Below are 128946 nucleotides of genomic sequence, written 5' to 3'. Positions count from 1 at the left end.
TTCCCTCCGACTGTGACATGCAACAGCCCCACCTGCCTGAGAGCCCTAAGGTGACAATAAAACATTTATGCTCAAGGGGAAGCCACAGCCTGCTGATATGGCGTGAAGACCCTAATAGTGGGAAGAGTGTAGGGATCCCGCGTGCTAGAGAGACGAGGAAGAAAGCTTTCAGCTGTGCACCCTATGCATGGTCAGTTCCCTAACTGACCAGAAGGGAGCGCTGCTGTCTCCCCATCAAGCATCCCAAACAACACTTCGAGACCTCTTTAGCCTGCGCAGGAGGTCCCTCCTCATTCAAACTAATTGTCTTGGCAGCCAGCTTCTGGTCTAAAATGCCACCACCTGTGCATACTTCTTGTGGGGCTAGGTGCTATAATACCACGCGGTGCCCCTGCCTCTTGAAAGAGTGAGTTTACCCAAGTCCTTCCTTGGTCCATCTGCCAAAGGAGTAGGCATTACCCCAACCCCAGAGAACAAAAGTCCACCTGGCCTCCGGTATCCACTGGAAATTTTATTTCTTTAGGGTTCTATCCCAACCAGTCGCTTAAAAACCAAGTAACACAAACCTGAGGGGTGGGAGCCGGGGACTGCACCTCCCTCCTACTCATATGGACAGCAGTGGGGATGAGGGAGGGGCAGGAGAGGTGGCTGAAGCGAGGCGGCAGCAGCAGTAATGGGGCCATGACATCACAGCCAGCTCCATCCTCTCCCAGACCCTGGCTGGAGCCCCTATGGCTTGGGTTGGGGAGTGGGAAACCCACCCCAGGCCCTCCCTCTCCCTTCCTCAGACAGCCTCCTTTCGGGCTCAACCCATTTCTTCAGGCAGGAGACTGAGGCACACGGAGAGGAGGAAGTGGGAGAGGAGGACGCAGGAGAGGCAGGGTGGTGGCACGAATGAAGGCAGAGGTGAGAGGTGTAGGCAAGGCCACTCCACCCCCACACCCACCCCGGATAGGGGCGAGGAAGCCACACCATCACGCAGCATGTCGGAGGGGGGACAAGGCGGGGTTTAAGGCTGAGGGGCCCGGGGCTGGTGGGGCCTCAGGCCTCAGTCAAAGCCGTGCCAGTCGCTGTGCTCCGAGTCATATTCCAGCTCGGCGCCCACGCACTTGACACCATCCAGCAGCATGGGCGTGCCGTGGTGTCGGTCTGCAAGGCGGGGGTGTAAGTTAGTGCCATGCTGGCCCGGGGCCCCACCCACGCGGCCCACTAAGGGGACCCCTCCCCTTCCCTCCGGGATCAGCTGGGGGATGTTGAGAACCCCCCGGGCAGGGATCCCTTTTTCAGCCCTGGTTCCCTGAGAACAGAAACCCTTGCAGCCCAGCTTTTGGGTCCCTCCTCCAACCAGGAGCCTCAAGCTCACCCATGACACGGGCCTGCACCATCACGCGCACACAGGTGCCAGTGCCACCTTCGCAGGCTAGCAGTATCTCCTCTTTGAGGACGCCCTCTTTATGTGCCGAGTACTCGCATTTGACACTATAACCTGCCCAGGGACAGGGGCAAGTGGTCAGCACCTCTCCAGCCTCCTGATCCTGCCCCTGGCACTCACTGGCCCCTACCCACCACTAAGACATGCTGAGCTGCCCCAAGAAAGGGGCAGGGATGGCCCTTCTGGAGCCCAGAGACCCACCCCCCTAGGAGGGGTACACAAGTCTCAAAAACTTCCCATTCTTCAGTGAGCTGGAAATGCCTCCAGCCTGTGGGCCACCCCAATGTGGCTCCAAGAGGGAATGAAGTAGGGTCCAATTCAGGCGTCCAAAAGAAGGGCTGGCTGATTTCTCCCAAAAGGCAGAGAGGGGGGTGATGAGGAGAGGGGGTGATGAGGAATGATGGGGGCAGGGCAGGGTAGGATTTGAGCAGATCAGACGGCAAGAGGTAAAGGCCGGAGGGGTCTCAATCCATTGAAGGGCAAGGTCATGAGGAGGCTGGTGACGGGGACATGAAACCGAAGCTGGAGCTCCACGAAACTGACACCCTAGCCTCTGCCAGACTGGGAGTAGGGGGTGGGGGTGGGGCAGGGCCTGAAGTGAGCCTCATAGGAGCAGCAGCCTGAAACCCAAGGTCCGGGACTGGTGGGTGCTAGGAGTTAGCCACAAGATGTATATAACTCCAGCAGGTTTTTCTCGAGGGTTAGGGAGGCAGGAACGAGGGATGGAGACTTTAAACCAATTCCTCAGCGGCTCCCTTCTTGGTCACTGCCCCACAGAGGTACCCATCACGCCATGGGCAGGCACAGGCGAGTACAAGCTCATGGACTTCTGTTTAGGGACAGTGAGCAAGGCCTGGAGCGTGGGACCTGCCATACTGCCACATTGCAAGCTCACAAAGAGGTGCCATGTCCTCGACTTCCTGAGCTGTCTGTCCACCCTAGCTGGGGGTAAGGGAGCACCCCACGTTCTCACTCCCACTCCCATCCAGGCCCTGCTGGAGGAGGGGAATGCACCTTCCGGGACGGGCACGATGCTGAGGAGCTTGAGGTGCAGGCTGGGGATAGGTGCCTCGTGAATGTCCTTGCTCAGCCTGTGCACGGGGGGCAGAGTGAAGGTAATCTCATACCTGTGCAGGATCTTCAGGAAGCCAACCTATAGCAGGAGAGGCAAAGGAGGGAAGCAACTTCACTTCCTGCTTCCCCCAGCCCCACCCAGTTGTGCCACCTACGATCCCATGGGCCCCGGCACCTGCTTCCCCAGAGAGCCCAGGAAGCCCAACTCCCTCCATCACTCCAGCTGATTGACAACTCAGCCCAGTGGCCCCAGCCCTTTCACAGACCCCTTCCCTTGATGGTCCCATCTCTACAGCTTGGCCAGCAAGATCCTCAGCCATCTGTCTCACGGGCCCCAAAGTCCTCAGTGGCCCATTTCATACATGAGAAAATGGAAGCCACAGAACGGCCAAAGGCCACATAGTGTGGCTAGGGTCAAGTCCTCCCTAGACTTCTTGGCCACTCCTGCCACACATGGCACACTGCCCACAAGGAGAGGTTCAAAGTCCCACAGATCATCCACCTGTCCCCATCACTGCCAGTAGCCCAGGGTCAGGGATGCTGGTCCTCCAGTCACTCATAGGATGACACCAGGCAACAGACAGCGTGGGATGAGGGATGGGATCAAATTAAAGACACAACAGTAGACCAGCTGTGTCAGCCCAGAGCTGGCCCACAGGCCTGGCACCAGCCATTGAACTGAGGCTCCTGGCTGCCCTGCTGGCACTGGCCTGTGGATGCCCACCTGCCCACTCATAGGCTGACTGTGCCCAATGGCCCATACTCACAACCCAAACAATTTCTGTTCATTCACAGTGCTTGGTGACAGCCACCCTCTGGGACAAATGCCATTATTGGAAACACCAGTAGTATGAAGGGTCAAAAGCCAGGGTGGTTGCTGAGCAGGGTGGCTAGCAGGGGTGCCAGGCCAGCAGGCACAGGGTACATGCTGTACCCTCAGCTCATATGGGCACACAGACTCCTGCTCACAGTTACTGGGGCTGGGCAGCCCCATCCCTGGGGGCCAACTGGAACTGGCTGCAGAGTTTTAGCCATTCAATGGGAACAGGTTGATATTGCTGCATGACAAACCTCAATCCATGGGCCCCTCATCATGCTCTGCTGGTGGAGGGCACACCCCTCAAGAAGGCTTTCTGGCTGTACCTGCCAACTGTGACCCTGTGACCCAGGGGTACTACTTGTAGAATTTTCCAGGGGAGGCCAGGCGCGGTGGCTCATGCCTGTAAATCCCAGCACTTTGGGAGGCCGAGGCGGCCGGATCACCTGAGGTCGGGAGTTCAAGACCAGCCTGACCAACATGGAGAAACCCTGTCTCTACTAAAAATACAAAATTAGCTGGGTATGGTGTTGCATGCCTGTAATCCCAGCTACTTGGGAGGCTGAGGCAGGAAAATCACTTGAACCCAGGAGGCGGAGGTTGCAGTGAGCTGAGATCGCGCAATTGCACACTCCAGCCTGGGCAACAAGAGTAAAACTCCGTCTCAAAAAAAAAAAAAAAGAGAATTTTCCAGGGGAAACAGAGATGTGGGGAAAAAAAAAAAAAAAAAAAACTCTTCGCTGCCCTATTTATAACAATGAAAACAAAAACAGCCGTAACACCCAGGAGCAGGGAGCCAGCTAAGTCAATGATGACACATATCATGGAGTAGTAGGCAGTTGTAAAATCTTGTGGAAAATTATTTACTAACAGGTAGGAGACAGTTCACAACAGAAGCAAGCAAAAACCATGTGGACACTGTGATGCTAGCTTTTGTTTTTGGAAACAAAGCCTTTTAAAATAAGCTGGATCCGTCACCATAGTGTTTTCAGAAAAAAATAAGTAAATAAATAAAATTTTTAAAAGCTGGAATAGGCCAGGCATGGTGGCTCACGCCTGTAATCCCAGTACTTTGGAAGGCCAAGGCAAGCAGATCACGAGGTCAGGAGATTGAGACCATGCTGGCCCACATGGTGAAACCCCATCTCTACTAAAAATATAAAAAATTAGCTGGGCATGGTGGCATATGCCTGTAATCCCAGCTACTTGGGAGGCTGAGGCAGGAGAATCACTGGAACCCAGGAGTCAGAGGTTGCAGTGAGCTGAGATCGTGCCACAGTATTCCAGCCTGGCAACAGAGCAAAACTCTGTCTCCAAAAAAAAAAAAAAAAAAAAAAGCTGGAATAACACACATCAGAATATTAACCATGGTTATTTTGGGATAAAATGAGTGTGGGTACTTTTAAATTTCTTCTTATTTTCTCTGTCTTCCAAATTTTCTCATGTCTATTAAGACATGAGTGGATTTTGCAATGAGGAGACAGAGCTATTTTTAAAAGTGTTGATTCTGTTTATTCTCTTGGGGAAGCTGTCAGCTGTAGGACTAAGAGTGGGAACTTCAGAGTTGGACACTAATGGAAATAAACCTGGGCCCCCCCAAACCATTTTTCTTTTTGGAATGGAGTCTCTCTCTCTGTTGCCCAGGCTGGAGTACAATGGCACAATCTCAGCTCACTGCAGCCTCAGACTCCTGGGTTCAAGCGAGTCTCCTGCCTCATCCTCCCAAGTAGCTAGGACCACAGGTGTGTGCCACCACGCCCAGCTAATTTTTGTATTTTTAGTAGCGATGGTGTTTCTACATGTTGGCCAGGCTAAACCTGGGCTCCTTTTGAGCAGCACAGCAGACCCTTCCTCTGGGCCATCTCCATGGGCCAGACCTCCCCCCACCCAAAGGCATTCCTGTTCCACTCTGGACCCTGATTTATTGACTGACCTAAAGGCCTCAGTCCCCATTTTCACCAATCCAGCTCCACCAAGCAGAAAACGGGGTGATAATACTACTTCAAAGAGCCTAACTCAGCCAGATATTTGGCAAAGAAGGATTAAAAAACAGTTGCCCAGTCACTACCATGGTATGCCCTGGGGTCTCTGCAGGCTTCTTTCTTGCCTAGAAGTGCTTACCCAGAGCAATTGCTAATTCCTAATCGCCAAGTGTGACTTGTGCCAACAACAGTAGCCCTTTTAATATCTTTTTTTAAAAAAAAGTTGCCCTTATTATTGCCATCATGAGCTTCACACCTGTATCACATACATATATTCTTCCATTCTCACACCAACTCTAGGGGATGTGATTTGTCTCCACTTGAGAGAAGAGAAATGCAGGTGACCTTCCCCAAGGTCACAGAGCCAGAATGGCTGGCCTAGATCTGAACTTGGGCCAGCGGCACCACAGCCGCGACACTGCCTTCCATTGCTATCGTCTGGGTGAGGCTGCTGACAGCAATGGCTCTGCTCATCTTGATCTGGATGATATTCTAAATGCTCTCATCTCATTGGAATCTCACTGCCTCCCATTTGACAGATGGGGAAACCAAGGCACAGGGAAAGGCACAGACATGCCTATAAGCCCAGCTGAGAGGAACGGGGACAGGCAGGCCCAGAAGCCAGGCAGGGCCGGGGAAGGGAGAAGCTGATGGGGAAGGTGTGTATGTACCTTGACCAGAAAGCTGCTGTCGCTCTCCTGGGTGACCATGACCACTGAGTCATGCAGCTTCTCATCAAAGTGAACGTGGCTGTGGGAGCCTTCTGCATCATGGCCTGCCGCAAAGCGGATACTCCGGACTCTGGGCTTGTTGCCTAGGAAGAGTGGGAGAAGGCCCTGAGGGCTGCCACTTTCCCTGTCCCCAGGAAACTCCTCCAATTCATCCCCTCCTCGCCCCCAAGACTGCCCTTGACATCATCCAGCTCCCACTGGCTGGGCTCTTTTCAGGGCTAGGTGGACACTGGGATCATGAGGCTTGAGGCCCCCACCCTGCTCCGACCTGCCCAGTCCTCCCACAAAAATGCATCCCCCAAGAGTGGGTGTTGGGGGTACTCAGGAACTGACTAAAGAACCCCTGCTTGGAGGGGATGGGGCTGGTGCCAGAGACAGGAAGGGACAGTCTTCCAGACTCCCACTAAGCCAGGGCAGAGTGGGGCTCAGCCCAGTCCTCTGGACACCCTGCCTAGTACTCTCCTTCATAGTGCCAAGTCCCCCATCCCTGGGGCCTACCCCCGAGCTGTGTCAGTGCATGAGGCCCCTGCCTGCCCCTCCTGATGACCCCAACCTGAAGGGGCAGGGACAGGAATAGGCTCTAGGGGACCTGCCTAGGGATGGCAGAAACAAAGGGGATCAAAAACACTCAGCCCACCTAGGCGAGGCTGCGGCTGCCACTAACCCTCACTGGTCACTGGCAAGCAAGAAGAGAGAACCCAGGGAAGCTTCCAGACCCACCCCAACACCCTCTTCCTTCCTCTGCCAAGCCCACCATCAAGGCCCTCAGCTGTCTCTGAGCTGGGTTAGGTTCTCCAAGGGCAGAGGGATGGGACAGGCAGGGTAGCTGGGAGCTGGGCTGAAGGCCTGGACCGGATGAATGCACAGGCTGGGGAAGCCAAGAGCATGGCTCTAGTCCTCTGACCTCTGACCCCTGGCCCCTAGGCCCTCCCCCAAGAGCCCTGCCCAGGGTCTTCTTAGTGGGAAGACCTGGTCCAGCTTTGAGCCGGGCTCTTGGATACTCAGAGGCCCAGGGGGCCAGCCTGGCACATCCACAATCCCTGCTGAGCCCCCCAGAACCCTCAAATCTCACTAGATCCCCCGGCCTAAAACCCTCCCTTCTCCCTTCTGGACTCTGAATGAAACCCAAGTTCCCTTCCACAGCCTGCGGTGGCCCTCCCATATCACCAGTCTCGGTGCTCACCACAAGCCCCTCGGCCCCCCAACCCCCACAGTAGAATGGCAGGGACATGAGCACACACCTCCACAGACCAGCCTAAGGAGTCAGCAGGGCTCCTCGGGGGTCCCTGCTAGGGCTTGCATGAGCCCCAGGACCTGGCACAAACACTGGCATGTTCCCAGTCACATTCACACACCCGCACACACACACTCACACATGCACACACACACAGAGGTGGCGCAGGCCCTACCTGCAGCAATGGCTCGTGCAAGCCCCACCAGGCCAAGAAGTCACTTACCCTTGTTGGCTGCAGCCATGGACGCCCTCCCTGCCACGTAGCTCCTGCCAGACACCACCACTCACACTCAGCAGCCTCCCATGCTCCAGGGACACCAGTAGGAGCCTGAAGGGATAGGGAGTGGGGAGGGCAGGAGTCAGGACCACCCATGGACCCATAACTCAGGGAGAGCAAAGGAGCTCCCTTTAGGAAGGACTCAAATCCCTGCTGCTGTCATGGGGCCTACACTCTCTAGCATGGGGGCTTCTGCCCACCCTCCACCACTGCCCACATTCACCAAGAGCCCTCATCCCTCCCTGATACCCCATTGACTCAGGGTCCTGCCAGCATGTGCTGAGCTGCAGTTTCTAGGTGCCAAAGCAACAGCACAGGGCTCCTATCCCCAGCACCCCCGGAGGCTGGCAGGAGGGGCAGCCTGGAAAGGAGCACTTTATTGGTACTTTCCAGGGGCCACTTCTGGTGCTGCTGACCCCAAAGGCTGGGCCTGGAGCCACATTATTCAGGTCACATAAGCAATGCAGCTGGGTGCAGGTCAGAGGCAACAGTGTGCTTGGTGGTGGGCAAGAACAGGGGACCACATAAAATAAACGTGTCCTTAGTGCTTTCCCTCCTGGTGATCGGTCAGGGCCATATGCAAAACAAGATGTCTGTGGAGGGAGTGTGCCCGCATCTGAACCCGCCTTTAGACCCTGCCCTGAGCTTCAGGCCTGCCTCCCGCTCAGCTCCCCAAGGACAGCCTCAGCACAGGGGCAGTGAGAGGCGCCCCAGGAAGCCTCCGATGGGCCGAGCTGGGACCATCTGAGCATCAGAAAGAATAATGAGTGCAACTGATGGAAACAGATGGAACACATAAAAGCAGTGCATTCACAGAGATTATTGAAAAAGAAGAGAGAAAGCAAAACAAACAAACCCAAGCCCTCAAAAGCCCTCATTTGTCACCACTGACGGTAGCAGTGCCCTCTTTACTCTGAAAGCTAGAGATTAAAGAGAAAGAATTCAGCCTGTCCCTTGGCCTTTCTTGTAACCAAATGGTCCTGGTGGTTGACGGAAAGCTCTTCTTTCGGGAAGAATTCTTGCTAATAAATAACAAAGAAATGACCAAATGCTAAGTCATTCTGCAACCCTTAAAGGAACAAATACTGGAGGCAACAAGAGTCAGTGGCGCTAAACCAGAGGGGAAGGTTGACAGGAAGCAGATATGGGTACCCAATGTCACTGACAGAGGACCTGGTTTTGTGTGTGTGTGTGTGTGTGTGTGTGTGTGTGTGTTGAGACAGAGTTTCACTCTTGTCACCCAGGCTGGAGTGCAATGGCACGATCTCAGCTCACTGTAACATTCACCTCCTGGGTTCAAGTGATTCTCCTGCCTCAGCCTCCCAAGTAGCTGGGACTACAGGCTCATGCCACCACACCTGGCTAATTTTTGTATTTTTAGTAGAGACAGAGTTTTACCGTTGGCCAGGTTGGTGTTGAACTCCTGACCTCAAGTGATGCTCCGACCTCAGCCTCCCAAAGTGCTGGGATAACAGGTGTGAGCCATCGTGCCGGGCCAAGGACCTGCCATTTAAGGGGAATAGCACAAGTGTGCAATGGAGGAATGTGACTTCTCCCAGTCACACACTGGTCTATCTCTCTACTCTCTGCCAGACAGCCTGTCACACTGATGCTCACTTAAGCATCACTGACAAGGGATTCCTGCCAAAAAGGTTTAACCTGGATCTAAACCAGCCTTTAGCTTCAACTTCTCATTTGCTAAAAACACAGAGGACAGTAGAACAAATTTAATGACTCCATGAGAAAGCAATGAGACAAGCCCAGAAGGCAGGACGTTCTACAGGATGACTGACCTGTTTCTTTTTTTCAAACGGCAAGAAGAAAAATAAAGCAAGGGAGATTGTTCTAGATAGGGAAGTGGCAAACTACAGCTGATTACGCAGCTGATGGTACGGTTGCTGCCTGTTTTTTTTTTCTTTTTTTTTAGAGAGAAGATCTCACTCTGTCACCCAGGCTGGAGTGCAGTATATGATCACAGCTCACTGCAGCCTTGATCTCCCGGACTCAAGCAATCCTCCCACCCCAGTCTCCCAAGTAGCTGAGACCACAGGCATGCACCACCATGCCCGGCTAACTTTTGTAGAGACAGGGTTGCCCAGGCTGGTCTCAAAACTCCGGAGCTTAAGCGATCTGCCCACCTCAGCCTCCCAAAGTGCTGGGATTACAAGCATGAGCCTCTGGGCCTGGCAAATGAAGTTTTTTGCAAATAAAGGTTTACTAATAAAACACTACACTTCATTCACTTACATGTTGTCTGTTTTTGCACTAAAACAAAGCTACTTCCGAGTAGTTATGATAAAGACCATATGGCCTGCAAAGTCTAAACCATTTATTATCTGGCCCTTCAAAGCAAGTTTGCCAACCCCTGTTCTAGATCAACACACACTTAACAGACCAAAAAAGGATAATCTTCAGGTCAACTGACCTGTTTTATTCACCACATCAGCTGTGAGAGAGAAATAAAGGAGAGAGTGTTTCAAACTACCTATCAAAGACATTTGTGGGGGCTGAGCACAGTGGCTCACACCTGTAATCCCAGCACTTCGGGAGGCTGAGGTGGGTGGATCACCTGGGGTCACCTGGAGTTCAGGACCAGCCTGCCAATCCGGTGGAACCCTGTCTCTACTAAAAATATAATTAGCCGCCGGGCGCGGTGGCTTATGCCTGTAATCCCAGCACTTTGGGAGGCCGAGGCGGGTGCATCACGAGGTCAAGAGATCGAGACCATCCTGGTCAACATGGTGAAACCCCGTCTCTACTAAAAATACAAAAAATTAGCTGGGCATGGTGGCGCATGCCTGTAATCCCAGCTACTCAGGAGGCTGAGGCAGGAGAATTGCCTGAACCCAGGAAGCAGAGGTTGCGGTGAGCCGAGATCGCGCCATTGCACTCTAGCCTGGGTAACAAGAGCGAAACTCCATCTCAAAAAAAAAAAATACAATTAGCCAGGCATGGTGGCATATGCCTATAATCCCAGCTACTCAGGAGGCTGAGACAGAAGAATCACTTGAACCCAGGAGGCAGAGGTTGCAGTGAGCCAAGATCCCACCATTGCGCCCCAGCCTGGGTGACAGAGTGAGATTCTGTCTCAAAAAAAAAAGACATTTGGGGGATCTGGAAAATGTGAATGGCCTGGATATGAGGTGACACTAAGAAATGCGTTGATTTTGTTAGGTGAGATCATGGAACTGTACTAGTTAAGAAGTATGTCCTTATTTTTTCAGGGAAACACACTTGAAGAATTTAGAGTGACCCAGGAGTGACACTGGCTCGTCAGTCCAGGGAAGGAAGAGAAACTACAGGGCGGCCTCGTAGTCTGGGGCTGGGCCTGTGGAGGGCATAACCTTAAGGTCCCTCTGGTGCCAACCTGCCCTGGGAGCACATGTGGCCTCACCTCACTCCCCACTTCTCAATGTGGGCAAAGTCCACTAAGCCTTGCCTCCTGGTACTACCAGGAGCCCCCTTTGGCCAGTGGACCAGGCCAGCAACCCCCTCTTGGAGGTGAGCTTCCAGGTCCCAGCCCAGGGTGCAGAAAGGGGAGCTACACCCATTCACCTCTGGCCAGGGCTGCTGTGGGGTCGGTTGCCTCAGCCCTGGAATGCTCGGCTTTGTCCCCAGGGAACTTGGTCTTGGAGAGCAGCCTGCCCTAACCCCCCCAACTGCTCCCAAAGCTGTGAACTCAGAGCATATGACAAATGGCCAAGTGCAAGGGCATCAGGCCCTCCTCCTACCTTGCAGAGGCTGTTCCAGCCACACCTCTGCAGCCAGGAGGCAGTGACAGCCCAATGTCCACGAGGTCCTCCATCTCCCAGGATACTTCCTGGAGGCTCAGGTGAAACTGCACCAGTGGCTGGTAAGGAAAGGCTGCAGGCCCTTTTCACAAAGCACTCTGACCTGGTCCGTACCGGACACCCTCCGTCTTGCCCCCAACCTACAGCCTGACTCCCGCCTGCCTTTGCCGAGGCCATCCCTTCAGCCAGGAACAATCCCATCCTTCCCATCCACACCCTGGACAAGGTCTCAGCCCCAACATTTCTTTGGTTTTTTGAGACGGAGTCTCACTCTGTCACCAGGCTGGAGTGCAGTGGCATGCTCTCTGCTCACTGCAACCTCTGCCTTCCAGGTTTAAGCGATTCTCCAGCCTCAGCCTCCCAAGTACTGGGATTACAGGCATGCGCCACCACGCCCAGTTAATTTTACATTTTTAGTAGAGATGGGGTTTCACCATGTTGTTCGGGCTGGTCTCCAACTCCTGACCTCAGGTGATCCACCTGCCTCGGCCTCCCAGAGTGCTGGGATTACAGGCGTGAGCCACCATGCCCGGCCCCCAACATTTCTTTTTTAAGGATGCACACCCTGCAAATCCCAGAACAGGACTACAGCTCTTTACGAATTCCCTTTCTCATGTCTGGGATCATTTGATATCCCTCTTCCCAGCCTTACAAGGGTAGTGACTGTGTTTTTGTCAAACCCTGTGTCCCCGGCACTCAACGCAGCACCAGACAGGTAGCAGCTGTGTTCAGTTGATGTTTGTCGAATCAATGACCACATCTCATTTGCTTGGAGGGCCTGGCCAAGGCCCGTACTTGGGCACTAAGTGATATGGTCACAGCCAGTGACTCTGCCCTGGGGACACTCAGGAAGCATAACTCCCTACCCCACTCTCTTAGCCTACCCCTGCCCTGGGGGGCACGTCCCTCTCCCCTGTCCCCACCGTGTGGCCGCCCACTGGCATTCCTTGGGCCTTGCTGCAGTCAGGGTTACCTGTCCATGCCTGCTTTAGAGGGACATGGCCCATGCCCACTGAGGGCAGGACCCACATCTCATGCAGTGCCCAGTACTCAGTAAAGGGCAAACACTCAAGGCCTGTAACCCGGAAGCAAGTGACCTCAGGAGCCCAAAGGAAACGGAAAACCAAACCTCCTTTCTCAACCGAGAGCCTGCTGGTCGCTGTCCCCTGGAAGCTAGACTCTTGTCCACATACAATTCCTCATCAGAAACAGGCAAAGGGCAGTGGGACTCCCCTGCTGTAGTGTGCCCACAGAGAACAGCTAGGTTACCATGCAACCCCAGGCCCGGCCCTGCCTCCAGCCTCCTCCTGTGCCAATGAAGGCCTCACCGTAGCTCAAACCACACGGCCCCTAGAGGCAGCAGTCCTGGTTCAAATTCAGGATCTGCCCTTGCTGGCTGCATGGGTGAGTTCTTTCACTTCTCTGTCCCTGTTTCCTAATGTGTAACACAGGAATAAGCAGTGGCCTCTTCCTCCCAGGGTTTTGTGCAACTGTGTCTGAAGCTCTGTGACAGTGCACCCCCCACCTCTGCAAAAAGCAAACCCCCAAAGGCCTGGTTTCTAAAGCAACAGCAATTTCAGCAGCACTGTCAGAGAGGCACGTCAGGCCAATCCTGGAGGAGGCAGAATGACCCTTAGAGTGGGCCCCAGGGACGTCAGCCTTCTTGGAAAACAGCTCAAGGGTTGAGGGGGCCTCCCTCCTCCTGCCTCCCCCTTCTCCCACTCCCACAGCAGCCAGGTCCCTAGGGAGGGTCAGAGAACAGATGCTGGGAGTGCCCAGTCCCCCTAATCAGAGGGGGGACAAGGAAGATGTGCAGAATGTACATCCTGGGAAACTGGGAAATGACCAGGGAGGAACATGGTGCCCCTAGCCTCAGCAACAACAAAAAATTATATCCTCAAAAATTATACCCTTCCCCCTGAGATGGGCTGTCAGCAAGTCAGGGGTGGGACCCTGGACAGTCACAAGATGCGAAGGGCTGGAAAGCTGGGACAAGGGCCTTGGGGGCTTCTTTGGCTCACAGTTACTAGGGAAACTGGGGGAATATTCCCTCTGGGGACAGAGAGCTGCCATCTCAGGCCCCTTGTTAGTTTTAGAGAGAAAGTCTGCTTCAAGGCCACCCTACCCAGAGACACGGCAAGTGGACAGACAGATGGATGATTATACAGGAGCCCAGAGTTCTCAGAACCCTCAGCCCCTGCCCCACAGGGCACTCCTACTGCTCCAGGCTGCCCCATGCTGAGACCCAAGGCTCCAGGCTGGACGGAGGGCCAAAGACGGTGCGTCCATGGCAAAGTGAAGCTCCCAAACCCACCACCCTCTTGCCCCCCAACCCGCCACCCTCTTGCCCCCCAACCCAAAGATCCCTCTCCCCAGAGGTGTCCCCACACCCTAAGGTGTCACAGGGCCAGCCCCAGCTTGTCCTCTGCCCTGTGGCTGGGAGCATGCTCCCAACCTCTAAGGCCTCATTTCTCATTCCTTCTTCAATCCCCATTCTCAATGTGGTTCGAGGTCTTTCTCTCTGAGCCAGGAACTCCACAACATTCCACCCTCCCTACCTCTTCCTCTCCTACCCCAGTCTGGGGCTCAGTCCTGGCTCAAGCACTCAGACCAGCAGAAGCACTGTGTAGCTTCCCATTAAAGCTCACGCCTGTGAAAAGAACACCCATTAAGGCCTTGAGATGGGGCCACACTAACCTGATGACTCTCAGGACTGGACACAGCAGGGACCACACATACTCAGAACAAAGCCTGGAAAGGTAAGGCTGGAGGTCAGTGGTTGTGGCAGCTTCACATCAACTCAGGCTTCAAGTGACTTCATTTCCTTCTCCCTCCACCAAGCCAAAGGTGCAAGGATAAGTATGGGTGTTCTCTCTCCCACTAACAGTGAGGTGCTGGCGGTGGGGGTGGAGGAATATGGAGAAGGGACCCCCACCACTCACACCTTCCTGCCTCCCCAACAAGTGCTGCCCTCAGCATTCTCCCCACCATGCCCTCAGCTAGTGGGTGCTTAGCCTCCAGATCTCATGCCCCACCTAGGCCCTGCCCTGGGACTGTGATCCAAAGGTCCCAAGAAGCAGAGGCCAGGCTGGATCCAGGGGGTCAGCCCAGGGGACGATGGGAGAACACAGGATTATCTCCCAGGGACAGGGCTGCTGTCTCTTAGCTCAGGATGGATAGGATGCGGGGACATCCATCTACATTTACTCTCCACAGAAGACCAGAATGGGAGGGGGATGGGGTGCTGTCCCGACTTCCTTCAGCTCCCTGGGGCAGAAAAATGCCCTACCCCCATTTACCAATGCCAAGATTCAAGAGGAAAGGCAAGTGGAGACTTCCCTTTCTCAGTCCCTGCTTACTAATGGGAACACCGGTCCAGAACCTACATCCAGTCCCTCCTCCTTCGTGCTACCAGGAGGGAGGTGCAGGGCAAGATCCCGAGACCCCAGGGGCCCAGGTGTAGGACCCTTTATCCTATCCGGCAGCCATCCCCGTGGGTGTGGCACCCCCGCCCCACCCCATTCTTGTCATCTCAGGGGAAGGAGGTAAATGCAATCGGACATCCCCCAGCCAATCCATCCTGAGCTGCGAGGCGGCGGCTCTGTCCCTCGGAGATAATCCTGTACGTTCCCCACCCTCAGTCACCTCGGCTGACGCAGGAGTCTCCAGAGCCCGCACTCCCAAACATCACTGCCCTCCTTCCTGAGGGTGCCGAGGCTCGGAGGCTCAGAGACGCTACTCGTCCAAGGTCATGCAGCGAAGCAGCTGCAATGATCAGGGTCGTGGGGAGGAGGGGTCGCTGACCCCATTACGCCCCCGCCCTCACTACGGCACTGGTGCCCCCGGACAATCGCTTCGCGGAAAACACCCCAGCTGCAGCAGCTAACGGTCACTGCGCCCCGGGAATCTGACATCACTCTAGCTCAGGTGCTGAGGAGTCCCAGGCTCGGCCCCGACAGCGGAGCCCCCACCCCAGCCCTGCCACAACGGCCGCTGGGGTCCCAGGCACTGACTGCTCAGGACAGGGCCGGGACCGGGAGGGGACCTCGGCGAGCGGGGAGGAACCGGGAGACAGGGAGCAGAGGGGTGGTCTCACCTGGCGGAGTGTACCCCGGGGCCGCAGGGACGACCGCTGCGGCGGCGTCTGCAGGGGCTCAACGCCGAGCACGAGGAAGGGAGCCCCGCGCCGCCGCCGACCGCCCGTCGGCACGCCCTCGCCTCCGCCTCCGCCCATTGGTTGATCCGGGGGTGGGGCGAGGGACGCTTCGGGCCAATGAGCGGGCTCCAAAGAACTGCCAATTAGCGAGGGCCGCCTACGTCACGTGCCGAGGGCGCTGAGGCTGAGCCCGGCGAGTCCAGGCCTACCCAGGGCTGGACGAGTTCTCGCGAGGAAGGCAGGCAGACGGCCCAACTGGGCCAGGGACCAGAACCCGGCACAGGGAGAGTAAAGGAAGGAGGGCCTCGGATAGGCCCCGCCCAGCCCCGCCTTCCGCCTAGGGGATTGCGCCTCCAGCCTCCACCCTCGCTTGGGACGCACCTCCCCTGGGCCCTGCGCTTTCGGGAAGGCTGTCGGGCGCGTCTCGGGGCTGGGTGGAGCTCCTGAAGGTGGCCTTTCTTCCGGGGCTTCCACTCCGGCTTCGGTCATCGATAGGGGCCGTGCTAGTCCCGTGCAGGAGCTGAGGAACCCTCCATCCTCCTGTCTCGACCCAAGGGTTTGGACCTCTTCTCCTTCCATCCCATCCCCTGTCTCCGAGGAAGCGCCCCAGTGCAGGCCCGAAACGCTTCCCCGGAGCCCGGCCCGGCCTGGATAAGCATCAGAACAAAGAAGGCACGCGGGCTGGGGGCTGGGAGAGCCTGTGCCGCGCCCCCGGGGAAGGCAGCCTCTGCTCCCGGTCTCCATGGAGGCGGTCACCATGGCAGCGAGATGCGCCTCGCTCTGCTCTGCGGGGTGGGATGTGGGCGCCTGCGTTGAGCGGGGGAGCAAAAGGCGTGGCCCTCCGGTCTGCAGGGGTTCTTGCCAGTGCTCTCCGCCCGCCCGTTCGCGAACACCCCACCTTTGCTTCGCCGGCGGGGACAGATTCCCCAAAGTTCCCGCAGTACGCAGTCCGGAGTACACAGCTCCTTCCTTCCACTGTAACTAGAGGAGAGACGGCCTTGGCTGCTGAAGACCAGCTTCCCTTCAGCAGGGCCGGGGTCGCTGCCTTAAAGGAGCCCTCAAGTCTGCCAACCTGTGGCCCCTTACCTGTATGCTGATCTCCAATCTGTACATTGTTGGCAAATTAATCTTTCTGAGCTATTGTTTTCATCGAGTCCCCCTCCCTCTCCAAAGCCCTCTGGGACTGTCTCCAATAGCGCTTCACAAACTTTAGCAGCATATTGAGTGATTCGTGTGCTCTCGCGTTTGAGAGACAGCACTTAATATTGAGAGCTTTTCACATTCTGATCTCAGCCCACCCATTCCTGCCCACTCTACCTACTCCCACCCCGTTACCTTTAGACCTTGTCTTAAAGGTCTAAAGCTGGCAGACGGTGGGACCCAAGTGGCCTCTAGATGTATTTTATTTAGCCCTCATGGGGCTTTTTAAAAGATGTCCTCCCCTCTCCCGCCGCCTCCTCCTCCTCTTTCTGGAATCAGGAATCTGGTTTCCTGGCTTCTTTTGAAATATCAGAAGATCTGCCAGGCACAGTGGCTCATGCTTGTAATCCCAGCACTTTGGGAAGCCGAGGCGGGTGGATCACCTGAGGTTGGGAGTTCGAGACCAGCCTGACCAACATGGAGAAACTCTTCTCTACAAATTTTGGAAAAATACAAAATTAGCCGGCCGTGGTAGTGCATGCCTGTAATCCCACTTATTTGGGAGGCTGAGGCAGGAGAATTGCTTGAACCCGAAAGGGGGAGGTTGCAGTGAGCCAAGATCGTACCATTGCACACTCCAGCCTGGTCAACAAGAGCGAAACTCCGTCTCAAAAAAGGAAAGAAAGAAATATCAGAAGATCTAACAACATATGCTCACATTCCAGCCTGGCATTACAAGCCCCCACCCCTTCCCTTTTTTTTTTTTTTTTTTTGAGATGGAGTTATGCTCTTGTTGCCCAGGCTGGAGTGCAATAGTATGATCTCAGCTCACCACAACCTTCACCTCCCAGGTTCAAGCGATTCTTCTGCCTCAGCCTCCCCAGTAGCTGAGATTACAGGCATGCTGTACCACACCTGGCTAATTTTTTGTATTTTTAGTACAGACAGGGTTTCTCCCTGTTGGTCAGGCTGGTCTTGAACTCCTGAACTCAGATGATCCGCCTGCCTTGGCCTCCCAAAGTGCTGGGATTACAGGCGTGAGCCACCGCGCCGGGTGGCTCCTTAAGAGCGTACCAATTTACCATAGTCCCCACCAATCCCTATTTCTCACGGTTTATTACCTTCTGGGTCTATGCAGACATTTGTGATCCCCTCCCTGTCCTTATCCCACCTTCCAACCTGGAAGGTCCTTCCTACTCTCTTCTCATAGCCAAAATTCACACCCTCTTCAACCAGGATAAGGTTTGCCTTTTTATTTATTTATTTATTTATTTATTTTTGAGACAGAGTCTCACTCTGTCACCCAGGCTGCAGTGCAGTGGCACCATTTCCGCTCACTACAGACTCTGCCTCCCGGGTTCAACAGATTCTCCTGCCTCAGCCTCCTGAGTAGCTGGGATTACAGGAGCATGCCACCACATCCAGGGCTAATTTTTGTATTTTTAGTAGAGACAGGGTTTCACCATATTGGCCAGGTCCCAACTCCTGGCCTCAAGTGATCCTCCTAGGTTCCAACTCCTGGTCCCAAATTCCTGGCCTCAAGTGATCCGCCCTCCTCAGCTTCCCAAAGTGCTGGGATTACAGTCATGAGCCACTGCGCCTGGCCCAGGCCTGCCTTTTTCAAGTCTTTCTAGCCAACTTCTCAAAACCATCTCTGGCGTGGGCTCACTTAAACACAAACTAGCTGCTAACTGCATGGCCCGGGGTTATTTCCGAATTGTCAACTCCTTTCAGCAAACATTTACTGAATGTATCTGATGAGTAAGTTATTGTGCGAGGCTCTGTGGAGTGGAAGACACTCACAGTTTAGTGTAGGAGGGACACCACACACAAAGAGCTGTGGTCTCCTGTCCTTGCCAAATGTTCCTCACACTCCCAGGCGCTGGGCATTCTGGCCCACTGGGTGGAGCTGAAATACAGAGCTGGCCATGCCTGGGGATACTACATGCTCTCAGGGAAGGCCAAAGATGGTTCTAGAAAGCCTCCAGGAGAAAATGAGACTCTTCATGTCAGGAGACAGTCAGGAGAGAAGTTACATGGCTGCCCCATCACTACCCAAATGTGTCTGTGTCATCACACAAGTGGTGCCCAGGCTCTGGGGCTTCCTGTGCAGAGGGCCTTACCAAAGCTAGATAGCTCTTCAAGGGAAACAGGCCCCTACCAGGCTCCCTGGAGATGGGGCAGAACGAGAAGGAATTAGGAGCAACTCCAGATTAGGAGAACAGATGGAGCACAGAGGAAACATCCGCTCACCATGAGAACTTGGTGAGATTCAAAAAAAAAAAAAAAACACAACACTTGCTACAGCTCCAAACACATGGTATTTGTACTCTCTTAGTTTTTTTATTTTTATTTTTTAGAGACACGGTCTCATGTTGCCCAGGCTGGTCTCAAACTCTTGGCCTCAAGTGATCACCCCACCTCAGCCTCCTAATGTGCTGGGACCAGACCAGAGACAGAAGCCACTGTGCCTAGCCAGCTATTCTTTTTAATTAAAAATTAAACAACTGTAACTTCATTGGAAAACTGCTTGGCAGTACCTAATAAAAATGATAAATGAAATGTGTAATTCCACTTTTTTTTTTTTTTTTGAGAGAGTCTCACTCTGTCACCCAGGTTGGAGTGCAGTGGTGCCATCTCAGCTCACTACAACCTCTGCATTCTGGACTCAAGCAATCCTCCCACCTCAGTCTCCCCAGGAGCTAGGACTACAGGTGCACACCACCACACTCAGCTAATTTTTGTATTTTTTTTTTTTTTTTTGAGTTTTTTCTTTTTTTGACACATTGTCCAGCTGGTCTCGAACTCCTGTGCTCAAGCAATCCAACTGCCTCAGCCTTCCAAAGTGCTAGAACTATAGGCATGAGCCACGATGCCCAGCCAATACCACTTTTAATTATACACCCAAAGACATGTATACAGATATTCATGGCAGCACCATTTGTAATAGCCTCAAAGCAGAAATAGCCCATAAGGCACAGTGGCTCACACCTGTAATGCCAGCACTTTGGGAAGCCAAGGCAGGTGGATCACCTGAGGTTAGGAGTTTAAAACTATCTTGGCCAACCTGGTGAAACTCTGTTTCTACTAAAAATACAAAAAATTTGTCAGGCATGGTGGTGTGTGCCTGTAATCCCAGTTACTTGGGAGGCTGAGGCAGGAGAATCGCTTGAACCCAGGAGTCAGAGATTGCAGTGAGCCAAAATCACGCCATTGCACTGCAGCCTGGGCAACAAGAGTGAAACTCAGTCTCAAAAAAAAAAAAAAAAAAGAAACAGTCCATAAGTCTATCAACAATAGAATGGAATGAATAAATAAGGCTGGGCATGGTGGCTCACGCTTGTAATCCCAGCACTTTAGGAGGCCTAGGCTGGTGGATCACCTGAGGTCAGGAGTTAAGACCAGCCTGGCCAACATGGTGAAACCCCATCTCTACTAAAAATACAGAAATTGGCTCGGTGTGGTGGCAGGTACTTGTAATCCCAGCTACTCAGGAGACTGAAGCACGAGAATCGCTTGAACCCAGGAGGTAGAGGTTGCAGTGAGCCAAGATCTTGCCACTGCACTCCAGCCTGGGCAGCAGAGCAAGACTGTGTCTCAAAAAAAAAAAAGGGGGGGAGGAAAGAATGAATAAATAAATTGCACTATAGTCAAACAATGCCATATTATATATCAATGACAAAGAATAGCCTACTCAATAAATGAAACAATATGGATGATTCTCACAGCCAATATTGAAGCTCGCACAAAATTAATATATACTCTAGTTCACATCTTTTTTTTTTTTTAACTGAGTTCAAGTAATTCTCCTTCCTCAGCCTCCCAAGTAGCTGGGACTACAGGGGCCCACCACCATGCCCGGCTAATTTTTTCTATTTTTAATAGAGATAGGGTTTCACCATGTTGGCCAGGCTGGTCTTGAACTCCTGACCTCAGGTGATCCACCCACCTTGGCCTCCCAAAGTGCTGGGATTACAGGCAAGAGCCCTGCACATGGCCAGTACACGTCTTTTGATGAACATATGTATGTGTTTCTCCTAAGTATATATCTAAGAATGGAACTGCTGGGGCATAGCTATAATGGCTTTATTATGCGTCATTTTAGCTAGAGTGAACTACATTTCCCAAATTCCTCTTCATGTATGTTTCCAATTAGGGTGAGCCACAATAAAGAGACATTTTTTTGTGAGATTTGAAGAGTGGAAGAAAGGCAGCCACAATATTGAATGCTACATTTGCAAGATAAGGGCAAAAGCTTTGTAGCCCATATACATTGTTGCTAACATGTTGGCTCACCTCATTGATATGGGGGTAGCAGCAAGGGCTACAACTGCCCCACCTTTCCCTGGACCCTCCTTCATTTCTCTGACTCCTGGGCCAGATGGCAAAGGGTGCCAGAAGCTTCTGGAGCTCACCCATGTCATCAAGTTGGGAGGCAGCGAGAACTGACATGAGTCCCACTTTGTCCTCAAGGGTTCCAGCTTATGCTCATAGATTCTAGCTTCTCCCTTCTCTCTCCTACTTATTTGTTTATTTATTTATTCATTCATTCATTCATTTACATTATTTATTTATTGAGAGAGGGGTCTTGCTATGTCACCCAGACTGGAATGCAGTGGTGCAATCACAGCTCACTGCAGCCTCAACCACCTGAATAGCTGGGTCTCAGGCACACACCACCACACAGCTAATTTAAAAAAAAAAAATTTTTTTTCTAAAGACAGGAGTCTCACTATGTTGCCCAGGCTGGTTTTGAATTTCTGGGTTCAAGCAATCCTCCCTCCTCAGCCTCCCAAAGTACTGGGATTACAGTCATGAATCACCACAGCCAGCCTTCTCCTCCACTTTATATCCATCTTCCCTTCCCAACTGCCTGACCTATGGACGTTAAGCTCCAGCAACAGACATAAAAACAGCATCCCTATCAGAGACTGCTTAACCAGCGCCCACAATTACCCAAAGCCAGATGCCTGTAGCAAATCCCTTCTGCTTCTCTGATTAAACCCTAACTGATACAAGAGCATAGGGATGTGTTGTTTTGTGTTGTGTTGTTTTGTTTTGTTTGAGACAGAGTCTCCCTCTGTCACTGGGCTGGAGTGCAGTGGTGCAATCTCAGCTCACTGCAAACTCCACCTCCCAGGTTGAAGCGGTTCTCTTGCTTCAGCCTCCAGAGTAGCTGGGATTACAGGTGCCCACCATCATGCCCGGCTAATTTTTGTATTTTTTTTTTTAGTAGAGACAGTGTTTTACCATGTTGGCCAGGTTGGTCTCAAACTCCTAACCTCAGGTGATCCACCCGCCTTGGCCTCCCAAAGTGTTGGGATTACAGGCGTAAGCCACTGTGCCCAGCCATGGCATGTGTTTAATTTTAAAAGAAACTGGCAAATTGTTTTCCAGAATGGTTGCACTTATTTACACTCCCATTAGCAGAGTATGAGAGTTCCTGTTGCTTCACATCATCATCAACATAATAATTTGCAATTTTGTAAAAAACACTACCCCATGCAAACCAAACAAAGCAGGGCAATGGACTACCAGTCTTCCGCCTCTCCTCTGAGCCGTGCCCTTTAGAGGACGATTTCACAACAGCTATCAAGATTACAAATCCACACACAAAAAAAAGAGTAAAAAAAAACAACAAACAAAGATTACAGATGGAGGAAAAAAAAGATTACAGATGCAAATATTCTTTGATCTAGCAACCCCAGTTCTAGGATGTATTATTCAGATATACTTCCACATTATACTAAATTATGAATGCATGAGGTTATTTATTGTTGCATTCTTGTAATAACAAAAGATTGGAAATAACTCAAATGTCCATAAATAAATTTCGTAGAGACAATATAATCTTATATGGTTCTAAAAAAAAAAAAAAAAACAGAAGAAGATTTCAATGTCCTCCCAAGTAGCAAGGATTATAGGCATGAGCCACCATACCAGGATAATTTTTTTGTATTTTCAGTACATATGGGGTTTTGCCATGTTATCCAGGCTGGTCTCAGAACTCCTGGCCTCAAGCAATCCACCCACCTCAGCCTCCCAAAATGCTAGGATTTCAGGCGTTAGCCACCGTGCCCAGCCTGCTAAGGAAAGATTTTGTATTAGCTAGGATTCTCCAGAGAAACGGAACTAGGAAAGAGGGAGGATAGGAAAGACTAACATATTATAAGGAAGTGACTCACACAATCATGGAGTCTCGCCAGTCCTAAGAGCTACAGGGTGAGCTGGCAAGCTGGAGACCCAGGAGAGCCAATGGTTTAGTTCCAGTCTGAGTCCAAAGGCCTGAGAACCAGGAAGGTCAATGGTGTAGTTCCAGCCCAAAGGCCAGAAGATTTGAGACCCAGGAAGAATTGATGTTCTAGTTTGAGCCCAAAGGCAAGAAAAATGATGTTCCAGTTCAAAGGCCACCAGGCAATAAAAATTCTCTTTTATTTGGGGAGGGCCAGCCTCTATTTAGGTCTTCAACTGACTGGATGTGGCCCACTCACATTAGGGAAAGAAATCTGTTTCCCTCATATGTTGATTTATTTCTTTTTTCCTTTGGTTTTTTGAGATGGAAAAAAAACTGTTGCCCAGGCTGGAGTGCAGTGCTGCAATCTCCACTCACTGCAACCTCCACCTCCTGGGTTCAAGCAATTCTGCCTCAACCTCCTGAGTAGCTGGATTACAGGCATGGGCCACCACACCCACTAATTTTTTTTTTTTTTGAGACAGTGTCTTGCTCTGTTGCCCAGGCTGGAGTGCAGTGGCATGATCTTGGCTCACTGAAACCTCCGCCTCCTGGGTTCAGGCGATTCTCCTGTCTCAGCCTCCCGAGTAGATAGGATTACAGGCATGCTACCATGCCCAGCTAATTTTTATATTTTTAGTAGAGATAGGGTTTCACCATGTTGGCCAGGCTGGACTTGAACTCCTGACTTCAGGCTAACACCTTAGCCTCCCAAAGTGTTAGGATTACAGGTGTGAGCCACCGTACCCTGTTGTTATTTATTTTTGAGACAGAGACTCACTGTCACCCAGGCTGGAGTGCAGTTGCATCTAGGCTCACTGCAACCTCTGCCTCCCAGGTTCAAACGATCTCCTGCCTCAGCCTCCCAAGTAGCTGGGACTACGGGCTCTTGCCACCACACCCAGCTAATTTTTGTATTTTTAGCAGAGAGGGGGTTTTGCCATGTTGGCCAGGCTGGTGTCAAACTCCTGCCTCAAGTGATCCACCTGCCTCGGCCTCCCAAAATGTTGGGAATACAGGCCTGAGCCACCATGCCAGGCCTCATCTGCTGATTTAAATGTTAACCTTAGCCAGGCACGGTGACTTATGCCTGTATTCCCAGCAATTTGGGAGGCTGAGGCGGGCAGATCACTTGAGCTCAGGTGTTCAAGAACTCCCTGAACAACATAGCGAAACCCATCTCTACTAAATATATAAAAATTAGCTGAGGGTGGTGGTGCACGACTGTAGTCCCAGCTACTAAGGAGGCCGAGGCAGGAGAATCGCTTGAACCCGGGAGGCAGAGATTGCAGTAAGGCTAGACAGCACTCCAGCCTGAGCGACAGTGAGACTCCATCTCAAAAATAAAAGTAAGACAAATATGCATGTTTGCTTATAGTCACATAAAGTCATTCTGGAAAGATACATAAAAACTAAAGATAGAAGTTCCCTATTAGAGATGTCCTGGGAACAGGACGACTTTTCACTTTTTATGTTTATGGTTTCTTAAAATCAGATATATGTTTTATCCATCCACAACATTAAGTAACAAAGTTTAAATCCCCTTGCATGCCTTCCTCGCCTGTAGGGTTGTGAACACTGGAGAAAATAAATCATGTTTTATACTTACTTTTGTATTCCTGGTATTTAGTATATATTCAATAAATATTAGAGGAATGAATGAATGAAAGAACCAGAAAATATCAGATTTAGTGTCAGTTAGAGAGAGGAGAGGAGCCAGGCACAATAGCTCACACCTGTAATCCCAGCACTTTGGGAGGCCGAGGCAGGAGATTCATTTGAACCTAGGAGTTGGAGACCAGCCTGGGTAACAAAGTGAGACCTTGTCACTACAAAAAAATATATTAGCTGGACATGGTGATATGCACCTGTCATCCCACCTATTCAGGAGGCTGAGGTGGGAAGATTGCTTGAACCTGGGAGGTCGAGGTTGCAGTGAGCAATGATTGTGCCACTTCACTCCAGCCTGGGCGACAGAGTAAGAACCTGTCTCTAAAAAATTAAAAAATAAAAATAAATAAAAAGAAGCAAGTCACTAAGTCCAGCCTACATTCAAGGAAAGGGGTACACATGGGGTGATGACCAGGAGGCAGGGATCACTGGGAGCCATGTTAGGAGCTGTCTGCCACAAGGAGGAAAAAGCAATGAAAGGATGAAGTCAGGATGGTGGTTACCTCTGAGTGAAAGTGAGGGGGAGAAATGCAGGAAGCATATGGCAGGTGTACGTTATTTGTAATAATTTCATTCTTGGTGTAGGTGGTGCGTTTATAGGTGTTCATAAGTGAGTTGATTATGGACAAATGGGGAGAGAGGGTCATGAACCAAGGATTATATTTAGTCCAATTCAATAATATTTAAAATATTCAATAATAAATGAAATAAAAATTGCTAACTACTCCTGACCTTGCTCTGAGCCCCATCCATGCACTCCTCCTGGTCGTAGGTTAACACTGGCTCCACCTGACCCTCCCCTTGCCCCAAACTAACCATTAGCCCTTCACACACACTGACCCTTACTCTAGCACCACCATCTCTCCATAATCTGCAACAGGCCCAGCTACTCAGGAGGCTGAGGCAGGAGAATCGCTTGAACCCAGGAGGCAGAAGTTGCAGTGAGCTGAGATCATGCTACTGCACTCCAGCCTGGACAACAGAGCAAGACTCTCTCAAACAAAACAAAACAAAACAAAACAAAAAGAGTGTTGCTATGAATGTTGCTGTAAAATGTCTCCCAGAACACAGAACACAAGAGCCTAGGTTTCCCTTGGGTATGTGTTGGGTATATGCCTAGGAATGGAATTGTTGGATCTCAGGATGTTTTGTTTTTGTTTTGAGGCAGAATCTTGCTCTGTTGCCCAGGCTGGAGTGCAGTAGCACGATCTTGGCTCACTGCAACCTCTGCCTCCCCACTTCAAGCAATTCTCCTGCCTCAGCTTCCCGAGTAGCTGGGACTACAGGCGCCCACCACCACGGCTGGCTAATTTTTTTTTTTTTTTTGAGATGGAGTCTCATTCTGTCACCCAGGTTGGAGTGCAGTGGCATGATCTCGGCTCACTGCAATCTCTGCCTGCTCGGTTCAAGTGATTCTTCTGCCTCAGCCTCCCAAGCAGATGGGATTACAGACGCCTGCCACCATGCCTGGCTAATTTTTGTATTTTTAGTAGAGACAGGGTTTCACCATCTTGGCCAGGCTGGTCATGAACTCCTGACCTTGTGATCCACCCGCGTCAGCCTCCCAAAGTGCTGGGATTACAGGCATGAGCCACCGTGCCCAGATAATTTTTTGTATTTTTAACAGAGATGGGTTTTCACTATGCTGGCCAGGCTGGTCTTGAACTCCTGACGTCACGCGACCTACCCGTCTTGACCTCCTAAAGTGCTGGGGTTACAAGCCTGACCCACCATGCCTGGCTGGATTTCAGGATTTACAAATGTTCCACATTACTGGTAGTCAGAATACCATTAAAGCTGGGGTCACGCCATGGCTGTAATGTGTTGGCCAGGGTTGGGGGTAAAGCTTGGCCTCAGTCCATTCAAGTTGGGATCAGTCCGTGGGCAGGGTTGGAGTTCTACAGAGGACTGGGTTAGGGGTCAGTCCATGGGCAGGGTTGAGGGTGAGTGCATGACCACCTTTGGGAAGAATCTAAAGCCTGGGTTTGGGGTTGGGTTTGGATAAGACTGGAGAACACTGTGAGGGTGGGTTTTGGGGTCAATCTAAGGCCAGGGTTAGAAGTTAGACTGTCATAGTGCATAAAACCGGACCCCTGGTGATGTCATCAACCTAACAAGCTGTGACCATACAAGACTCAGTCACTCACAAGATGAAACCCACTATGGGTCCAGAAAGCTCTGTCACTCGAGGCAGGAGTGGGGAGATAGAGGAAAAGGGAAGCAGGGACTCCCTCCCCTCAGAGATCTGCGCAGAAAGCGAAGGCAGGCACAGGAAATAGAACGAAACAGTAACTTTAATGGAGCAGCCCTGAGCCGTATCCTTCAAACATTCCCTTCAGTAGCCTGTGCGCGAGGAGGGTGGGGCGACTGCTACAGGCAAGTCGATGTCCTCACTACTCCTGGCTATCCCACTTCTCACCCCTTCCTCTCCAGCTGCTGCGGTCTCCGTCGCCAAGCGGGTCCAGGTAAGCTCCCAGGAAGAGCAGGGGAGCCCCTCAGTGGCCCATGGCAGATTCCCCCTTGGCTGAGGGGAACTATCCTGGATGGAGACACCGCAGTCCTCGGAGCTGGGCAGGGACTTGATTCTGGGGGGTGTGGACCGAGCCAGGGACTGCCCCCTAAGGCCCAGCGCCAGGAGCTGCAAGGCCGGCCCGAGGTATTGGACACTGCTTTCGGGGGCCGGCCAGGTCTTTGCACGTGGCTTTTAGGCTCTAGAAAGCAGTCCATTTTCCTGACCCAGATGGAGTGGGAGGAGGCGTTTCAGTCCCGGGCCTCGGCTGTTCCACATTCTCCCACGCTCACCCATCCCAAGGAAGGAGGGCACTCGGGCCCCAAGAGGCTCGTGCGAGCAGCAGGCTCCACCCTCCCAAACGTCCCTCCGTTGGTGGGTGGGTCAGGTGCGGCATCGGGGCTCTGGAGGGTATCGGGGCGTCCCCGCACGGCCCGGGCCACTGCTCATCGCTGCTTACGCTCCGCCTGCTGGAGCCGCCGGGAGAGGTCTGCGATGCGCACGTTCTTGAGCTGGAGCAGGTGCTCCAGGCGCCTCACCTTCATCTGCAGGACCTAAACCGCGCCGCGCAGGGGTCAATTCCGGCGGTCTGCTCCCTCCTGCTCGGCCTCTGCTGGCCATGAGACCCCACCCGCAGCCTTCCTAGATCCCTCACCTGCACGGTCTCCTGCGAGGCCAATAGCTCCTGCTCTTTTTCAGCGATCTGGAGGACGAAGTTTGGATCGCCCTGCAACGCCTGGTTATACGCTGGAGGCCGACTCTCGGGCGGAGGGTACCCTCTGGGGTGGGAAGCAGCTTAGCCAAGGCCTGGACCTCGGGCCCTACACTCACCCTTCCAGTGCCCTCGACCAGGCCTTCCCTTCTCCCCTCTAGCTCGTTTTCTGCCTCCCATTGTCTCAGGCTCAGCCTGCCCCTGCCCTCCAACCCCAGCCTGTGTGCAGCTTGGTGAAGTCGGGAACTCCAGCTTCTTTACCTGAGCTGACCCCCTCCCTGGAGGTCCAGGGCACCTTCACCTCGGGCTTTCTGTGATAAACCTGAGACAATGCAAATGCAGCAGTGACTGTGCTGGAGTCTGATTCTCCTGCTTCCCCCTCCCCAGTTCCACTCTCACAAGCAACAGGAAGAAGGACAGAAGGAAAGCTCCACCGGGGAAGGAGAAATGGGAAAGGCCACCTTACCCACATCCATGTAGCCACTGCCATCCTGGGGAGCCAGCTCCTGAAAGAACCCCGCGGGTCCACCGTGAGCCTGGCCTCAGTCATCCCCAAGGAGCCCTCTGTCCTTTCCACAGGCCCCCAGGCCAGGCTCTATTAGCCAAGCACCCCTCCCCCACACTTATCGCCCAGGCGCCCAGGCCGGGCTTTCTGATGTCTGGGGAGCGCTCCCCACCCAGCCCCCGGAGCAGTGGGAGAAGCTCGAGTGGGGTGGCACCTGTAAGGAGCCCACGCCCTGCTTCCTGTGCCTCTGCCGCTCCTCCAAGCGCTGCCTCAGCGGGATGAGCACCAGCTCCACCACTCCAGGGACGCACTGAGCGATCTTGCGCATCACGTCATCCGGTACTGAAAAGTTCAGCTTGTTCAGTACCTTCCTGAGGAGTAGACACAGGGATAGCGGATTGGGTCCCAGGGAAATGAAGTGAGGGGTGGGGGAGAGGGAAGGGGGCATGGTGGTGGCAGTCCTGAGTGCACAGCCCTGGGGGAGTGGAAGGGCATCGCATCTGAGCTTCCTTGTGTGGGTGTCCCGAGGTTCCTTCTTTGCCTCCTTCCGAATAGAAATCTCTTTTTTTTTTTTTTTTTTTTTTTTGAGACAGAGTTTCACTCTTGTTGCCACCCAGGCTGGAGTGCAATGGCACAACCTCAGCTCACCACAACCTCCACCTCCCAGGTTCAAGCAATTCTTCTGTCTCAGCCTCCCAAGTAGCTGGGATTATAGGCATGTGCCACCATGCCTAGCTTATTTTGCATCTTTAGTAGAGATGGGATTTCTCCATGTTGGTCAGGCTGATCTCAAACTCCTGACCTCAGGTGATCCACCTGCCTCAGCCTCCCAAAGTGCTGGGATTACAGATGTGAGCCAATGCGCCTGGCCAGAAGAGTCTCTTGATTGTGTAATCAGATGGATTCTGTCTGTGTTAACCTTCCCCACCCTGCCACCAATACAATCTCAACTTGGGCAACCAAGACCATAGGAGATGGGGGCTGGGGTAGCCCTTCCTGGGAACCTAGGGTGGGGGCTAGATATTCCCAATCCTGCACCCAGGTATTCTGCTACCTGTTCAGATGACCCCAGTTGCTGAGCTTCTGCTGGATAGAGTTGGCGGGGACATAATTGTGCATCTCCACCATCTTGGGGAAGTAAAACTTGATGACCTCTGCAACTAGGACTGAGGGAGTGGGGAGCAGACATGGAAGGTGGGGGCATGGGTAAGGAAGGAGAAGGGGAGAGAAGGTGGGGGTGGGAGAATCAGGCATGGCAGAGTGGTGGAACCCAGTGTAGAGGTGGAGATGCAGAAAGGGGAAGGATGATAGGGAGGGAGACAAGACATTGAGATTAGTGATAGGTAGAGGAGACTAAGTCTCCAGCATACCTCAGAGAAGCTGCATCCCTCCCCCATTAATTTAGGAATGGGAATACTGAGTCTCTGGTCCTCTCGCTGAGAAAGAATCAGCCAGGTGCAGTGGCTCAAGCCTGTAATCCCAATACTTTGGGAGGCCGAGGCAGGTGAATCACCTGAGGCCAGGAGTTTGAGACCAGCCTGGCCAATATGGTGAAACCCTGTCTCTACTAAAAATACAAAAATTAACCAGGCATGGTGGTGCATGTAATACCAGCTACTCAGGTGGCTGAGGCAGGAGAATTGCTTTAACCCTTTAACCTGGGAGGAGGAGGCTGCAGTGAGCTGAGATTGCACCACTGCACTCCAGCCTGGGTGATAAGAGCGAGACTCTGCCTCAAAAAAAAAAAGAAAAGAGAGAGAGAGAGAATAAGTCTCCAAGAGAGGCTTTCAAGAGCCCAGGGAATTCACATGGATGCATGCTCGTGTGCATGCACATACACACACACACCCCAACACCAAAGTTCCAGGAGAGTCAAAGACTCACACAAGCAGAGACATGTGATAAGATCCCCTACACATAGACGCGTAGGGCAGAATGTGTAGATACATGGAACAAACACATGCTAGACATACATAGGCATACATGTAGAACACACATAAACAGAAGCACAAAAAGCCACATATGCACATAGCCTCCCCAAATATACACATACAGAGATGCATAGAAGTACTTGACATGAGAAGAAAACAGAGGAGTATTTCGTCATTGAGACCCAAGGAGACATTCCTAGAAACACAAACACCTATACAATCACAAAGAAACACATGCACACAAGACCCCCAATACAGAACTAAACATGTCAACACATATGAACACACACATGCTCGGACTCCCACAAGATGAACATAGAACACATAGCAATGAGTGAGGACATACAGAAATGCACAAATATATATGCAGACATATATCTTAGTCATTAACGTCCCTGGAGGGAGCTGCAGGCACAACTCTGCGCATGCACACAGGATAGAACATGTAGACATACATATGGACACACATTGTTCACACACAGATGCAAACAGAAAACACATAAACACACACGTCTACAATTTGAAGTCTCAGGAGATAGATTCCTCCCCACCCTCACACGCACACAAACACAAAGAGTTTGCACAGAGATCCATTACACACGAACATATAGAACAGAAGCATGCACACACACAGGGGCACACACCTCCATCACTAAAGTCCCTGGAGAGGTTTCTCTTGGGCCGGGACAGAGGGATGTTGTCTACCCACAGGTACAGCTGGTGCAGCGCCTCCTCATCCACGCTGCTCTCCATTGGCGTCCTCAAGGGCTGGCCGTCCAGCGGTGCCGCGTCCAGCCACAGCCTCACGACCCTTCAAGCGCTTTCTCTCTCGCCACTGTAGGAACCCATAACTGCCTCTGCCTGCCTAATCCAGAGACTCACGTCCCAACTGGGAGCGGCCATATTGTTTTCTGAAACCATGGAAACCGTCCCCATCTCGCCTGGGAGCACAGACTTCTGGGATTTGTAGTTTTATCCTCTCCCGGCTACCTCCTCCCAGGCCTGAGCTTTGAAAAGGCAGTTAGCCTTCTCCTTCTCCCCAAGAAAGCATCACTTCTGTGCCCACGCCACCTGCTGACCAGCCACTGACGCGCTCTGGGACCAGCTAAAGCCAACCAGACCCCCAAAATTCCTGCATTGGCAACCCCTGCGGGGTTATTCCCCTTCTGGGCTGTCTCTAGTTGTCAGTCCAAAATAAAGGGAGCTCCCCAATGTTTGTCAGCTTTATCTGGAGATCCATTGTTGATAATATGCCACCCAAATGGATTGTGTGGTACAACTATTTCCTGCTTCGTCCCTCTCCAATGATCATGGGGCCACTGCCACTCATCCTTCCCAGCAGTGTCCTGGTGGAGTATTTAATAGGTAACCCAGACTCCCATGGAGAACACCAGAGTTCAAGGCCAATACTTTGGGCAGGTCATTTAACTTCTTAATTCTATTTCCTCCTTTGTGAAGTGACAATGGTTCTCACTTATTTGTCCCAACTGGGTAATGGGAAAGAGCTTCACAAATGGGAACAATGTTAATATTTAGAGAAAACCTGTTTGTATGGGATATGGGGAAATGGGAGTTGATTTTAGGTATAGAAGCAGCACGAGCTCCTACAGACAGTTCCACACCCCTCATCTCCCTCCAAAGAGCTATTCTTCCATGGATTAGAAATTCAGTCTGGGCGTGGTGGCTCACGCCTGTAATCCCAGCACTTTGGGAGGCCATGGCGGGTGGATCACCTGAAGGCAGGAGTTTGAGACCAGCCTGGCCAACATGGTGGAAACCCCTCTCTACTAAAAATACATAAAATTAGTTGGGCGTACTGGCAGTCACCTGTAATCCCAACTACTTAGGAGGCTGAGGCAAGAGAATTGCTTGAACCCAGGAGACAGAGGTTGCAGTGAGCTGAGATCACGCCATTGCACTCAAGTCTGGGTGACAGAGAGGGACTCCATCTCAAAAAAAAAAAAATTCATTTCAGTACCCAGTTCCATTTCAAAACAGCACTACCCTTAGGAGGGTTAAGAATAGGAATATGGGTCCCTCCTTAGTGAAGAGGTACTTCTAGAGTCAGGATGGGAAGAAAGCTTGACTAACCTTAATGTGGTCTTGGGTACCCAACAGACCTCTCTGCCTGGTTTCCCACAGCTTTACCTACCTCATAGGGGCTTGGTGAGCATTTAAAGCATTTAGCACAGAGCAGGGACCCTATTAATATCAGCTAGTACTATCATTAATGAGACAGTCTCAATTCCAGCAAGAGGTGTTCTTTTTGGCAGGAGACAAATGGAAGTACTTCGTCTTGTTGGTACCTGCGCTGAGGGAGCTGGGTTAACTGGGACCTCCTGGGGAAGCAGGCATCGCTCCCTCCTGCTCACTCCAGAGGTCGGGCTTCCCTGTGGCTCTCTGGTATCCAACTCCAGGGCTCAGATTTGGGGCGGGAAGGTGATGGCAAGGGGGATCCCAACTATTTTTGTTGTCACTTCAAAGCTCTCAAGGCCCGGAGGGGATTCCTGAATGCCAGAAATGCAGGCCAAGAATGGAAGTCACCCCATTTTTTGTTTTAAAGTCATATATAGTGGCCTTGATTTTCCATAAGGGGCCATATCCAGGGCTGGCCAGGGACAAGAGATGAACTGGATACTCCCTCGTTAACATTCCAGTGTTGGAGAGAAACTCGGTGGTGAGGGTGAGCCAGGGTTGGGAAGGATACACAGAAGTGATGTGCCAGCCTCAGGTGAGGTGGGAAAACCGGTTTGGAGCCCAGAGCTGCCAGCCCTGCTCAAGCCCAGGCCCTCCCCTGTGAGGGAGGGGTAGAGAGGGAGAGGTTGGCTCTGAAAGGAAAAAATGCATAGGACCAGCAAAAGGACTTGTCCTCACCTTTGTACTGGGGGGCCCCTGGAAAACACTGCACAGGGAGTTACCAACTCATCCTCTGCTTTTTTTTTTTTTTTTTGAGACAGAGTTTCGCTCCTGTTATCAGGCTGGAGTGCAGTGGCACAATCTTGGCTCACCGCAACCTCCGCCTCCTGGGTTCAAGCAATTCTCCTGCCTCAGCCTCCCGAGTAGCTGGGACTACAGGCGCGTGCCACCGTGCCCAGCTAATTTTTGTATTTTTAGTAGAGACAGGGTTTCACCTTGTTGACCAGGATGGTCTCAATCTCTTGACCTCGTGATCCACCCGCCTCGGCCTCCCAAAGTGCTGGGATTATAGGCATGAGCCACCGCGCCCGGCCCATCCTCTGCCTCTTGGGGGTGCAATCTGTTCCTAGCAACTTCACCTTCCTCCTGCCACTGTGCCCAGGGTGGCCACCAGGCTTGGAGATGCTGATCACTGAAAGGCCTAAAAGGGCTTCCCAAATAAGGCACCAAAGGGTGCCCCATATGCCCCTCCAAATGTCAATCTAGACTCCAGAAGCTGCCCCAACACTCCTTTCTTTCTGTCCTGGCCCCAATCCTGCAAAGGCCTTCAAACTGGCCTTGGTAGCCCTAGTCCCCATGTGCATATTGATTTGCCTCCAGACTGCTGGCTGCCTCCCTCCTGCCAAAGCCAAGTGACCCCAAGCTTCTAACACCAAAGCAATCCACGGTTAAGCTGCCTTGAACTCACCCCAAGTAAGGCACACGGAAGTTACTTTCCTGCCCAAGCCTAGATCACATTTTAATGAATGTGGAAGGCTCCTCCTGCCCCTCTTCCTGGTCAGGGCCACCCTCTCAACACTTGCTTCCATGTCCCACCAGAGCAAGGACCAAAGGGAGCCAGGACGAATATGTCCCCCAAGACAGACGCAAGCCCAGACCATGAAGGATGCACCTTTGGCTGTTAAAATGTTCACCCCCATAAAAGGGGAGTGGACAGATTTATTGAAATCAAACTGGGAAAGGAGCAGCTGGATGGCTGGACTCTGGGCCCAGCCCCAGGCCCCTCTGCCCAGGATGGGGCCCTGCCAGAGAGGGAGGAGAGGAATGGGGCCTGCAGCTGCCCACAAGGGAAGCGCCCATTGTCACTCCCATGGGTAGGGGGCCTCTTGGAAACATCCAATCTGGAAAGAAAACCAAGGGCCAAAAGTCACATGGACAGGGCCAGAGAAAGGGGCTGGGGAGGTGGAAAGCAGGCAGAGGCAGGCTTAGGGGCCTGCAGTGAGTTAAACTGTGCTTCTCGAGGCGGCCCAGGGGTGGGGGTGGGGGCTGCCAGCCTTGCAGGGGGCCTAAGCTGGACCTTCCTCTGGAGCCCTTCCCAGAATGGCTTTGGGGTCCCCTCCCCCATCTAAGACCTGTCATGGATGGCAGAGGGGAGAGGCACTCTCCGGCAGGGAACCTCCAGGGCCCATCCCTGGCTGCTGCTGTGGTTAGTCCACTGAGGGCACGGTGTGGTAGCACCGGACAGCTCCCCACCCACCCCATCTGGTCCCGAGCCCAGGGCCAAATGGAGAGGAAAGAGGATTCTGAGAAAGAGGCAATAAGCAGGCAGTGAGGCTGACCTCAGCCCCAGGACCGGCCAAGACTGGGCCTGTCACAGGGCCAGGGGAAGCATTACTAAAGGATCTGGGGCTCCGCACTCTGGCTCCATGCACAGTGGGTGCCCAGAGAGTCCTCTGCCCTGGGGTGCTACCAATCTAGGTTGGGGGCACGGCTAGGTCCAGTGACTCAGCTTTGATGTCCAAGACCCCGAACTCCTGCCTGCCTGGCATGGTTCTTCCTGGTCACATGGACCAGATCATGTTCCAAGTGGAGGATGTGGCTCTGCACGCGGTCATCAATGGGGAAGGAGGTCAGGTACCTCTTGACCATGGCGAAGTAAGCCATGGCCTCCCCAAAACTGGGTACAGGCACCTCATCACCATCCTCCTCATCATCATCATCGTCTTCATCTTCATCATCCTCTTCCTCATCGTCCTCTTCTTCCTCACTGTCCGACTCAGAGTCCTCCCCACCTTCCAGGAAATGCAGAGTAGGGCACTGGGCCTCCTCCTGGGCACCATAACCCCCGAAGCTGCCACCGGCCTCCACTACTCCCTGGGCCCAGTCCTCAGCTTCCAAGCCCTCGGAGGAGCTCTCTTCCTCTTCCTCCTCCTCTTCATCACTGTCCTCAACATCACCCTCCTCCTCCACCTCCTCTTCCTCCCCCAATTCTTCTCCTTCCCCCCCTTCCTCCTCCTCCTCCTCCTCTCCTTCCTCCTCTTCCTCCTCTCCTTCACCCTCCTCTTCTTCTTCTTCTTCCTCCTCCTCTTCCTCTTCCTCCCCCTCACTCTTGAGGGAAGTGGTGATGGTGGCATTAGGGCCACCCCCAAAGCCAGCATCGCGAAAGCAGGCGGCTATGTCCGAAGGCTCCACTGCCTGCCAGGCAGCAGCTACAAAGTGCAAGGCCTCCGTGAGACCCAGCTGCAGGCCTGAGCGATCCTGGCCCTCTAGCGCGGCCATGGCCTTGAGCAGCATGGCCTGGCGGTAGTGGCCCTTCACCTGCTGGACCACTCCCCTCTCCAGCGGATGCACGGTGCCCGGAGGGAAGAAGGCCAGCTGCACATGCCGCAGGCCCGAGGTGTCCAAGGACTGGGCAGCCAAGCGGCCAGCCAGCAGTAGAACCCGGCGAGACTCTGCAGCCATTCGGGTGTCCAGGGCCTTCAAGTACTTGGCCAGGGCCTGGGTGGTGACACCACCCTTGGAGTTGGCGGTGTAGTCGCAGGGCAGGCCGGCTTGGCCTGCGCGGGGCTTGGCCGACTTGCCCGCTACCAGCGGGGGCAGCTTTTCGCTGCCGTCGGCGTTGGCGCACAGCAGCACGCTCAGGCGCTGGGTGGCTTGACGCGGCCGTCCGTCTCCTCCGAACAGCCCCGAGGCCTGGTCGGGCAGGAAGTCGTACCACAGACTAGTCTCTGTGGCGCTGAACACGTCCTGCGAGGCGTAGCCCTCGGCCACCGACGGCGGCTGCTCCTCACGAGCGCGCCAGCCAGTCGTGCTCCCGCCGCTGCCCTCCGAGGGCACCGCGGCCGGGCTGGCAGGCGCCGCCGGGGTGCGGGGGGCAGCGTTTCGCGCGCGGGCGCGGGCCACGCCACTGCAGGACACCACGCCGTGGCGCCGGCGGAAGCGGTCCAGCCAGCCATTGGAGGCGGTGAAGTCGTCCATGCCCAGCTCCTCGGCTATGCGCAGCGCCTTCTCCTTGAGGATGATGCCCTTGACCGGCAGGCCGGCGGCGCGGATCTGCTGGAACCAGGCGATGAGCAAGCCCTCGAGCTTGTCGTAGGGGGACAGCTTGTTGGTCTTGCGGCAGGTGGAGGCCACCCCGTACTTGCGCTCCGACGCCAGGATGGCGCGCTTGTTCTTCAGGATCGTGCTTAACGTGGACGGCGGAATGTTGAAGCGCCGCGCGATCTCGCCCTTGCGCAGGTCCGGATTCTCCTCCACCTCCTGGATGATCCGCGACTTCTCCCGGAACGTCAGCTGTCGCCGCTTGGGGCCCATCCTGGCGCGCCCCCCGCCCCGGGGCCCGCCGCCGCCCCGGGGCGGGGGGCCCGGGCCCGTGGCGGGGGGCACCTGGCGGCCTCTCCCGCGCGCCCCGCCCGAAACAAAGCGGCTCGCGGGCGCGGCGGCGGGGCGACGACCCGGCCGGGCCGGGGGCACCTCCGGGGGCGCCGGCGGGCGCGGCGCCGGGCGGCGGGCGGCAAGCGGCGGGCGCAGGCGACGGCGGGCGGCGCGGGAGCGGAAGGCAGGAAGTGCCGCGGCGCGGAGAGCTGGGAGCGAGGCGAGCGGGCGGAGCTGGCAGACCGGGATCTCGCGGGAAGCGCGGGGACGCCCGGCACCGCCTCCCCGCTCTCCGCGCCCACGCGCTTCCCGCCGCCCGGACCTGCCGTTGGGGGGCGCTGCGGCCTGCGGGACCGGCCAGTGCTGCGGCCTCCGGCGACCCGTCAGCGACGCGGGCGGGGACGTGGTGCATCGCCACTGCGCCCGGCGGACAGCGACTTGCGGCTGAAAAAGAATAACCACCAGGGTTTTTTTGTTTTTGTTCTTGTTTTTTAATTAAGATAAAAATAACCCACCTTTTTTTTTTTTTTTTTTTTTTTTTTGCGGAAACTGAAAAATTCAGGAAGTTAAAAAAACGCTTTTCACATCACCTGGAGAGATGCACAGGTAACATTTTGCTGCATTTCCTTCCAGTCTTTTCTCTAGGCGCATGTAGTTTTCTTTTTTAAAATGTATTATATAAAACTGGCATCAGACTGTATAGACTGTATATCTGGCATCTCCTGCCGTTTTACCTGGCATCAAGTAGTGAGAATTTTGCCATATCGGTAAGTATCATTGCCAGCATGCTTTTTAATGATTGTGTAGCATTCCAGCTGTGAATGAACACTAGTGTATGTAACCTATTGTTACACCCTTAGGTTATTTTTATAATCAACATTACAGTTGTAAATCTATTTGTTGGTGCTAATGACATTTTTTTTTTTGAATCTTTTATAGCTTTTATTTCAGTGATCAAAAGAATGCAGTAAATGGAATCTACACTGATTAACATTAGGCATGCACCTCTACCTGAAGCTGCTGTCAGATTCTGATTGGCCTAAATCTTTATAACTTATTTAGGCACATCATTGAATTTTTTTGTACCCTGATATACAGGGCAAGTTAACTTCTTCCTTGTGGCAGTCTAGTAATAAGAATTATGTTCACTGGCTAGATTCCTTTATAACTAAAGGCCTCTAGACTCTCACACTGCCTACCCTACCTTAAGACTATACTTAATATGGATATTTAAGTAAATCACCATAGAGGAAAGGGAGATCATCAAGAAGAGTGTACAGTATAGACACTCTTACAGATCTTTTTCTCCAGCATGGATAATCAAGCACAAGATAAGGACGCCAAATTATTCTTCCCCCACTACTGCCCTTTCTGATAAACAAGGATCTCCCCTGAAATCAGAAATGATTCCACACAAATGAGAAATTTTTACATATGTGATCCCACTATCAAAATTTTAGGAAGCACTTAATGGGGCTTGGAGAAAAGCATAGTCCCATATACAGTAATATGTGTCTAATAGAGTTTTCCATTCATTTGTCAATTATTTTCACAAGATTAGCATTAAAAATACAAGCAAACATAGGACCCTCGAGCTCTACAGACAAAAAAATTTGTCATTGTTCATTCTCAGATGACAGGATGTCCCAAGAGTAACAAAAGATGGGAGCCAATCTTCAATCAGCTGTTTCTTCAATCATCCCATCAATAGCTCTTCATTTCTTGAACTGCTTTCCTTTTCCAAAGAGGTAATGCTGAGATCAGTCAGAAAGGCTTTCTGAGAAGACTGGCCTGGATTTCTGGATCTGTTCCAGTCGATTCAAGATGAACTGGCTTGTATCAATGAAGCACTCAACACAGTTCACAAAACAGGCCTCAGCCCGACTGTCCAACTTTGGCCCAGGCTTGTCCATGTATTTCTCCCAACAAAGTTCAGTCATCTGGTGCACCAACTGCTGGAAGCGCTGCTTTTGAGTCTCTACCTCGATGAAATGCTGCAACTGCGGGTCCACTGCACCCAAACCTGCCGCAGAGGAAGAGAAGAAGGAATCCATCCCAGGGTGACCACGCTTGCAGAGACGAACTCTGTACCAACTAATTGACCTTCACTGCTAATGACTTTTTTTTTGAGACGGAGTTTCGCTCTTGTTACCCAGGCTGGAGTGCAATGGCGCGATCTCGGCTCACTGCAACCTCCGCCTCCTGGGTTCAGGCAATTCTCCTGCCTCAGCCTCCTGAGTAGCTGGGATTACAGGCATGAGCCACCATGCCCAGCTAATTTTTTGTATTAGTAGAGACGGGGTTTCACCATGTTGACCAGGATGGTCTCCATCTCTTGACCTCGTGATCCACCCGCCTCGGCCTCCCAAAGTGCTAGGATTACAGGCTTGAGCCACCGCGCCCGGCCCTATTTTTATTTTTTTTGAGACAGAGTCTCACTCTGTTACCCAGACTGGAGTGCAATGGCACAATTTCAGCTCACTGCAGCCTTTGCCTCCCAGGTTCAAGTGATTCTTCTGCCTCAGCCTCCTGAGTAGCTGGGACTACAGACACACATCACCATGCCCAGCTAATTTTTGTATATTTAGTAGAGGTGGGGTTTTACCATGTTGGCCAGGTTGGTCTGGAACTTCTGACCTCAAGTGATCCGCCTACTTGGCCTCCCAAAGTGCTGGAATTACAGGCATGAGCCACTGCAACCGGCCATTATTTCTTTATTTTTTGTAGACACAAGATCGTGCTATTGCCCAGGCTGAACATGAACTCCTGACCTCAAGCAATCCTCCCAACTTGGCCTCCCAAAGTTCTGGGATTACAGGTGTGAGCCATGCACCCTGCTGTTGTCATGCTCAGTTGTCAGGAAACTGTCTAAATTTTGGAGCTTTCGTCCATGTGCACATGGGTTCCTCCTGCCTCCTCACCCATCTTGGTTTATAATCAGCAGGCATCTGAGTGAATGGACTGTGGATGGAATTTTTTTCTTCTTTGCTAAATTTTCCAGGTTTTCTTTAATAAGTAAGTACTATAGGTCCTTTAAAATGAAGAATGGCTAGGTACAGTGGCTCATACCTGTTGTCCAGCACGTTGGGAGACTGAGACAGGAGAGTCACTTGAGCCTGAGAGTTCCAGACTAGCCTGGGCAACATAGCAAGACCCTGTCTCTACAAAAAATTTAAACATTAGGCTGGGCACAGTGGCTCCTACCTGTAATTCCAGCACTTTGGGAGGCTCAGGAGGGCAGATCACGAGGTCAGGAAATCGAGACCATTCTGGCCAACATGGTGAAACCCCATCTCTACTAAAATATAAACATTAGCCAGGCATGGTGGCGTGTGCCTGTAGTCTCAGCTACTCAGGGGGCTGAGGTAGGGAAATCGCTTGAACCCAGGAGCCAGAGATTGCCGTGAGCCAAGATCATACCATTGCACTCCTGCCTGCTCACAGAGTGAGACTCTGTCTCAAAAAAACAAAAAGTTCTAAAAAGCCAGGCATGGTGGCTCATGCCTATACTGTAGTCCTAGCTACTGAAGAGACTGAGGCTGCAATGAGCTATGATCACGCAACTGCTGGGTGACAGAGCGAGACCCTGTCTCAAATAATCAAACAAAGGAGAATGGCAAGCTTGCTGAGGGGCCTGAAGGACAGGTTTGGGCAGCCTGGAGCAAAAGAAAAGAAGGTGAGTTATGGATTTCCCAAACAGTCCTAAGAGCAGAAAGCTGGGACTTACAGAAGGAGGTGGGGGATCCCAGGGCTTCAGATGGATTGCTAGGGGAAATGGTCACTGGAGAGGGGATGGAAATGGGCCCCATGCACTGCTAACAGGCAAAAGGTAGAGCAGGTATCTGGAAATGGCTATGCTATCAGCATATGATGTGTGTGGCTTCTTTTCTGTCCTGGAAGTGGTTGTGCCAACACCCTTGGTATGGCACCAAGGAGGGGCCTAAAAGTAGAAGATACTGTGGGTATATTGACTGTGTGTATTAGGAGGGTGTGGGAGACATGCATTTAGCAGGAATCTAGACATTTGGAGATATCCCTAGAGTTCCCAGAGCAGCCCAGAGCCAGGAGTCCCAAGAGGAATACCTCATCTCTCTCCCACAGTCCTCCATAGAATGATTTTTTTAAAAAAGCCGGGTGCAGTGACTCATGCCCGAAATCCTAGCACTTTGGGAGGCCAAGGCGGGCAGATCACAAGGTCAGGAGTTTGAGACCAGTCTGGCCAATGTAGTGAAACCTCATTTCTACTAAAAATACAAAAAAAATTAGCTGGGTATAGTGGTGTGCACCTGTAATCCCAGCAACTCGGGAGGCTAAGGCAGGAGAATAGCATGAACCTGGGAGGTGGAGGTTGCAGTGAGCTGAGATCGCACCATTGCACTCCAGCCTGGGTGACAGTGTGAGACTCCCTCTCAAAAAAAAAAAAAAAAAGGGCTGGCGATCACACCTGTAATCCCAGCACTTTGGGAAGCCAAGGCAGGTGGATCACCTGAGGTTAGGAGTTTGAGACCAGCCTGGCCAACATGGTGAAACCCCATCTCTACTAAAAATACAAAATTAGTCAGGTGTGGTGGCACATGCCTATAATCCCAGGTACTCGGGAGGCTGAGGCAAGAGAATCACTTGAACCTGGGAGGCAGAGATTGCAGTGAGCCAAGATTATACCACTGCACTTCAACCTCAGTGACAGAGTGAGACTGTGTCTCAAAAATAAAAAGCTGGGAGGCCGAGGCGGGTGGATCACGAGATCAAGAGATCGAGACCATCCTGGTCAACATGGTGAAACCCCGTCTCTACTAATACAAAATATTAGCTGGGCATGGTGGCGCGTGCCTGTAATCCCAGCTACTCAGGAGGCTGAGGCAGGAGAATTGCCTGAACCCAGGAGGCGGAGGTTGCGGTAAGCCGAGATCGCGCCATTGCACTCCAGCCTGGGTAACGAGCGAAACTCCGTCTCAAAAAAAATAAAAAATAAAATAAAAAGCTTTATTAAGATACATTTCACAAACCATACAATTTACCCATTTAAAGTGTACAATTCACAAATATGCACAACCATCACTACAGCCCATTTTGGAATATCTTTTAATTTTTTTTTTTTTTTTTTTTTTTTTTTTTTTTTTTTTTTTTGAGACAGAGTCTTGCTCCGTCGCCAGGCTGGAGTGCAATGGTGCAATCTCGGCTCACTGCAGCCTCCGCCTCCTGGGTTCAAACAATTCTCCTGCCTCAGCCTCCCGAGTAGCTGGGACTACAGGCGTGCGCCACCATGCCCAGCTAATTTTTGTATTTTTAGTAGAGACGGGGTTTCACCATGTTGCCCAGGATAGTCTCGATCTCTTGACCTCGTGATCCACCCGCCTCGGCCTCCCAAAGTGCTGGGATTACAGGCGTGAGCCACCGCGCCCGGCCTTAATTTTTTTTTTGAGACCAAATCTCACGCTGTTGCCCAGGCTGGAGTACAGTGGCGTGATCGCGGCTCACTTCAACCTCCGCCTCCTGGGTTCAAGCGATTCTGATGTCTCAGCCTCCCGAGTAGCTGGGATTACAGGCGCGTGCCACCAGGCCAGCTAATTTTTGTGTTTTTAGTAGAGACAGGGTTTTGCACATTGCCCTGGTTGGTCTCGAACTCCTGGTCTCAAGTAATCTGCCCACCTGGACCTCCCAAAGTGTTGGGATTACAGGCGTGAGCCACTGTATCTGGCCAACATATTTATCACCTTGGAAAGGAACCCCATACACTTTAGCTATCATCTCCCTATCCCTCCACCCCGCCCTCAGTGCCCACTAACCTACTTTCTGCCTATAGGTTTGTTTCCCTGTTCTAAACATATTATATGGATGGAATCATATGTGTCTTTTATGGCTGGCTTGTTTTACTTGTTGTCATGTTTTCAAGGTTTACCTGTGATGCAGCATGATCAGTACTTGATGCTTTTTTATGGCCTATTAGTATTCCATCATATGGCTGTATGACATTTTGTTTATCCATTCCTCAGTTGACGGTCATTGGGGTTGTTTCCACCTTTTGGCTATTATGACTAATGCTGCTATAAACATACATTTACTTGCATCTTTTTGTGTGGCTACATGTTTTCATTTCTCTTGGGTATATACCTAGGAGTGGAATTGCTGGATCATATGGTACCTCTATGTTTAATCATTTGAGAAACTGTCAGACTGAGAACATGCACTTAAAAAATTTTTTTTAGGACCGGGCGCTTTGGCTCACACCTATATATAATCCCAGCATTTTGGGAGGCCGAGGTGGGTGGATCACCTGAAGTCAGGAGTTCAAGACCAGCCTGGCCAACATGGTGAAACCCCATCTCTGACAAAAATACAAAAATTAGTCGGGCATCATGGGGGGTGCCTATAACCCCAGCTACTTGGGAGGCTAAGGCAAGAGAATCACTGGAACCTGGGGGGCAGAGGTTGCAGTGAGCCGAGATTATGCCATTGCACTCCAGCCTGGGCAACAGAGCAAGACTCCATCTCCAAAAAAAAAAAAAAATTAATTTTTTTCTTCTTTTAACAGGTGTTGAAACATGCACTTTTAATTAATCAAAAAAGGCTGGGCCAGGCATAGTGGCTCACGCCTGTAATTCCAGCACTTTGGGAGGCCAAGGCAGGTGGATCACGAAGTCAGGAGTTCAAGACCAGCCTGGCCAAGATGGTGAAACCCTGTCTCTACTAAAAATACAAAAATTAGCCAGGCATAGTGTCACTCGCCTGTAATCCCAGCTACTCGGGAGGCTGAGGAAGAGAATTGCTTAAACCCAGGAGGCAGAGGTTACAGTGAGCCAAGATGGTGCCACTGCACTCCAGCCTGGGCAACAGAGTGAGACTCTGTCTCAAAAAAAAAAAAAAAAATACAACCAGGTGTGGTGGCTCACGCCTGTAATCTCAGCACTTTGGGAGGCCAAGGCGGGCAGATCACGAGGTCAGATCAAGACCAGCCTGGCCAATATGGTGAAACCCACTCTCTACTAAAAAAAATACAAAAATTGGCCAGGTATGGCAGTGTGAGCCTGTAGTCCAGCTACTCTGGATGCTGAGGAAGAAGAATCACTTGAACCCAAGAGGCGGACGTTGCAATGAGCGGAGATCACCCCACTGCACTCCAGCCTGGGTGACAGAGTGAGACTCTGTCTCAAAAAAAAAAAAGAAAAAATAAAGGCTGGACAGCTGGGTGTAGTGGCTCACACCTGTAATCCCAGCACTTTGAATAGCTGAGGCAGATGGATGACTTGAGGTCAGGAGTTCGAGACCAGCCTGGCCAACATGGCAAAACTCTGTCTCTACTAAAAATACAAAAATTAGAGAGGTGTGATGGCGCATGCCTGTAGTCTCAGCTACTCAGGAGGCTGAGGCAGAAAAATCACTTGAACTTGGGAGGTGGAGGTTACAGAGTGAACTGAGATCATGCCACTGCACTCCAGCCTGGGTGACAGAGCAAGACTCTATCTCAAAAAAATGATAATAATATGGCTGGCTCAGACCAGTAATCCCAGCACTTTGGGAGGCCAAGGTGGGCTGATCACCTGAGATCAGGGGTTCGAGAGCAGTCTGAAGAACATGGCAAAACCTCATGTCTACTAAAAATATCAAAATTAGGCAGGTATGGTGGCACATGCCTGTAATCCCAACTACTCAGGAGGCTGAGACAGGAGAATTACTTGAACCCAGGAGACGGAGGTTGCAGTGAGCCACGATCACTCCACTGCACTCCAGCCTGGGTGACAGAGCAAGACTCCATCTCAAAATAATAATTTAAAAATTATATCTGTTCTTTGAAAAATATCTTAAAATACAGAAACATTTGAATATAACAATGTTTAATCTACTTCGTTTCTACCACTCAAAGAATATCCTTGCAGAATATTTTCCCATGCATATTGTGTTTAATGGGACTACACTTGGCATAATAGCTACATCAATAAATAGCTACATAGCTACATCAATGAGTTTCACACTTTTTTTTTTTGAGATAGGGTCTCGCTCTATCACCCAACCTGGAGTGCAGTGGCTCAATCACTGCTCACTGCTTCACTGCTGCCTCAGCCTCCCAGGCTCAAGTGACTTTCCCACTTCAGCCTCCAGGGTAGCTGGGACTACAGGCTCCCATCAACACAGCTGGTTAATTGTTTGTTTGTTTGAGATGGAGTTTCACTCTTGTAACCCAGGCTGGAATGCAATGGCACAATCTCAGCTCACTGAAGCCTCTGCCTCGTGGGTTCAAGCAATTCTCCTGCCTCAGCCTCCCAAATAGCTAGGATTACAGGCACCCACCACTATGTCCAGGTAATTTTTGTATTTTTGGTAGAGATGGGGTTTCACCATATTGGCCAGGCTGGTTTCAAACACCTGACCTCAGGTGATCCGCCCACCTGGGCCTCCCAAAGTGCTGGGATTACAGGCGTGAGTCACCACACCCGGCCTAATTTTTGTATTTTTTGTAGAGACGGAGTTTCATCATGTTGCCCAGGCTGGTCTCAAACTCCTGAGCTGAAATGATTCTCCTTCCTTGGCCTCTCAAAGTGCCGGGATTATAGGCATGAGCCACCACCCACACTTCTTTTACTCTAGGAACCCTTTCTTCAAAAGTCCATTTTCTAGGATCCCAATATGTAGTCATTCAATAATGAACAATTATTGAGCCCTACAAAGCAGGCATCCCCATGCCACTGCCCATTCTCCTTGAAGGCTGCAAGTATTGCACAGTACAGAAGAACCACCTCCCCTATTGAAGACAATAACTCAATGAACATACATGTGTGTCTACTTTGATCATCTCCTTAAGAGAAATGCTGAGAAGTGTGATATTAGGGTCAGAGGCCAACTTTGGGCTTGAACCTATGCAAGGTTCTGGGCGCCTGGAAGAGACGTAAATGATTATGGTCCTTGTCCTTCAGTAGCCCAGTCAGCTTGAGGAGATGAGACTCAAAAAAGGGAAAAGGGGATTTCCGTACCTAATGCTACTGGGCGTGTTGGCTCATGCCTGCAATCTCAGCACTTTGGGAGACCGAGGCAGGCAGATTGCTTAAGCCCAGGAGTTCAAGACCAGCCTGGGCAACAAGATGAAACCCAGTCTCTCTAAAAAATACAAAAATTTGCCAGGCATGGTGGCATGTGCCTACAGTCAAAGCTACTTGGGAGGCTGAGGTGGGAGGATCACTTGAGCCCAGGAGACAAAGGTTGCACTGAGTCGAGATTGTAACACTGCACTCCAGCCTGGGTGACAGAGAGAGACTTAGACTCAAAACAAAAACAGAAAACAAACTTAATGCTGTACCTCCCATCAGTTCCTCCCTAGGAATTCATCTTGTAGGTAGCATACAGACACATAGGACATACTTACTGCATCATTGTAAAAGCTAATATCCTAAATGTTCAGCATTAGGGGCTTGAGTAAATATATACCATCATGGTACTAATATGGATCCATCTCCAAGTAAGATGAAGAAAGGTATAGAGCAGTAGTTTTATGGCTTTTTTTTTTTTTTTAAGACAGAACTTGCTTTGTCACCCAGGCTGGAGTGCAGTAGCATGATCTAGGCTCTCTGCAACCTCTGCCTCCCGGGTTCAAGCAATTCTCCTATCTCATACTCCTGAGTAGCTGGGATTACAGGTGCACGCCACCATGTCCTGCTAATTTTTGTAATTTTAGTAGAGAAGGGGTTTTGCCATGTTGGCCAGGCTGATCTCGAACTCCGGACCTCAGATGATCTACCCACCTCGGCCTCCCAAAGCGCTGGGATTATGGTGTGAACCACCTCGCTAGAACAATGTTCACACGCTGTTTGTATATTCTTTAAAATACAGATGTATTTACTCTTGTAAAGATACAGACCTGCAGCCACTAGCCACAAGTGGCCATTGAACTACTTATTTATTATTTTTATGTTTAATCTTTTTTTTTTTTTTTGAGACAGAGTGTCACAGCTGGCACTACAGGCATGCTCCACCATGCACAGCTAATTTTGTATTTTTAGTAGAGATGGGGTTTCACCATGTTGGCTAGGCTTGTCTCAAACTCCTGACCTCAGGTAATCTGCCCGTCTGAGCCTCCCAAAGAGCTGGGATTACTGGCATCAGCTACCACCTCTGGCCTTATTTTTATGTTTAGAGTCAAGGTGTCACTGTTGCCCAGGCTTGAGTGCGGTGGTGCAATTATGGCTCACTGCAGACTCAAACTTCTGGGCTCAAGCTATCCTCCTATCTCAGCCTCCAGAGTCACTTGGATTACAGGCAAGAGCCACCACACCCGGCTACGTTTTTAAAAAATGCTTTGTAGAGACAGGATTTCACCATGTTGCCCATGCTTGTCTTGAATTACTAGCCTCAGGCAATTCTCCTGCATCAGACTCTGAAGTTGCTGGGATTACAGGTGTGAGCCACAGTGCCCAGCACCGTAGAGCCCTTTAAATGTTGCAAGTAAAAACTGAGATGTGCTGGGGGTGTAAAAGGCACATTAGAGTTTGAAGACTTGGTATCCAAGAAAGTATGTAAAATCTCATTAATAATTTTATATGAATAACATGTTGAATAATATTTTGGATACATTACATTGAATAAAATAGTAATTTCATTTTTCTTTTTTGTTTTATTTATTTATTTATTTATTTATTTATTTATTTATTTGAGACAGAGTCTCACTTTGTTGCCAGGCTGGAGTGCAGTGGCAGGATCTCGGCTCACTGCAACCTCCACCTCCTGGGTTCAAGCAATTCCCCTGCCTCAGCCTCCCAAGTAGCTGGGACTACAGGTACACACGCCCAGCTAATTTTTTGTATTTTAGTAGAGACAGGGTTTCACCATGTTGGCCAGGATGGTCTCAATCTCCTGACCTCGTGATCTGCCCGCCCCCGCCTCCCAAAGTGCTGAGATTACAGGTGTGAGCCATCTTTTTTGCTGTTTTAAATGTGGCTACTAGAATGTTTTAAATTATGTATGTGGGACAGGCGCGGTGGCTCACACCTGTGATCCAACACTTTGTGAGGCTGAGGTGGGTGGATCACCTGAGGTCAGGAGTTTGAGACCAGCCTTGCCAACATGATGAAACCCCGTCTCTACTAAAAATACAAAAATTATCTGGGCATGGTGGCAGCTGCCTGTAATCCCAGCTACTCAGGAGGCTGAGGCAAGAGAATCACTTGAACCTGGGAGGTAGAGGTTACAGTAAGCCGAGATCCTGCAACTGCACTCCAGCCTGGGCAACAGAGCGAGACTCTTTCTCAAAAAAAAAAAAAAAAAAAAAGGCAACAACAACAACAAAACATAAAAATCCCAGAACCCCTCTGTGGTCTTGCCACCTCCCTCTGGCCCAGAGGTGACCTGACTGTGGGATTTCAAGGGATTCAACATATAATGCCTGCCCTGACACACACACCCTGTGCAGATGTATGTTGGCTGGGTGGGGATGGGGGCATACCTGATTTTGAAAATGCAAACCTCGGGGCTGTTTTATTTCTGGTTTTGGGGGTGGGTGGCCTCACAAAGGCACTTCCCCCTTCCATCCTAGCACTGAGGGCAGTCACATCCTCACTGGGAGTAGTGGCTGGAGGTCCAGGGCATGACCCCTGACCCAGGGAGGAAGAACCAGAAATTCAGACCTGCAGAGCCCTCTGCACAGCACAGGAGCTGAGCAAAATGTGGAGAAAAGGAAAGGTCAGGTTTCCCACCTTGGCCACCCTTCTCAGGTGGGGCTAGGATCTTCCCTTCCCCTTCACATGTATTGGCCCACCCAGCCCCCGCATCTTACAATTAGCCTTGGGTCCGGGTGGCTGGGACTGCACGAGAAAGGGCGCTCCTGCCTTCCTGAGCTGCAGCCCTTCCATCCTCCCGCACCGCCGCCCACCCAGCCAGAGGCCACGTCTAACCTGGGGAGACAAAATGCGAAAGCTGCTTACTACCCACTGGCTTTCGGGTGCAGCCTTCAGACCGCCGGTTCCAGGAGGCCTGGAAAACGGGCGGGGCTGGAAGGCATTTAGATAATTGGAAGATGCTCGGCTTAAACGAATGATAAATTCAGCCTCTCTGGTCTGGTCATCAAATAAACACCAATTAAATAATATGGTGCCATTGGCAGCAAGTTAGCCAAGCCATCAAGGGGCGTGATACTTAACTCGCTTCTCTGGCCGCTGACACCCTCCTCGACCCCCAGCCGCGGAAACCCATGTCTAGTCCCACCATTTAGTGGGACTACTGGGGCTGTCGCGAAAATTGAACCGGTTGGGGTAACATCTAACCTGGAGTACCCCGAAAGCGCCGGTCGGTTCCGCTTGGGGGCCCCACTCCCCTCCCACCTCCTACGCTAGGCGCTCCGCCTGCGAATGACGTATTGTTGCTGCTCAGCGCAGCCAGGCGCGGGGCGGGGAGGCTGCGGGGTCGAAATCCTGGCCCACGATTGGGCGAATCCTGGCCCACGGCCTGCCAACCGCGTGACCTCGAACGAGTTAATGAACTTCACACCTCAACGTCCAGGTCTGTAAAATGGGATACCTAACGCAGACAGCACAGCGCAGCTGGGTTTAGCAAACTTCCGGGGGCCGGTTTGGCAAACTCCCGGTCCCTATCGGTGATCGCAGGTGACGACAAGCTGCGGGGGGTCCTGCGGAGGCCACCCTAGGGCTTTGCTGCCGCCTTTGGAGTGTGGAACTCCAAATCATGTCCCGAGAGGCGGATTTCGGGAGGCCAGGATCCTCGCCCCAGGGTGATGTGCGGGGGTGTGGGATAAACCCTAATTCCTCCGGCCCACCCAAAGCCTGGAAATCCAGCCTCCGCGCCTCCAGCCCGTGGGCCCCGCCCTCGATCCCGCCCTCCTCTAACCCGCTACCCCATTGGTGGCGTCCAGCGGCGCGGCCGCTGTTATTTTTCGAATATATAAGGAGGTGGAAGTGGCAGCTGCAACTAGAGGCTTTCCAGGCTGGTGCCTGAACCCTGCGTCCCTCTCACCCCACCCTCCCCGCATCCCTCTTCTCCCTCGCGCCCGGCCCTGTGGCTCTTCCTCCCTCCCTTCCTCCCTCCCTCCCTCCCTCCCTTTCCCCCGCCACCCCGCGCCCGCTGCTTCCCTCGGCCCAGCCAGCTGTCCCGGCGTCTGTTGGAGGCCCTGTGCCTGGCCCTCCAACCAGCCTTCTGCCGGCCCCGCGGCGATGGAGGTGCCCCAGCCCGAGCCCGCGCCAGGCTCGGCTCTCAGTCCAGCCGGCGTGCGCGGTGGCGCCCAGCGTCCCGGCCACCTCCCGGGCCTCCTGCTGGGACCTCACGGGCTCATAGGGTCCCCAGTGCGCGCGGCCGTTTCCTCGCCGGTCACCACCCTCACCCAGACCATGCACGACCTCGCCGGGCTCGGCAGGTAGGACACCCCAAGAAGGCTGGATATGGGAGTGAGAGGCCCGGACTGGAGTCCTGGGCCCCCTGGAGAACTGAGCGTGGTATCCGAATCCAGGAGGTGGAGTCCGGGGGAGGCGTCCTGGGCAGTGGAGAGGTATGCCCTTGTCCCTTTATGGGGCCCAGGACATGGGAGGTGAAACCTGGGCTGTGCCTCCCACACCCTCCAGGTGACCTGCTCTTGGTCCACACGAGCCTGTCCGAGTCTTCTTTCCCCTCACTCCCTCCTCCCTCAGTGTGCCTCCACCACGCTGCCTCCCTAATCTCTACCCAAATAGCCACCATTTTTGCCTCAGGATGGGAATCCCAAGCCTGGAGGGGGAACTTGAGGGTGGCAGAGCCATGGAGCACTCACACATCCATGCCCCTGCTCCCTCCACCCCAGTTCTGCGCCCAGAGTTGAGGCAATTAAGAATACACTGATCCTGCTCCCTAAGTCTGCAAGGGGAGAGCTGGGTTGTCCCAGTAGGAGAACCTGGTCTTATTCCATCCTTCAGGAAGGGTCCTGGAAAGGTGGGGGTCTGACAGTTTAGGGGAAGGCCCTCCGGGGCAGCTCTGCTAGACCACCAAGCCCTAAGATGGCCTCCAGCCAGGCTGCCTTGCTCACAGCCTGGTCTCACCTTCCCTTGCTCCTGGGAGGACCTTTCCTAAACCAGTCAACAAAGAGAAGCTACTTTGGGGCCTCTGTAGAATGAGGCTGCCTTGACCTGAGAAGAGGGCCGGCCCTTGGGGCCATCACTTTCCCGGTGTAGTGTTTCGCTCAGTTCTTTTCTCAGTGAGGGAGTGGGAATGTGGGCCAGCAAAGCCTTGAGCCCCACATTTACCTTTCTCCTTTCCTGGGTCCCTGTTCCCTTCCCAGTGAAACCCCAGAGAGTCAGGTAGGGACCCTACTCTTCTGTAGCCGCAGCCGGCTGACATGCCTATCCCTGTCGCGACGGGCATCTGAATCCTCCCTGTCGTCTGAATCCTCTGAATCTTCTGATGCAGGTGAGGCCCAGGGGGGCCAGGGGAGGTCTGCCAGTGCCAGGAGAGTTTTCGGGGGCTGCCTGGGCCTCCCGATTTCCCTGCTGGTCAAACTAACATCCTCCCCACAACCTGGTGGGCCCAGGAGCCGCTCCCCCACCCTCCACAGAGATGGGAGGAAGGCACACCTCTTGTGGGGCTCACCACACCCAATGCAGACTGGCTGAGTGGGTGGGAGGGTGGGGCCCTCTACGGGAGATGAGATCTCACCTATGGAAAACAACGCACCAAAGTTCCTAAACCACAGCCCTACCTGGGAAGCACTCAGGGCTGAGAGTTGGTCTTTAGAACCTTCTTATTCTATAACCTCTTCTTTGAAAAGCTGTTGTCTCGTAGTAAACAGGGAGTGGAGCCCTGTACTATTTGGGGGATAATGTGTCAGCCCTCAGGGTCCATGTTTGGGTTTTTGTTTCATTTTCTAATGTGTCAGAGTCCAAACTAGAAACGGGTTTTTTTCTTCTTATTGGGACATGGTGGGGGAAAGGATACAGAAAGTGCCACAACTCTCAAACCAAGGTGCTCCGTCCCCTCAGGTCTCTGCATGGACTCCCCCAGCCCTATGGACCCCCAGATGGCGGAGCAGAAGTGAGTATTGAAGGGAATGACTACTACCAAGTAGTCAGCACCTGCCTTTGAGAATCCCAGTTCTAGCAGAAACTCACCCGGGAGACCTGGGAAAGCGGACAGACCATGGGGTGCCTTCAGGATCTCCGTGGGCGGGGGGACTCACTGACCTATTCAGGCCTTGGGATTCTGCTCCCTGTCTCAGAGAAGGATCTGCTCTCATGAGAGCCAACCAAGAGTGGGCTCAGGGACAGGGATGGTGGGGACAGTGGCCACTGGGAGAGCAAATGCTAGAGACTACGTGTCTTGCAGGAATACAAGTCCAGTGTACGTCCTGTTTTTCTTCTCGTCTATACCCATTTTTTTTGTTTGTTTGTTTGTTTTTGCGGAATACCCATTTTGTTTTCTGTGAAATATCACAATTTAAAAATATGATCCAACTAATTCAAAACTTTAACTCACTCTAGGCCAAACAAAACACGGTTGCCTGCAGACTGATTTGGCTCTTGGCCCATCAGCAGCCTCTGACTTTGATGACAGTTGACCCTCTGGCCAGCCCTGGTCTGGGCCCTTTGTGCAAGGGAATGGAGAGAAAGTGGGCTCTGGCCTGGACAGACACCACCCTCCTTGGCTGTGGGCATGGGAGGTGTCTTCCAGGGCACAGCTGTTCCCATCCAGTTGTTAAAGCCCAAGCAGTGGGACAGCTGCCAGCCATTAGTAGTGACAGCTGGGCATCCCTAGCCTGTGCTGGGGACTGTGGCTTTGGGTTTAGAACAGTGACTTGTCTTACCTCCCATTGCCTTTGATCAGACTGGGCTGGGCTGCAGATTGGTTCACAAACAGGAAATGGGTGGGGTGGGGGGACTGCAGGTTGGTTTTGGTGGCAGCACAGAGCAGTCTTGCCCTACCCCCAAGGCCCATGTGCAGACAGAAAGCAAGCCAATGAAAGTGGTCATTGCTGTGCCCAACCAACCTGATGCCAGGTTGGTTGGGCACAGCAGCACCAGGGGGGGCATCCCCCTCACACTTTATCCCTGAGTGGTTCCCTGCCCCACACCTGCTTTAACAGTTATACAGAGTTTCTCAGAAAGCAGCTGTGTGTGTGTGTGTGTGTGTGTGTGTGTGTGTGTCTACGTAAAAAGCTCCATGTGGCAGGTGGTCTCCTGTAACACGGCGGGAGGGCGGGGCCTATATACAGAAGCTTATGCAGTGGCCTCAGAGGGAACATGTGTTGGAATTCCTTGCCTGCTGGCCTCTTCTAAGGCAGGAGGAGGGGGTGGGAACAGAGGCTGTACCCTGGAAAATTCTGTAGGAGGGAAGAGCCCTAAAGCAGGCCCCAGTCCTGGGAGGACTGGGAGCCAGGCCAGCTCCTCACAGGGGGAAGGAAGCCTAACCTTGCCGGTGTCCAGGCCCTGGAGACACCCACATTGCTGGGTGCCCCTGGCCTATCATCATAGGTTGGATGGATGCCTTTTCTGGCAGCCATATGGCCCCGCTGAGGTGATTTGCATACAGGTGGAAGGCCTGGTGCAGGCTGGCGAGACTGTTGCCTTGGTGACGCTGCCCCGACCCTGTGACCTCCCCCAGCTGTCTCTATCACTGCCATTCTCTGGGCTTTCTTTCAATCAGGGTAGCCTTTAAAATTCCAGGCTGCCTCTTATCTCTCCCCTCCCCAATACCTGGGCCCCCTGATGGTGGGCGTTCTTCCTACCTCACCCCTTGCACTGGCCCAGACTGGGGACCTGGTGCTGGGGACTGGGGGCCTGGTGCTGGGGAGGGTGATGGATGCAAAGGGAGGATGGGTTCCATGGGACCCTTTTCTGTCCTAGGTTTGAACAGGCCATCCAGGCAGCCAGCCGGGTCATTCAAAAGTAAGTGTTTCCGGGCCTCTTCCATCTACCATAGGCTTTCCCCCAGGACGTACAGGGGTCTGGAAGGGCATACCAAATGCTCTCAGTCCCTGCCCTGCCTCTCCCAGCCCTCACCTGTCCCCATTTCCTCCTGTAGCGAGCATTTTGCCATCAGACGCTTCCAGTCTATGCCGGTGAGTGTCTTCGAGGCCTGACTGAGGCTTAGACATGCTGGCCAGGCATGGGGTAGATGGGCAGGAGGCATCCAGGGATCACCTCCCTGGTGCGGCTTTCCAGGGAACCTGAAAGGGACACCTCCCAGCTGGGTGTCCCCAGGCAGCCTGTGGGAGATGGGGTTTCAGAGGTAGATAGGCAAGTGGGAGGAGCTGGAGGAGAGATAGAGAAGGTAGGGCCTAGGCTGGGGCCGGAGGAGTGCAGCTTTCATTCCTCTGCCTGCTGCCCTGCCTGGCTCTCTAGGTGAGGCTGCTGGGCCACAGCCCTGTGCTTCGGAACATCACCAACTCCCAGGCACCCGACGGCTGGAGGAAGAGCGAGGCCGGCGGTGGAGCTGCCAGCAGCTCTGGGGAAGACAAGGAGAACGTGCGCTTCTGGAAGGCCGGGATGGGAGCTCTCTGGGGAGAGGAAGGGGCATGCTGGGGTAGTTCCCTGGCATGTGAGGACCCTCCTCTCTCATCTTGGCTGCAGGATGGATTTGTCTTCAAGATGCCATGGAAGCCCACACATCCTACCTCTGCCCATGCTCTGGCAGAGTGGGCCAGCCGCAGGGAAGCCTTTGCCCAGAGGCCCAGCTCGGCCCCCGACCTGATGGTACATCCAGAGAGCTGGCCCCTGGCAGGAGTCTGGGGAGGCAACTTGGGGGAAGAGGAGGGTGGCCTGAACCCCCAGGCACTGGGAACTTTTCCTCAGGAGGATGGGGGCAGAAACCGTCCCCACCTCTAAGTCTGTGTCTGTCATGTGGACAGTGTCTCACTCCTGAGCGGAAGATGGACGTAGAGGAGCTCAGCCCCATGGCCCGAGGTCGCTTCTCTCTGACCCCTGCCAAGGGGGATACCGAGGAAGATGATGGATTTGTGGACATCCTGGAGAGTGACTTAAAGGTAAACAGCCTTGCCCTGCCAGGCGCCTACCTCCCCATCCCTGAGTATGCCCAAAAGAAGAGAGCGCTGAGCCCCTGTAGCAGGACCGTGACCTCATTCCAGTGTCAGAAGAAGCATTTGAGGTAACTGAGTCACAGCGTAACCTCTGGCCAACCAGAGAAGAGCAGGTGGCTGGTGCCACAGTGGAGGGAAGGTTGGGTAGGGGGAGCTTCTCACCTCAGCCTGGGGCTTTCCAGGGAACCTGAAAGCTGTGCTGGAGGATTCGGGGACTGGAGGGGTTTGGCCTGTGCGTGTGGGTGTGACCCTGTCCTTACTAATCTGGCCTCAGGACGATGATGCAGTCCCCCCGGGCATGGAGAGCCTCATTAGCGCCCCACTGGTCAAGACCTTGGAAAAGGAAGAGGAGCAGGTGGGCCTCTGGGATGGCCCCCTCTGAATTTGGAGGCATGGGGTCCATCCTACCCTCTGGTGGGATTTGAGGGATGGGGTGGGGCCTGGGCACTCTGATCCCTGATCTGTTGTCCCTGCCAGGACCTCGTCATGTACAGCAAGTGCCAGCGGCTCTTCCGCTCTCCATCCATGCCCTGCAGCGTGATCCGGCCCATCCTCAAGAGGCTGGAGCGGCCCCAGGACAGGGACACGCCTGTGCAGAATAAGCGGAGGCGGAGCGTGACCCCTCCAGAGGAGCAGCAGGAGCCTGAGGAACCTGTGAGTGCCTTCCTCCTGGGCCCACTTTGGTATACACCTGGGCGGCCACCTCCTTGACTAAGTTTGTGGCAGAGGGCAGGTGGCAGCCTGGGCATGGCAGGGAAATGGGGGTACCAGCCAGACAGGGCACTGAGGGGCAGCCCCACCCCTGACCCTGGCCTCCATCTGACTCACTTTCCAGAAAGCCCGAGTCCTCCGCTCAAAATCACTGTGTCATGATGAGATCGAGAACCTCCTGGACAGTGACCACCGAGAGCTGATTGGAGATTACTCTAAGGTACCTGTGGCATCAAAGGGGCCTGGGGGGCTGGACCTCTTACTGACTAGGAACCCTCTAGCCCAGGGGCTGCTTGGGTTCCTCCCTCTCTCTCAGAGCCCTCATTTTATTTGTCCTTTGTATCATTTTTTTTTTCTTTTGAGATGGAGTCTTGCTCCCATCCTGCAGGCTGAAGTGCAGTGGCATGATCTCGGCTCACTGCAACCTCTGTCTCCTGGGTTCAAGCAATTCTCCTTCCTCAGCCTCCCAAGTAGTTGGGACTACAGGCATGTGCCACCATGCCCAGCTAATTTTTGTATTTTTAGCAGAGACAGGTTTTCGCCATGTTGGCCAGGCTGGTCTTGAAATCCTGACCTCAGGCGATCCACCCGCCTTGGCCTCTCAAAGTGCTGGGATTACAGGCGTGAGCCACCACGTGGGTTGTCCTTTGTATCTTTTTATCCTTTGTTCTTACATAGACTCCTCCCTCTGGCCCTCCTTGGTCCCCTGACTCTACCTCAAGTCAGTCCAGCCATCTGTTGTATCTCCATCTTATTTCCATGCTCACACCTAGCTTGGAACCCCCTCATGCCTCACCTGTGGGCTTGGCAGAGGGTAGGGAGCAGCAGAGTGTGGGGTTCATCTCTTCCATTTCCCTTTTTTGTTTTCCTTTCCCCTTGGAAGGTTGTTCCCTGGGTGTCAGACCCAAGAGGTGCCTCTCAGTTGCTGTGGGAACCAGAGCTGAGTCTGAAGGCCAAAGCAGGTGTGGCCTCTGGGCTTGAAAATGAAACTTCATCCTTTTCAGGCTCCTGGTCTTACCAATTTAACTTTCTCCTCTCTCCCACATCCCTTCCCTTCCCTTCAGGCCTTCCTCCTACAGACTGTCGATGGAAAGCACCAAGACGCTCCTGGTCTTACCAATTTAACTTTCTCCTCTCTCCCGCATCCCTTCCCTTCCCTTCAGGCCTTCCTCCTACAGACTGTCGATGGAAAGCACCAAGACCTCAAGTACATCTCACCAGAAACGGTAAACAACATTGCACTATTTTCTGGGCGCATTTAGGACTGCAGCTCCGTTGTTGACCTTCCCTGGGGACGGGCTGCATGGACTAGGCCAGAGGACAGGCTAGGGCCACGCGCCAACTGCCAGCCTGACCGACCCCCATGACCTCCTACAGATGGTGGCCCTGTTGATGGGCAAGTTCAGCAACATCGTGGAGAAGTTTGTGATTGTGGACTGCAGATACCCCTATGAGTATGAAGGTGGGCACATCAAGGTAAGGTGGGGAGAGGCCTTGAAGATCCCACCTGGTTTAGGTCCTTGCTCTGCCAAGAGAGTGAATGGAGGACTGGTACTTCCTCTCATGGGGAGTTCCTGACCAGTAAGAGGAGGACAGGGACTGCAGGGGGAGGAGCCTGCCTCCTGGGAGGGGCCCAGGGCTGTGCCTGACCTCTGGCTCCCCTGGCAGACTGCGGTGAACTTGCCCCTGGAACGAGACGCCGAGAACTTCCTGTTGCAGAGCCCCATCACACCCTGTAGCCTGGACAAGAGAGTCATCCTCATTTTCCACTGTGAATTCTCATCTGAGCGTGGGCCCCGCATGTGAGTCCCAGCTCCACCCAGCCAGCTACTGTTTGCCCCAGCCTTCCCTGCCCAGGCTCATATGTGCTGGCACCATTGTGATGGCCAGGGGTGCGAGTCCAGGCACTCCTCTGTCCCACCTGATGGCCTGGAGCTGACCTCAGCCCCTCTTCACAGTGCATGGTACCCACCTCTCTTCCCCCTCACTGTCCTGCCTATCAGGCCTCATGTCTGCACCCCCATCCTTGCTGCCACCCACCGGAAAATCTGGTTCCAAGTCTCTAGCGGTGCCTTTCTCAAAATCTAAGGGCCCCGTGTCAGTCTTCAGTGACCCTGACCCTTCCAGTGTTCAGTGCTGTTGGTCTCCATTGGAACCTGCTCTGCTGGCATCCACAGCACCTGGGCCTCCCCCACCTCGGCTGAGCTCCTTCTGTCTCTGTTCCTGCTCTGCCTGGCCATCCGTCCTCCCACCCCTACCTCCGCCTGGGTTGCCACTGGTCCATCTGACTGCTAGCGGCTCTCCGGCCTGGCCTCACCCATGTGCTGGGAATCTGCACCCAGATGCCCCTTACAGAGACCTCATCCCTGATGCCCTCCCATTTTCTCCAGGCATCCCAGCACGTGGCACCCACCTCCACTTGGGCACTGGCTTCAGTCTTGGGTCCTCCTCCTCCCTTCTCCCCACCACTGCTCCTCACTGGGTCTTATCCGCGAGTGACCTGAATGGATCACTTGAATTTGGCCCACTTGTCTCCTCTCCTGCTTTTCTTTTCCTGGTCCAGGCACAGATACCGCTAACAAAGATGGTGCAACTGCCTTCTAGAAATGGAGAGCCCATTCCCTTGATTTTACCTCCTTCCTTCCACCTCCCCCACCCTCTTCCGTATAGCCAGACTGATCTGAAAGTGTTCTTGTGATTACATTCCTGTACTCAAGCCTTCTGTGGCTTCCCAGGGCCCTCAAAGGAGTGGATGTGGGGAATAGGTCCCATGATGTACAAGCCACTGTGTGCCCCGCTCTGACCACACCCTGCCCGTGCCATCCCAGGTGCCGTTTCATCAGGGAGCGAGACCGTTCTATCAATGACTACCCCAGCCTCTACTATCCTGAGATGTATATCCTGAAAGGCGGCTACAAGGAGTTCTTCCCTCAGCACCCGGTAGTGTGGGTGGCAAGGCCACCATCTCTGTGTGAGGGTTGGCTTGGCCATTCCCGAGCCCTGGGAAGTGGGGTGGGAGGGTTGGGTCCCTGCCAGAGTTACCCATTCCACTGCATTGACCCCTCCTATCCTGCCCTAGAACTTCTGTGAACCCCAGGACTACCGGCCCATGAACCACGAGGCCTTCAAGGATGAGCTAAAGACCTTCCGCCTGAAGACACGTAGCTGGGCTGGGGAGCGGAGCCGGCGGGAGCTCTGTAGCCGGCTGCAGGACCAGTGAGGGGCCTGCATCAGTCCTGTTACCTCCCTTGCCTTTCAAGGCCTGGAGCCAGCTGCCCTATGGGCCTGCTTGGCTGAGGGCCTGCTGGAGGCCTCAGGTGCTGTCCTTGGGAAAGATGGTGTGGGTGTCCTGCCTGTCTGCCCCAGCCCCGATTCCCCTGTTTCATCCCATCATTTTCCATATCCTGGTGCCCCCACACCCCTGGAAGAGCCCAGTCTGTTGAGTTAGTTAAGCTGGGTTAATACCAGCTTAAAGGCAGTATTTTGTGTCCTCCATGAGCTTTTTTCCTTGTTAGGGTTAACCCTTCATCTTCCTGTGTCCTGAAAAGCTCCTTTGTATGTGTGTCGGCTGAGGCTGAGGGAGAGCCCTGGTCCCCAAAGATGGGTCACAGCTAAATTCCTTCCTGGCCTGGGAGTCAGCTCTCTGCCCTGTGTACCTCCCAGGCCACGGCTGCCCCTAACCTCTGTAGGAACCATGGTATGTCTGCCATGTTGCCCCTTTCTCTTGTTCTCTTTCCTGTCCCACCATATGAGCACCTCCAGCCTGAACAGAAGCTCTTACTCATTCCTGTTTCAGTGTTACCTGCGTGCTTGGTCTGTTTGACTTTATACCCACCTCAGGACACTTTCGTAGGCTATTTAGGTTCCCCTGTCAAATATCAGTTACCCACTTGGTCCCAGTTTCATTGCCCCAGAAAGGGATGTTATTATCCTTGGGGGCTCCCAGGGCAAGGGCTAAGGCCTGAATCATGAGCCTGCTGGAAGCCCAGTCCCTACTGCTGTGAACCCTGGGGCCTGACTGGTCAGAACTTGCTGCTGTCTTGTTGCGGATGGACGCAAGGTTGGATGGATGGATGGATGGATGGATGGATGGATGGGTGGGTGTGTGGGTGTGTGGGTGGATGGGTGGTCATGGATTGCACAGTGCCTTGCACACCCAAACCAGTTGGGAGCGTTTTGGTGAGCATGACAGCCTGCAGCAGGAATATATGTGTGTCTGTTTATGTGGACAAAAATCTTTACACTTAGGGTTTGGAACTATTCAAGAGGAAATGTCACAGAAGCAGCTAAACCAAGGACTGAGCACCCTCTGGATTCTGAATCTCAAGATGGGGGCAGGGCTGTGCTTGAAGGCCCTGCTGAGTCATCTGTTAGGGTCTTGGTTCAATAAAGCACTGAGCAAGTTGAGAAACCAGCATTGTGTCCTGTGGGGCCCTGGGCAAGATGCCAGCACCCTGCCGATGGTGGGATTGGGGTAAGGGACAGGTCAGCAGAGGCTGAAAGAGTTGCTGGAGAGGTGCCGTCAAGCTGTTGTTCCCTCTTCTCCCAATGTTTTCCGTCTCTCAGTGACACTCCTGCCGCCGACTCTGGATTCAACCCCTTCTTCCCCTCACCTGGCCTGCCAAGCACTTCTGGGCTTGCCCTTCCTAAACGCTGCACAAAAGGCAAGAGTGACTTTATCACTCAAGGATCATCAATGGCTCCCCATTGTCCTCGGGATAAATTTAAAGAACTCATGGCATGGCCTTTTAGGATTTGGGCCCTCCCCAGCCTCATCCCCTCAAGAAAGGGAAAGGACCAGTCTGGGATCACAGGCCAAACCCAGATCTCTGAGGAAATCTGAATACCACTACAGGTGGCCCTCCCCACAGCCCCCCACACACAAATTGGAGCTGTGCGAGGGAGGGACTCCTTTGCATCTATATAAATAAGACGCTGTCTTTGATACAAAGTGCACACGTCAGGCGTGATTAGCACTTTCTGGGACAGTTCATCTGTGTTGTGAAGTAGGTGATGCAATGATTATCCCCCCATTTTGCAGATGTGAAAATGGAGGCTGTCTCCTACCAGAGCAGAAAAAGGGGACTCCAGATCCCCATGCTGAGTCTAGAGGACACCTGCCCTGTCTGTAGCTTGTTCTCAAGTTTCTTATGCCCAAGAGCTTGGTCTTCACTCCTGGTTCAGAGCCCTCTGCAAAAGCACAATAGGTGGGGGGTGTTGGATGTGATTTTGGTCTTGGGGCTGGGCTGTGCTCAGGGAGAGAAGGGACCTCAAGGCTCCAGAAGCCTTCTCACCTAGCAGGCCACGGAAAGGCAAATGTTTATTTGGTGAGAGGATTTGCCCCAGAAAAGGGAAAATAGCTGTGCAGACCCCTGAGAAAGGGAGATGGAGGAGGGGAGAGGATGGGCCCCAGGCGTGCTGGCCCATCTGCTCCACCTTGAGTGCTTAGGGGGTCTGGTGAAGCCACCCTCCAACCTGGTTTCACAGAGGAAAGTGGCTCTCAGAAGCTCAGAGGTCACACAGAAGATGTGTAAACAGAGCGGCCATTCCAGCCTGCCCAGAACTTTCTCCCCTCACTTGTCACCCCCCACCTTAGTCCTAGAGCAGCCAGGCAGGTGGGGCTGGGCAGCCTCACTTCTGCTGTGAGTGTTCTCTTCCCACTCTGGGATCAGGCCACGTGGTGAGGAGGAAACATGGGCTGAGTGTCTACAACACCCAAGCCTTGTGCCAAGTGCTGATGTCCGTGGCCACATCTGTCCCCAACGTAACTCACCATCAGAGTCTTAGCTGCAGCCATGGAACACCTAGTATGCTCCAGACACTTTTAGATATAATGTCTCCTAAGCCTACCCAGCAGGTATTCAGCTTATTTTATAGGAGAGATGGGGGTATTGGTCAAGCCAGGAGACAGCTCTTCCTCAAGAGGAGGCCCTGGTGCTGACATCTCCGCTGAGGGAGGCAGGAGCCTGGGCCTGGGAAACCGGGTGCTGTGGGCTTGCCTCTTAGTTTCTGACTTGGGACCCCCCTCTGCTCTGGAAAGTTCAGGGGATGAGGCAGAGGTGCCTCATCTCCCTTCCCCACAGCAGGAGAAGCTATAACTTTCTTCCTGGATGTGCTAAAGGGAAGTGGATCAGGCAGAGAGGCAGTTTAAAATCCCAGGCTGCCAGCCAGTTTTAAAAGTTGTTTAGCTTTGGCCAGGGTGGGGCAGGAATTCCAGCCTGCAGAAGTCCCAAGCAGCCACGTGCTGCCAGCTCACGTGGTTAGAGAGCTGCAAGGGGCTGGGATAAGCACAGAGACCCAGTGGGGGGAACCGTGCTGTCTGGGGGGAAGGGGAAAGAATCTTCATCCACTTCATTGTCTAAATTGTTCACCTGGGAACTTTTGCAATGACAATTTTACAAATTAAGGGTTTTTTTGGTCCGGGCACAGTGGCTCACACCCGTAATCCCAGCACTTTTGAAGGCTGAGGCAGGTGGATCACTTGAGATCAGGCGTTCAAGACCAGCTTGGCCAACACGGTGAAACCCTGTCTCCACTAAAAATACAAAAAGTAACTGGGCTTGGTGGCACATGCCTGTAATCCCAGCAACTCAAGAGGCTGAGGCAGGAGAATCACTTGAACCCAGGAGGTGGAGGTTACAGTGAGCCAAGATGGCACCACTGCACTCCAGCCTGGGCGACAGAGGAAGATTCCATCTCGGGGAAAAAAAAGAAAGAAAAACTTACATGCCGTAGAATTAAGTCTTCCTTTTTATTAGTATATGTGCTGCCAAAGTTAGGGCTAAAATTCCCCCTTTTGAGTGTACAGTTCTGTGAGTTTTGACAAATATATAGTTGTGTAACCCCCACCACAATTGTGATATAGAACATATTCATCCTACCTTCGATGGATTATTTGGGCCTGTTACAAAGTGTGCTGGAGATATACCCAGGAGTGGAGTACTGGGTTACCATGTGTACATTTAACTCTGGTATTTTTCACACGGTTGTCCAAGGTCCTTACACCAATTTACCTTCCCACCCACAGTGTCCCAGAGTTCTGTTGCTCCACATTCTCGTCAAAATTGGTAAATGTTGCTGGGCACGGTGGCTCACGCCTGTAATCCCAGCACTTTGGGAGGCCGAGGTGGATCACTTGATGCCAGGAGTTCGAGACCAGTGTGGTCAACATAATGAAACCCCATCTCTATTAAAAATACAAAATCTAGCCGGATGTGCTGGTGCGCACCTATAGTCCCAGCTACTTGGGAGGCTGAGGCTCAAGAATTGCTTGATCCCAGGAGGTGGAAGTTGTAGTGAGCTGATATCGTCCCACTGCACTCCCACCTGGGCAACAGAGCGAGACTCTGTCTCAAAAAAAAAAAAAAAAAATTGGTAATTGGTAAATGTTAATTTCACTCCCTTAACCAGAAAATGTGATTGCTGTATCTAGCAAGGCAATCTGTTAGCGGTCAACTGCTGAACCCACATACCGGGATGTGGTGGTGGCAAGCATTTAGGTGTCACAGACCCAGCCTGTTTTCTGACTCTCCTATGTCGAAAGATGAGGCTATATTAGTCTCAGTCTTGATTAGTTCTCAAGTCAGATTCTTCAAAAATCAAAGAGCCTCTCTGGAGTTCATTAGCTGTATGTTAATTGCCTTGAGCCCTTCTGCTGACAACAGCCCACAACCATCTAGAAAACTTAAGATTTCTACAAAGCCTTGATCTTGGAATGGAGCACACAGCCCCTGTTCTCCACAGGCCATGATACTGCTGGTGGTGCACAACAAAGTTTAGACAAGGAGGTGCGTGGCCTGAGCAATCTGGAAATGATCAGAGAGGCCAGTTGCGTAATGACGGAGAAGCTGCTGTTGTGCAGCCATGAAAATCATGCCTGGAGAATGTTCCAGGATGTGAAATTATTCACAATCTATTGTTCAAAGAAGACAGTTGGTTATGGGACAGAAGGTAAGAAGCATTCCCACCCTCCCCACACAGGAGGAGTCTGTATGGGTGCCAAGGGGCACAGTGAGGGTTGCCTCAGCCCCACCCGGCCCATACTGGCATGCACAACCCTGGGAGGAGTGCCAGGCTCTGAGTCAGCGGGGTCTGGGACAGCAGGAGGGGAAGGCGCCTCACGTGGCTGGGCCTCCTCTGCCTCGTGGGGCCTCCTGGCTCTCAGCCCTGCAGGCAGTGTGGCTGTTTGAAAGGACAAATCACTCATGGCCTAGTCCTCCTGGGGCCCAGCCAAGACTAAGTTCCTGAAGGAGGGCTGAAGGGAGGGTACCTCATGCGTCGGGATTGGGAGCACTGGGGAAGGAGGTCATCCAAGCATAGGGCGGGGAGGGAGCTCTCAGGGTTGGGTCACAGAGGATGAACAGTAATGGGGTTGCAGGGATGCTACGGCCTTTCAAAGCTCCAGGGGAAGAGGGCCGAGCCAGCCCTTGGGATGACCATGAGCAGACATGGGGAGACAGGGAAACACAAAGAGAGTAGAAGGGCAGGCTGAAATCTGACATGTACACCTCCAAGGACACGTGTCACATCAGAATAGTCACCAAATCCCACTGGGCCTCTATTTCCTCATGTGTAAAATGGGAATAATATAGAAAAGCTCCTACTTCACAGGGCTGTGGATGGGATCAAATGAGTTGATGTATGCAAAGCACTCAGAACAGGGCCTGCTGATCTTGCCTATAATCCCAGCGCTTTGGGCAGCCAAGGTGAGAGGAACACTTAAGGCCAGGAGTTGGAGACCAGCCTGGGCAACATAAGTAGATTCTGTTTCAAGAAAGAACAGGGGCATCCTACAGCAAGTGCCATACAAGCAGCTGCTTGACCATTATTGCTTACAGCCAATGTGGGGATTGACAGGAGATCAGAGAGGTTAAAGGACATGTCTGAAAACATTTAATTAAAGGAGCCAGTCTGAAGATTTCCTTCCCTTTCTGCACGTGAACAAGATTCTGGGTGATGGATCATGGGAGAAAAGCCCAGCTTGGCAGGGCGAGGTGGCTCCTGCCTGTAACAGGGAGGCTGAGGCAGGTGCATTGCTTGAGCCCAGGAGTTTGAGACCAGCCTGGGCAACAAAGCAACACCCTGTCTGTACAAAAAACTAATTTAAAAATTAGTTGGGGCTGGGTGCGGCGGCTCACGCCTGTAATCCCAGCACTTTGTGAGGTGGATCACAAGGTCTAGAGATCAAAATCATCCTGGCGAACATAGTGAAATCCCATCTCTACTAAAAATACATAAAATTGGCCTGGTGTTATTGTGGGCGCCTGTAATCCCAGCTACTCAGGAGGCTGAGGCAGGAGAATTGCTTGAACCTGGGAGGTGGCAGTTGCAGTGAGCCAAGATCGCGCCATTGCACTCAAGCCTAGGCGACAGAGCAAGACTCTGTCTCAAAAAAAAAAAAAAAAAAAAAAAGTTTGGTGTGGTACCTGCGTGTAGTCCCAGCTACTTGGGAGGCTGAGGTGGGAGAATCACTGGAGCCCAGGGGTCCAGGCTGCAGTGAGTTAAGACTGCACCACTGTGTTTGCTCCAACCTGGGCGACAGAGCAAGACCCTGTGTCTAACCAAATAAGCAAAGCCCAGTTGCGGCGTATAGGAAGCAGCAGCCTATGCAGCAGTACAGGCAGCAGTCAGGAAGATGCAGGTGGAGATCTGGTGGAGACAGAAGATGGGAGAGCTTTCTGAGTGCCCAACTGGAGGCACCCAACACAGAGTGCTGCCGTGTCTGAGATGGTCCAGGGAGGCAGAAGGAAGGGACAGAGATTGCCCAACTTTCGCCTCCTTTTTTCTAGGGCAGCCATAATCTACTCAATTTTAGTCCACCTTGATTTGCAGAAAAGCATACTCCCTTTTCTTCTTAGTTTCCTGCTTTGATCTTTGAGAAAAGGCTAGATACTCTTATCAGGGAGGCATTAAAAAATCTGCTGCTGGGTGGGCACAGTGGCGCACGCCTGTGGTCCCAGCTACTCAGGAGGCTGAGGCGCAAAGGTGGCTCAAGCCCAGGAAGCAGAGGTTGCAGTGAGCCAAGATTGTGCCATTGCACTCCAGCCTGGGTGACAGAGCAAGACCTTGTCTCAAAAAAAAAAAATCCATTGCCTGGGGCTAGCAGATTCTACCTAATTGCTCTCCCCACATTCAGAAATAGGTGGTTGCTGGTCTAGATTGAGGTCTCAGTTTCTTTTATTTTTTATTTTTTTTAAGAGATGGGGTTTCACCATATTGGTCAGGCTGGTCTCGAACTCCTGACGTTGTGATCCGCCCGCCTCACCCTCCCAAAGTGCTGGGATTACAGGCATGAGCTACCATGCCCAGCCTGAGGTCTCAGTTTCTATAAAGATCATCAGTGTGGCTGGGCATGGTAGTAAGTACCTATTAGTCCCAGCTACTGGAGAAACTGAGGTAGGAGGATAGCTTGAGCCTGGGAGTTCAGAGCCATAGGGCGCTATCATCCTGTTTGTGAATAGCCACTACACTCCACCCCGGGCAACATCACAAGACTCCATCACAAAAAAAAAAAAAAAGTCACATCAATGAGTTTCCAGCTCAGCACCAACAGAGCTCCAAAAGGCAAGCCCTGGCTGGGCACGGTGGCTCACACCTGTAATCCTAGCACTTTGGGAGGCCAAGGCTGGAGAATTACTTGAGGTCAGGAGTTTGAGACCAGCCTGGGCAACAGCGTGAGACCTTGTCTCTATAAAAAATTTTTAAAAATTAGCCAAGTGTGGTGGGGTGCACCTGTAGTCCCAGCTACTCAGGAGGCTGAAGCAGGAGGATCACTTGAGTCCAGCAAGTTGAGGCTGCAGTGAGCTGAGACTGCGCCATTGCACTCCAGCCTTGGGGTCAGAGAGAGACCTTGCCTCAGAAAACAAATAAAAAGGCAAGCCAGGCTGCCTCCATTGTGGGGTCAGGCCCCACCCTATGTGGATAGAAAGTGGAAGGCAGGTGGGTGGGAAGAGGGGGAAGGGGCCAATGTGAGGGGGCAGGGAGTGGCTGTGGGCAACCCCCCAACTCGGAGGACCACTGAGAAAAGCAGGGCTGGGGGTGTGGTGATGGGCCCCTCTACCCAGTCAGAGGGAGGGGAAGGGAAAGAGGGAGCGGCGCCTTTACCTAGGTGGGCTGGGCCACAAATCCAACCACCTGTTGCATTCAACTCCTCTAGCTTTTTTTTTTTTAGTGCTTTATTTTACTTTTCTTCCTTCTCACTTTCTTTGTCACACAGACACAATCTCACATTTGTACCCACTGGGTGCCCAGCTCTGCCACAAGCCCTGGGCTAACCCCTGTAAAAAGCCTTACACATGGCTGGGTGTGGTGGCCTCACACCTGTAATCCCAGCACTTTGGGAGGCCAAGGCGGGCAGATCACGAGGTCAGGAGTTTGAGACCAGCCTGGCCAACATGGTGAAACTCCCATCTTCACAAAAATATAAAAATTAGCCAGGCATGGTGGCAGGGGACTGTAATCCCAGCTACTCAGGGAGGCTGAGGCAGGAGAATCACCTGAACCTGGGAGGTGGTTGCAGTGAGCCAAGATCACACCATTGCACTCCAGCTTGGGTGACAGAGCAAGACTCTGTCTCAAAACAAACAAAAAGCCTCAGCCAGGCATGATGGCTCACACCTGTAATCCCAGGCAGATGGATCACGAGGTCAGGAGATCGAGACCATCCTGGCTAACATGGTGAAACCCTGTCTCTGCTAAAAATACAAAAACATTAGCTGGGCGTGGTGGCATGCGCCTGTAGTCCCAGCTACTCAGGAGGCTGAGGCAGGAGAGTCACTTGAACCCAGGAGGCGGAGGTTGCAGTGAGCCGAGATAGCGCCATTGCACTCCAACCTGGCAACAGAGCAAGACTGTGTCTCAAGAGAAAAAAAAAGCCTCATACACATTAACATGCACACACATGGCCCCAACACACTCAGACTCTTCTGTTTTGTCTTCAGGGCAGGTCTGGCAACCACAGGATGTCCTGCCTATTCCCCTGCCCTCTGAGATGCCCCACTTGTTTTTCTGGTGCTGATCAAGTCCTCTCTGATATCTTCCCGTCTGCCACTGGATTAATGGTTGTCAACATTTACTGCTGTACTGAGTGCCTACTCAGTGCCAGGCTCCACCCTGTCCACTTCACATGCTGCATCAATCAGGAGTGCGTTAAGTTGCAGGTAACAGAAACCCCACTCAGCGGTTTAACCACATAAATGTCTGTGCACCTCACTCAACAAGTAGACTCTGCAGCATCTCTGGGGCCAAGGCTCCTTCCTGCCTCACTGTTCTCCACACACAGCTTTTGGTCTTGGGGGCACAAGATGGCTGAGGGCTGCAAAAAGTCAGAGAATGGCACTTAGTCTGCCCCCCTTGTTTGGAAAACAATGGCTTCCCTGAGGCCTCACCCAGGTGGCTCCCACAGTGCTCCACTGGCTGGGAAGGATGCAGAGGTATTTCTGATTGGACCCATGTCCTCTAAAGAAAGGAGGATCAGAGGACCCTGAGTCCAGAAAGGCTGGCTTCTTTTCACCTTCTATTTGCTCTCATCTAGTCCTTATATCCAGAATGTCCTTCCTGCCAGCTGCAGCTACTGAACTCCTACCTCTCCAGAAAGCCCAGTTCAGATGCTCCCTCCTCCATGCAGTCTTCCCAGATTGCTCCTTCAGAGTCCTCCCCAATTCTGAATCTGTTGGTCCTCTTGACTCCTATCTGTCTTGATCATTGTACCTGTCTGGACAGAGCCTGATGAGAATTCTAACTAGCCAGAGGACTTTCCCAGCAGAATGAGTGTATGAGCACACAAATAAATCATGTGTTCTTGCTTTTTTTTTTTTTTTTTTTTTTTTTTGAGACGGAGTTTTGCTCTTGTTAACCCAGGCTGGAGTGCAATGGCGCGATCTCGGCTCACCGCAACCTCCGCCTCCTGGGTTCAGGCAATTCTCCTGCCTCAGCCTCCTGAGTAGCTGGGATTACAGGCACGCGCCACCATGCCCAGCTAATTTTTTGTATTTTTAGTAGAGATGGGGTTTCACCATGTTGACCAGGATGGTCTCGGTCTCTTGACCTTGTGATCCACCCGCCTCGGCCTCCCAAAGTGCTGGGATTACAGGCGTGAGCCACTGCGCCCGGCATGTTCTTGCTTTTAGGCCATGTTTATACTTTTCAATCTTGTTCAAGTCCTCCCCCCACCTACAGTCCTCCCCCAGCCACTCTTACCTCCATGATGGCTGTTCCAGGGAGCAGAGCTCATGTCCCTGATGCCTTTCATTTGTCATTGTGCTGTGTGACTCTGACCACATCAGGGAGCATCTCTGAACCCACTTAGTTATCTGTCAAATGAAATACTATACTCTTAACTTTCTTCTCATACTAAAAACCTCAACTACAATGGAATTCAAACCTTGGGGCAGAGGAAGGATTCTAACACATTCTTATCTTTCAGTTTAAAGGCAGTAAAATTGTTTTAGTGGAATTGTCACAGCCATTATTAAAGTTTTTATTAAATTAAATATATAGAAAAGTGCATATATCAGGCTGGGCGCAGTGGCTTATGCCTGTAATCCCAGCACTTTGGGAGGTCAAGGCAGGCGGATCATAAGGTCAAGAGATCGAGACTATGCTGGCCAACATGGTAAAACCCTGTCTCTACTAAAAATACAAAAAATTATCTGGGCGTGGCAGTGCACACCTGTAGTCCCAGCTACTTGGGAAGCTGAAGCAAGAGAATCACTTTAACCCAGGAGGCGGAGGTTGCATTGAGCCAACATTGCGCCACTGCATTCCAGCCTGACAACAGAGTGAGACTCTGTCTCAAAAAAGAAAAAGAGTTCATAACTCTTTCTGTTTTTTTTTCTTTTTTTGAGTGCAGTCTCACTCTGTTGCCCAGGCTGGAGTGCAGTGGCACGATCTCGGTTTACTGCAACCTCTGTCTCCTGGGTTCAGGAGACAGCCTTCGAGTAGCTGGGATTGCAGGCAACTGCCACCACACCTGGCTAATTTTTGTATTTCTAGTAGAGATGGGTTTTCACATGTTGGCCAGGCTGGTCTTGAACTCCTGACCTTGTGATTTACCTGCCTCCACCTCCTAAAGTGGATTACAGGGATGAGCCACTGTGCCCAGCCAAAAGTGCATGTATCTTAAGTGTCCAGCTTGGTTAATACTTATAAAGAGAATATGCCCATGTAATCACCACCCAGATCAAGACTTGGAATGTGACCGTCTCCTAAAGCTCCATGCCTCTCCAATCACTGCTTCCCCTGGTTACTATCACCATTCTGACTTGTAACGGTACAGCATGGCTTGCCTAGATTTGGACCTTTTATGTTAATGGAGTCACATGGTATGCACACGTTTATGACTGGCTTCTTTCACTGAACATTACGTCTGTGAGAGTCACTCACGTTGCGTATCACTAGTTCTTTTCCTTTACCCTATAGTATTCCAGTGTACGAGTATACCATGATTTATCTATCATTCCATAAATGATGGATATTTGGGTAGTTTCCAGTTTAGGACAATTAAGAGTAAAGATACTATGAATTTTCTATTTGTGTCTTTCAGTGAACAACAGCCCTCATTTCACTCAGGTACACATCAGGAGTGGTGCTGCTGGGTAATGGAGCAGTGAGGTCAGCATGAGTAGCCACTGCTGGGCTTGCTGTTTCAGATGATGTCTGAGCTGGCAGGGGTAGCTATTCCTACTGTACCCAGAACAGACTCTCAGAAGCATGAGTTGGACCCAGGAGAGCCCAGTGGCCAAGGAAAAGGGATCTCCCAGGGCATACCCACAAGCAGCCTCCAGCAAAACCTTCAAGCTAAACCCCCACTCCCACCAGGCTGAGGAAGCCCTCCATGCTACCACCTCCATCTGGGTCTCCCATTGTCCTCTGGAGTAGTGGCTCAAGCCAGCCTCACTGCTGCTTCCTTCACATACCTTACGACGCCAGCCCTCCTGTGGTCAGAAACTTGGTGTTGATTCACTGCCTAAGGAGTAGACAGAGGCTGGGTTACTGTGTTCCAGATGCCAGGTGGCCCCCAGCAACCAGAGCCCTGCTGTAATCAGCTGGTAGACACAAGCCCTGGCTGAGAGGAATAGGGACCAGGAACTGTGCCAACGTCACTTCTCAGCCTCATAGCCTGATGTCTGCAGTATCAGCTCGCTCTGTGGATGCACATCTAGGAAGCAGATGCCCCAGACTTGTATTGACCAGGACCACAAAGATGCTCAGGACACAGGCAGGAAGGGGCGCACTGAGGAGATATGGGATAGATGAGGGGAGCTTCCGGACAAATCCTGGGTCCTCCTTTAGTGGAATCACATCTAATTCCCAAGAAATCATCCAATCCATCATTTGTAACCCACGCCTTAAATTGCCAAACTCAAAAAGAGTGCATTCAGTGCATTTACCTGGAAGTGTGAAGGCCCCACAGCATCTGGGCCTGCCCCGACACACACATATTTATGTGTTGTCACATGCCTTGGCCAGGCCCTGGCCACCTGCAGCTTCCCTTCAGCCACCTCCTAACCTACCCTGGGTCCTATGGCTTAAGGGGCCCAGAGTGCACTTTTCTTAGGGGGTGCTGGCTCTAGGATCCCTGCCTGGCCCACTCTGTCCTGTTCTTTCTTGTCACCAAAGAACATGTTCAAACCAGCTCCAGTCCCGTGTTGTGCATGACCCTGGGGAGTGAAGATGGGAGCCATCAGCACTATTGGTCAGAGCTTCACAGTGGTGCAAAGGCCGCAGCTGAATGCCAACCTGAATACTCAGGTAGCCTGAGCAGGAAGGCTTCCTCCCATTTGGTATGAGTATGTATCTGCAACAGAAATTAAAAGGGCAGGAATGGCGAGGCACAGAGACTCACACCTGTAATCCTAGCACTTTGGGAGGAAGAAGCAGGAGGATCACCTGAGCCCAGGAGTTCGAGACCAGCTTGGGCAATACAGTGAGACATTATCTCTAAAAAAAATCTGAATTAGCTGGGTATGTTGGAGCCTGCCTGTAGTCCCAGCTATTCCAGGGACTGAGGCAGGAGCATTGTTGTGAGGAGGGGTGTTGAGGCTGCAAAATAAAGGCCAGAAAAGGGGATTCTATGCTGGGAGAACAGTCAGTGGGGGAGGCTCCAAGGCACACCTGGGGGACAAGGCTGAAGCCATTCACATGCCAAGAGATAAAGGAGGTACACCTTCATGGTCGCGGTGGGGGTGGTGGTGGTTGGAGGCACATGCAAGGGCAGGCCTTGTGGGACCCCAAACACCTCTGGGCCAAGCCTCCGAGATGGGGCTTTTACCCCATCGTGAGGCTCTAGAAGTTAGTGCCAGAGTGCCCCTTTTAGGTTTACGGTACAAACCTCTTTCCTGTTGTTTTGATGGCCTTCAGTCAAGAAGGGGGCTTGCTCGTCAGCCCTACTAAGCGGTAACCCTGGGTGACACTCTACAGGTTTTCACTGGGGTCCAATGAAGTTGACAAATCTGCCAGGGACACACAGTGACAGAGTTCCGAAGCAGCGTTCGAACCCTTCTGCGCTGAACCGAGTGCGGGAATTAACCCGCTGCAGAAACCCACATCAGAATCTGTGCAAAATACACATATTTGTACTTGAAATTGCGCAAAATACACGTTTCTCTCCAAAGTCATAATTTCCGGGGGTACAGGCCAGGAATGTACATTTGAACACTTGCCCCACTGATTCTCACGCATGTTAGTCAAGTAAGAACTCAGCCCGCAGCCCAAAGCTGCGCGGCCCGGCCTAGGTCCACCCGCCGCCCGCCCCCGAGCCACCTAAAGCCGTAGATGACGCGCCTCGCCCTCCGGGGACAACCAGGCCCCAGCCTCTTCCGCAGACTCCGCGCTCCGGGCCGCGGCGCCCCCTCGCGGCCACCGGGGTAGGCAGCCTGGGGGTCGGTTGGTCTAAAGCTTCGAGGGGGGAACGCTTCGAGCCCGCACCGGAGTGACCAGCGTGGTCCCCGCCGGCAGCTCGGGGCCGGAGGGTTTCAGTCCCACGCGAGGCCAACCCAAGCCCAGGGTTCAAGAGTAAGTACACGCCGCCTGCACCTGGCTCCCGCAGCGCCGCCCTGGACGTGACCCCGAGAGCGTCAGCGGCGCACGCGCCCGCGACTGACGTGCGCAGGCGCCCACGGGCTGCGTAGCCGCCATTGCTCTCCTGCCGCTGAGGGGAGCGCTTGTTAGCAGTCGGAGGGCCTGGACAGAAGGCTCAGTGCGACGCCTCGACGACAGCGGCCCGGAGCTGCAGGAGCAACACACTTAGGGCGGAGTGCCCCGTTTAGGCCTGGCTGACCGGAGTAAGAAACTACAACCCCCGAAGTGCATTGCGCCGCAGGGTTGCGGAGCCAGTGACGTAAGCTGTCTTGACCGCTACCATTTCTCTGGTGGAGGGGGGACGCGGCGGCGCGGAGTGATTACGGACTCTGATTGCGGCTGGAGGGTCGCGGATGTCAGCGCCCGGGTGCTGGGCTCCGGTTCTCGAAGTGCCTTTGCGAATCTGCTGTTTGACCGGTTTAAACTGACGGTCTGTTTAGCCTTAGCTACAGATACCCACTGGCTGTGTACCCGCTGCCTTTCAACCCCTGGGCCGGCCACTGAGCCAGCCAGATAACCATTACTGTTATTTAGTCTTTATTTTGAAATAGTTTCAAGTAACTCCTGTATACACTTTCTGATGAGAGTCATGAGTTGTTAACTTCCTTAGCCCCATCTACCTTATCATTTCCTCTGTTCTTCTCGCTGTCTTTTTTCTTCCCTGGACCACGTGAGTTAGTTGCACATTGTCTAAAAACAAGGACACGCTCCTGCATTCACAATCGGGTAACATTGATCAAGACTTTTTCTGACCTGTAATTCACATTTAAATGTTTTCTGTTGTCCTAATAATGCCCTTTATGGAAATTTTCCGTCCTCCTTCCCTCTCTCACTCCTCCTTTATGCCTTCCTCCCTCCCTCCCTCCCTCTGTCGCCGAGGCTGAAGTGCAGTTGTACAATCTAGGCTCACTGCAGCCTCCCCTCCCGGGTTCAAGCGATTCTTTGGCCTCAGCCTCCCAAATAGCTGGGGTTACAGCATGGGCCACCATGCCCGGCTAATTTATCTTTATTAGAGACGGAATTTCACCATGTTGGCAGGCTGGTGTCGAACTCCTGACCTCAAGTGATCCACCTGCCTAGATCTCCCAAGGTGCTGGGATTACAGGCCTGAGCCACTACACCCGGCCCAAATACCCTTTTCGTGGTCCAGGACCCGATCCAGGAGCACAAGTTGCATTCAGCTGTCCGGTCTCTTTAGTCTCATTCAGTCTGGAGCAGCTCCTCAGGTTTTCCATGACCTCATGACCTTGATGCTTTTGAAGATTCCTGGCCAGTTGTTTTGTAGAACAAGGTTTAGGGTTGTCTGAGGTTTTTTTTTGTTTGCCTTTTTCTTTCTTTCTTTTTTTTTTTTTTTTAGTTTAGGTCTATCCTGCTTATGTATGTCTGAGGTTTCTTTACTACTGGACTCTTAATGTATTATTTTGATGCTGTTATTCGAAGTGTCCAGCCTCACCGGGCTCTGGATACACTCCCAGACACTGCCAGGTCAGCCCCTTCCTGTGGGTGCTTCTCCTGCTTGGGTTCACTCTCACCTTACCAAGATCTCTGACTTCCCTGTAGCACCCACTTTGGAGCCATGGTCCACGCCTTCCTCATTCACACCTTGAGGGCCCCAAATACCGAGGACACAGGCCTTTGCCGAGTGCTCTACTCCTGTGTCTTTGGTGCTGAGAAATCACCTGATGACCCACGGCCACATGGTGCTGAGAGGGACAGGCTTCTCCGGAAGGAACAGATTTTAGCTGTGGCCAGGTAACGACATAGCCCCAGGCCTTCACTGAACAAGTGCCTGATTGTCATAGGTATTCTGGGGGAGTGGGGACGCAGAGGAATAGAAGGACTAAGAAGCAGAGAGAAGGTTTTAGAGTAGCATTTTCCAGAGAGTCTTCCATGGCTGTTCATAAGTGTTATGTGAAAAGGGTTAAATAATAATTCTATGATCATCATTATTAGTACAGTTATCATTTGTTCAGCCTGTAAGTGCTAAGCATTTATGTTCTGAACATCTCATGTATATTAACTCGTTTAACCTCATAATAGTCTTGTGAGGTAGGTATATTTATTATCTTACGGATGAGTAGAGTGTTTAAGGAATTTAACCTGTCCAGGGTTATGCAGCTAGGAAGTAGCAAAACTAAGATTTGAGAGTAGGCAGGCAGATCAGTGCAGTACTTAACAGGACCTTTAGTGTGCCTGTAGACTTTATGAATCTCTAAGGAAGAGAGAGGGTGTAATACACGAGGATTCCAGAAAGCCAGGGATCCAGAGCACAGTTTGGAATACACTGTTCCCAACTAGGGTGCCCAGCCTTGGATCTCTGGAAGGTGATTCAGGAAAGATCAAAGGGAGCTTCTTTTTTTTTTTTTTTTTTTGAGGTGGAGTCTCACTCTGTCACCCAGGCTGGAGTACAGTGGTGCGATCTTGGCTCACTACAACCTCTGTCTCTGGATTCAAGCAATTCTCCTGCCTCAGCCTCCTGAGTAGCTGGGTTTACAGGCACCCACTACCACACCTGGCTAATTTTTACATTTTTAGTAGAGATAGGGTTTCAACTTGTTGGCCAGGCTGGTCTTGAACTCCTGACCTCAGGTGATCCACCTACCTCAGCCTCCCAGCATGCTGGGATTATAGGTGTGAGCCACTGCGCTCGGCCAAAGGGAGCTTCTAAGAAGCCTTGTTGGTCCAATGGAAGGTCTTTCTTTAATACTTGGAGAGGGTTGCAGGATAGGACGAGGGTGGATACTAGATAGCCCATGTCGGGTGATGGCATTCATTTTCCACCTCATCCCTTACTTTCCTTTATGTGGAGAAGGCCTCTGTGAAGCAGATGAGGACAGGATCTTCCTCTGGTGCCCTTTTTCAGTCCAAGGAGCTTGGTTGAAAACCTGCTTTCTTGGCTACATGGAATAAAGTAGTTCAGGACCTGGAGGCTCACGCTTCCTGATTCTGTGGCCCTGGACAGATCACTTAGCCTCTCTAGGCCTCAGTTTCTCACCTGAGATAATGGGGATGATGGTAGCTCCCAGCGCCAGGTGTGGTCATGAGGATGACAAAGTTGGTGTGTGAGCCCCCCAGCCTGACCTGCCCACTCTCCCCAGGCAGGTGGAGTCAATGTGCCGGCTGCAGCAGCAGGCATCTGGCCGGCCCTCCATGGACCTGCAGCCGCAGTCCTCAGATGAGCAAGTGCCCTTGCATGAGGCCCCACGTGGGGCCTTCCGCCTGGCAGCAGGGGACCCTTTTCAGGAGCCACGGACGGTGGTGTGGCTGGGCGTGCTCTCATTAGGCTTTGCCCTGGTGCTGGACGCCCACGAGAATCTCCTGCTGGCTGAGGGCACACTCCGGCTGCTGGCACGCCTCCTCCTTGACCACCTCCGGCTGCTGGCGCCCAGCACCAACCTCCTGCTGCGGGCTGACCGCATCGAGGGCATCCTCACCCGCTTCCTGCCCCATGGTCAGCTACTTTTCCTCAACGACCAGTTTGTCCAAGTCCTGGAGAAGGAATTCAGTGCTGCTTGGCCCCGCTGATTCCTCGTTGGGATAGTACTTCGGAGGGCAGGCAGAGGGTGGACACACAGCCAGATGAAGCTTGGCCTCTATCTCCTGCCCAGCCTGCTCCCAGCTCTGATGTGCTGCTATACCAGGACAAGTGCGGGGCACAAGCCTGCAGAAAGGAGGCTGGGCAGAGGGTGGAGGAAGTCCTATCTGTCCTCAGGTTAGTGGAACCACAGAACATCCTGAGCCTAGAGCTGCTGTGTAACTTAGACCACTGCAGTGCGGCAGCCATGCTTGTCCTTGACCCCACCTTCCTCCACCCCTAACAGCCACTAGTGATAGGGTGAGGAGCTGCCTGGAACTCAGCCCACCTTCTCCTTCCAAACCCACAGTCAAGGCCAGGCGTGGTGGCTCATGCCTGTAATCCCAGCACTTTTGGAGGCCAAGGCGGGTGGATCACGAGGTCAGGAGTTTGAGACCAGTGAAACCCCATCTCTACTAAAAATACAAAATTTAGCCAGGTGTGTGGTGCACACCTGTAGTCCCAGCTACTTGGGAGGCTGAGGTAGGAGAATCATGTGAACCCAGGAGGCAGAGGTTGCAGTGAGCCGAGATCATGCCATTGCGCTCCAGCCCGGGTGACAGTGTGAGACTCCATCTCAAAAACAAAACAAAAAAACCCACAGTCATTGCAACACGAAAGGGGTCTCAGACTCCCCTGAAAGTGGAGGAGCTGTGCCTGCATGCTGGCAGACCGCAGCCCCTGCCTTTATGCCGCTTAGGCAGTATTATCAACAAGGTCCTACTCAGTGTGCAACCCCCACAGAGTTCAGAAACGCATCTGCTGATCAGCAGCAGGATTCTGCAGCTCCTTTTGTGCCAAGCCCATGCCCACCAGGCAGGCTCGAGATAAAACCATCATGGGCTTCCCTCATCTGCAGGGAGAGAAGGTGCCGTCAGGGGAAGGTGAGAGGTCTGCCCTAGAAAATGTATTTCTCATTTTGAATTAAAAGCACTGGCTGTGTGATTTCACCTCTCTTTCTGTGAGTTTGATGTGTGCATCCTGCTCCTATGAGTGAGTGCCTCTCTGGATGGCCCCCAAGCCTTCCAGAGTCTGAGCCTTCATAGTCAAGGATCCCCCTAGGAGGCCTCCGTCTTTCATCCCCACCTCACCTCTGTCTCCTTACAGGCCTCCTTTGGATGGTAGTACACACTTCCTCTACTAAAATATATATCACAGGTGGCAGGTGACTGTGGCAGAGTCACCTGAGAAGCAGAGCCTGAGCCAAGAATTGGTGCAAGTGGGTTATGTGGGGTGAGAGGTGATCCGGTGAAGCAGGAAGGGGCGGCAGTCCACGAGAGTGCTTGTTAAGCCTGTTAGGACTGTGGTAGGCAGCCGAGTGCCTCTGGGCGCCTGCACGTAGCAGTTGCCTCTGAATTACCTTACCTGAGGGATGGCGGCTGTGGGTGTTTGCCTACTGCTGCCTTTAGTCAGTGGTTACAGGTTGATACCAGGGTGCATACGTTCCCTGGCTCTTTCTGCCCCTGGGAAAAAGCCCTCAGGCAACGTGGACCTGGACCTGCCTGTACCATGTTGAGTCCCAAAGGGATGTGGTTGGGATGCCAAACCCTGGTTGGTCGGTTGGTCGTTAGGTAGTCTTCAATCAGCAGCTTCTAGTGAAGATTTAAACTTACTCAGTTGAGGGGGTAAAAAACCCACCTCAGTTTACATTGGTTTTCATTATCTTCCTGTTACCAAGGAAGGTGAGGCTTTCTTGGCAGAACGAGCCTCTATGTGGTCAGCTCCGTCTCATGCTTGCCACCTATCAGTTGCCCTTTAGCGCCCAGGACAGACCCACCTATACCCACTTAGGAGGCAGCACTGATGATTAGCCCTTTCAAGTCCATGGCCAAGGCCACCAGCCATGCCACGCCTTCTACCATTACTGTCACCATCATTAGGATAAGGCCACCTTTTCCATTTTATAGTGCCACAAACCACCTTGACCTTGAAGACTTAAAGGGATATTACTCTGTGTGTGTGATCAAGTCCCAGTGGAAATGTCCCACAGGCCTCTAGTAGGGACACCCCTTCCCTATACATTCTGTTCTCCTGGCCCACCCCTCCCACCCCACTCCCCAGATTGGTGGTCCTGGTGGATTGGCTGTGTTCTCGTGGAAACAGGCCATTTTGGCCTCTATGGAAGGGCTCAAGCTTACTGATCTGCCTATTTTTCTTTTTCTTTTTTTTTTTAGACTAGTCAAGTGCAGTAGTGAGAAGGGTGGAAAGAGTAGGAGTTCGATCTGTAACTGACTGTGAACAATCGAGATAACTCACTACCTTCAGACCTGATCTATTTATTTTTCAAACTGAACTTAAGGAAGAGGTTGAGACCCTGCTCTCCTGGGAGCTGTGGGAAGTTAAGGTTAGGCATAGCTGGTGGCCTGGTTCCTGTGAGGTGGGGCAAACTGAGAGACTATAGAGACTGAGACCACACCCTGGAGCTGCCGAGCTCCAGTTCCCATTGTTCCCGATGCTCGGTTGGACCAGGCTTTCCTTAACCAAATGAGCTTGCCCAGCACCCTTCCCACACTTCCTGCTTCTGCCCCAGCCCCTCGGGCTGGGTTTCCACCACAACTTATGTTCACCTTATATTCATCGAGCCTCCCTTGGGCCTGATGCTCTGCTGGGTGCAATGCAGGATACAGAATGTCTCCAGGGTTCCAGGAGAGATAGAGCTAAGGCCAAGTGACTGCAGATGACTGTAAAGCAGCAGTGGTTTGAGCATCCCTGAATTGGTGCTCACAAGGCTTTAAACACCCAAAAGGAAGAATGGGCACTTTAGTGAGGAAGACCTAGTGAAGGAGCCAGGATTTAGAAGTAAAAGTGAGATGGCTGCAGAAGCAAACTTGCTTCCATCTCCAAGCCTCCTCCCTTTCCTCTCCCTGCCCCAGGAAGCCTGGCCAAACCACATATCCCTCAGCTTCCTGAGAGAACTAGAGACTTTGAGCAGCTGGTAATGTTACCAACATACCCCCACAAACACTCCTGGGACAACAGGAGATGACAGGAGGGCAGTAGAGCCCAGAGCAGAGAGCTTACCTGGAGGGAGGAAGAAGTCACAGGTTTTAAGCCAGGAACTGGTCTGCATATTTAAGGGGTTGGGAGGGTGGCGAGCCCTGGGATGGGATTAGATCATCACGTCTCCTTTAGGGCAGGGTGTTTTTTCTAGCCCTGTCCAGCATCCCCGCAGGCCTCTTTTTTTTTTTTTTTTTTTAAATGAGATGGGATCTCAGTCTGTCACCCAGGCTGGAGTGCAGTGGTGCAGTCTTGGGTCACTGCCACCTTTGCCTCCTGGGTTCAAGCAATTCTCCTGCCTCATCCTCCCAAGTAGCTGGGATTACAAGGGTATGCCACCATGCCTGGCTAATTTTTTTTTCTTTTTGAGAGCAGAGTCTCGCTCTGTCACCCAGGCTGGAGTGCAGTGGCACAATCTCAGCTCACTGCAACCTCTGCCTACGGGATTCAGGTGATTCTTCTGCCTCAGCCTCTCGAGTAGCTGGGGCTATAGGCGTGCACCACCACACCCAGCCAATATTCATATTTTTAGTAGAGACAGGGTTTCACCATAGCAACCAGGCTGGTGTTGAACTCCTGACCTGAGTGATCCACCTGCTTCGGCCTCCCAAAGTGCTGGGATTACAGGAATGAGCCACTGTGCCCAGCTGGCTTTTGGCCATTCTAATAGGTGTATAGTGAAATCTTGTTTTAATTCGCAGTTCCCTAATAACATATGATGAAGAGTGTTTTTTCTGTGCTTATTTTCCATCTGTAAATTTTTAGTGAGGTGTTTGTTCAAGTCTTTTGTCCACTTTAAAACAGGCAGTTTGTTTGGGTGATTTGTTTTCTTTTCACTGAGTTTTAAGAGTTCTTTGTATATTTTGGATAACAGCCCTTTATTAGATGTACCTTTTGCAAATATTTTCTCCCAGTCTGTGGCTTGTCTTCTCATTCTTTTGACAGTGTCTTTCACAAAACAGAGCTTTTTACTTTTAATGAAGTCCAGTTTCATATAATTTAATGATGTGGGCCAGGCGTAGTGGCTTATGAAGCCTGTAATCCCAGCACTTTGGGAGGCCAAGGTAGGAGGATTGCTTAAGCCCAGGAGTTTGCAACCAGTTTGTGCAACGCAGATACTTTGTCTCTACAAAGATAGAAAAATTGGCAGAGTATGGTGCACACCTGTGGTCCCAGCTACTTGAGAGGCTGTCAAAGAATTGCTTAAGCCCAGGAGGTCAAGGCTGCACTGAGCTGTAATTGTGCCACTGCACTCCAACCTGGATGACAGAGCAAGACCTTGCCTCCAAAAAAAAAAAAAAAACTGTAATGAAGCTTGTCAATTTTTTTTGTTGGTTTGTTTTTGAGACAAAGTCTCACTCTATCGCCCAGGCTGGAGTGCAGTAACATGATCTCTGCTCACTACAGCCTCCGCCTCCCAGGTTCCAACAATTCTCCTGCCTCAGCCTCCTGAGTAGCTAGGACTACAGGCGTGCGCCACCACACCCAGCTAATTTTTGTGTTCTTAATAGAGATAGGGTTTCACCATGTTGGCCAGGATGGTCTCAATCTCCTGACCTTGTGATCCATCCACCTTAGCCTCCCAAAGTGCTGAGATTACAGGCAGGAACCACTATGCCCACCTGTCAATTTTTTTTTTTTTTCTGAGGTGGAGTTTCACTTTTGTTGCCCAGGCTGGAGTGCAATGGCACAAGCTCAGCTCACTGCAACCTCTGCCTTCCAGGTTCAAGCGATTCTCCTGCCTCAGCCTCCCAAGTAGCTGGGATTACGGGCATGAGCCACCGCACCCGACCACCATGCTATCTTGATTACTGTAACTTTATAGTAAGTCTTGAAGTCAGGCAGTGTCAATCTCCAACTTTCTTCTTCACATATATGTAAATATATGTGTGTGTGTGTGTATTTTTTTTTTTTGGAGACAGGGTCTTTGCTCTGTCACCCAGGCAGGTTCAAGTACAGTAGTGTGATCACAGCTCACTGCAGCCTGGAAGTCCCTGGCTCAAGCGATCCTCTCACCACAGGCATGCACCACCACACCCAGCTACATTTTAAGTATTTTGTAGAGACAGGGTCTTGCTATGTCGTCCAGGCTGGCCTTGAACTCGTAAGCTCAAGCAATCCTCCCACCTTGGCCTTTGAAAGTGGGCAATGTGGTTTTAATATCAAATTGCACTTGCTGGCTGGGCACAGTGGCTCACACCTATAATCCCAGCACTTTGGGAGGCTGAGGCAGGTGGATCATCTGAGTTCAGGTGTTCGAGACCAGCCTGGCCAACATGGCAGAAACCTCGTCTCTACTAAAAGTACAAAAATTAGCCAAGAGTGGTGGCACATGCCTCTAATCCCAACTACTTGGGAGGCTGAGGCAGGAGAATCATTTGAACCTGGGAGGCAGAGGTTGCGGTGAGCTGAGATCATGCCACACTACTGCACTTCAGCCTGGGCAACAGAGTGAGACTCTGTCCCCAATCCCCACATAAAAATTGCGGTTGCTTATTGCTTTTGTAAGTGAAAGCAATAGACTTTTTTTTTTTTTTTTTTGAGACAGAATCTCACTCTGTTGCCCAGGCTGGGGTACAGTGGTACAGTCTTGGCTCACTGCAACCTCTGCCTCCTGGGCTCAAGTGATCCCCCAACCTCAGCCTCCCAAGTAGCTACAGGTGTGCACCACCACGCCTGGCTAAATTTTTGTATTTTTAATAGCGACAAGGTTTCACTCTGTTGGCCAAGCCGATCTCAAACTCCTGACCTCAAGTGATCCACCCACCATGGCCTCCCAAAGTGCTTGAATTACAGGCATCAGCCATCATACCTAGGTGACTTTTTTTTTGGCGGGGGGGGACAGAGTCTCTATCACCCAGCCTGGAGTGCCGTGGTGCAATCTCAGCTCACTGCAACCTCCACCTCCTGGGTTCAAGCGATTCTCCTGCCTCAGCCTCCTGAGCAGCTGGGACTACAGGCACCCACCACCACACCCAGCTAATTTTTGTATTTTTAGTAGAGACAGGGTTTCACCATATTAGTCAGGCTGGTCTCGAACTCCTGATCTTATGATCCGCCTGCCTCAGCCTCCCAAAGTGCTGGGATTATGGGCGTGAGCCACTGTGGGTGGTGACTTTTTTTTTCTTTTGATAGCAATAAGGTCTCCCTATAGGGATGTTGCCAAGGCTGATGTCAAACTCCTGAACTCAAGAGATCCGCCTGCCTTGACCTCCCAAAGTGCAGAAATTACAGGCATGAGCCACTTTGTCTAGCCTAGCAATTGACTTTTTTTTTTCTTCTTTTTTTTTTTTTTTAAGGAGGGAAGGGGGTCGGGAGGGGAGGGACGGGGCAGCAATTGACTTTTATATGTTAACCTTGTATCTTGCAACTTTGCTGTAATTGCTTATTTGTTCCAGGAGTTTTTGTTCATTTGCTTTTGTTGATTCTTTCAGATTTTCTACGTTAGCTAGGACTTTGAATACAACATTGAAAGCGAGTTGTAAGGACATTCTTGCCTTGTTCCTGATCTTAGTGGGAAAGCTTCCAGTTTCTTACCGTTAAGTATGATTTCTGTAGATGTTCTTTATCAACTTGTGAAGTTCTCTTCTATTCCTAGTTTGTTGAGAGTTTTTATCGCAAATGGTGGTTGGACTTTGCCACGTGCTTTCTCTGCATTTATTGGTATGATCATGAGATTTTGCATTGTTAGCCCGTCGATGTAATGGATTACCTTAATTGATTTTCAAATGTTGAACTAGCCTCGCATGTCTGGAATAAATCCTGCTTGATCATTTTGTATAATTCTTTTTATACATTCCTGGATTTGATTTGCTGCTGTTTTGTGGAGGATTTTTGCATCTATGTTCGTGAGAGATATTGGTCTATAGCCTGCTTGCTTGCTTCCTTCCTTCTTTCTTTCTTTTTTTGAGACAGAGTCTGGCTGTCACCCACGCTGGAGTGCAGTGGCACAATCTCAACTCACTGCAACCTCCACCTCCCAAGTTCAAGCAAGTCTCCTGCCTTATCCTCCTGAGTAGCTGGGACTACAGGTGCACGCCACCATGCCTGGCTAATTTTTGTATTTTTAGTAGAAATGGGGTTTAACCTAGTTGGCCAGGCTGGTCTGGAACTCCTGACTTCAAGTGATCCACCCCCACCTCAGATCTCCCTCCCAAAGTGCCTGGATTATAGGTATGAGCCACAGCACCTGGCCATCACTTGCTTTTTTCACTCACCAGTGTATCCTGGAGATTTTTTTTCATAGCACTACAGAGACAGCATCTATATTCTTTTAAATACTTATCCATCATGTGACTAGATTATAGTTCATTTAACAAACCTAAAAATTATTGTGAACTATAGTATTTCACATTTACAGAAAGGTGCTTATAATTATATAATGAGCATCCAAGTACCTATCAATCATTTCATTTAAGAAATAAACACCAGGCTGGGCGCAGTGGCTCACACCTGTTATCCTAGTACTTTGGGAATCTGAGGCAGGTGGATCACAAGGTCCGGAGATTAAGACCAGCCTGACCAACATGGTGAAACCCCGTCTCTACTAAAAATACAAAAATTAGCCAGGCGTGGTGGCATGCACCTGTAATCCCTGCTGCCCAGGAAGCTGAGGCAAGAGAATTGCTTGAACCCAGGAGGTAGAGGTTGCAGTGAGCCGAGATGGTCCCACTGCACTCCAGCCTGGGCGACAGAGTGAGACTCTGTCTCAAAAAACAAAACAGGCCGGGCGCGGTGGCTCAAGCCTGTAATCCCAGCACTTTGGGAGGCCGAGGCGGGTGGATCAGGAGGTCAAGAGATTGAGACCATCCTCGTCAACACGGTGAAACCCCATCTCTACTAAAAATACAAAAAATTAGCTGGGCATAGTGGCGCGTGCCTGTAATCCCAGCTACTCAGGAGGCTGAGGCAGGAGAATTGCCTGAACCCAGGAGGCGGAGGTTGCAGTGAGCCGAGATCGCGCCATTGTACTCCAGCCTGGGTAACAAGAACGAAACTCCATCTCAAAAAAACAAAACAAAACAAAACAAAAGAAATAATAACCAAAAAATAAAAACCAGCATTACCTCATTATTTTCTGCTTTTATTTTCACAGACTCCTTCCTTCTGTTTTCATTTAGTATATCCATACCTCTGTAGGGGTGCTTAAGTCATTTGTTTTCAGTTTTAGAAAATGACATTAGTCTTTTAAGTTATAAATTTTCCTGTGACACAGCTTTAGTTGTATTCCATAGGTTCTGATGTGATGTTTTCACTAGACAGTTTTTAGAAATCCGTGGTTTCACTCTTTTCCTTCTTAATACCATAGTTTTACATGACTTCGTGAGAACAATATTTTTGAATTCCTGTATGTTAAAAAAAATTATTTTGGAGCCAGGTGCAGTGGGTCATGCCTGTAATATAGTACTTTGGGAGGCTGAGGTGGGCAGATCACCTAAGATCAGGAGTTTGAGACCAGCCTGACCACAATGGAGAAACCCCGTCTCTACTGGAAATATAAAATTAGCTGGGCATGGTAGTACTTGCCTGTAATGCCAGCTACTTGGGAGGCTGAGGCAGGAGAATTACTTGAACCCAGGAGGCAGAGGTTGTGGTGAGCTGAGATCATGCCATTGCACTCCAGCTTGGGCAACAAGAGTGAAACTCCATCTCAAAAAAAAAAAAAAGTTATTTTTGGGCCGTGTGTTGTGGTGGCTCACTCCTGTAATCCTAGCACTTTGGGAGGCTGAGGTGGGCAGATCACCGAAGGCAGGAGTTCGAGACCAGCCTGGCCCACATGGGGAAATCCGTTTCTACTAAAAATACAAAAAATTAGCTGAGCGTAGTGGCACGTGCCTGTAATCCCAGCTACTTGGGAGGCTGAGGCAGGAGAATTACTTGAACCCAGGAGGCAGAGGTTGTGGTGAGCTGAGATCGTGCCATTGCCCTCCAGCTTGGGCAACAAGAGTGAAACTCCGTCTCAAAAAAAAAAAAAAGTTATTTTTGGGCCATGTGTTGCAGTGGCTCACTCCTGTAATCCTAGCACTTTGGGAGGCTGAGGTGGGCAGATCACCGAAGGCAGGAGTTTGAGACCAGCCTGGCCCACATGGTGAAATTCGTTTCTACTAAAAATACAGAAAATTAGCTGAGTGTAGTGGCACGTGCCTGTAATCCCAGCTACTTGGGAGGCTGAGACAAGAGAATCTCTTGAATCCAGGAGGGGAATGTTGCAGTGAGCCAAGATGGCGCCATTGCACTCCAGCTTGGGCAACAAGAGTGAAACTCCATCTCAAAAAATATATATATATTGTTTTTCGAGCCTTTTTACTTGATCTTTTTGCCTGGGTGCCCCAAAGGTTCTTTATCTTTATATTCCAGTAATATTACTAGAATGTATCTCATAGTGCAAACAGTGTTTTTTTTTTTTCAAAAGTAGATTGAAGTCTTTCTTTACTTCAGAAATATTTTCCTGGATTATATCTTTAAATAGCTATTGTACTATATTGTTTCTGTTTCATCTGGGAATTCTAATTATGCACTAGTTGGCTCTTTGTATCAATTGTGGCTATATTCCCCCCCACCCCCTTAATCCTTTTAGTTGGGCAGATCTCAGAAAGCACTAGAAAAGAAAAATTACTCCCTGAAGATGTATGTCTTATTTACAGTAAAGTAGGGACTACAATGTAGCTCTGTAGGGAAGTCCCAGTTTAACTTAACCATGGAGAGAGCCTGCAGGCTGTGAAGTTCAGGAGGCTCACTTGTGTGACTCAAGTCTCTGCCTTCTGAGCAGATCCAGGTCCTCCATCATTATGGAATTGCTCCATGCCTTAGTATTCAAATGCGAGTTCCTGAGCCCTCATCCTACCTGCAGTGGAATGCCAAGTACTCCAGCATTTCTGGGCTTCTCATGGGGATGTATGTCTCCTAGGCATCATTTAACTTTCTGCTTCTATGGCATTGTCAGTCTCACTCAGGGTCAGGACATACGACTCTTCTCCCTGCCCTGCTGTCTGTCTAAACAAAGCATACATGCTCTTTTCCTTGATGTCCCTAAAGAAACAGACATTTGTGTATAGCTGATTGTTACAAAAGTTTAGGGGGATAGAGGAGAGTCATCTTACAGAATGACAGAGCAGAAAACTTACAAGTGATTGTTATGTGCTCCCTTTCCCCTGAATCTCTTGCCCATTCCACCCAGTGGGGTTTTCCCACTCCTAGTCCCCTCCTGGGACCTCAGCCTCTCATCAGCTTTCATGCTACTCCTTATTTTTAAACGTTTTCTGGCCAGGTGCTGTGGCACGTGCCTATAATCCCAGCACTTTGAGAGGCCAAGGCAAGAGAATCACTTGAAGCCAGGAGTTTGAGAGCAGCCTGGGCAACAAAGTGAGATCCTATCTTAATAAAATTAGACATATATATATATATATATATATATATGTATAATAATTTTTTTTTTTTGAGACGGAGTCTAGCTCCTATGCCTCCCAGGTTCAAGTGATTCTCCTGCCTCAGCCTCCCAAGTAGCTGGGACTACAGGTGCGTGACACCATGCTTGGCCAATTTTTGTATTTTTAGTAGAGATGGGGTTTCACTGTGTTGGCCAGGCTAGTCTCGAACTCCTGACCTCGTGATCTGCCCACCTTGGCCTCCCCAAGTGTTGGGATGCTTTTTTTTTTTTAAATGGGATCTCATTCTGTTGCCCAGGCTGGAGTGCAATGGTGTGATGTTGCCTCATTGCAACCTCCGCCTCCCAGGCTCAAGCAATTTTCCCACCTCAAGCTTCCGAGTAGCTGAGACCATAGGCACACACTACCAAGCCTGGCTAATTTTCTTTTTGTATTTTTGGTAGAGACAGGGTTTTGCCATGTTGCCCAGACTGGTCTCAAAACTTCTGAGCTCAAGTAATCCTCCTGCATCAGCCTCCCAGAGTGCTGGGATTACAGGAGTGAGCCACTGCACCCAGCCAAAAAAACCTTTTTTCCTTTGAAATTACAAACTCAAGGAACACGATGAAATTCATGAGTCAGACCTCCTTCCCCACTGATGTCTGTCCACTGAAGGGGGCCACAGAAAGATGTATCCTTCTAGAGATGAATTATACATTTTCCTTAAGAGGCAGATAGAGTTTTACCAATTTTTTCAACAACTTTCCACCCTTTACATATTCTTTCTTGTGTGTTAGTTTGCCATTTCTTTTTTCCATCTGGTTATAACCTCCATGAGTTGTGTCTCTTTTGTTTTCTACATTATACCCAACAGCTGGCACGTAACAGGCACCCAATATATACTGGACAAATGAATGAATGAAGGAATGAATGAATAGGGCTTATAGGAAGCCCGTGGGGCCAGGGACTCTGCAGCACTACCAGGTAACTTTTTCTTTCTCCTGGGAAGCAGAGATAAACAATAGACAGTATCTCTTAATCTCTCAAGGATGCTACTCCCAACACTGCTTGCCATTTCCCAGAAGATAACCCACAAGTTACGGCAAAGGAAGCAGCTGTGTTGGGCCTGCAAGTTTCCTGCTGCAAGTTGCCCTATGCTCAGAAATTACCCTGGCTAGGCCAGGCGGGTGGCTTACGCCTATAATCCCAGCACTCTGGGGAGGCCGAGGCAGGTGGATTGCTTGAGTCCAGGAGTTTGAGACCAGCCTAGGTAACATGGAGAAACCCCAACTATACAAAAAATTAGCCAGGCATAGTGGCATGTGCCTGTAGTCACAGCTACTTGGGAGGCTGAAGTGGGAGAATCACCTGAGCCCGGGAGGTCAAGGCTGTAGTGAGACAAGATCACTGCATTGTACTCCAGCTTGGGCAACCAGAGTAAGACCCTGTTTCAAAAAAAAAAAAGAAAAAAGGGCTTTCTACACGACTGTTAATGAATAGAATTTTATCTTTCCCCTCGGTGTTCTGGAAGAGTTTAGAAATATGATTGGGGGGCTGGGCATAGTGGCTCATGCCTGTAATCACAGCACTTTGGAAAGATGAGGCAGGTGGATCGCTTAAGGTTAGGAGTTTGAGACCAGCCTGACCGACATGGTAAAACCTCTTCTCTACTAAAAATACAAAAACAAGCCAGGCATGGTGGTGGGTGCCTGTAATCCCAGCTACTCAGGAGGCAGAGGCAGGAGAATCGCTTGAACCTAGGAGGCAGAGGTTGCAGTGAGCTGAGATCGTGCCATTGCACTCCAGCCTTGGCAACAAGAGTGAAACTCTGTCTCAAAAAAAAAAAAGAAAGAAAAGAAAGAAATATGAAAGGGGGTTGGGCGCAGTGGCTCCCACCTGTAATCCCAACACTTTGGGAGGCTAAGGCCGGCAGATCACCTGAGGTCAGGAGTTAGAGACCAGCCTGTCCAATGCGGTGAAACCCCATCTATACTAAAAATACAAAATTAGCTGGGCGTGGTGGGGCATCCCTGTAATCCCAGCTACTCAGGAGGCTGAGGCAGGAGAATCGCTTGAACCCAGGAGGCAGAGGTTGTGGGGAGATGAGATCATGACATTGTACTCCAGCCCGGGTGACAAGAGCAAGACTCTGTCTCAAAAAAAAAAAAACCAGCCGTGGTGGCTCTTGCCTGTAATTCCAATACTTTGGGAGGACGAGGTGGACGGATCATGAGGTCAGGAGATCAAAACCATCCTGGCCAACATGGTGAAACCCCATCTCCACTAAAAATACAAAAATTAGCTGGGTGTGGTGGCGCATACCTGTAATCCCAGCTACTTGGGAGGCTAAGGAAGGAGAATCGCTTGAACCAGGAGGTTATAGTGAGCCAAGATCACACCACTGCACTCCAGCCTAGAGACAGACAGACTTAGTCTCAAAAAAAAAGAAATATGATTGGGTATTACCATAGGCTCTAGTTCCTGCCCTGAGGGAATGTGAGTTAAAGAGCAGTTAGAGGCCAGGTGCGGTGGCTCATGCCTGTAATCCTGGCACTTTGGGAGGCCGAGGCAGGTGGATTTCTTGAGGTCAGGAGTTTGAGAGCAGCCTGGCCAACATGGTGAAACCCCGCCTCTAAAAAAAAAAAATTTAAAAATTTAAAAAATTAAAAATAAAATAAAAATAAAAAGCAGTTAGAGGCGGGCTTAGCGGCTCATGCCTGTAATCTCAGCACTTTGGGAGGCCAAGGTGGGTGAATCACCTGAGGTCAGGAGTTCGAGAACAGCCTGGTCAACATGGTGAAATCCTGTCTCTACTCAAAATACAAAATTAACCAAGTGTGGTGGCATGTGCCTGTAATCCTAGCTACTCAGGAGGCTGAGGCAAGAGAATTGCTTGAACCCGGGAGGTGGAGGTTGGAGGTGGAGGTTGCAGTTAGCCAAGATTGCACCATTGCACTGCAGTCTGGGCTAAAAGAGTCTCAAAAAAAGAAAAAAAAAAAAAGCAGTCAGAGATCTAATGTGGTTCACACCTGTAGTTCTAGCACTTTGGGAGTCCAAGATGGGAGGGCTGCTAGAGGCCAGGATTTTGGGACCAGCCAGTGCAACATAGCAAGACCCCGTCTCTACAAAAAATAAATTAAAAAAAGAGCCAATGGTATATGCTTGTTGTCCTAACTGCTCATGAGACTGAGGCAGGAGGATCAGTAGCTCAGAAGGAACTCCAGAACTAAGTTCTGAACAAGTGAAGCTTGAGATGCAGTGACATGATCATGGCTCACTGCAACCTCCAGATCGATCTCCTGGGCTCAATTGATCCTCCCGCCTCAGCCTCCCAGGTAGCTGAGACTAGAGGAGAGTGCCATCATGCCTGGCTAATTTTTTGTACTTTTTGTAGAGACAGGGTTTTGCCATGTTGCCCAGGCTGGTCTTCGATTCCTGGGCTCAAGCAATCCTCCTGCCTTAACCTGCCAAAATGCTGGGATTACAGGTGTGAGCCACCATGCCCAACCTAGGGAACTTTTGGGAAAATGGATATATTCTAGATGTTGATATGGATGCTGGTTGCACACACATTTACTCAGATAAAAATGAATCAAGTCCTCATGCATGTAGTCCTAGCACTTTGGGCAGCCGAGGTGGGTGGATCACCTGAGGTCAGGAGTTCGAGACCAGCCTGGCTACCATGGTGAAACCATGTCTGTACGAAAAACAACAACAAAAATTAGCTGGGCAGTGGCCGGGCGTGGTGGCTCACGCCTGTAATCCAAGCACTTTGGAGGCCAAGGTGGGCGGATCACCTGAGGTCGGGAGTTCAAGACCAGTCTGACCAACATGGTGAAACCCCGTCTTAAAAATAAAAAAATTAAAATTAAAAAAAAAATTAGCTGGGCATGGTGGTGCACACCTGTAGTCCCAGCTACTCAAGAGGCTGTGGCAGGAGAATCCTTTGAACCCAGGAGTTGGAGGTTGCAGTGAGCTGAGATGTTGCCATTGCGCTCCAGCCTGGGTGACAGAGTGAAATACAAAACACAAACAAAAAACCCGAAAAATGAATCAAGTCATACACTTAAGATTGATATTTTTTTCTGAATGTAAATTATGCTTCAAAAAACGAAACCCTTCCATGCACAAAGTACTACCTAGGGTGACTTCTGCTTCCTGCAGTGAACACCTGATTTTGGGAGAGGAGCCCTAGGACAAGAGACAGCAAGAGATGCTGAGAGCAAGCAGGGCACCAGCAATGTGGCAGGAAGCTGGGAGTATGGAGGGACATGACCAGGGAGAAATCTGTGTTGGGAGAGGCCTGTGAATTTTAGGAACTCTATATCTAACTCTCAAGGCATGTCGTTGCCAAGCAGCCTGTCAGTGGCAGGCAACCAGCCACACAACGTCCTGAGGCCTGATGAGAGGGCTACGCCAACTACAGGGCCAGACAGTCCCAGAGGGGTAGCTGGCTGCAGCAGGGACTGACCCAGGAGCTGCAGTGAGCCAAGCCCCCTCCTTTTCCTGAGAGGTAAGGCAGGCTCATGGCAGACCCTATTATGTCCCACATCATGGCTGGAACCATCTCACATGGCTGGTCAAGGCAAGGATGACCCCAGGAAGCCAGAGGACTTGGAGACTCTGTATTGTAGGAAAAAAAACACTAAAAAGTCATTGGAGTGTCACCAGCAGTCACCCCTGGATGGTGGCATTATGGTTTTTTTCTTTTTTTTTGAAATGGAATGTCGCTCTGCCACCCAGGCTAGAGTGCAGTGGTATGATCTTGGCTCACTGTAACCTCCGTCTCCTGGATTCAAGCAATTCTCCTGTCTCAGCCTCCTGAGCAGCTGGGGTTACAGATGTTGCCACCATGCCTGGCTAATCTTTGTAGATGGTGGCATTATGAATATGGATTTTGGTTTTCTTCATCAAATATTTCTGTTTTCCCCACATTAGCTGTAAAAAGTATATATATGTGTGTGTATATATATATATATATATATATATGTAAATAAGTTGACAGATTGAACAAATTGAACAGTTTAAAGAATAGCTGTGTAAGTGCAGTGGAGTCTGCCTGTGGTCCTAGCTACTCAAGAAGTTTAGACAGAAGGATTGCTTGAGCCCAGGAGTTCAAGACCAACCTGAGCAATGTAGTGAGACCTTTGTTTATTTTAAAAATAAATAAAAAATAAAGAATAACTGTTTAAAATATTATTCAAAATGAATTAATAAAGGTGGGGATTATGTTTTTAGTCTCAGTTCCCTGAAGGACTCACACCTGAGAACATGACCATGTTTGGGGCTCTCTGGCACTATCTTTGGGCCTGACCTCTGCTCTCTAGGGGAAAACATGAGCTAGTAGTTGCTGAGTCATCATGTATGGGTCACATCCTCCCTGGGAGGCCTGGAGACATGGGCCTGTCTGTGATGAGCTTTAGTGGGCAGGGGGCAGCTCCAGGGCCCTCAATGGGGGCAGCCTAGGGCATAGATCACTCTCTGGACTTGTTCTTCTCCTAATAAATTGACAATGATCAATGAATTACACCCAAGAAATAGGGTGGGACGCACTAAAAATAAAAGATAATATAAATAGCCAGATAGGGTCAAAGATGATTTATTTTACTTTGTAATTTTGAAATGATTTCAGATTTACAACATAGTTGCAAAAATAATCAAATGTTTACATCTTACATAACCCAGTGCAATGATCCTAACACTGACAGATTATCGTTAACTAACCCAAAAGCCTTATTCGGATTTTGCCTGATGTCCTTTTTCTGTTTCAGGATCCAACCAGGTTCCCATATTGCCTTCAGTTGTCATGTCACTTTGGTGTCCTTTTCTCTGGAGCAGTCCCTCAGTCTCCTTGTCTTTCCTGACCTTGAAATTTTTGAAGAGTTACTCTGCAGAGCGGTGCTATCCAATAGAACTTCCAGCAATCATGGAAATGCTGTTTGTGCTGCCCACTATGAAGCCATTAGCTACATGAAAATAGCTTTTGAAATGTGGCTCATGGGGCTCAGAAACGGCTTCTAAGAATTATTTAATTTTAATTAAAATAGCTACATGTGGCTAGTAGCCACTGTATTGGACAGGACAGCTGTCAAATGTCCCTCATTTGGGGTTTGCTTACTGTTTCCCTATGAGTAGTTTTAGATCATGAGCTTTTGATAGGAATACCATAAGCATGTTGTGTTCTTTGTCTAAATTTTTATAAAAGCTGTTGAGGGCCTGGTATGGTGGTGCATGCCTGTAATCCCAGCACTTTGGGAGGCTGAGGTGGGCGGATCATGAGGTCAGGAGGTCGAGACCATCCTGGCCGATATGGTGAAACCCCGTCTCTACTAAAATACAAAAAAATTAGCCGGGCATGGTGGTGCACACCTGTAGTCCCAGCTACTCAGGAGGCTGAGGCAAGGGAATGGCTTGACCCCAGGTGGCGGAGGATGCTGTGAGCCGAGATCGTGCCACTGTACTACAGCCTGGGCGACAGAGCAAGACTCCATCTCAAAAAAAAAGCTGTTGACAGGTGACAGGGAACCACCTAGTCAGGCAGTGGGATTGTTTTGTTTTGTTTTTTTTTTTTTTGAGACAGAGTTTCTCTCTTGTTACCGAGGCTGGAGTGCAATGGCACGATCTCGGCTCACCGCAACCTCCGCCTCCTGGGTTCAGGCAATTCTCCTGCCTCAGCCTCCTGAGTAGCTGGGATTACAGGCACGCGCCACCAAGCCCAGCTAATTTTTTGTATTTTTAGTAGAGACGGGGTTTCACCATGTTGACCAGGATGGTCTCGATCTCTTGACCTCATGATCCACCCGCCTCGGCCTCCCAAAGTGCTGGGATTACAGGCGTGAGCCACCGCGCCCGGCGCAGTGGGATTGTTTTAATGCCCTTTGAGGTCCAGCAAAGAAAGGAGTGATAGCCGCATTTGGAAGCCCACCCCCACACTTTCAATGTTCTTCCTCAAAGAATTAGATATGAAGCTGCTAGAGCACAGTGGGGAGCAGGCAGGATTGATTCTTGAACTAATCAACATTTATGCCCTCTTGGCTAAACTAGGCAGAGCTGGTTTTATTACAGTTCAGGTGTAATTAAGCACACTTTGAAAATGCTGAAGGTTGTGAAATATCCACAGGGCTATAAAGTACACTAATTAAAACCTCATCTGAGGCTGGGCCTGGTAGCTCATGCCTGTAATCCTAGCACTTTGGGAAGCTGAGGCGGGTGGATCACCTGAGGTCAGGAGTTCAAGACCAGCCTGGCCAACATGGAGAAACCCCCTCTACTAAAAATACAAAAATTAGCCGGGGGTGGTGGCGTGGGCCTGTAATCTCAGCTACTCAGGAGGCTGAGGCAGGAGAATTGCTTAAACCCAGGAAGTAGAGGTTGCAGTGAGCAGACATTGTGCCATTGCACTTCAGCCTCAGTGACAAGAGTGATACTCCGCCTCAAAACACTGGCTTTGGAGTCAAGCCTGTACTTAGGCATCTGTAAGTCTTCTTTTTTAAAATTGCAGTATATAGTAACACATGACCTTCAGTGTACAGCTAATGCATTTTTACATATGCTTAAGCTCTGGTACCCACCACTCACATCAAGATGTAGAATATTTCCACTCCCCTAGAAGGTGTGCATCCCTCCCCTCCCCCAATCGACATCCCCCAGAAATTACCAGTATTTAATTTCTACTTATGTAGATTAGTTTTGTCTGTTTTTGAACCTTATATGACTGGAAGCAGACAGAATGTGCTCTTTAGTGTTTGGTTCCATTCACTAAGCACTGTTTAGCTGCTGGTGCCCATTCATCTGTGGGAAGATCCTCCTATGTCTGTGTGTCAATAGTTTGTTCATTTTCACTGCCGTATACTATTCCACGGCGTGATTACACCATAGTTTGTCTGTTTTCCTGCTGATGACCATTTGCGTTTTCAGATTTTGCCTATCATGAATAAGTCAGTACAAACATTATCTAGGTGTATGTTTCTAGGTAGATATATACCCAGGGGCGAAATTGCTGGGTCATAGGATTAGCATACGTTTAACTTCAGTAACAACTGTCATTTTTACAAATCTCTTAAACTCTCTTTAAAACAGGAAGAATAAACCTACTCTACCTGATTATTGTGAGCGTATTTAATGAACTCTAAGAATAAGGCTTTAAGCCTTGTGCCTGGAAGACAGTAGGTGCTCAATAAGTGCTGGCCTCTGCCCCAGCAGGGGAAGGGCGAGGCAGAAGGCAGGAACTGCGGGAGGTACCCGCCCCCTACCGTTGGGCGGAAGAGGCCTCTCCCACGCAGCACTTAACCCACACCCAGCCTGCCCGCCAGCCAATTTGGCGTGCCTGCCTTGCGCCTACCCACCCTGCATTCCCTCGCCCGCTCCCGTTCCCACAGGCCCAGCGTGCACGTCTCTCGGCTAGGCATCCTTGCCCCTGTGACTTCAGCGTCACTCAACGTTTGTTGGACACTAACTGTATGCCAGGCCATGAGGATGCAGGAGAGAACGACACGAAGATCCTCGCCCCTCAAAGCTCCTGGCGGAAGGAGGGGCTGCTTCACTTGGGAAGCGTGGGGATGGAATTCTCAGCCCGCCAATGACTCCGAGGCAGGCCGCCTGCCTGGTTTCTGGCCGGACACTGGACTTCCCCTTGAAGTTGCTCGAGACGAACAAGGGAAGAAAACAATCCGCTCTCCCGCGCCCCCACCAGGAAATCAGGTCGGTTCTCCGAGCCTAGTCCAGCGTGTCCCAACCCGCAAACCAAGGCCCAGTGCCCGCCCCCGCCGCTCCGCCCCTGAGCGGAGCGCCAATCACGCGCTGCCGGGAATCCCCGCCCCTCCGGGTGGCCAATTGCCGCGCGCCCTGCCAGCCCCGCCCCCTCGCTGCGGGGAGGGTCGTAGGCCCCGGGCGGCGGTCGCCAGGTCGCAGGACCGGGGCTACCCGAGGTAAGATCGCCGCTGGGGCGCTTGGTCTTCTCTGCTCAGTACACACGGACGCCTTTAGGGAAGGTGGCTGCAGCGGAAGGACCGAGTCTACCGGGGCGCCCTGGGTCTGGGGCGCGCGGGGCTCGGGAGGAGCCGGCCCTGAGGCGCACGGGGTTCGGGAACACTGAGGGCTCCAAGCGCCGCATCCGGCACCGGGGAAAAGGGGTAGGTGGCGCTGGGCGTCTGCTCTGTCTGGGGGAACGGTAGGGCCGGAAGGGGACGGGCAGCGGCCGCTGACCTCCTGCTGCCCGCAGGCCCAGGGTGACTCTAAGGTGGGGCCGAGCCGCCATTGGCCACGCCTTGGGCTCGAGTACTGCCGCCCTCCCCTGGGTGTGGACAGTTCTCGGCGGCGACACCAGCTCAGAACAGCTTCCCCGCGCTCCGCGGACCTGGGTCTCGCCCAGAAATCCGATCCGAGGCTGTGAGGCCTGTCCCTTTGGGGAGGGTGGGTATTTATTTCCGGGACGCACTCAGAGCCTCTGGACAATCAGGTCGGAAACTTTGCTGCATCGAGAACACTCTGTCACCTCCTTCCTTCTCAGATGGGAAAGAGGTCCCAGGAAAACAATGAAACAAACCAAAACAACGAAGAAGGCATTCTCTGTATGGAAGTCGTGAAGCCTCAAAACTATCTAGAGGACAGCCAACCACTTGAGACCTGTGGCCGCAATGCGAGGGCAGGGTTAATGTCTGGATTAAATGTTGCTTCTTCCCAAGTGCACTCTCAGCCTCTCCCTACAAGTGACCTTGGGCCCTCTTTGGGCTTGAAGGCAGGTGGCTGTGTAGGTCTCACTTGCTGCAGAGGTCTCTGTGCCCTGCAAGGTGTATGACCAGCTGCAGTGAGGTAGCAGATTCTGGGTTCAAATCCTGTGCTAGCCTCTGGCCAGCTGTGTACCTTGGCATCACTTCCCCTGTCACAGGATTGGGGAAGGATTAACTAAAAGAACCTTAAGATGTGCTTGTCTACAGTTGGCCCTCAATAAATGTGAACAGACGTGGGCTTCCTTTCCTTTTGGTTGGGCTACATCATCCCCTCCCCTCCATGTGTGTTGTAGAGGCTGAGGCTAGAGTGCCTCATCTGATTGCCTCCTGGTACCTGGCTGGCGCCATGAGAAAGGAAGGAGAAACGGGTTTTTTTTTTGTTTGTTTGTTTTTAAATGGAGTCTCACTTTGTTGCCCAGGCTGTAGTGTAGTAGCCTGATCTCAGCTCACTGCAACCTCTGCCTCCCGGGTTCTAGAGATTCTCATGCCTCAGCCTCCCAAGTAGCTGGGATTACAGGTGTCTGATGCTATGCCTGGCTAATTTTTGTATTTTTAGTAAAGACAGGGTTTCACCATGTTGGCCAGGCTGGTCTTGAACTCCTGACCTCAAGTGATCCGCCTGCCTTGGCCTCCCAAAGTGCTGGGATTACAGGCATGAGGGGGTCTGTTAACTGCCACAGAGTTGGTTTTTGCTCATTTTTTTTTTTTTTTGAGACGGAGTCTCACTCTGTCCCCAGCTGGAGTGCAGTACATGATCTTGTCTCACTGCAACCTCTGCTTCCCGGGTTCAAGTGATTCTCCTGCCTCAGCCTCCCAAAGTGCTGGGATTATAGGCGTGAGCCACCACGCCCAGCACTTTGCTCTTTTCTTGAAGGCTCAGAGAACCCCTACTTCACCTTCCTGATCCTCCTTAACTGTCATTTGCACTTGGCCCACAAGGAATGCAGCAGTGCCTGGTGGTTGGCAAAGCAAGTTGTGCATGTGAGACTCTGAGGCCAGTGACAAGACTCTTTCCCCTGTAAGGAGGGTTTGGTGGCCCAGCAGCTTTTAGGTGCTGTCTGCTCTGCAGCACTGCCTCCTAGAGGTCTCATGCTTGCCTGATGCCCACTTGGTCCTCTTCTGCCTCCTTCCCTCCCTGACAACCCACTGGGAATCCAATAGCATCTCAAGCTTCACTTGTTCAGAACTGAGTCCTGAAGTTCCTTCTGAGCCACTCCTCCTCCCCTGGCTTCTCTGGTCTGGTAAAAGGGCACCTGCCATCCACCCAGTGCCTAAGGAGTCATCCTTGATTCTTTTCTCTTCCTTATCTCCTACACCCTCAAAACACCAGGAATCTGGTTGCCTCCTGCCAACTCTGTGGTTCCCATCCTGGCCATAAGCATCCTGTCTCTTGGGCTGTGGCCTTCTGACTGGTCTCCCAGTTTTCATCCTGGCCCCTCCAGAGTTGTCACAATTGTCAGAGAAGTCTTTAATGTAAATCAGATCCTCTTCTTTCCCTGCCAGAACCTTCCAATGGGTCCTGTTTCACTCCAACTAAAACCCAGAGTCCTTTCCTACAGCACCCTACATGAGTGGTCGCTTTCACCTCCTTGACCTTCATCTCTGCCTCTCTCCCTAGCTTTCTTAACCTTGACCACACTGACCTGCTTTCTATTCTTCAAACATGCCAAGTTCATCCCATTTTAGGACTTTTGCATTTACCATGCCCTCTGCCAAAAACACCAATCTTCTCAGAGCCTGAGAACAGCTCGGCTGTGTTCTTAACACTAGTTCAGAAAGGCTTCTTTGACCCCCTAGTTCAAGAAGCATGCCTGTCTCCAGGGGCTGTGTCTCTTTACCTGCTTTATTTTCTTTAGAACCTTTATTGCTATCTGGAATTCTTATTTAGGTAAGAATTTACTGATCCGTTATTTGTCCCACACCAGTAGAATATAAATTGGATGTGGCACAGACCTTGTCTCTTTTATTCCCTGCAGCACTCCCTGATAGGGGAGGCAAAAAAGAAACAAGCAAAAACATCTATAATTGCAAATTGTGGTAACTCCTACATAAACAACTGGTAGCAATTGCTTATATTTGAGGCACTTAAATTTTTTTTTTTTTTTTTTTTTAGATAGAGCCCCATTCTGTTGCCCAGGCTGAAGTGCAATGGCGTGATCTTGGCTCACTGCAATCTCCGACTCTCGGGTTTAAGCGATTTTCTTGCCTCAGCCTCCTGAATAGCTGGGATTGCAGGTGACCGCCACAATGCCCAGCTTATTTTTTTGTATTTTTAGTAGAGGTGGGGTTTCTCCATGTTGGCCAGGCTGGTCTCAAACTCCTGACCTCAGGTGATCCATCTGCCTTGGCCTCCCAAAGTGCTAGGATTACAGGTGTGAGCCACCGCACCCGGCTGGCACTTAAAAATTTTAAACTTAGGCCGGCCACAGTGGCTCACACCTGTAATCCCAGCACTTTGGGAGGCCAAGGCAAGTGGATCACTTGAGGTCAGGAGTTCAAGACCAATCTGGAAAAAATAGTGAAACCCTGTCTCTACTAAAAAATACAAAAATTGGCCAGGCACGGTGGCTCACAACAACAAACAAAAAAGTTAGCCAGGCGTGTTGGTGGGCTCCTGTAATCCCAGCTACTTGGGAGGCTGAGGCAGGAGAATTGCTTGAACCTGGGAGGCGGAGGCTGCAGTGAGCCTAGATCACACCACTGTACTCCAGCCTGGATGACAGAGGGAGATTCTGTCTCAAAAAAAAAAAAAAAAAAAAAAAAAAATAGACTTATAAGACTGAATTACTGTACTGTCAAAACGAGCTATCTGAGCCATTTTAAAGGGTGAGGAAAAGTCTGGAAACTGGTAACTTGCCCAGGACACACAGTGAATTCAAGGCATGGAACTCAGCCTCCCATCTTAAGAATGTATGTGGGCCGGGCGCAGTGGCTCATGCCTGTAATCCCAGCATTTTGGGAGGCTAAGGTGAGTGGATCACCTGAAGTCTGGAGTTTGAGACTAGCCTGACCAACATGGAGAAATCCCGTCTCTACTAAAAATACAAAATTAGCCTAGCATGGTGGCACATGCCTGTAATCCCAGCTACTTGGGAGGCTGAGGCAGGAGAATCTCTTGAACCCAGAAGGCAGAGGCTGTGGTGAGCTGAGATTGCACCATTGCACTCCAGCGTGGGCAACAAGAGTGAAACTCTGTCTCAAAAAAAAAGAGAGAACGTATGTGTAGCAGGCTTTAATGGCAGGCCTGCAGCCATGTCATGGAAAGAAGATGACCTGAAGATCTCAGTTCTTTGCTCTTCTACTAACTAGCAAGCATACCTCATTTTCTTCTTTAAAGTAGGATGATCCTATTATTATCATGTTGGGCTTCACTTTTAATTTTTTTCAGTATGTCCCAAAGCAGTTGCACTTTTAGGTACAGCCCTCTTGCTTATCAGCTCGAGGGCCTTAGAGCCAGGAGGAGAGCCAGAACATTCATAGGCACCGAAACTATAGTTACATACAGATCCCTCCACCACATGTGCTAGGAGTACGTGCAGACCTCCCCAATGCTGACCAACCTACAGGACAGAAATGGGTCCTAGGTATTCTGGATCTTATTCTTTTTGGTCATCAATTATTTTTATTTTTATTTTTTTAGAGATGGGGTCTCGCTGTGTTGCCCAGGCTGGCCTCAAACACCTGGGCTCAAGAGATCCTCCTGCCCTAGCTTCTCTAGTAGCTGCTGGTCATCAATTCATTTTTAGCAAATTCTGCACGAACCTTGGAGAGACCCAGGCAGTAATAAAATAGGATGTTTAAAGAAACTAAAGATGGCTGAGCACAGTGGCTGGCACTTACAATCCAAGCTACTTGACAGGCTGAGGCAGGAGGATCACTTGAGGCCAGGAGTTTGAGACCAGACTGGGCAACATCACAAGACCCTGTCTCTAGAAAAATTTTAAAAATTAGCTGGGTGTAGTGGCACAAGTAGCTGTCATTTCAGCTACCTAGGATGCTGAGGCGGCAGGATTGCTTGAACGCAGGAGTTTGAGGCTGCACTGAGCTATGATTGCACCACTGCATCCAACCGGGGTGACAGAGTGAGACCCCATCTCTTAACAACAGCAACAAAAAAGGTGGGCGTGGTGGTTCACACCTGTAATCTCAAATCTTGGGAGACCGAGGTGGGTAGATCACTTGAGGTCAGGAGTTTGTGACCAGCCTAGCCAACATGGTAAACCCACATCTCTACTAAAAATACAAAAATTAGATGGGCATGGTGGTGCACGCCTGTAATCTCAGCTACTTGGAAGGCTGAGGCAGGAGACACAATTGAACTCAGGAGGCAGAGGTTGCATTGAGCTGAGATTGCACCACTGTATTCCAACCTGGGTGACACTGTCTCAAAAAAAAAAAAAAAAAAAAGATTTAAAGATGAAAGAAAACAAAAATTCCAAAAAGTTGAGAGATAATTCCCTTTTGTCCAGCCCCACTCCCAACCGTGTGTAATATGTGATCTGTTTTCTTCCAGTCTCGTTTCCTGTCAGTCCATCCACCCTTCATGGGGTCAGAGCCCTCTTTCCAGAATCTGAGCAGCAATGCCTTTTGCTGAAGACAAAACCTATAAGTATATCTGCAGACATTTCAGCAATTTTTGCAATGTGGATGTTGTAGAGATTCTGCCTTACCTGCCCTGCCTCACAGCAAGAGACCAGGTGAGCCAGCAAAGTGACAGCCAGACACTGGCCTGGGGACAGGGCTGTGGAATCCAAAGCTCAGCCCCATCCTGGTTCCTCCCCCAAGCCAGAGCCGGCTCCTTCTCCCTCTTGCTGTGTCTTGCTCCTTGTCCTTGCTGATTTTCTAACTTTTGGATGAAGTGTGGCTCAGGGTGGCGTTGGTGACTTCACCGAGCTCCCCCTTGTGTTGCTTTTGTGAACTGCTCAGAAATATGGTGCTGGCTCCTGAGATTTCCTGGCTCTGGTCCACTTGCCCACTGTTTTTAGAACCTTCTGTTTCCTTCATCTCTCTTGCCGTGCCTTGTCCTGCTCAGTTTTGATTCCATTCTCCTTGTCATGGGGCCCTGTCCTGGCAGGGAGCTGGGACTCAGGTTTGAGAGCTGGCAGGAGCCAGGTCACTCTAGCCCTGGCACTTGCTAGCTGGTGAAGAGGGCACAATCTCTCCCCATTCATTGTAGCTGCTGTTCTCAGATTGGACCCCTGTGCTCCAGAGGGAACCTGTTGGCTCTTTTGGGGACTCCTGTCCTCAGGTTTCTCAGGAGCCCTATTGCTGTCTCTGGCATCCTCCACACAGATCACATCAGTATGCAGGTCTGTTTGGGGTTTGCCCCTCCCTCTTGTATTTGGGGGATTATAGGGATATCTTGTTTTGTAGTAAATATTTTCTGTGGGTTTGATTTTCTTTTTTTAATATTTTTTTGAGATGGAGTCTCGCTCTGTTGCCCAGGCTGCAGTGCAATGGTGCAATCTCAGCTCACTGCAACCTCCACCTCCCAGGTTCAAGTGATTCTTTCACCTCAGCCTCCTGAGTAGCTGGGGTCACAGCCATGTGCCACCATGCCTGGCTAATTTTTGTATTTTTATTTTTAGTAGAGACGGGGTTTCACCATGTTGGCCAGGCTGATTTTTATTTTTTTATTTTTTATTTTTTTAATTTTTTTTATTTTTATTTTTTTGAGACGGAGTTTCGCTCTTGTTACCCAGGCTGGAGTGCAATGGCGCGATCTCGGCTCACTGCAACCTCCGCCTCCTGGGTTCAGGCAATTCTCCTGCCTCAGCCTCCTGAGTAGCTGGGATTACAGGCACGCGCCACCATGCCCAGCTAATATTTTGTATTAGTAGAGACAGGGTTTCACCATGTTGACCAGGATAGTCTCGATCTCTTGACCTCGTGATCCACCTGCCTCGGCCTCCCAAAGTGCTGGGATTACAGGCTTGAGCCACCGCGCCCGGCCTGATTTTTATTTTTATTTTCGAGACAGAGTCTTGCTTTATCACTCAGGCTGGAGTGCAGTGGCACGATTTTAACTCATTGCAACCTATGCCTCATGGAGTCAAGAGCTCCTCCCACCTCAGCATCCCAAAGTGCTGGGATTACAGGTGTGACTCAACATGCCCAGACTATATATATATACATATATATATATAGTCTGAGATTGCGCCACTGCACTCCAGCCTGAGCAACAGAGCAGGACTCTGTCTCAAAAAAAAAAAAAGGAAACAGCCGGGCGCGGTGGCTCATGCCTGTAATCCCAGCACTTTGGGAGGCTCAGGTGGGTGGATCACGAGGTCAAGAGATCGAGACCATCCTGGTCAACATGGTGAAACCCCGTCTCTACTAAAAATACAAAAAATTAGCTGGGCATGGTGGCGCGTGCCTGTAATCCCAGCTACTCAGGAGGCTGAGGCAGGAGAATTGTCTGAACCCAGGAGGCGGAGGTTGCGGTGAGCCGAGATCGCGCCATTGCACTCCAGCCTGGGTAACAAGAGCGAAACTCTGTCTCAAAAAAAAAAAAAGAAACAAACAAACAAACAAAAACTGCAGCTACTGTCATCTGCCCAGAATCTCCCCAGCATTCTCAGCTTCCTTGTTTCTTATTTTTGGCCCCTCTCTTTCCTTCTTTCACCCCTTCGTCATACTTTTGCTATCTACCTTTTCCTTCTCTCCTAATCCAAAGCTTTCTTTTTGCCCTGGGGGCCATATAAACCCAAGGTTTTTGTATCAGATTAATTGGCTCTGGATTCCTGCCCTACTGTTGTAAGATGTTTGCTGTAGTACTTTGCTTCTGCTAAGTAAAGTGGGGATGATAATGGCATTAAATAAGATGATGCATGCAAAGCCCTTAACAGAGAGCTCGGAAAATAGTAACTGCTACTTTCTGGCGGCTGCGGGTTTCTTTAGTAGCTATTGCTGCTAATTGCTCTTCCTCACTCCATACCTGGCCTTGTCCTGGGCTCTGATCCAGTTTCACGTGGCCACCTTGCTCTTGTGGCTTTCTTGGCACCCCCCTGCCCACCACCGCTGTGGCTTCATTCTGTGTAGGGAAGCAGCTGGGGCTGCCTGGCTTGAGCAGGACAGTGGCACTGTATCTTCCAGGATCGACTGCGGGCCACTTGCACACTCTTCGGGAACCGGGACACCCTCTGGCATCTCTTCAGTACCCTTCAGCGGCGACCCGGCTGGGTGGAGTCCTTCATTGTGGCGCTGAGGGCCTGTGAGCTGTCTGAGCTCGCGGACGAAGTGACCCGTGTCTACCAGAGCTACCAGCCTCGTGAGCATCCTGTCCTGGCTCTCCTTCTGGACCCCCGGCCTGCTCCTTGGCCTCTGCTTTCCCTTCCCCTCTCTCTGTACCTCCTGCCTTTTCTCCCCTTTCTCTGTACATCCTCCTTGTCACACTGAAGCAACGGATAAACCTGGGTGTAGATCCAGGCTTCACACTTACTAGCTGTGTCCCTTTGGCCAAGTCTCTAAATTTCCCTGAGCCTCAGGCCTCTTCTCTGTAAAATGGAGCTCACGGCAGCATCTGCCAAGGGGAGCTGCAGTGGGTGACACTGTGGGAAGATGCATGTTGAGTGCTGACCTGGGCTTCGCACTTCCCGTATGCCCAGCACATGGGGTCTCCTCTAATTTTCATGGCTGTAGCGTTTGCCTCCCACCCATCTTCATTTCTTCTTCCCAACCTACTTGTTCACCCTCCCTCTCTCCACTTTCTCTTCCCCTCCCCTGGTTTACCCTGAGAGCCTTCTATGCCCTTTATCAGCTGCCCAGTTAGTCCTTTAGTCCCTCTCAGTGTCCTGGCCATTCTCAGTGCTCAGAGGGGATTTGGTGAGATGGAATCTGATCTCGAGTGAGATCAAGACATGGGAAGAAAAATCAAGCCAGTTCTATTTATATTTCAAACTAGAGGTAACCCTCAAGACCCTGACCACTTTTTTTTTTTTTTGAGATGGAGTCTTGCTCTTTTGCCCAGGCTGGAGTGCAGTGGCATGATCTCAGCTCTCTACAACTCTGCCTCCCAAGTTTAAGCGATTCTCCTGCCTCAGCCTCCTGAGTCACTGGGATTACAGGCACCCACCATCATGCCCAGCTAATTTTTATATTTTTATAGAGATAGGGTTTTACCATGTTGGCCAGGCTAGTCTTGAACTTGTGACCTCAGGTGATCCACCTGCCTGGGCCTCCCAAAGTGCTGGGGTTACAGGCCTGAGCCACCACACCTAGCCCCTGGTCACATTTATAACTGTGGGAAATCCTTGTTTTTCTTTTCTTTCTCTCTCTTTTTTTTTCCCTTTTAGAGACAGAGTCTTGCTCTGTCAGGCTGGAGAGCAGTGGTGCAATCATAGCTCACTTCCACCTTGACTTCCTGGGCTCAAGCGATCCTTCCACCTCAGCCTCCAGAGTAGCTGGGACTACAGGCATGTGCCACCACACCTGGCTAATTTTTATAATGTTTTTGTAGAGACGAGATCTCACTGTGTTGCCAGGCTGATCTTGAACTCCTGGGCTCAAGCGATCGGCCTCCAAGAGTGCCGGGATCATAGGTGTGAGCCACCGTGTCTGGCTCTCATGTTTGCTTTTCTTTCCTTTTCCTCTTTCTTGCTTCCCTTCCTTTCTTCTTCCCTTCCTCTCTTTCTTCCTTCCTTTTCCCTCCTTCTTTTTAAATATGTCTTTTCATGTATGGAGATTATTGATAGTGATCCCCTGAATACAATGGCTGTGGAAGGGCCTGATGGGTGGTGGAGGCGGGTGGTGGAGGCAAAGGGGAGGGGCCGAGGCGGCAGCATCAGAGCAGGGGTCAGTGAGCAATGACAGCCACATGGAGGAGAAAGCCACTGGGTCCCAGGATGTCTGGGGACAGAGGAGGGTGACTGCTGACATGGTCTGCGCGGCGAGAGACCCACGATGCCCCCCGCACACACTCCCCCTGCTCCCTTGTCCTCCAACTGCTCTGTCCTTCCCACTCCTGCCCCCTTGCCAGTGATGCTTGTCACTCTGAGGAGTGGACCCACATCAGAACAGCTTTTGGACCTATGGGTGGGGCAGGGGCTGTACCCAAGAGCACCCAAGGCTTTTCCATCATGTGGAATACCTCTGATTCCTTCCTTCTTTTTTTTTTTTTGAGATGGAGTCTCAGTCAGTCACCTAGGCTAGAGTGCAGTGGTGTGACTTTGGCTCACCGCAGCCTCTGCCTCCCAGGTTCAAGTGGTTGTCCTGCCTCAGCCTCCCTGTAGTTCCTGATTCCTTCTTTCCGCCCTGCCCCGCCCCCAAGATGGAGTCTTGCTCTGTTGCCCAGGCTGGAGTACAGTGGCGCAATCTCAGCTGACTGCAGCCTCTGCCTCCCAGCTTCAAGCAATTCTGCCTCAGCCTCCCAAGTAGCTGGATTACAGAAGCGTGCCACCATGCCCCACTAATTTTTGTATTTTTAGTAGAGATGGGGTTTTACCATGTTGGCCAGGCTGGTCTCAAACTCCTGACTTCCCAATCTACCCGCCTTGGCCTCCCAAAGTGCTGGGATTACAGGCGTAAGCCACGGCACCCAGCCCCTGATTCCTTCTTGATATCACTGCATCTTTGTCCTCCAGGGACCCCGGAACATCCCTCAGCCCCACTGGAGCCACCGTCAGTTTCTGCTGAGGTGCCAGGACCCTTCACGCCTGCTGCGGCCCACAGCATCCCCTACAATGGCTACAGAGAGAAGGAGCCAAGCTACCCCATGCCTGTCCAGGACACCCAGCCGCCAGAGACCCTGGAAGAGGTCTGTCCTCACAGTCCACCTTGAGCCACCTGCTTTTGTGTTCCTGTCTGCCCACTTCTGCCCATGAGCCTTCCTCCAGAAACCCTCTCCTGTCCACTACAAATTATGCCTAATCTCTGCTCAGAAACCCAAGGCTTCCTTAGTGGAAATCTGCCCCAGACCAGCGACCAGACTGCTGACCAGGTCTTCACCCTGCGGCAGTCTAATCCTCTGTCACCAACCAGCTGGGAGATGACAGGTTTTTTTTTTTTTTTTTGAAACAGTGTCTCATTCTGTTGCTCAGACTGGAGTGCAGTGGAGCGATCTTGACTCACTGCAACCTCCGCTTCCTGGGTTCAAGTGATTCTGCTGCCTCAGCCTCCTGAGTAGCTGGGATTACAGGCACCCACCACAATGCTGGCTAATTTTTGTATTTTTAGTAGAGATGGTGTTTTGCCGTGTCAGCCAGCCTGATCTCAAACTCCTGACCTCAGGTGATCTGCCCACCTTGGCCTCCCAAAGTGCTGGGATTACCAGCGTGAGCCACTGCCCCTGGCTGGAGACCACAGTTTTGAGGTCTTTGCAATGTTCCATATGAGGTGTTGCATTGGGTGGAGGAACCCAGGGAGGGGCCAGATGAGGGAGAGTGAGGGAGCAGGCGAATATGGGGGCAGGGGTGATTGGCGGGGCTGTCATTATTGCCAAAAGGTCGAGTTTGGGGGAAAGATGACCGATTCTATGAAGATAAATGAGTGGGCAGTGGGGTGTCCAGGAGACACCAAACCATGAACCTGAAGCCTAAGAAAGGGGTCTGTGATCCCCTGAACACAGTAGATGTGGTAGGGGTGGGATGAATGGAGGTGGGAAAGGGGAGGGGCAGAGGAGGCAGCATCAGGGCAGGGATTAGCTAGCGGTGACAGCCATGAGGAGAAAGCCAGTGGCTGCCGAGAGGGATACCTTTCTGCAGGGCCACACAGATGGACAGGGAGTCCCCGAGGTTTGCTGTGTGTTTTCTGTGAGGTAAATGCAAGGACACCTGTGGACAGAGGGTCTGGCAATTGCCAGAACCCAAGCAAGGGCTCCCTGGCTCCTGTGCTCCATGGTGTGGGCTGAGGTCTGTAGGAGACACCCCAAAAGCACAAGCTGCCCTTTGCGAGCTCTTGGGAGAGGCAACTGCATTATTCATATTTTCCCTCTTGCAGAGTTCAGAGCAAGCCCCGCAGACACTCAGCCCCGGAGCCATCCCAAGGAGGCCGGGTGGTAGCCCTGTGGAGCCCTCCTCTGACCTGGCAGCCCTTAGCCCTCTGACCTCCAGTGGGCATCAGGAGCAGGACACAGAACTGGGCAGTACCCACACAGCAGGTATGCATGGAATCTGGAATTATAGGGCCCCTCTGATCTCTCAAGTGAAGGTGAGAATTAGAGTTGCCCCTCTGGCTTCCTTGAATAGGAGGCAAGGTGGGAATAAAGGGAGTTCAACCCAGGAAGCAGACCAGTTCCTTATAGGGTGTATCAGTTAGCATTTGCTGTGTAACAAATAGTCCACTCCAGTTTTCCAATTTTTGGTTTTTTTAGTAGCTTAAAATGCAGCCATTTATTTAGCACAGGATCCTGTGGGTCAGCCATTTGGTCTACCTACCTGGCCAGTTCTTCTGGTCTTGGCTGAATTTCCTCTCAAGTACTCACTGGTATATATATAAGTTCTGCCTCTGGCTATTGGCTGAGCACCTTGGTTCTCTTCTTTGTAGTCTCTCATCCTCCAGCACACAAATCCATCATGGCTGCTGGGCAGAGTTCTGAGAGAGACAAGAGAGGGCTCAAAACTAGCACAATGTCCCTGTGCCCCATTCTGTGGGCAAAAACAAGTTATAAGGCCAGCCTAGATTCAAGGAGTAGGGAATAGACTCCCTCCCTAGACGGGAGGACTGACTGGCACAGTGCAGAGGGGCTGGGTAGAGGTGAGCGAGATAAGTAGGGCCGTTTTTGTACTCTGTCAAAGAGACTGTAGGGAGCAGCCAGGGCCTGGAGGGCGGTGGGACAGGGACAGTGCAGGGCTGCACCAGCTGTGGCAGGGAGGCCTTTAGGCACTGCCTTACCACAAAGAGATCTCAGTTCCCAGTGAATCCCGAAAACTTCTCAGTCCCAAGGAAGTAAAGTCATCATCCAGGGGCCTGGACCCCACTTCAGACCTCAGTGCTCCCCTCAGAAATATGTAGTTGTCTGCCTGGACCTCTCAGGCTAGCATGACTCTCTCCTGCTTTCCAAACTGTTTCACATGACGCTGGTGCCCTGTCAGCCCTCAGTGCCCGGGGACAGCCACAAGGCGCATGAGCAGTTAAAGGCTGGAAGACATCATCTCAGTACTTTCATCATCCCCAAACTGCTCCAGGCACCTGTCTCTGCTTTGCAGTGTCATCTGGCCACGGGATGCCTTTTGGGAGTTTCTGTAGACCACGGAGACAGAGGGCGATTAGGTTTCAGTACGTTTGTAGACACAGGTCCCGTGAGATTCTATGGTGTGAGATTGTGGTGGTGGGGGTGTATGTTGGAATCACCTTGACCTTTGCCAGCTGTGGGGCCTGGCATGTGCATTCCAAGTTCCATGGAGAATCCTGCTGCAACCACCTTTATAGACCATCACCACCTGCTACCCCCTGTTTCCCCAACCCAGGTCAGGCAGCCTCCTAGGGGTGGCTTTGTCCCTGTCCCCACTCTTCCCAAGCCTCTGGGATGGCCGGGCCTCTCGGCTGGTCTGAGCTGTTCTGCCTGAGCCATCCTGCCAGCCCTCACCCTGATCCAGGGCTGTTCCCACTCGTGGTGCTGGAGGAGGGACAGCAGCAGGGGAAGTGTCCAGGATTCCATGAGGCTAAGGTCAAGGTAGAAAAGGCAGACACAGGAGGAGAGGGGAGGCTTCCCAGGTGGGAGAGGAAAAAGCAGAGAGAATAATAAATAATGATCTTCAGGCTCCAAGGTACCATTTCACTGTGTGCCAGGGTAGACCTGGGGCTACAGATCAAGAACTGAGGGCGGATGTTGGGCTTTCAGGCTGGGAAGCAGTGACCAAAGGGACTGTGGCATCTCCTCCAAGGGCAGGAGATTTGGAGGCCTAAACGCAGTAGGAACCGTGAGACCTGGAGCAGAGGGACCCTTCTCCAGGCCTGAAGGTAACAGTCTTTGAGTCTGTGTTTCCACTTGTGTTTTACCACCTGCAGGTGCAACCACCAGCCTCACACCATCCCGTGGGCCTGTGTCTCCATCTGTCTCCTTCCAGCCCCTGTCCCGATCCACCCCCAGGGCAAGCCGCTTGCGAGGACCTGCAGGGTCAGTTTCTACTGGTACCTTCTCCTCCTCCTCATCCCCTGGATTGGCCTCTGCAGGGGTTGAAGAGGGTGACCAGCCCGAGCCTATCATCTGCTCCAGTGGGGCAGAGGCACCTGCCAACTCGCTGCCCTCCAAAGTGCCTACCACCTTGATGCCTGTGAACACAGTGCCCCCGGAAGTGCCTGCCAACACAGCATCTGCCAGCACAGTGCCCTCCAAGTTGCCACCTAGCTCGAAGCCCCCTGGTGCAGTGCCTTCTAATGTGCTCACCAATCTGGCACCATCCAAATTGCCCATCAACTCAACCCGTGTTGGCATGGTGCCATCCAAAGTGCCTACTAGCATGGTGCTCACCACAGGGAATGCCAGCACAGTCCCCACCAGCAGAAGCAGCAGAGCTGAGGTGAGTCCTCGCCCTTCTAGCAGGGATCCAGGCCCCTTCCCCTGGGAGAGCTTGCCCACCTGGCCCTGCTCGGCCCCTTCCCAGTCTGCATTCTGTCTCCAGCCTGGGCTACTCTGTGGCCTCTCCTTGTGGGCATATGGACAGCTGAGAACCAGCCTCACCCAGGCCCACACCATGTTCTCCAGGAGGAACAGTCATTACAGCTCCTAAGTCTGGACACCTCAGGAGGGTCAGCCACGGGGGGCACCCCACTGGTCAGGTGCATAAGTTCATTTAGGGTTCGTAGCTCCTAGTGAAGCCGAGCAGTGCTGTTTTGCACATGAAGAAGCAGTGAGGGGGAGAGTGCAGTGGCCCGTCTGCCTCATGCCTTGCTCTTTACCACCAGGATGCCTAGCCTGCCCCTCCATGGCCAGGCTTTACAGAATGCAATCCCAGCCTGGAGCAGCCACTCTGACCCAGCAGCTCCCCATCGCTGCCTGCTCCAAGCCTCACATCTAACCCTAGCTGCTGCTGGGAGGTACCTAGTCCATAGGGCCCTTTGGGCGCATGGCCAGGCCTCTGACCCTGTGGCTGTTCTCTGGTTCTCAGGCCCAGGCAGGTTGTCAGTGCAGGATGAGGCCCCGCTTCCAGGTGGGCATGAGTTTATAGGCAGGCCAGGGAGTAGGGAGAGGCTGCCCTGGAGGAGACCACCATTGCAGGGCCTTGGTCCCCTCTTCCCCTGTGCTCCAAGAAGAGGTGACCTAGGGGCATTATAGACTGGGAATTGGGTGGTTGGAGTATTAGTTCATGCCCTGGCTAGGAATGAGACCAGCCAAGCAGGCTTGTCTCCCTGCCAAGCCCCAGTCCCTTCCAGTGCTTTCCTTTCTTTCCCAGGAGAACCCAGCAGCTCCAACACCTGCAGGTGCCACTGGAGGCAGCTCAGCCTGGCTAGACAATAGCTCTGAGAATGGGGGCCTTGGGTCGGAGTTGAGCAAGCCTGGCATACTGGTATCCCAGGTAGACAGCCTATTCTCGGGCTGCTCTGAGGATCTTGCCATCAGTGCCAGCACCTCCTTGGGCATGGGGCCCTGCCATGGCCCAGAGGAGAATGAGTACAAGTCCGAGGGCACCTTTGGGATCCACGTGGCTGAGAACCCCAGCATCCAGCTCCTGGAGGCCAACCCTGGGCCACCTGCAGACCTGGAGGGTGGCCCCAGGCCACACACCGACCAGAAGTTCCAGGACGAGGAGGTGCCATGCCACTGGTCCTCGCTCAGTTCTCCGTGGCTCCAGGCAGCTGTGGCAGGGATGCTGGCAGCCATACTCCTGGCAGTGCTGTACCAGCGGCGCCAGCTCTAGTGAAGCCCTGGGCCCTTCCCACCACCCATCTGCTCCATTCCTGCAGTATACCTGGCCGCTCTCCGAAGCCCCTTCTCCCTTTCTTAGGGATGGTGGAAGCTATGTCAGAGGGGAGCTAAGGGACTGCAGGCCTGGCAGCAGGACGTGCCTTGGCTGAACCAAGTCCTGAGAGCAGCATCTCCATCCCCACTGTGCCCTCTGTGCATCCCTATCCTTGGCTTTCTGGGACCTGGGCTGCCCTCGATGCTCCAGACCTCCACCAGCAATCCAGGTTATCACCCATGTCCTCCAGAGGAGCTTCCCCATCCAGGCCTCAGCCCTGTTGGCCCAGGTGGATCAGGGGGAGCCACTGGAGCACATGGGAGTTGGGAATGCTTCTCCTGTTGCACTGGTCCCCTAAGGCCTCAGGGTAGGTGTGTAGTGTGTGGACGACTCCACAAGACCCGGCTTCCAGACCGTTGCACTCAGGCAGGCAGGAGTGGCAGGGTAGCTGCTCTCCAGGGGCCCAAATACCTTGGGTTCCTGCCCCACTGGGCCCCCTCCCCTTCTGGGCGATCCTGGGAAGGTCTGTAGGTTCCTGGGATCTCAGGGAAGCCAGGGGTAGCTGCCAGGCCTGAGGAAGACCTCTGAAGCTCCTCTCCAGCCTCCCCTTTCCCTCCCCTCTGGCTCCCTTCTCTTCAGCTCCCTACATGGGCTGGGGAGGAGACACCTGGAGGGCAGAGCTCAGGCAGAGGTTTGGATTTCAGCTCCCCGCTTCCTGGGCTGCATGGCCTTGGTGGATGTCAGACTTCTGGTCTTGCTTCTCCATGTGGACAGTGAGTATCTGGCTCATTCTTCACTGGGTTCTTCTGACATTGAAACCTACAGGTGTTTGCCAAGTGCCTAGCCCAGAGCAGGTGGCCACTAACTGCTTCTCCCACCTCTCTCCTGTCCAAGCTGGTAGAGCTGAAAGCATGAAGAGAGGAGTGCACGGTGGCCAGTGATGCAGCTCTGCACACAGGCAGCCTAAGCCTCATCCCACACTGCCTCTCACCAGCTCTGCAACCTTGGGCAAGGGATTCATCTCTCTGTGCTTTAGTTTTCTCACCTGTAAAATTTTCGGTATCTATATATATTTCCCAGTGCTGTGAGGATTAAAGTTTATCAATGTAGATCTTAGGATGAGTCCTGGCATTTACCAAGGATTGGATATGTGTTATTATCACTTTTTTTTTTTTGAGGTAGAGTCGCATTCTGTTGCCAGGCTAGAGTGCAGTGGCATGATCTCAGCACACTGCAGCCTCCGCCTCCCAGGTTCGAGAGATTCTCCTTCAGCCATCCGAGTAGCTGGGACTACAGATGTGCCACCATGCCCAGCTAATTTTCTTTTTTTGTATTTTTAGTAGAGATGGGGTGTCACCATGTTGGCTCAGGTTGGTCTCGATCTCCTGACCTCGTGATCTGCCTGCCTTGGCCTCCCAAAGTGCTGGGATTACAGGCGTGAGCCACCGCGCCCAGCCCTTCTTATCACTATTAAGTGTTGAGGGGCTAGGCGTGGTGGGCAACAGAGACCCCATCTCTAAAAATTTAGCCAGGCGTGGTGGTGCACCTGTTGTCCTAGCTACTGAGGAAGCTGGGGAGGGAGGATCACTCGAGTCCAGAAGTTTGAAGCTGCAGTGAGCTAGGATCGTGTCACTGCACTCCAACGTAGGTGACAGAGTGAGACCCTGTCTCAAAAAAAAAAAAAAATGCAGAGAAAGAGAGCCCTTGGCTACTCCTTTAGAGGCAGACCAGACCCTTCTGCCTCACAGATTTATCTTTATATTTGCCCCTTACTTTATCTTGTGCCTTGAGAAATTGCTGGCGAGGGAGATGTGTCCACTGGGCAGTTGTACAGGAGGGAGGCTTTAGGGCATTTCCACTCCCAGCAGCCAGGTTCCCCCACCCCGAGCTCACCCACTGGTGGGGAGATTAGCTACAATAACACCAGAAACACATTGGGATGGATTGGGGATATCCTCATGGGTTCTTTTCAGGCAGCCACTGCTGGACAAGGCATAAGAGCCACCTCCATTTCTGAGCTCTGCAAGGGATAAGAACTAGAGCCATCAGAGGTGGGGTTCACTGTGGCCCCTCCCAAGCTGTCCGCCTCGAGGGATCTACACCCTGCCTTGGCTACTACAGCTTTTTCTCTCCACTGCCCTAGGGGCATTCAGCAATCTAATGACATCTATCTCTGAACATCTCTTCATCCCATGCTCCAGATCCGGCAACCTGCACCCTGGAACTAGGAGTGGACCCTACCCAAGCTGTCTGTACCACTCCCCATCCCTTACCCCCAATCTTAAAAAGTCCCCCCACCTTAAACCCCAGTTAGGTACCCATGCTGGGCAGGTCAGTTGACAATTTATGCACAGGTATTAGTTTTAACGTATTACTGTCCCAGGGTAGCTTTGAAAAAATATCTGAAAAAGGCAACATGGGCTGGCGCCGTGGCTCACACCAGTAATCCCAGCACTTTGGGAGGCTGAGGTTGGTGGATCGCCTGAGGTCGGGAGTTCAAGACCAGCTTGGCCAACATGGTGAAACACCGTCTCTACTAAAAATACTAAAATTAGCTAGGTGTGGTGGCACGAACCTATAATCCCAACTACTCGGGAGGCTGAGGCCCAAGAATCACTTGAACCCAGGAGTTGGAGGTTGCAGTGAGCTGAGATTATGCCATTGCACTCCAGCCTGGACGACAGAGTGATACTCTGTCTCCAGAAAAAAAAGGCAATATGTAGGCCCAAAGACTGTTCCCAAGTGGTAGAATTTTAGCGCTGTACCAGCCTGGGTAAAAAATACAAAAATTAACTGGGCATGGTGGCACTCATCTGTAGTCCCAGCTTCGTGGGAGGCTGAGGTGGGAAGATCACTTAAGCCCGCCAGGAGGCAGAGGTTGTAGTGAGCTGAGATTGCACCACTGCACTCCAGTCTGGGTGACAGACTGAGACTCTGTCTCAACAGAGAGAGAGAGAGAGAAAAAAAAAGACTTTTAGCACAGTAACCAGCCATTGTGGGAGATACCCTGGGTAAGGCACGTAGGAAGTGTTGAAGGACCTTTCTAGCCCCGCCCCCTGCCTTTTCTTTTCTTTCTTTTTTTTTTTTTTTTAAGAGAATCACCTAGCGTCCAGCGAAGTGGTGTGATTATAGCTCACTGTATCCTCAAACTCCGGGGCTTAAGCGATCCTCCTTCCTCAACCTTCTGAGTAGCTAGGACTTCAAGTGCATGCTACCATGCCTGGCTAATTTTTAAATGTTTTGTAGAGATTAGTTTTAGTAGAGATGCTGTTTTGTTGCCCAGGCTGGCCTCATGAGAGCTTGCCTCAGCCTCCCAAGGTGCTGGGATTACAGATGTGAGACACTGTACCCAGCCCCCCACCCCCAGCACTTCTTTCTTTTCTTTTCTTTTCTTTTCTTTTCCTTCCTTCCGTTCGTTCGTTCTCTTTCTTTCTTTCTTTCTTTCTTTCTTTCTTTCTTTCTTTCTTTCTTTCTTTCTTTCTTTCTCTCTCTCTTCCTTCCTTCCTTCCTTTCTTTCTTTTTCTTTTTTTCCCCCTCAGGCCCATACTGGCTTTTTTTTTTTGAGACAGTTTTAGTCTATTGCTCAGGCTGCTGGAGTGCAGTGGCATGATCTCAGCTCACTGCAACCTCTGCCTCCTGGGTTCAAGTGATTCTCCTGCCTCAGCCTCCCAAGTAGCTCGGATTACAGGCGCCTGCCACCACACCAGGCTAATTTTCGTACTTTTAGTAGAGACGGGGTTTCTCCATGTTGGCCAGGCTGGTCTTGGAACTCCTGACCTCAAGTGCTCCGCCCGCTTCAGCTTCTCAAAGTGCTGGGATTATAGGCGTGAGCCACCATGCCTGGCCAACCCCATGACTTTTCAAATGATGTTGCTCAAAGCCCTGACTTGGCCTACTTTGAACAGCAGCCTTGTATCTGCTGTTGTCAACCTGAAGACCTCTCAAATGCCAGCTTCAAGCAGGTGTGAATCGGCCAGTGTATTGGCCAGTGTCAGATCTCAGGAGTCCTGTATTTTGGGTGTGGCTTTCAGCTGCAGGGGGGTGCGCTTAGCGGGGAAAGCCAGGCAGATCACCCTCACAGCCAGATAATGTGGAGGTGAGACTTGGCCACCCATCCTTGGGGACCTGAGAAAGTGTTCTTCACCTTGGGGTGAAGGCTGGGAGGGGGGCCAGAGGGACCAGTACCCTCCCCGGTGCTTAAGGGGCAGAGCCACCTGCAGCAATGGTATTTGCATATTGGCCCCTCTCCACCTTCTTCCTTCTGCTGAATCAGTTCCCTCAAAGCCCAAAAGCTGTCTCTGTTTCTGTCTCCCTGGGAAGAATGCGTGGACTCTGCCTGGTGATAGACTGAAGCCAGAAGAGTGCCACGCCCATGCCTTAATTCCTTGATAGATTTTCTCAGATTTAGCAGACTTCTTAGTCAAAGATGAGGGAGGCTGGATGCGGTGGCTCATGCCTGTTATCCCAGCACTTTGGGAAGCCGAAGTGGGAGGATCCCTTGGAGCCAGGAGTTTGAGACCAGCCTAGGCAACAAAGCAAGACCCTATCCCTACAAAAAAATCTAGGAGATGCTCTTTACCCTGCTTGACCTCACATTATTAATAGCTTCCTTTGAGCAACATTATTTATTGTGAACTTTTTTTTTTTTGAGACAGCGTCTTGCTCTGTCACCCAGGCTGGAGTACAGTGGTGTGATGTCGGCTCACTGCAATCGCCGACTCCTGGATTCAAGCGATTTTCCTGCTTCAGCCTCCTGAGTAGCTAGGATTACAGGCTTGCGCCACCATCCAGCTAATTTTTGTATTTTTAGTAGAGACAAGTTTCACCATGTTGGCTAGGCTGGTCTCGAACTCTTGACCTCAGATGATCCTCCCACCTCAGCCTCCCAAAGTGCTGAGATTACAGGTGTGAGCCACCACGCCTGGCCTATGAACTTTTTTTTTTTTCTTTGAGACAGTCTCAATCTGTCACCAGCCTGGAGTGCAGTAGTGCAGTCTCGGCTCACTGCAACCTCTGACTCCCAGGTTCAAGCAATTCTCCTGCCTCAGCCTCCCAAGTAGCTGGGACTGCAGGCACGCACCACCACACCCATCTAATTTTTGTAGTTTTAGTAGAGACGGGGTTTCACTATTTTGGCCAGGATGGTCTCAATCTCTTGACCTTGTGATCCACCTGCTTCAGCCTCCCAAAGTGCTGGGATTACAGGTGTGAGCCACTGTGCCCAGCCCTGGCCCATGAACTTTCAAACACAAAAAAAGTAGAGAGTAGAATAACAAATCCCCGTGAGCCCACCACCCAACTTCAGTAATTATCAATTCATGACCATCTTGTTCACCCCTGACTGCTTCCCCTCATTCTACACAGTTTTTTTCCTTTTCTTTTCTTTCTTTTTTTTTTTTGAAATGGACTTTTGCTCTGTTGCCCAGACTGGAGTGCAATGGTGCAATCTTGGCTCACTGCAACCTCCACCTCCCGGATTCAAACAATTCTCCTGCCTCAGCCTCTCAAGTAGCTGGGATTACAGGTGCCTGCTACCATGCCTGGCTAATTTCCATATTTTTATTAGACAGAGGGTTTCACCATGTTGGCCAGGCTGGTTTTGAACCCCTGACCTCAGGTGATCCACCCGCCTCAGCCTCCCAAAGTGCTGAGATTACAGGTGTGAGCCACCATGCCCTGCCTGCACAAGTTCTCTATAGACGTCAAAGAGTGATGGGTTCAGAAAGCCAAGGGGCAGACGTGGGTCTGAAGGATTTTGTGCCTAAGGCCCTCTCCTTGCTCCCAGGCGGCATGAAGTAACAATGAAGCATCCACCTCTTGGTTTTGTGGCCTCTATGGATGACATCTGTCTCTTTGAACCAGTTCAGAGCTCAAGCACTGGACCCTGTCTTTTTTTTTTTTTTTTTTTTTGTGACAGCATTTCTCTCCTGTTGCCCAGGCTGGAGTGCAGTGGCACAGTATCGGCTCATTGCAACCTCCAATTCCTGGGTTCGAGTGATTCTCCTGCCTCAGCCTCATAAGTAGCTGGGATTACAGGCATGAGCCACCACACCTGGCTAATTTTGTATTTTTATTAGAGGGGGTTTCTCCATGTTGACCAGGCTGGTCTCAAACTCCTGACCTCAGGTGATCCACCCGCCTTGGCCTCCCAAAGTGCTAGGATTACAGGTGTGAGCCACCACGCCCGGCCTGGAACCTGTCTTAGGAGAAGGGACTGAAGCGGGTTCCTCTGTTGTCAAGCTCCTTGGAGGTGCCTGGCTGCTACTACTGTCCCAGAGAGGTGATAACAAATGATGGATGTGTCCAGCAGCAGTTTGCCCCACTGAGGCAGGGGCTTCTCCTAAGCCCTAACAGCCCTTCCAGCAGGCAGAAATCCCTGTGCTGGGCAAGATCTAAACTCTGCACCATGTCTCCTGCTCCCATCTCTTAGGAATGGAGTCCTTCAGGCCTTGAGGTCCCACATTTTCCATGATGCTCCATCAAGCAGCTGTTAACACCCCCACCTCTAGGGAGAGTGAGTCCAGAGTCTTTGGTCTAATACATCTGTGCTGAAATTGCCGCCTCCCCATGTTCACCTTTCTGCTTTTTCCTTTAGCCCAAGGCTATGAAGGCTTCATTTGGTACTGGGCATGGTCACTCCTAGCATTCCTCATTCTGTTGCTAACAACAACATACCTTACTGTCCGCCAGGCATTATGCTCACTGCTTTACATATATTAACTCTTTTTTTGTTAGTTTGTTTTGAGATGGAATCTCACTCTGTCACCAGGCTGGAGTGCAGTGGTGTGATCTCGGCTCACTGCAACCTCCACCTCCCAGGTTCAAGCAATTCTCCTGCCTCAGCCTCCCAAGTAGCTGGGACTATAGACATGTGCCACCATGCCAGGCTAATTTTTGTATTTTTAGTAGAGAGGAGGTTTCACCATGTTGGCCAGGATGGTCTCAATCTCTTGACCTTGTGATCTGCCTGCCTTGGCCTCCCTAAGTCCTGGGATTACAGGTGTGAGCCACCTTGCCTGGCCTAACTCATTTAATCTTCATAATGACCCTATGAAACAGGTACCATATGAACCCAATTGACAGCTGGTTTGCAAGATTAGGAGGGAGAAAGGACCCAGGGGACAATGTGAGGGAAAACTCTTACCCCGAGGCCCCAGGCTGAATGCTCTTTGTGCCTGTGAACCACAGCCTATTGTGTGTCTGGAGTCAGGGACTCCACTTAAAGTGAGATTTTGGCTGGATGTAGTGGATCACGCCTGTAATCCCAGCACTTTGGGAGACCAAGGTAGAAGGATTGCTTGAGGTCAGGAGTTCAAAACCAGTGTGGGTAAGACCCTATTGCTACCAAAAAAAAAATGTAAATTTTAGCTGGGTGTGGTGGTGTGTGCTTATAGTTCCCACTACTCAGGAGGCTGAGGTGGGAGGATCACTTGAGCACAGGAGTTTGAAGTTACAGTGAGCTATGATGGCACCACTGCACTTCAGCCTGGGCAACAGAGGGAGACCCTGTCTCTAAAATACGTAGAGATTTTCACATCAACACATCCCTGCTCAGCATGCCAAGATCTACCACCTGCTATAATAGTACAATTACATTCAATATGTAATTAATGTAGTCTCAGGGATATTGTGACAATATGATTACAGCTGTCACGTGTATGCCCAGCCAGGTTCAATGCCCCGAGGCTGGGTGAGGTGGGGCAGGGGACACAGCCTAAAATGGCAGGCCTCAGGAAGCCATTTGGTTTAGCAGACATTGTTTGTTAAATGAGTTCCCTATGCCAGATAGAAAGCCTAAGATGATTAAGACACTGTGAGTGCCTTTAAGTGGTTGGGGACGTTCATGATGTGTGGTACAGACAGATAGGCCTTCGCATCATTCTTTCATGTAATCATACAACAGATATTTGCACCTGCATGTGCAAAGCATTGGGATAGGTAGGCCTCGGTGAACACAGAATAATACAGCAAAGACCCCCCCCCCACCATGGGCCCCTCCCACCACCCACCAATACGGTAGGGGGTGGTCTAATGGACTGTTCCTGGAACATGAAGCAGGGCAGGCATTAGGGGTGGCAAGGGGACAGGTGTTGATCTGATCAGTTATGTACTGTTCATAATAACTAAATCAGGGGAGGGGGAATAATACTTAGAGCCTATAGAGAGTAAATCTGACAAGATCAAATGTTGATGAAAATATGGAGGAAATGAAACTCTCCTGAGTTTTGCAGAAAATGTAAGTCAGTGCTGTGGTCTGAATGTATGTGTCCCCTTTGAATTCATATGTTGAAACCTAACCCCCAAAGTAATGGCATTAAGAGGTGGGGCCTTTGGGGCTGGGCGTGGTAGCTCGCACCTGTAATCCCAGCACTTTGGGAGGCCAAGGTGATCTATTCTGATCACTTGAAATCAGGAGTTGGAGATTAGCCTGGCCAACATGGTGAAACCCTGTCTCTACTCAAAATACTAAAATTAGCCAGGTGTGGTGGTGTGCACCTGTAATCCCAGCCACTCAGGAAGCTGAGGCAGGAGAATCACTTGAACCCGGGAGGTGGAGATTGCAGCGAGCCAAGATCGTGCCACTGCACTCCAGCCTGGGTGACAGAGGAGATGCCATGTCAAAAAAATAATAACATAAAGGGGTAGGGCCTTTAGTAGGTGGTTAGGTCATGAGGGTGGAGGTTGTGAATGGGGTTAGCACCTTATAAAAGAGGCTTGAGGGAGCCCTTCTGTCCCTTCTACCATGTGAGGGTGTAGTGAGAAGGCCCTGTATCTCTGAAGCAGAGAACTCTCCCTGGACACTAGATCTGCTGGCGCCTTGATCTTGGACTTCCCAGCCTCTAGAACTGTGAGAAATAATTTTTTGTTGTTTACAAATTACCCAGGGTAAGGTGTTTTGTTATAGTAGCCTGAATGGACTAACCTGGTGTGACCTTGTTGGAAAACTGTCAGTATCTACCAAAAGATGAACATACACATAAACTGCGATCCAGCAGTTCCACTCCTGGATGTGTACACTGCAGAAACAAAAGCTATGTCCACTGAGACGTGGGCAGGAATGTTTCTAACCACCACACTGACTTGTAGCCCTAAACTCGAAACAACACAAACGTCCATCCACCAACCCAAATGTCCATCCACTGTTGAAGTTATGGTGAACTCACAGGATTGAATACTTCTGTACAGCAACGAATATGAATGAAAATATTACTACGCACAGCAACATAGATAAATTTCACAGACATGATGTCGAGCAAAAGAGGTCAGAGTCCTCACCACTTTCTGTTGAGAAACATTAAGTGTACCCTGCCCCCATGGCTCCTTGTAGTTTGTAATTAGTGGTAGGCAGGTTACAGCTGCCTACCTGTTGTATTCCTGAGTTATGTGTATTTGTAGAACACCTGTGTTATTAAGAATCACCTGTCAAAGAGCAAATAAATGCATGGATGAATCTCTGCTGGGGGCCCTTCAGTCCTGGAAAGCTGCAAGCCTCACAGGCTCTCAGGCTGTTTGTCTCCAGGATAGATCCACTCTGTTGGCTGTCTGGTTGTCTGCCTCTCACTGCCTTGTAATACCTTCAGCCCACCTGGGTGGGAGTCTCCCGGCCGAGCAGGTTCTCAGCAGTACTCACTGTATGATTCCATTCATACAAAAAAGTACAGAAATAAGCAAAACTGATCTACAGTGTTAGAAGTCGGGGGAATGGTTAACAGTGGGAAGGATACTGGGGAGGGACATCCTGGGATGCTAGTCTACCTCCTCATCTGAGTGTTGATTCTTTCTTATGTTAAGATTGATTCAAACTGGGAGTATATCCAGTTGGCGTCTAAACTCCCTGTTGGACACGTGGAAATAAAAACCACCTAAACGAGCAGAGAGGCCATTTAGTCAAAGCTTGCGAAGGAGTCAACCACGATTGCTTACATTTGGCAGGAGTCAAAGGCAGGCAGGTACTGGGAAACGTTATAGTGGAAAAAAAGGGAAAGCTTCGGGTGTGCTGTGATTGGAGGTTGTTGACATGGGGACAGAGCGGACTAACCGTGGAGGGGCATCTTTGGTTGGTTGAGGGGACATATTTGGCTTTCTCTGATGGGTCCGGAGTTGGAAGAGGGGGTGTGGTGGCTGGGGATTGGGAAGAAGCTGGCAGCCACTGACCAAGTTCAGACTGTTCTGGGTCCGATTGCTGTTGAGGCTGTGGTTTGGCTTCCTTGGCTTCCCAGGCTGGTTACAGCAAGGGTTTCTGGTCAGAGTCTGTTGTCATATGTGGCCTGGCTGTTGTCCGGTTCTATGTTCAGTCTCTCGGAAGGAAGGGCATTGACTCTGAGGGGGCCGTCATTGCTGGAAGAGGGGACAGATAGCACTTCCTCCAGCCATCCACACCTCCCTGGGGTCAGTGGTGCCTGCCTGTGAGGGTGAGTCCAGTGGTTAGAGGGCTCTGCTCCAAGTCATTGCTTAGTACACCCACAAACATTATTTTCTTTAAGGCCTGGCTTAAAGCCCAGATCCTACAGGAAACCTTGATTATACCCCTCTCTTTATTAAGCTTCCTAAATTCCCGTGGCTTACTTCAAACCCTGCTTTTATGTGTAAATGTTGACCTCCTTGACTACGTTTTAAAAACCTAGAGCTGGGCATGATGGCTCCAGCTTGTAACCCAATGACTCAGGAGACTGAGGTGGGAGAATTGCTAGAAACCAAGTGTTTGAGGGCCGGGTGCAGCTCACACCTGTAAATCCTAGCACTTTGGGAGGCTGAGGCAGGCAGATCACCTGAGGTCGGGAGTTCAAGACCAGCCTGACCAACATGGAGAAACCCCGTCTCTACTTTAAAAAAAAAAAAAAAAATACAGGCCAGGCGCGGTGGCTCACGCCTGTAATCATAGCACTTTGGGAGGCCGAGGTGGGTGGATCACCTGAGGTCAGGAGTTCAAGACCAGCCTGGCCATCATGGTGAAGCCCCATCTTTATAAAAAATATATATATTTTTAAAAAAGTACAAACTTAGCTGGGCTTGGTGGTGCATGCCTGTAATCTCAGCTACTGTGGAGGCTGAGGCAGGAGAATGGCTTGAACCTGGGAGGCAGAGGTTGCGATGAGCCAAGATCACACCAGTACACTCCAGCCTAGGCAACAAGTGAAACTCCGTCTCAAAAAGAAAAAAGAAACCAACAGTTCGAGACCAGTCTGGGTAACATAGCTAGACCACATCTCACAAAATAAAATTAATTTAGTCAGGCATGATGATATGCACCAGCAGTCCCAACTACTTGGGAGGCTGAGGTGGGAGGATTTTTGAGCCCAGGAGTTCGAGTCCGCAGTGAGCTATAATCTCACCACTGTACTCGTGACAGTGAGACCCAGACTCAAAAAAATGAAAATAAAAACCCTGAATATTTTCCTTCTACTTCTTCAGTGTTGTTTTTATTTTAAAAAATAAAACGACAACTTTTTACTGAAGTATAATGTAAATGCTGTAAAAGCTAGTGAAAGACCCAAGGGAGGCAGAAGGGTAGGAAGGGTGGAAGTTGGGGGAGGAAGTGGCAGGGCAGGCAAAATGAAGAAGGGAAGCCCTGGGTTCTTGTCCTGAGTCTGCAGCCAGCTCCCACTTTCCTCACCCTCCAGGACCTATAAAGTGTGAGGCTGGACCAGTTGATGTCAGACCCGTCCTGCCCCAGAGCTCAGTCCCTCCACCCTTGGGTATCCTTGGCACAAGGCAGGCTAGGCTACACCAGCTTCCTCCACCTCCGTCCCTCCACCCCCATACCCAGGTGCCATTCCCTTACCATCTGAATCACTGATTTTCTCACAGTCAGACGCTATCTTTAATCAATTCACTTGTATTTAACATAAGAAAGAAAGAAAAACTTTCTTTTTTTAAAATTTATTTATTTATTTTATTTTACTTATTTATTTTTTTAAAGACGGGGTTTCACCATGTTGGTCAGGCTGGTCTTGAACTCCCAACCTCAGGTGATCCTCCCGCCTTGGCCTCCAAAGTGCTTGGATTACAGGCGTGAGCCACCACCCCCGGCCAAGAAAAACTCTTTCATTATCACATACAGCTGGAAATCGGCTTCCAAGGAATTAGAGAAGAGAGAAAGTGGTAATTGGTGAAATAATTACTTTTTTTTCCCCACTTGCTGTCATGATGACGTCCTTAGAATTGTGCGACCATGGACACTTCTGTGCAGTAAATCTGCTATTATTACTTCTAGGACTACAGTTATGAGGGTCTACAATGGCTAGATGCCTGCTTGTAATTAGAGGCTACTGCAGTGAAGATGAAGAGAACTTGCAGTCAGGGGGCTTGTCTGTGACCTCTCCCCTTTTCCCTCCTGCTGCCTCCTTGGGGATGCAGGGGCGGGGGATCAGGGAGAAGTTTCTACTTAAAGATGAGCTCCCAGCTCTCAGACAGAGAATGTGTGAGAGCAAAACAGAAGTCAAAGTCCTTTGGAACTTAATCTTCAAAGTGACATCTGGGCACTTTTTTTTTTTTTTTTTGAGACAAGGGCACGCTCTATCACCCAGGTTGGAGTAGAATGGCTCAGTGCAGCCTCAAACTCCTGGACTTAAGCAATCCTCTCACCTCAGCCTCCTGAGTAGCTGGGACCAGAGGTGCACACTACCATACCTGGCTAACTTTATTGATTTTTAGTAGAGATGAGGTCTCACTCTGTTGCCCAGGCTAGTCTCAGACTCCTGGGCTCAAGTGATCCTCCCACCTTGGCCTCCCAAAGTGCTAGGATTACAGGCACGAGCCACTGCATCCGGCTCCATCACTTCTGTAAATTGCAGGCAAGAGGCAATTTACCCAGAAGCAGGAAGCACTAGGAGCACCATTATCGCAGCTGTCTTCTCCAGGAGGGGAATTTGATTCTGTCCTACAAAATGACATATGCATGTGTTTTTTGACCCAGCAATTCCATTTCTAGCAGTCTAAGCCAAAGATACATTGGCAAAAATAAAGATGTATGTACAAGGCTAGTCATTATAGCACACTTCGTAAACAGCATGTCTATATTGGAGTGCTATGCGGCTGTGAATAGAAATGAGGAATATCTCTATACTGCTATGGAGTGAACTCCATGATGTTTTGCTAAGAGGAAAAAAAAGTGGAAAACTGTATATAATATAGACTCTTTGGGCCGGGCATGGTGGCTCATGCCTGTAATCCCAGCACTTTGGGAGGCCGAGGCAGGCGAAACACAAGGTCAGGAGATTGAGACCATCCTGGCCAACATGGTGAAACCCCGTCTCTACTAAAAATACAAAAAAATTCTCTGAGCTTTGTGGTAGGCGCCTGTAGTCCCAGGTACTCAGGAGGCTGAGGCAGGAGAATCACTTGAACCCGGGAGGTGGAGGTTGCAGTGAGCTGAGACCTCATCACTGCACTCCAGCCTGGTGACAGAGCAAGACTGTCTCAAAAAATATATAATAATAATGATATAGAATCTTTTACTTAAGATAGAATAAATAAATCTTTGAGTTTGTGCTTGGTGTCCTATGTGACTCTATGGGAGAGGATTCTTGGAAGTTCAGGACTCCCCCACGTGACTTTTTGTTGATTTTGTTTTGTATCTTTCTTGTAACATATCTTAGCCATGAGTACTATTTAAAAAAAAAAAAGAGTTTTGACTAGAATCTCTTGATTTAATGGTAGGGTATTGTTGTATCCAAGCAAGTTCTAGAAGAAACTCCACGCTCTGAGTTTCAAATTAAGAGTCTTTTATTGCCAGCAATGCTCAAAATTCCGCCTGGAGGAAGGGGCTTGATTTCCCTTTATACCTTGATTTAGGTAGGGGAGGGGGAGCCTAGCTGAAGCGGAATTTTACAGAAGCAGAACAAGCAAGTTAGATAAGGAAGCTGGTAACCAGGGGGCAGGAGGTTCCCAGGATTGTTGGTTGCTAAGGGTATTTCCATATAATCATCAAGGGGGGCCAGGCGCGGTGGCTCACGCCTATAATCCTAGCACTTTGGGAGACCGAGGTGGGTGGATCACAAGGTCAAGAGATCGAGACCATCCTGGTCAACAAGGTGAAACCCCATCTCTACTAAAAATACAAAAATTAGCTGGGCATGGTGGCGTGCGCCTGTAGTCACAGCTACTCGGGAGGCTGAGGCAGGAGAATTGCTTGAAACCAGGAGGCAGAGGTTGCGGTGAGCCGAGATCGCGCCATTGCCCTCTAGCCTGGGTAACAATAGCAAAACTCCGTCTCAAAAAAAAAAAAAATCTATCAAGGGGGATAGCAGGGGGAACCTTCCATACAATCAATCACCAAGGAAGGTATTCACAATAGCAGGTAGACTTGCCAAGCAGGATGAGGTTACAATGGTTACAGGTACTGTGAACAGCGTGAACCACTCTTAACGGTTCAAAGTGACCCAGTAATGCACCTGTGGGGGCCGATGCAAGGAGGGAGAAGCTAAGCTGGAGCTTACTGCTGAGATGGAGTCAGTTAGGCTAACACAAACTAGGTTATTACAGTAAACCAAAAACTAGTTTAAAAAATAATTACCTGGGGCTGGGCATGGTGGCTCACACCTGTAATCCCAGCACTTTGGGAAGGCAAGGCAGGAAGATCACCTGAGGTCAGGAGTTCAAGACCAGCCTGATCAACATTGCGAAACCCCATCTCTAAATAATAAATAAATAAATAAATAAATAAATAAATAAAATAAAATAAAAATAATCACCTGTAGAAAGGAGGAGAGAGGGTGCAGAGTGGAGGGTTCATGGAGGGTTCAAGGATGAAAGCTATACTTCTCTGAACCTGTTTTGTAGATTTGACACTGGACCATGGTATTTTACCTAATTATATAACTAAATTTTAAAAAATTAAATCCTTAAAAATTGAATCAAAATGGGAAACAAAATAGGACTCAGCTGTATATTGAGTTGATGGCTGACCTTTATAAAGAGGAATTATTTCTTTTCTTTTTCTTTCTTTTTTTTTTTTTTGAGATGGAGTCTTTCATTTGGCCTGATAAGGAAGATTATAGAAATATTCCAGTTAGGCCTGGTGTGGTGGCTCACAGCACTTTGAAAGGCTGAGGCAAGCAGATCACTTGAGGTCAGGAGTTCAAGACCAGCCTGGCCAACATGGCATAACCCCATCTCTACTAAAAATACAAAAAAAAAAAAAAAAAAACCCCAAAAATTAGCTGGGCATTGTGGTGCATGGCTGTAATCCCAGTACTTGGGAGGCTGAGGCAGGAGAATCGCTTGAACCCGGGAGGCAGAGGTTGCAGTGAGCTGAGATTGCACCACTGTACTCAGCCTGGGCAACAGAGTGAGACTCTGTCTAAAAACAAATATAAATAAATAAATAAATATTCCAGTTAACCAAGTATAGAGGAAACTACCTGATTAGAAAATTACATTAGGGGCTGTAGCCCCTAATGTAAGTAGTTAATGTTGTGAGTTTCTCTTCTCTTGATGAGATGAATAAAAAGTAAATAGCCAGCCATGGTGACTCACACCTGTAACCTTTTCACTTATAAGTGGAAGCCACTTTGAGAGGCCAAGGTGGGAGGATTGCTTGAGGCCAGGAGTTTGAGATCAGCCTGGGCAACATAGTGAGACCCCTGTCTCTACTAAAAATAAAAAATAAAAAATTTAGCCAGGTATGGTGATGCATACCTGTACACCCAAGTACTTGGGAGGCTGAAGTGGGAGAATCGTTTGAGCCTAGGGGTTTGAGGCTGCAGTGAGCTGTGATTGCACTACTGCACTCCTGCTTGGGTGATAGAGTGAGACCCTGTCACAAAAACAAAACAAAAATAGAAAAAAATAATTTTAAAAAAGGTAAACAGCACCTGTGAATAATTCTTTTAAAGAAATCAAACCTGGACTGGGCGTGGTGGCTCACACCTGTAATCCCAGCACTTTGGGAGGCTGAGGCAGACAGATTACTTGAGGTCAGGAGTTCGAGACCAGCCTGGCCGACATGGCGAAACCTTGTCTCTACCAAAAATACAAAAATTAGCTGGATGTGGTGGCAGGCACCTGTAATCCAGCTACTTGGGAGGCTGAGGCAGGAGACTCGCTTGAGCCTGGGAGGCGGAGGTTGCAATGAGCAGAGACTGCACTACTGCATTCCAGCCTGGATGACAGAGTGAGACTCTGTCTCTAAATAAATAAATAAATAAATTGCAAGGAAAAATAAATGGAGGGAAAATCTACAGATTATAAGAGATTGAAAAGACAAGGTAGGCTGGGTATGGTGGCTCACGCCTGTAATCCCAACACTTTGGGAGATGGATTGCTTGAGCCTAGGAGTTCAAGACCAGAGTAGGCAACATGGTGAAACCCCTTCTCTAGAAAAAATAAAAGCAATTAGCCAGGTGTAGTGACCTGTGCCTGTAGTTCCAGCTACTCTGGAGGGTCAGGTGGGAGGATAACTTGAACGCAGGAAGTTGAGGTTGCAGAGTGGTGGTTGTGCCACTGCACTCCAGCCTGGATGACAGAGTGAGACCCTGTCTCAAAAAAAAAAAAAAAAAAAAAAAGGCAAAGCATCAAATATAATATGTTGATCTCATTTGGAAACTAAATTGATTTTTTAAAAATTTACTTAATAGACTGGGTCTTGCTATGTTGCCGAGGCTGGACTCAAACTCCTTGTCTCAATCAATCTGCTGGCCCCTGCCTCCAGAGTAGCTGGGACTACAGGCTTATACCACACTGCCCAGCTGGGAACTAATCTATGCAAATAATTGTTTTTTGTTTTTTGGTTTTTTTTTTATAAGATGGGGTTTCACCATGATGGCCAGGCTGGTCTTGAACTCCTGACCTCAGGTGATCCACCACCCACCTCGGCCTCCCAAAGTGCTAGGATTACAGGAGCCACCGCACCCAGCCCTTTTTTTTTTTTTTGCAAATAATTGTTTAAAAAGTTTGATGATCAGAGAAATCTAAACATTGGTATTGAATGATTTTAGAGAATCATTACTAAAATTTTTAGGTGTCATAATCGTTCTGTGGGAGTGTTAAAAAAAAAAAAAAGAGTCTTCAGGGCGGGCATGGTGGCTCATGCATGTAATCCCAGTTCTTGGGGAGGCCGAGACGGGCAGATCACTTGAGGTTAGGAGTTTGAGACCAGCCTGGCCAACATGGTGAAACTCTGTCTCTACTAAAAATACAAAAATTAGCGAGGCATAGTGGCACACACCTGTAATCCCAGGTTCTCTGGAGGCTGAGGCAGGAGAATCACTTGAACCCAGGAGGCAGAGGTTGCAGTGAGCTGAGATCGTGCCACTGCACTCCAGCCTGGGCGACAGAGTGAGACTCCATCTCAAAAAACAATAAATAAATAAAATAAAATATGGGGCAGGAGACTTAATAAACTTATTTTAATGTTGCAGGGGGAAACATATGAAACCCAGACAGGAATGTATTCAGCCTAGGAAAGGACAGAAACAGGCAGGACTCGGAGAGCTGGCAAAGTGCTCTTTTTCTGTTCTGTTCATCTGTTCACTCTCGGATCTCTGTGCAAACCAACTTTCTTTTTTTTTTTTTTTGAGACGGAATCTTGCTCTGTCACCCAGGCTGGAGTGCTCCATCTCAGCTCACTGCAACCTCCACCTCCCGGGTTCAAGTGATTCTCCTGCCTCAGCCTCCCCAGTAGCTGGGATTACTGGCGCCCACCACCGCACCTGGCTAATTTTTGTATTTTTAGTTGAGATGGGATTTCACCATGTTGGCCAGGCTGATCTCGAACTCCTGACCTCAGGTGATCTGTCCGCCTCAGCCTCCCAAAGTGCTAGGATTATAGGAGTGAGCCACCTTGTCTGGCTGCAAACCAACTTTTTTTGCTTCTTTGCCCCCATGAGGAATGTGGCATTACACTTTGAGTAGTGAGTCTCTATTCCAAGGTGGTAGAGTTATGAGATACAAACATGGCTGTTGGGGCCTGTTCTAGGAACTTTAGGAGTAGGAGGAATGGCTGTGAGTTGGGTAGAGGT

General features: G+C 51.0%; 7 protein-coding genes across 18 annotated transcripts; 3 read left to right on the top strand and 4 right to left on the bottom strand.

Moving 5' to 3' along the window:
• Positions 1–491: 491 nt before the first annotated feature.
• Positions 492–15522, bottom strand: ADISSP (adipose secreted signaling protein). 2 transcript variants are annotated; one of them, XM_012455365.3, is made up of 7 exons: positions 15435–15522; positions 14036–14089; positions 7494–7598; positions 5977–6119; positions 2447–2585; positions 1364–1486; positions 492–1149 (listed from the first exon to the last, which is right to left on the bottom strand). In XM_012455365.3, the coding sequence occupies exons 3-7, from the start codon at positions 7510–7512 to the stop codon at positions 1049–1051; spliced, it is 525 nt and encodes a 174-aa protein (XP_012310788.1). In that variant the 5' UTR covers positions 7513–7598; positions 14036–14089; positions 15435–15522; the 3' UTR covers positions 492–1048. The 2 variants fall into 2 exon arrangements, with proteins under 2 accessions (XP_012310788.1, XP_012310789.1); XM_012455366.2 differs by lacking the exon at positions 14036–14089 and having other exon boundaries at positions 14984–15515.
• Positions 15523–27456: 11934 nt separating this feature from the next.
• Positions 27457–31104, bottom strand: SPEF1 (sperm flagellar 1). The gene is made up of 7 exons (XM_021665764.2): positions 30839–31104; positions 29318–29429; positions 28478–28634; positions 28225–28264; positions 28020–28080; positions 27702–27825; positions 27457–27600 (listed from the first exon to the last, which is right to left on the bottom strand). Exons 1-7 carry the CDS (start codon positions 30945–30947, stop codon positions 27493–27495), a joined length of 711 nt encoding a protein of 236 aa, XP_021521439.2. The 5' UTR covers positions 30948–31104; the 3' UTR covers positions 27457–27492.
• Positions 31105–34004: 2900 nt separating this feature from the next.
• Positions 34005–36892, bottom strand: CENPB (centromere protein B). The gene has a single exon (XM_021665800.2). It carries the CDS (start codon positions 36642–36644, stop codon positions 34836–34838), a length of 1809 nt encoding a protein of 602 aa, XP_021521475.2. The 5' UTR covers positions 36645–36892; the 3' UTR covers positions 34005–34835.
• Positions 36893–38159: 1267 nt separating this feature from the next.
• LOC105719328 (mitochondrial import inner membrane translocase subunit Tim8 A-like) lies at positions 38160–38802 on the bottom strand. The gene has a single exon (XM_064382270.1). The coding sequence runs from the start codon at positions 38756–38758 to the stop codon at positions 38465–38467; it is 294 nt and encodes a 97-aa protein (XP_064238340.1). The 5' UTR covers positions 38759–38802; the 3' UTR covers positions 38160–38464.
• Positions 38803–49062: 10260 nt separating this feature from the next.
• On the top strand, positions 49063–59821 carry CDC25B (cell division cycle 25B). Of its 4 annotated transcripts, XM_012455369.3 has the most exons (17): positions 49853–50052; positions 50947–51074; positions 51644–51695; positions 53504–53545; positions 53682–53718; positions 54002–54124; positions 54230–54352; positions 54508–54642; positions 54971–55051; positions 55174–55350; positions 55532–55627; positions 56571–56633; positions 56785–56883; positions 57076–57209; positions 58236–58347; positions 58487–59467; positions 59656–59821. In XM_012455369.3, the coding sequence occupies exons 1-16, from the start codon at positions 49853–49855 to the stop codon at positions 58625–58627; spliced, it is 1743 nt and encodes a 580-aa protein (XP_012310792.2). In that variant the 3' UTR covers positions 58628–59467; positions 59656–59821. The 4 variants fall into 4 exon arrangements, with proteins under 4 accessions (XP_012310794.2, XP_012310792.2, XP_064238339.1 ...); XM_012455371.2 differs by lacking the exon at positions 49853–50052 and adding an exon at positions 49063–49184 and having other exon boundaries at positions 54002–54352; XM_064382269.1 differs by having other exon boundaries at positions 54002–54352; positions 58487–58724.
• Positions 59822–72655: 12834 nt separating this feature from the next.
• Positions 72656–77065, top strand: AP5S1 (adaptor related protein complex 5 subunit sigma 1). 4 transcript variants are annotated; one of them, XM_012455379.2, is made up of 3 exons: positions 72656–72745; positions 74047–74238; positions 75585–77065. In XM_012455379.2, exons 2-3 carry the CDS (start codon positions 74063–74065, stop codon positions 76009–76011), a joined length of 603 nt encoding a protein of 200 aa, XP_012310802.1. In that variant the 5' UTR covers positions 72656–72745; positions 74047–74062; the 3' UTR covers positions 76012–77065. The 4 variants fall into 4 exon arrangements, with proteins under 4 accessions (XP_012310802.1, XP_012310804.1, XP_012310803.1 ...); XM_012455381.2 differs by lacking the exon at positions 72656–72745 and adding an exon at positions 72782–72916; XM_012455380.2 differs by lacking the exon at positions 72656–72745 and adding an exon at positions 72782–73212.
• MAVS (mitochondrial antiviral signaling protein) lies at positions 72656–114074 on the top strand. Of its 5 annotated transcripts, none has more exons than XM_012455378.2 (7): positions 72656–72745; positions 100663–100846; positions 103245–103419; positions 105731–105903; positions 107085–107244; positions 109095–109606; positions 110480–114074. In XM_012455378.2, exons 2-7 carry the CDS (start codon positions 100730–100732, stop codon positions 110942–110944), a joined length of 1602 nt encoding a protein of 533 aa, XP_012310801.2. In that variant the 5' UTR covers positions 72656–72745; positions 100663–100729; the 3' UTR covers positions 110945–114074. The 5 variants fall into 5 exon arrangements, with proteins under 5 accessions (XP_012310801.2, XP_064238338.1, XP_012310799.2 ...); XM_064382268.1 differs by lacking the exon at positions 72656–72745 and adding an exon at positions 74166–74238; XM_012455376.3 differs by lacking the exon at positions 72656–72745 and adding an exon at positions 93761–95121.
• Positions 114075–128946: the final 14872 nt, after the last annotated feature.

This window comes from Aotus nancymaae, unplaced genomic scaffold (genome assembly GCF_030222135.1).
Source record: "Aotus nancymaae isolate 86718 unplaced genomic scaffold, 86718_ANA_hifiasm-v0.15.2.pri h1tg000029l, whole genome shotgun sequence".
Taxonomy (NCBI): Eukaryota; Metazoa; Chordata; class Mammalia; order Primates; family Aotidae; genus Aotus; species Aotus nancymaae.
The sequence above is the reverse complement of the archived record's forward strand: the minus strand, read 5'-3'. Positions and strand labels throughout refer to the sequence as shown.

Excerpts from the sequence above, each read along its gene's own strand:
- ADISSP (XM_012455365.3), bottom strand. Across the intron at positions 2,586-5,976 it reads ACAGCAGCTTTCTGGTCAAG|GTTGGCTTCCTGAAGATCCT; the intron begins GTACATACACAC and ends CTCCTGCTATAG. Across the intron at positions 1,487-2,446 it reads CATCGTGCCCGTCCCGGAAG|GTTATAGTGTCAAATGCGAG; the intron begins GTGCATTCCCCT and ends GTCCCTGGGCAG.
- SPEF1 (XM_021665764.2), bottom strand. The coding sequence starts at position 30,947 with ATGGAGAGCAGCGTGGATGAGGAGGCGCTGCACCAGCTGTACCTGTGG. Across the intron at positions 28,081-28,224 it reads CAGTGGCTACATGGATGTGG|GTTTATCACAGAAAGCCCGA; the intron begins GTAAGGTGGCCT and ends GCATTGTCTCAG. Across the intron at positions 27,601-27,701 it reads CCTCGCAGGAGACCGTGCAG|GTCCTGCAGATGAAGGTGAG; the intron begins GTGAGGGATCTA and ends GGCGCGGTTTAG.
- CENPB (XM_021665800.2), bottom strand. The coding sequence starts at position 36,644 with ATGGGCCCCAAGCGGCGACAGCTGACGTTCCGGGAGAAGTCGCGGATC.
- LOC105719328 (XM_064382270.1), bottom strand. The coding sequence starts at position 38,758 with ATGGATTCCTTCTTCTCTTCCTCTGCGGCAGGTTTGGGTGCAGTGGAC.
- CDC25B (XM_064382269.1), top strand. The coding sequence starts at position 49,853 with ATGGAGGTGCCCCAGCCCGAGCCCGCGCCAGGCTCGGCTCTCAGTCCA. Across the intron at positions 56,634-56,784 it reads AGTACATCTCACCAGAAACG|ATGGTGGCCCTGTTGATGGG; the intron begins GTAAACAACATT and ends GACCTCCTACAG. Across the intron at positions 57,210-58,235 it reads TCTGAGCGTGGGCCCCGCAT|GTGCCGTTTCATCAGGGAGC; the intron begins GTGAGTCCCAGC and ends GTGCCATCCCAG.
- AP5S1 (XM_012455379.2), top strand. The coding sequence starts at position 74,063 with ATGGTCCACGCCTTCCTCATTCACACCTTGAGGGCCCCAAATACCGAG. Across the intron at positions 74,239-75,584 it reads CAGATTTTAGCTGTGGCCAG|GCAGGTGGAGTCAATGTGCC; the intron begins GTAACGACATAG and ends CACTCTCCCCAG.
- MAVS (XM_012455378.2), top strand. The coding sequence starts at position 100,730 with ATGCCTTTTGCTGAAGACAAAACCTATAAGTATATCTGCAGACATTTC. Across the intron at positions 103,420-105,730 it reads CTACCAGAGCTACCAGCCTC|GGACCCCGGAACATCCCTCA; the intron begins GTGAGCATCCTG and ends TTTGTCCTCCAG. Across the intron at positions 105,904-107,084 it reads CGCCAGAGACCCTGGAAGAG|AGTTCAGAGCAAGCCCCGCA; the intron begins GTCTGTCCTCAC and ends TCCCTCTTGCAG.